At 40.5% G+C, this 144,179-nt stretch overlaps 1 protein-coding gene across 1 annotated transcript; it reads left to right on the forward strand.

Moving 5' to 3' along the window:
* The first annotated feature begins 19,077 nt into the window (after positions 1–19,077).
* Positions 19,078–111,994, forward strand: DAW1 (dynein assembly factor with WD repeats 1). The gene is made up of 13 exons (XM_062202279.1): positions 19,078–19,125; positions 44,921–44,993; positions 47,655–47,799; positions 52,817–52,875; positions 55,323–55,445; positions 69,177–69,276; positions 70,757–70,864; positions 72,877–72,983; positions 73,859–73,961; positions 79,190–79,304; positions 101,672–101,748; positions 103,218–103,380; positions 111,847–111,994. Exons 1-13 carry the CDS (start codon positions 19,086–19,088, stop codon positions 111,879–111,881), a joined length of 1,248 nt encoding a protein of 415 aa, XP_062058263.1. The 5' UTR covers positions 19,078–19,085; the 3' UTR covers positions 111,882–111,994.
* The last annotated feature ends 32,185 nt before the right edge of the window (positions 111,995–144,179 follow it).

Genomic DNA, 144,179 nt, shown 5'->3' on the forward strand with positions numbered 1-144,179 from the left:
CTCTTAACCAGAATGCTAGTGAGCAGGAAGAAGAGTTTGGAAAGGGTCTCTCTCTCTCTCTCTCTCTCTCTCTCTCTCTCTCTCTGTATGTGTGTGTGTGTGTGTGTGTCTAGGGGATGATTTTGAAAGAAGGTGGTTAAAGTAGAGGCTCATGCAAGGTGGTAGATATCAGTGAGTCCAGGAGAGCTTTGCTAATGCAGAAGTTGAAGAAGAGCTCTTGGCAACATCTCCAGTAGGGAAGGAGAGCAGGTGCATGAAGTCTTTGAGAAAAGGCAAACTTCTTTGTCCAATTTTAACACTTTCCCAGAGCTTTGTATTCAGAGGAGGGAGATTGAAACTGTTTTTCAGTGTGAGGTGTATATGCTATAAAGTGCTCATCAGTGATAAGTTCTTATTGCCATGTAGCTGTCCAGAGAAAAGTCTTGGAACTGAAGACTTGCAATTTCTAGAATGAGAGGTAATGACCATTTTTTCTTTGTGTTTCCAGGTTTAACCAAGAGAACAAGCATGCTTTGAAAAGGAGAAGAGACAAACATTTTAAATGGGCATGATCATAATGAAGAGGGTCCTGGAAACTGTGTGAACAACTGGGTGGGAGTTAAAGAGAACCCTGAAGGGGGCAAGCAGCTGGCTTCCTGGAGTGTGCTCTAGGAGAGGGGTTAGATATGAAAAGCTACCTCCAAGTATCCTGAGAAATGTATTTTTATTTAAAAATATCTACTAATTTATGAGAGAGAGAGAGAGAGAGAGAGAGATGAGAAGAGAGATACAGGGAGAGATCTTCCACTGGTTCACTCCCCAAATGCTCACGGTAGCTGAGGCTTGGCCAGGTCAAAGCCAGGAGTCAGTAACTCAACCTAGGTCTCTCACATCTCCCACATGGATGGCAGAGATCCAACTACATGAGCATTACCTGCTGCCTCCAAGAGTGCACATCAGCTGGAAGCTGAAATCCAAAGTGGAGCCAGGATCTGAATTCAGGTACTGATATGGTGATGGGTGTCCCAAGCAGTGTCTTAACTGCTACACCAAATATCCACACTGCCAAAGTGTATTCTTTTTTTTTTTTTTTTAATGATTTATTTGAAAGGCAGAGTTACAGAGCAAGATGGAGAGACAGAGATATATCTTCCATCTTCTGGTTCTCTCCCCTAAATGGCAGTAACAGCCAGGACTGGACCAGACCAAAGCCAGGAGCCAGTGCTTCCTCTAGGTCCCCCATTTGTGGCTGGGGCGGCCCAAGTACTTTGGTCATTTTCTGGTGATTACGTTAGTAGGGAATTGTATAGGAAGTGGAGTGGCCGGGACCCAATTGGCTACCATATGGGATGCTGGCATCACAGGTGATAACTTAAACTGCTACGCCACAACGCCAGCCCCATGAAGTATATTCTTTATTACTGGAAATAATCAAGATACACTAAATACTGACTATGGAGAGGACATACCTTTCAAGGTCTTTGTAACTTGTATTTGGGAATTCTGATGTGATTCTTTTTTTAAAATTATCTATTTATTTATTAAAGAGATAGAGGAATGTGGGAGAGAGACAGGGAGAGGCAGAGGCAGAGGCAGAGGGAGAGGGAGAGGGAGAGGAAGAGGGAGAGGGCGAGGGCGAGAGTGAAAGCGAGCACACGCTAGCTATCCACATGTTGGTTCACTCCCCAAATGTCTGTAATAGCCAGGGCTGTTAGTTAACATTGGGAAGTGGAAACACTATTCATGTATTATACTTGAATGGCAGGAATCTAGTCACTTGAACTGCCATTGCTGCTTTCCAAGGTCTGCATTGGCAGGAATGAGGAGTTCAAGCATTCCAATGTTGAACGTGGGCACATTAACTGGCTAATGCCCTCCCCATTATTCAACTATAGAACAAGAGTTTATAGACTTTGTGCTAAGCATGAGTGATATGGTAGTGAACATATAGTCTTGGCAAGGAGAGAAGACACAAATAGGTCTATTTCCTTTTTCAAAGCAACTCTCAAAAGAGGAACATTTTTCTACCTTAGGCATGGGAAGTACTGGGCAGGTTATACCAGAAAACACATCACTCAGAGTGCATTTTGTTACTGGATAATGAATAGCTTTCTTGTTCTGGGATTAACAGGTGCCAAACAATTCTAGAAAATCCTCAGCAGGAGGATCAATTCTGTCACTAACCTCATTGTTTAAACAGTGGTGGTTTCCATTGTGAAGAAATGGTTTGAATATTTATTCATGTCTGAAGTTTAAGATCCCGGGTGAATTTTGAGAACAAGCATATTAACTAGTTGTACTGTCACACAAAAGTGGAGAGCATGTAACAACATATTTCAGGAACTTTTACTTAGAAACTGCTAAATAAAGATCACTGTAGGCAATAGCTCTGTGTTATATGCACTTCCCGTTGTAAGAGGGAAGCAGGTCATGATGATAGAGGAAGTAGAGGCTGCAGATGAACACAGCTCTCTCACCTGAAAACTATGTGCGGCTTGTTAACTCACATATCTGTTTAAATGGCAATTTAGTCCAGAAGTTTTAATGTGATATTGGCTTTTGCCCTGGTAACTTTCTACCTGCAGAAAGAAATCAGAGCCCAGTTAGGGTAAGATTTCCCCTGGCATAATGCCCTGGTAGATAATATCATCAGTTCTTATTGTTCCTGTAAAGTTGTACTTTTTTTTTTCCTATTAACTCATTATGTCCCTGGAAAAGATATGACCAGTTGTCTGACAGCCAAACAGAGCTGTCATCTATGAAGGGGTGGGGAACTGGCATTTCATGATTTGTGCCAGGTACTATACTAGGTGGTTTACGCTTATTTCTCGTGATAGTTCTTCCAGGTATGAGTTAGCATTTTACACATGGCATACAGAGGTTCAGTTCTGAGAAGTTCAATAAATTGTGCACATTTTCCTAGGATTTGTAGCAGAGTAGGGACTTACACTTCCAGTTTTGTGATCTGAATGCCTTTGAATATTTCATTATAGCCCAAATTTGGGTTTTACCACCTTTCTTCCTTCCTTTCTCTTAGTTCAGAGAGGCTTCGGTGGCAAGGGCACATGGGAAATTGGAGTTAGAAGAATGTCTGGGATACTACCTGGGAAAGGTAGTCTTTGGTTTCTCAGTTTCCAGTTTGTAGTAGGTTAGAATAGAATTGATGGAACAGTATCTTTCAGTTACCCGAAACCTGTGCTTACCCTTGCCCCCACAGTTTAATTTTCAAATCACAATAATAGCAGAAAAGAATTCTCTCCTGTTTGCAATGAAACCATCACTCATGCAAATGAGAATACTTTACACTTTTAAAAGTAGACCCAACATGTCACCTGTTGCAGCATTCATCTCTGGGGGTTGGGTTTCCTCCTTCAGCATGTTCCCAGTGCTGCATTAATGCACTGTAACCCATGGACAAAATTATGAAGTTAACAACCACTGACAAGTCCTATGTAAAATAGCAGGGAAAAAGCAAGGGAAATAAAACATGGCACAGCACTGAGAGAATTAATATGTTAGCTATAGCAATGATTAATGCTCATATTTGCCACTGATCACAAAGTCTGCTTGGCACTTATTATTGGTGTCCTCACTCTAGCGCGAATGCTATGATCCCCTAACCTTTAGCCAGTTCCTGAAGGGTCTTTATTCAGGTAGTAATGCAACACTTCTTTTGGGAAGAGTGTGCATTGGTTTCCAGAACCTTCCATTGACTTTTACCTCTTGACATGGTACAGTAATGAGCCATCCCACAGAATTTCTGGGTGGAGGAATATTTTCCCATAAAAGGGAAAATTTATCAATAACTGTATTTCCTCATAATAGTCTAACATTCCAGTCAAGGTGGTAACTCCTCTTTTATGTCTGTTTATCCAGGACACAAGGAACCTGAAATGGCCAAAGGGAAGCACGTAGCTAATGGAACACAGCGGAGTCTAATGTGGAGTAGTTTTATCCGTGGGATCTCAGATTTCCAAACCAGAAGGATCAAAGTTGATCACATGATAATCATACTTTTGTGAGTGAATGATTAAGTGGAATGTTAAGGAACATCACCCTCATTTCCATCCTTGGGTCACAAAACAATGGGTTCTGCTTATGGGAGAATCAACACCCAATAAGCTTGATGGTTCATAGCAAATAGCTGCATTAGCAACCACACATTCTGAGACAACAGTTTTGCTTTTCATCTGGCCCAGGAATCAAGCTCTGTGGGCCAGCTGCTTCCAGGTGGTGAAGCACTTGAAAAAGCAGGAAGCACTTTGATTGCCTTAATTATTATTCTTAGACAGAAGTTCTTTGTTGAGAAGCAATATTGTTTGGATACCATGATGAAGGATATGGTTGATCAACCAGCACAGTGGCAACAGATTGGTCAACAACAGCGAGATGAAATCCTATCAGGGCCATGCCTTACCTTCACCTCTAACTCTAAAGCCTCTTCATTGATGAGCTCAAGTTGGTAGGGAGAAGGACGACAGCTCTGGTGTAGGTTTCTTTCTCACTGCATTACTGATTTGCCTTTGGTGGCCACTCACATAAGACATAAATATTCTATGGTCTTGCCCTATTTTGAGATGCCCCTCTGCCTTCCTCTTTTCCATACTTCCTTGTTATCAAATTCTGATTTCTTTCCTTGTAAGTCCCAAGTTCTCCAAACTACAGCCATGGTCCACACACCAGGCCATCTCTCCCATTCCAAACAAAGTGGACTTTGAGATGCTCCAAGTTAAGTCTCAGCCATGGTCTCCATTCTCCCACTGTCCTTCAGGGTCACCTCTCACTGCGGCTATAGCTTTGTAGTAGTCCACTTCTTTTTAATTTAAGTTATACACGTTTCAAATATTTCACAAATATAGATTTAGGAACATAGTGGTAATTCCCCTCCCTCCTGCCCACATTCCAGTCCTTAACCTGTCTCCCTCTTGAATTCCCTTTTTTTTTTTTTTTTTTTTTTTTTGACAGGCAGAGTGGACAGTGAGAGAGAGAGACAGAGAGAAAGGTCTTCCTTTTGCCATTGGTTCACCCTTCAATGGCCGCCACGGTAGGCGCGCTGCGGCCGGCGCACCGCGCCGATCCGATGTCAGGGGCCAGGTGCTTATCCTGGTCTCCCATGGGGTGCAGGGCCCAAGGACCTGGGCCATCCTCCACTGCACTCCCTAGCCACAGCAGAGAGCTGGCCTGGAAGAGGGGCAACCGGGACAGGATCGGTGCCCCGACCGGGACTAGAACCCGGTGTGCCGGCGCCGCAAAGCGGAGGATTAGCCTAGTGAGCCACGGAGCTGGCTGAATTCCCTTTCTTAATTTTTACTTGTAAAAACACTGTCAGGGACTGGTGTCATGGCTCACTTGGTTAATCCTCCACCTGCAGAGCTGGCATCCCATATGGGCGCCAGGTTCTAGTCCCAGTTGCTCCTCTTCCAGTCCAGCTCTCTGCTGTGGCCCAGAAAGGCAGTGGAAGATGGCCCAAGTGCTTGAGCCCTGCTCCCGTATGGGAGACCAGGAAGAAGCACCTGGCTCCTGGCTTCAGATCGGCGCAGCGTGCTGGCCGTAGTGGCCATTTGGGGATGAACCAATGGAAGGAAGACCTTTCTGTCTCTCTCTCTTTCACTAACTCTGCCTGTCAAAAAAAAAAAAAAAAAAAAGACACTATAGTGTCAACTATATTTTATTTTAATTTTTTTCCTGTTTCAATTGGCTGCATCAGGGTAGACACAGTGGGAGTATAAGCTTTGAATACATAGCTGACTTGTACTTTCAGAATCTGTTCCAACCAGATCCCTTGAAACTCCCTCTACTTAGTGTGTAGCTGCTTATACCCAACTTTAAAAATTAATGAGCTGATGTTGTCAACTCAAAGTATCCTGACAATATCAAGTCTTTTACCTCTTAATGAGATGGGGTATAGAATGTAGCTTCTTTTCTCTTTGGATGGTAAATCCCAACAAACTTGAGAACGCTTGTCTCTCCAAGACGTCCACAAGGTGGTAGAGCACTGCATTTAACAGAACTTAGAATTCACTCACTAGCACCCATGGGTCATTCTAGGGTATCCTGTTACTTCCTGTTCATGCTGTCTTATTAGCGCAATCTCAACAGTTTGCAAATGGTCATGACCTAACCTGGACTGGTGCAATGATCTCAGTCGGTATATCATACAGACTCTCCATATCTCATCCTGGTAAGGGTCATTGACCCAAACATGTCAGAGGGCCACTCCCAGATTCCCATCTTAGAGAGTGAATTATCACTTGTCACTTCTCTACCAACTAATAAGTGGGCAAAACTCAGTGGTGGTATGAAAGTGATTAAGACAGTGAACTGGATGTTTTCCAAATTACTGAGGGGTTAGGAGAATAAATTCTGATCAGAATTTCCAGATGGGTCTATCAAAACAACACTGTAGAGTCAGACAACTAAATTTATAGCCAGCTTGACTATAACCAGGGAGCAGGGAGCCTGGACAACAGCATACAATTGATGACTACAGTACCACAAGATTTCTGGCATTCTGATGCCTGCACCCTCTTCTCAGAATCTATGAAGCTGGAGACCAGATGCAGCAAGCTCTGTTAAAGCTGATGCAGAAAAAAACCACTCTGCTTCCACACAAGTGGCTGAACTTGCCAGACACGGCACTGAATCTGCCTCTTGATATTGCTTCTGTCCAGACAGTGTGGGAGACACCTGCTGGAGTCATCTGCTTGATGGGGGGGGGGGGGGGTGAAGCCACATATGGAAATTGGTCTGTGAGGATCTCAGAAATCTCCAGCAGTTGCTAGGCCGCCTATCAGAGATGCCATTTAGCTGAGTAAGCCAACTTGCTAGGTCTACCAAGGTGCCCATGTAAGTTTTAAAAATGAAAGGACTTTCCAGCTGCTTAAAAATGAGTGAAAAGGGGAAAGGGAAGATGCTGAAGAGGTACTGGTTTGGGAAAAGGAGCTATTATGGTATCACATAGGTAGAGGTGGAGAGAAAAAAAATGTAAGATGAGAGAGGGAGAACAAGAGGCAGGGAAGGAATTAGAGAGAGAGGGAGGGAGAGGGGAAGAGAGCAAAAGAGATAGAGAGAACCAAAGAAACACCAAGAAGGAAAGGGGGAGGCAACAGAGTTAAAGAGAGGAGGGAGAAAATATTCGTATGCTACAGTGACCAAGACATATTCAACCACATCTTTCATTATTCAAAAATATTATTTTAAGTCTAGTGGATTTAAGTCATGGAAAAAAAAAGTAAGTGCTTGCAGCAACAACAATCATAGGGCAAATAGATCATAATTTTTTTATGGGGGCTGACATTGTGGTGTAGTTGGTAAAGTGTCACCTGTGATGCTGGCATCCCATATGAGCACCAGTTCGAGTTCCAGCTGCTCTGCTTCTGATTAGCTCCCTGCTAATGGGCCTAGGAAAGTAGCAGATGATGGCCAAAGTACTTGGTTCCCTGCCACCCACATGGGATATTTAGGATGGAGTTCCAGAATCCTGGCTTTAGCGTAGCCCAGACCCAGCCATCGCAGCCATTTGGGGAGTGAAGCAGTGGATGGAAAATCTGTCTCTCCCCACCTCTCCCTTTCTCTGTCACTCTGCTGTCCAAATAAATAAATACTTTTCAAATAAATAAATAAATACTTTAAAGGTCTTCCTTTTCTGTTGGTTCACCCCCCAATGGCCACTGCGGCCAGCGCGCTGCGACTGGCGCACTGCGCTGATCCGAAGCCAGGAGCCAGGTGCTTCTCCTGGTCTCCCATGCAGGTGCAGGACCCAAGCAATTGGGCCATCCTCCACTGCACTCCTGGGCCACAGCAGAGAGCTGGACTGGAAGAGGAGCAACTGGTACAGAATCCGGTGCCCCGACTGGGACGAGAACCCGGGGTGCCGGTACCGCAGGTGGAAGATTAGCCTATTGAGCTGTGGCGCCTGCCAAAAATTCTTATTTTTCAAAAAATATTTGATATATATTCTTCTAGAAAACAAAACAAAATAAGGACAGGCTGATTTTTTCTTTTATGTTACAAATTTTTTTTCAGACTTATTTATTTATTTAAAAGGCAGAAATACATAGAGAGAAGGGGGGAGGGGGGAGAGAGAGAAAGAATGAGAATCTTCCATTCATCCACTGGTTCGGTCCCCAAATGGCTGTGATGGCCAGGTATGGGCCAGGCTGAAGCCAGAAGCCAGGAGCTTCTTTTGGATCTCCCACATGGTTGCAGGGGCCCAAGGGCTTGAACCATCTTCTGCTGCTCCCAGGCACATTAGTAGGGAACCAGATCAGAGGTAGAGCAGCTGGGACTCAAACCAGCACCCATATGGTATGCAGGCACTTTAGGCAGAGGCTTAACCTTCTATGTCACAGTGCCAGCCCCACAAAATGTTACATTTTAGCAATCACAGATTCAGCTAAATTGACATCCATAGAACCAAAATCTTGTCTAAGATATGCCTTAGCTTTTTTTTTTTTTTTTCTTTTTTGGACAGGCAGAGCGGATAGTGAGAGAGAGACAGAGAGAAAGGTCTTCCTTTTTGCCGTTGGTTCACCCTCTAATGGCCGCTGCGGCAGGTGCATCATGCTGATCCGAAGCCAGGAGCCAGGTGCTTCTCCTGGTCTCCCATGTGGGTGCAGGGCCCAAGGACTTGCGCCATCCTCCACTGCCTTCCCGGGCCACAGCAGAGAGCTGGCTTGGAAGAGGGGCAACCGGGATAGAATCCGGCGTCCCAACCGGGACTAGAACCCAGTGTGCCAGCGCCGCAAGGTGGAGGATTAGCCTGTTAAGCCACAGTGCCGGCTTGCTTTTACCATCTTGGCATTTGCTGGACATCACAGTGAGTTCTGCAAGGATCCTGTGGTGTTGAATTGGCACCAACACATCTCAATGAGAAAGGACCTCCGAAGATTTTCATTTATGGTGGAAGGGTAATATCTTTAGAAAGAAAGAGAATAGAACTTTAACTTTTTTCCCCAGTAAACATTAGATTAACAGGCAAGCAAAAACTTGGCCAAATAAAAACTTTGAAAAGAAAAAGAAAAATCCATCAGAAGAGGAAGGAGGAAACTTAAAAAAATTTTTTTATTGTCCAAGAGCCTCAGTTTCTCATCTGCGAAACAGGGACAATGATCCTTACCTCATAGAGATCTGTGAATATTATCTTAGGTAATAATTTGGATAATACACTTAATCAAGTTCCTGGCACTTAGTAAACACACAATAAATGTTAATTATTTTTAGCATTGATAGCATATTTGTGAGTAATTAGGGTTATTCAAACCATATGTTTCAATTTTTTTGTAGCTACATCAACCATAATTCTCACTGTTTAATTCTACATTCAAAAGCTGAATATATTTTTGGGTCCCTTTTCAACATATTAAACTATGGGTAAGAATACAGCATGACACATAAGGAAAGTCAAATGCAATAGAATCCAACAAATACATCTTAGCTCACCAGTGTTGAACACTCTTTCAAAGTACAGAGAGGGACACCTTCAAATTTTCAGAAACAACAAATAAATACAAAGGTACAAAAAGAAAAAAAAAAAGAGCCGGTGTCTTTTTTTAATTTTTTATATATCTTCAGGGAATTGCCTTCAAAGACAGGTTTCAGGAAGTCAAAAGGAAGGAGTTTCTGCTTACTGCTTAGACTGGTCTGATCTAGTGTCTGGTCTTCCAAAGCACAGTATCCCTTTTCATATGCAACACATGTGCACTGCTGCCCCCTACTGCCAATGAGCTATTTAGCAAGTACAAAAGTATTCCAAAAGTTCACAGAAAATTTAAGTAAAGATAGCTTATTTGGGTTCAAAGAATTTTTTTTTTTCTTTTTGACAGGCAGAGAGAGACAGAGAGAAAAGTCTTCCTTTTGCCATTGGTTCACCCTCCAATGGCTGCCGCAGTTGGCGCGCTGCGGCCGGCGCACCGCGCTGATCTGATGGCAGGAGCCAGGTGCTTATCCTGGTCTCCCATGGGGTGCAGGGCCCAAGCACTTGGGCCATCCTCCACTGCACTCCCTGGCCACAGCAGAGAGCTGGCCTGGAAGAGGGGCAACCAGGACAGAATCTGGTGCCCCGACCGAGACTAGAACCCGGTGTGCCGGCACTGCAAGGCGGAGGATTAGCCTAGTGAGCCGCGGCGCCGGCCCTAAGAATTTTTGAAATACTGCCTATGAGAGGGTCTTTCTTCCATGAACTTTAAAAAAAAAGATGTTTATATTTATTTTAAAGTCAGAGTTACACAGAGAGAGGGAGACACATACACATACAGAGAAGAGAGAGATATATCTTCCATCTGATGGTTCACTCCCCAGGTGACTGCAACAGCCAGGGTTTGGCCACACTGAAGTCAGAAACCAAAAACTTCATTGAGGTCTCCCACATGGGTGCAGGGGCCCAAGCACTAGGGCCATCTTCCACTCTTTTTCTAGGCCATTAGTAGGGGGCTGGTTTGGAAAAGGAGCAGCTGGGATTCAAACAGGTACTGCAGGTGATGGCTTTGCTGGCTACACTACAGCGCCAGCCCCTCCATGAAGTTTTTGAAACAACCTTCATACATATCCATTGCCAAATTGAAAAAAGTCCCTTAAACTGATATTTTATTTTGAATATAGGGTTAGATATTTAAGTATATTGGTATGTATTCGAGAGTTAAATAATTCCATTATAGAGGTAAGATTGTAGTATGATAATGGTTAAAGACAAATATTTAAGGCATTTAGAAATTGGGTACATAGCACACTGTACATACTTGCATATTTAATCTGTACAATAGTACCACGATACAGACAGTATTATTATCCCCATCTTATGATGAGAAAATGAAGTTCTAGCAGTGACTAGAATAATAAGTGGCATACAAACATCAGACTCCTCTGATTCACATGTTTTTTTTTTTAAAGATTTATTTATTATTTATTTGAAAGGCAGAATTACAGAGAGGCAGAGGCAAAGGGAGAGTGAGGTCTTCCATCTGCTGGTTCACTCCCAGATGGCCACCATGGCCAGAGCTGCACCAATCCGAAGCCAGGAGCCAAGAGCCTCTTCCGGGCGTCCCACAGGGGTTCAGGGTCCCAAGGACTTGGGCCATCCTTTAGGGCTTTTTCAAGCCATAGCAGAGAGCTGGATCAGAAGTGGAGTAGCTGGGACTCGAATTGGTGCCCATATGGGATGCCAGCACTGCAGGCAGCGGCTTTACCCACTATGCCACAGCGCTAGCTCCTTCTGATTCATATTCGTGTCCCTTCTAGGCCACAATGCCTCCCTCCAGAGGATGTACTTACCAACTATATCAAAAGTGTGACTCTTGGCAAACTAACAGGATCACATATTATATCATCTTTCTCCACTTCCTCATTGAAATACAACTTGCAAGCAAATAAATGACAAGGAGTATGAACCAGTAAGGAATTATAGAGGGTAAAGGCTTTTGTGTGAGCAGCGTTAGCCTAGGGAAAGCTTGTGTGGATCAACACTCCCCTGCATACTTGTAGAGGGCTACCGTGTATGGTTGGGAGTCCGGGCAGCTCACAAAGACCTTCTGGGGAGAATGAGTGGGGCTCGAGTCTCCCAGCTGTAGGGATATTCCATTAAGCCTGGCCCTGGAGGCCCTGGAGGTGTGAAGGGACACCCTCTATCCTAGAGTTGATACTTTTTCATAATTTACCCAAAGACTTGGCTTGCACTACTGGTGGCACTGTATAAGGTATCATTGCCAGTGCATATGTTGCTGTATGTAATATACAAGCCTGGCAAAACCTTTACTTTGCAAGGCAGAGAGCAACAGAATACTGATTCCAATGGATCCTCCACTATTAGTGTCATTACCACCAGCATATTCAGAAAATGACCCACTTGGCTGAGTAGAGGGAGAAAGGAGGGAGACAATTCATTACAACTACATAGAGAAGGATGGGGGAGAACTCTCTTGGAATTTTGGAGGGTTTTGGAGGCAGGGGTTGCTAATAAGCTAGGGAAGGAGCTGAAATTGTGGGTAGGAGTATAGGCCTAGGCATGAACAACATTGAGAATTTAAAGCTTGGTGCTCCACCAACACACAAATGGCAACTGTAAGATCTTATACAATTTAGAAATAAATTGTTTGGAATAAACCCTGCTGGGAATTTATCAGTTTCAATCTGGATAATTTTGGTGATGGCACAGACATCAGAAAGATTTCAGGGAATGCAGACATAGCAGTTGCTTCTGCCCACTGCACAGTGCACCCATTGAAGTCAGAATTGTGTTCAGTCCCAGACAATTTAGAGCACACTGGTAGCAGTTCCTGTAGTGCTGGTGGATTCATTGATTGTCCAAGGTCCTGGTTACTTCCCAAAGCAGAACACAGAGGATGTGTATGTGTGTGCGTTTGTCTTGGCAAATGCCATTGTGGCCTATACCAGCAACAGTTCCAGATAAAACACTGATCTGTGACATTAGTCAACTCTTTTAGAATTACTTCCAATCCTTTAGCTTCTTACTTTGAGATTTCTCTAGGATCTTAAGGAGAAAAGAAGGTTGCAACGTCCTTCTATGGTTGTGATTGTGCTCTTAAGTTTGTATCTGTAAAATGGTCATAGTCACAGAATCCTCAACTGCCTGGAAAAACTTAAATCAGAGGAATATAATAGTTAAAATGAGAAAAGAATGAGGGCAGTGTGACTAAAGATTTGCTAAGGGCAATTAGATTAGCTAGATAGTAGGAAAGGGAAGATAGCAGGAGTCATGGCTACCACAGAAAGAAAAAGGAAGGAAAAGAAAAAAAAGAATAAACTCCATAAGCAGAGAAAGAAGAAATGCATGTGCAAACAATTCTGGATGTAATGGGGTTTTCAACATGAAATGATGGAGAAATCACTAAGGTCACTACGTTTACCTAAAGGTGACCAGATGTGGTCACCTGTTTGGGGTCTTGAAGCAAGACTTGCACAGAAGTGACATTTAGTGGTGAGACATCCACACCACCACATCTTGATGTATGAAATCAAATTGAGCATGCATGTGGACAAGGTGATTCCAGTCTGATAGGGCTTCCGAACAATTGGAGTGGGAGGCTTATCAAGTGGCAGGAATGACAAGAATAAAAGCCCAGGGCCAGAACAAGCAAGCCATGGCATGCAAAAGCTGAATGGAATGTAAGAAAATCCTTTGCAGTTGAGTAACTTAGTGTTAGGTCATTGGTGAATGGCTTCGATCAGAGCTTCTGTTCCAACTAGTGACCCACTGTTTTTCACTTTCCACATTTGTTTTCTTGTGAAAACACATGGGTACACTGATGCACACCATCATGGAATCACAGATCTAAAAGGCACATTTAATTGACTCCTGTCTCCCAGCTGACTTAGTATTGTGTGTTACACTAATCCTGGCAACTGGTCAAACTGCCCTACTAAAGCTCTTCCAATGTTGGGAAATTCTCAGCATTTTTGGAGCCTTGGAGTCTGGACCATTATTGGTACAAAGTTCTTAATACTGAGCCAGTGTAAATTCAGCTTTCTGAGCTTTGCCATCTAGTCCTGCTTGTAACCAGCGATTTCCTCTTCCAACTTCTCAAACATCACTCATTAACCAAGGATCTACTGAGTTCTAGGCATGGAAGGTAGCATCATGCCCACTGCACGTATACTTGTTCATGCTTTGGAGACTCTTGGTCTTTCTACACCTGTATTGCTCTTCTCTGGATGATCTCGAACTTGCTAAGGTATAGATCCCTCTTCCTCCCTCCTAAAATCCCACAGGCCATTTCTTTAAAAAGGCAGATCTATTAGTATTCATAGAGAAAGTAGTTATATATTAAGGGATTAAACTAGTTTTAATATTTATACTGATTATACTCATTCTAATTAGCATAATTAGTAAAGAAAACTTTGTCAAAGATCACATATAGGAGTCCAAATTATAGGGGAGTGATTATTGGAGCAGTTGCTAACCTAGATTATCACTTTAAAGGGAAACAATATGCAAATAGCCCTTTCTCAGCTTTAGACAAATTTAGGATAACAATGTTGTTTATCATTGCTATCCCTAACAATTAGAGAATGTTTCCATATGGGGTAAGTTCATAGCAAAAACAACTGCTATATTCCTAAAGCTGTACCTATGAAATTTGTATTCATTAAATAGAAGCTTTCTTAAAAAAAAGTTACATACCTGGAACTAGTAGGCCCTCAATACATATTTATTGAGTGATTTATTTTGTGGCCCTTAGCCCTGTTTGGTTTTCAGGTCCAGGTAAAGTCAGATGCTTTTGATTCCTGTGGTGACAGTGGAGGTGGGCACGGGAGGAGCATCAGAAGTGACCTGTCACCACGTGCTCCTGCCTGATGTATTCTTTCCACCCTGGGCCTACTGCAATGAGGCCTTCTGTAAGTTCTGTGCATAGCTGACCTCTCCTGCCTGGCTCACAATTCTCCCATCTTCTGTTTCTGTCTCTCCAAAAGGGAGCTTTGCTTTCTTCTTATTTGCTTCTCTCCATGAGCACCCCGATCCCTCATGATACAGTTCTCTCATGGGTGCCTTCTTCAGAAGGTGCTGGAGAATCCAGAGCGCTGCTGCAGCTGCAAGCCCTGCTCCTTCCCCACCTGCCCGGCCTCAGTGCAGAATCTGAAGGAGCAGACTGCCTCCTCTCCCAACTTCCTGTCCTTCCATCTCTCCCACCTCCCTTTGAGCTTCTCCTATCCCAGGGGCTTTCTGATCCCTCTTTAGCCTGTGTCCATTATTCTCTCCATGCATGGAAGCAAATGAAATCCAAATGATGCGGAGAACTCCAGTTCTTCCCATGTTGTTGCTAGGCCTCATTCACATTTGGGAATGTGGCTGAACAACCAGGTCATGGTCCTTAACAATCAGGGAAGATTATCTAATACACAAAAGGCCCGACAGAGTTCAGTTTTACTCACTCAGCTCTGGCCAAGCCAGTGTAGCTTACTGTATTGCAGTGCTACTCAAACTCATCACTGGAATCACCAGGAAAGTGTGTTCAATTATTCTTGGGCCTCACTGTCAGTGTTTCTGGTTCAGTAGGGGAGGAAGCAAGAGTGTGCATTTTTTTTTTTAAGATTTATTTATTTATTTGAAAGTCAGAGTTACACAGAGACAGGAGAAGCAGAGAGAGAGAGAGAGAGAGAGAGAGAGAGAGAGAAGATCTTCAATTCGCTGGTTCACTCTTCAGTTGGCTGCAATGGCTGGAGCTAGGCTGATCTGAAGCCAGGAGTCAGGAGCTTTTTTTGGGTCTCCCACATGAGGGTAGGGGCCCAAGGACTGGAGCCATTTTCTACTGCTTTCCCAGTCCACAGCAGAGCTGAATTGGAAGTGGAACAGCTGGGACTTAAACTGGTGCCTATTTGGGTTGCTGGCATTGCAGGCTGTGGCTTTACCCACTATGCCACAGTGCCAGCCCCAAGGGTGTGCATTTCTAGCAAGTTTCCAGGTGATCTTGATATTGCTGGGATCACACTTTGAGAACCAAAGCCCAGAGTGACTTCAATGCACTAAGCTCAATTGGTCGGAGGGAGTGAAATGAATTCTAATTATAGTTTCTGGTTGTTCAATAAGACCTCAGTGTTCAAGCTACTATAACAAAGTGCCATGGATTAGGAGGCTCATAAACAACAGAAAAGTAATTTTTACAGCTATAGAGGCTGGAAGTTGCAGATCTGGTGCTTGCATGGTCAGTTCCAGTTAGGGCCCTTTTCTGGGACCAACTTCCACATGGCAGAAATGTGTCCAGAGTTCTCTGAGATCCCTTTTGTAACAACTTCACCCCCATGACCTAATTGCTCCTCTAAAACCCCACCTCCACATGATATCACTTTGAGGATTAATTAGGATTTCAGCCTCTGCGCTTTTGGGTGGGACACAGACATACAGTTCCATTGCAGGGGAGAAACCCAGAGTCAAATGTTAGTGTATGCACAAATCTATATGAATATCCATAGTTGCTCTAGTGGGTCAATGCTCACACCTACAGAAAATGCTATTACTAGATTAAAAGATTAAGATGCTCAGGAATTTCTCTAAAGTAATCCTGTGCAGCCACACAGGGAAGAGCACCTGTCCCCTTTGCATCATTGGAGTTTTGTTTCTGTAGATTTCTGTGTGTCATGCATAACTTCTGGCTCTGCACTGGGGTGATCTAGAGTGAAACAATACCTTCCTCAGGTTGAGAGAGAATCATGCAGCAGTTTCTGGAATGAGTAAATGATGAGTCAATTAAGCACGATTTTAACACCAACGTAAGCCAAGGTCAACAGAGAAATATTCTTGCACTCATGAACTTTTCTTGCTTCTCTTTGGAACATTACTTCCTTTGCATACAACCCTACTGTCTTCCTAGAAAGGGGAATGAGAGAGGGCTTAACTGTGGATTCTGACAAAGATTCTGGGCTTCTAAGTTCAAACACTAAGGAGACCTGCTGGGGTTTTGGAAACTGTAAACAAAGCTCAGAGTACTTGGACGTCCCAGTTAAACGGCTTTTAAGCAAAGATATAGAGGAGAGGGTTTCTGACTGCTTCCTGTTGTCCATGATACCTGGGAAAACTGGAACCCACCTCCAAAGGTCTGTTTTCTAGTGTTGGAAAAGAAGGCCCTGGATATGACGGGGAGGTGATCACCATTCATAATCCCTCCATCACTTGTGTGAAAGTGAGGTGCCAGTGAGCTGTGGCCTGACCAGTCACTCCTTTTTGTTCCTGGATGTCCTCCAGTCACTCTGTCTTGTCCCTGGGTGTCCTCTAACCAGCCACACAACTTCTATCTACTCAAAAACTAATCTTGTAAGAATGTTATCTGTGAGGTTTGTTTATATGAAGTGCTGGGAAATGTGTTTGATGCCTCTTGAGATAAGCATAACATGGCTTGTTCTAGCTTCTGTAACAAATGCTTGGCTTTGTAATTAACGTCCAACAAGATGTGGTTTTTGCCTTTGTAAGCTTACCCCTGAGCCAATCAGGGTTGCATGATTTGAAGAGCACATGCCCTCATGCAGCCGCTGGCTTTCAGAAAGACTCCAAAATTCGGCCCTGAGACTTTGCCGTCTTCTGTAACTTTCTGTTCCAAATATAACAAAAGAATTTGGCTTAAACTATTTGAGCCAAGGGAGAAGCTGTCAAAAGTAGAGCTCTGAACCATTTTAAGCATCAAAAGGACAACTCCTATCAAGTTTGGTTCAGGAAACCAGGGCAGAGCCTCTATCTGAAGCAAAAAGAAAAGAACTATCATGCAGGAATGCTGGAGAAAGAGGGTGAAGGGTAGGCAAAGGGTAGGGGCTCTTTGTTCCACAGAGAGGGAGAGGGAAGGATAGAGAAGGATTAAGGGTCAAGCAGGGAGGGAATGAGACTGAGGATCCCTTAACAAAAGAAGTGGAGCCAACCCTCCATCGTCATCTATATCCTGAACATTCTGAAGCCTGGCTTGGCCTGCAGGAAACCAAGGCTACTTCTTACTTTGTAATAATTTCAATCTGAACAGAGAAGTTGCAAGAACTGTACCTAGAACTCCTCAAAAGAAATTCTTTACCTGGATTTAACACTTTAGAGTTCTCTATTGATCTGCCCATCTACACACACACACACACACACATCAATACACATAAACAAATAAATTTCTCCAGAACCATTGGTGGTGGGCAGCACTGTGGAGTAGTACGTTAATCTCTACCTGGAGGGCCAGAATCCATATGGGCACTGGTTCAAGTTCCAGCTGCTCCACTTCTAATCCAGTTCCCTGCTAAAGGCCTGAGAAATCCGGGAAGGATAGTCCAAGTGCTTGGGCCCCTGCAACCACGGGAGACCCCAAAGAAGCTCCTGGATGCTAGTTTCCGATTGGCTCAGCTCTGATCATTGTGGCCATTTGGGGAGTGAACCAGCAGGTTGAAGATCTCTGTGTCTCTCCCTCTGTCTGTAACTCTACCTCTCAGATAAATAAATCTAAAAGGGAGGGAGGGAGGGAGGAGAGGAGAGAGGGAAGGAGAGAGGGAATAATTTGAGGGATGATCACAAATATCAAGCCCCTTTTATCTAGAGATAAACGTGTGCTTTCCCCAAGATAAAAGATATTCATTGTCTTATGTAACCACAATTCAATGCTCAAATCAAGAAACCTAGCATCATAACCTACCACTATCTAAGCCACAATCCCTGTTCAGATTTCATCCACTGTCCTTTATAATGAACAATTTTCCTGCCCCAAGATCCAAGATCCCACAGTGTGCTTAGCTGTTCTCCTTAGTGTCCATTTAGCCAGTCTACTTTTTCTGTCTTGATTTTGACGTGTGTGTGGGTGTTTCTGTACAATTTCCTCAATTCGGTTTGCTCTTACGTTTCCTCACGATGAGGGGTAGAGTAACACATTCGGGCAGGAATTCCAGGTAACTGCATGGCAGCTGCGGGGTACAGGGGTCCACCTGCCCCAATACCGGTGACACCACCTTCGACCCCGTGGTAAGGTGCGTGCGAGCCACAGCTTTCTCCACAGCTCAGGCCGTATTCTAGACCACACACACGGAAGCAAACACGTGGGTGAGGGAAACTTACCGGCGACTCCCTCACCCCTGTAAAGAACCTCGTCCGCGGCGCCAGTCCCGGGCTCAGGAGCTGGAGGTTTCCACGCGCGGGGACAGACGCCAGGGAGGGGGCCGGAGCGGGGCCCACCCCTCAGAGGAAACGCACGGCGCTCAGGGACGCGCGGTCCAGGGGGTGGCCAGCACCCACGCCTCGCGGATGTGAGGACACCAGACCGAGGACACCAAGGACTCTCACCCCGCCCACCCCAGGCACCGCGACAACGCGCCCCCACCGCCCACGGCCGCCCCCAGCCGCTCGCGCCGCCCTCTGCGGCCCGGGAGTCCGCGCTTCCCGCCCCGCTTCCCAGGAAAGCTCAGAGGCGCCTGCGCATTGGTCTCCGCGCGCAGCGGCCGTTTGCCCGTTTCCATGGCTACGAAGGCCCAGGAACGCTCAGAGGCGCCGGCGCACGGGTCTCGGCGCGCAGCCGCTGTTTGTCCGTTTCCATGGCTACGAAGGCCCAGAGAAGCTCAGAGGCGCCTGCGCACGGGTCTCGGCGCGCAGCCGCTGTTTGTCCGTTTCCATGGCTACGAAGGCACGCGGCGGGTCCCAGAGCGAGAGGATGAAGCTCAGGTGCCTCCTGCTGCGGTATTACCCGCCAGGTACGCGGGGCGCTGGCCGCACCCGGGCTCTGGACCGCACGAGGCCGGGGTCTGCGGTGGCGGAACATGCGGGGTCCCGGGGGCCAGCGGTTCCCGGACCAAGCGACCCCGGCGGGACGCGCAGCTCGGTCCGTGCCAAGTCAGCCCTGGCTCTCTCGCTCGGATGCTGGATTCCGTTCTTCCAGACTTCGATATACCCTCCCTTCTGTCTGTCCCTTTTTAAAAGATTATTTTTAAGGAAATGTAAAACTTACGCTATCGGGTTTGGATGCTGTGTCGTTTTAGAGGAGGGGTGGGGAGATGGTGAGGTCGTGGGATGTTCTGGAAGGGAATCAGGTCCACGTGGCATGAGCGGTTGGGGCGCTTGGAGTGAAGAAGGGACAGATGCGCCCCCACCGCAGCCATCGAGCGGCTGTCCGGCCCCGAGGGCTCCTGCGTGCGAGCTTTGTGCCCTGGGCACCCTGGATCCCAGGGAGTTAAAGGTTGTGACGTGGTCTGCCCAGCACCAGCGTTTCGGGGTAAGATATACATGCCTGGTCCTGGTGTCTGGTAGGTGAGGACATGATTGCAGTGTCAGGGCCGGATACGGAACTCACTGAACACCACTCACCTAGCAGTGGATGACTTGTCAGATGGGAGGTTTGGGCGAGACGCCTCATAAAGATTTCTGAGCAGTAGGATCATCATATAGGATCCGTGTGATTCCGATAGCCTCATCAAGGGTGGGACTTGAATGTAACACCGAAAATGCCTCATTTTCCCAGCAAGGCATCCACCTGCTCCCCCAACATCACCATCAGGCATTTAGTAGAAATCTCAAGATTCCTGCTGTCTTTGGTGATGATTTTATGTCTTTTGGGTGTATATCCAGGAGTGGAATTGCTGACTCCTATGGGAGTATATGAGTTCTGTTTTTTTATTTATTTTTTTCTTCAGAAATCGCCATACTGTTTTCCACAGTGGCTATACTAATCTATAATCCTGTTTGGTTTTGCTTTTGTTTGCCAGAGCTGTTATCCAAGAAAATCAGTTTACAGCAATGTGCCTATGTTTCCTTCCAGCAATTTCATAGTTTCAGGTCTTTTTTTTTTTTTTTTGACAGGCAGAGTGGATAGTGAGAGAGAGAGACAGAGAGAAAGGTCTTCCTTTGCTGTTGGTTCACCCTCCATTGGCTGCCGAGGCCTGCCCGCTGCGGCCGGCGCACCACGCTGATCCAAAGGCAGGAGCCAGGTACTTATCCTGGTCTCCCATGGGGTGCAGGGCCCAAGGACTTGGGCCATCGTCCACTGCACTCCCGGGCCATAGCAGAGAGCTGGCCTGGAAGAGGGGCAACCGGGACAGAATCCGGCACCCCAACCGGGACTAGAACCCGGTGTGCCGGCGCCGCAAGGCGGATGATTAGCCTGTTGAGCCATGGCGCCGGCCATAGTTTCAGGTCTTATATTTAGGTCTTTGATCCATCTTGAGTTGATTTGTGTATATGGTGAGATGTAGGGCTCTAATTTTGTTCTACATATGGAGATCCAGTTTTGCCAGCAGCATTTATTAAAAAAAAAAAAAAACTCTAAATGTATGTTCTTGGCTTCTTTGTCAAAAATTAGTTGGCTGAATGTGCATAGATTAATTTCTGGGCTCTCTATTCTGTTTTATTCATCTATGTGTTGGTTTTATGCTAGTACTATGCTGTTTTAATTATTACAGTTTTGTAGCCAAGAGATACGTGCTCCATTCATGTTTATTGCAGCACTGCACCACAGCCAAGGTATGGGGGCCAGCATTGAGGTGCAGCAGGTTAAAGGGCCACTTATGATGCTGGCATCCCATATGAATACTAGTTCTAGTCCTGGCTGCCCCACTTCCAATCCAGCTCCCTGCTAATGCACCAGGAAAGCAGTGGAGGATGGCCCAAATACTTGAGCCCCTGCCACTCACATGAAAGACCTGGATGGAGTTCTAGGCTCCTGGCTTCAGACTTGCCTAGCCTTGGCCTTTGCAGCCATTTGGGGAGTGAACCAGTGGATGAAAGACCTCTCTTTGTCTGCAACACGTTCAAAAAAATAAATTAATCTTTTAAAAAATTAAATAACCAAAATATGGAATCAACCAAGGTGTCCAACATCAAATGAATGGATAAAGAGAATATGATATAAATAGATATATAAATACATATGTACACACACACAATGGAATACTATTCATCCATAAAAAGATCAAATTCCCATCATTTGCAAGAAAATGGATGAAACTAGAGGACATCATGTTAAGTGAAATAAGTCAGCCATACACAGAAAGAATAAAGGACCCTATGTTCTCCCTCTTATGCAGGGGCTAAAAATGCCACTCCAATATGAACACAGAATGCTGGTTAGTAGAGGCTTTAGAAAAGTGGGAGGGATACGGGGAGTTTGGATTAAAATATGGTAAATTGGGTTTGGCTTATGGGTTGTGACAAATATACTGATATTAATGATAAGGGAATCAGGGTGTGGGGTATACTAGAAGAATTTTACAAGTGTGCAATTTTTGTTTGTAAATTTAAAACTATTCTGAAATAAAAAGTTAAAAAGATTCCTCCTGTACAGTCCCAACCTTGTCCTGCTGTTTTTTTTTTTTAATATTTTATTTATTTGAGAGGGAAAATTACAGACACATCCCAGATGGCCACAATGGCTGGAGCTGTGCAGATCTGAAGCCAGGAAGTCAGGAGCTTCTTCCAGGTCTCCCACGTGGGTGCAGGGTCCCAAGAATTTGGGTCATCTTCTCACTGCTTTCCCGGGCTATAGCAGAGTGCTGGATTGGAAGAGGACCAGCCAGGACTTGAACTGGTGCCCATATGGGATTCCAGCACCACAGGAGGAGGCTTAGCCCACTACACCACAGAACCGGCCCTCTTCTTGACCTTTTGGTAGCATTTGACCCATTTGACGTCTCTGCCTTCCTTGCTTCCAGGGCACATACTTCGTTTTGCCTCCTGCCTTATTATAGCTCCTTCTCACTTCTTCCAGAGCTCTCAGTGTTGCAGGCCCAGAGCTCTGTCTTTGGAGTTTGCTTTTTTTTTTTTTTTTTTTTTTTTTTTTTAAATCTACAGTCTCATTTGCTACATGATCTCATCTATTCTCAAGGCTTAAAAAAATCATCCTTGGAGCCCGTGCTGTGGCATAGTGGTGTTATTGGAAGGAAGGCCGTGGAAGCCGTGGGGTTTTTGTCTTCACACAAGAAAGAATTCAGGCGTGAGTCAGAGAGCGAAGTGATAAGGCTTTACTGGGGACAAGGCATCCATCAGAACAGAAGGGACAGAGGGAAAGTGCCCAGTCACTTGGACTGGGGGAGAGCGAGGTTACATGGTTGAGTGGAGAGAATACACCTGGGCAGGCCAGGCGGGCGGCTCAGCAGAGAGGCAGAGGACTGAGCCCGCCGTCTGTTTGGACTCCCTAGGTTTTTAAGGGAGTCTGTTTACCCACCTCCCCCTCTCCTCAAGACAAATGATGGAGAGTCCTGGCGGAAGGGTTTGTTGGGTGAAAATTAGCAAATTCTTCCCCAGATTTGCTGGTTCCCTGGACAGAGTAGGGGGGCTTCCCTTAGGGATACTAAGAAGGTTTTATTGCCCCATGTTATCAGGTAACCCATTTGGTCCTGAGGAGAGAGAATTCTCCTGGGAGCTTTCCTTAGGGGAAGGGCTTGGACCACCTGGGAGGTTACCAGGGTCTGGGCAGGACTTTGAAGGGCAAGATGCTGGGCTTCTGGAGCTTCCACAGTGGGTGCTGGTCTTTAAGCCTTTCTCATACACACTTAGGTGACATTTCTGACTTCCTACCTAACAGTGGGTAAATCCACTCCCTGCAGTGTCAGCATCTTGTATGGGCACTGGTTCTAGTCCCAGCTGCTCCACTTCTGATCCAGCTCTCTGCTATGGCCTGGGAAAACAGTAGAAGATGGCCCAAGTGCTTGGACCCCTGCACCCATGTGGCTTTGGCTTGTCCCAGTCCTGTTTGTTGTGGCCTTTTGGGGAGTGAATCAGAGGATGGAAGATCTCTTCCTCTCTCTTTCTCCTTCTCAATGCTTCTGCCTCTCTGTAACTCTGTCTTTAACATAAGTAAATACATCCTTAAAAAAAGGAATAAGAAAACCTGTCTTTAAAAACAAACAAAAAACACCCATTGTACCTTACGCCTTCATTGGTTGTCCACTGTGCATCTCATATGGGGTTCCTATGGTCTTTCCACCATTAACTACAGTCTCATTTCTCTACTTGCTCACACCAAAATTTTGAACTCAGTCTTTCTGCTCTTTTGCACTTGACATTGAGTCCAATGACAAATCCTGTCAGCTTTACTTGCAAAATATGTTAGCTCTTCTCACTTTTCTGTTACTGTTCTCCTATTGCTAAAGCCCCACTTAAGCCTGTTGTCAGCACAGCGGCAGGGTGACTGTTAGATAATCCGTCTGACCAGGCCATTTTTCTTCTCAGTCCTCCAGTGGCCTTTCATCTCACTGTAAGTGAAGGGGCCATGACCCCAAGGAATTACAGGGTCTACCCTGCTTTGGGCTCTCTGACCTTACTGTTTCCTACTTCTCCCTCCAGCAACACCCTTCTTGACATGGATAGACTAATGTGCCCCCACTCAAGGTCTCTGCAGTTTCTGTTCTTTATGTCTGGAACAATCTTTCCCTGGACATTTGCATAGCTAATTTTTTCTTAGCTCTTTCTTCAAAAGGTGAAGCCTTAGATGACCTCCATGTTCCCAAACATGTTCCCAAAATATTTCACGGCCCTTTTCCCTGATTTTTTTTTCCCCTTTCTTGGGTGATCTCAATCCAACCATAATTTTATTCATTTTTCTTGCTTAGCCTTCCCCACTTGAATAAAAGTTTATGAAGGCAGGGACTTCGCCTATTTTGTTTGTTATTGTGTCTCAAGCACATAGAACAGAACTTGGCACTTACATGTTTGTTGGATGAGTTTAATGAAATGATGCATGTTAAGCAGAGTGCCTGGAATTCCCCCTGAAAGGTGAATATGTCACATAAGTGCTCTTGCATGGCTGCTTTAATTCTGCAAGTTAAAGGTTCTCAAAACAATCGTAGATTCCAGTAATACTTTGGATTCATGTTTGCAATTATGGCAATTAATGAACTATGGCATTAATTAATAATTGATTATCTTATAGTGGGATCACATTACTTCATTTGCTTAGATATTTAATTTCTCAATTCCATTCTTTGGTGAGCCATCTTATATGCACGTATCCAAGATCCCACTGAACAGCAGGTGAATGTTTCAATAACATTATCAAAATCAAAATAAGTCACTCACCATGCTCTGATTTCTTCCATGACACCTTTATCTCTTTTGCTTATATAGAACAATTGTGTTTTGCCTCCTAATCTCCTAATTTTGGCCCTCCCACCTTCTTTTGAATGACATTTAGGTCAGGAGGACTCTCTCATTAGCATTCAATGAATTATTCTCTCTACATAAATTCCTGGCAAACTAGATGTACATAGCATCTTGGCCCATTCATTAATTCATAAATGCCTCACTTTGGAAAGAGTGGGTGTTGATTACATGCTTTTAAGCTGACTCAGTTATAACAATCTTTATTGTGTATGGTCTTTGGTCTTTGGTTAGAAGAAATCAAACGTTGGTTAGACTGATGAATACTCTGGGCATTTTAGAAGTTTTTGTTGTTCTGAGTCAAGAATGCTAATACCTTTTGAAACGTAGCCCCTTAGTACATTCAGAGCTCTGGGGATAGAGGCTTTGTACCTAAGTCTTTTGGGACTTAAACCTATTTCAAATAGTTCATGACCAAGAGAAGATGAAAAACATGAAGATGTTATGGGAAACTATCACTGAAGAAAGACATGCACTCTGACACCATCTTTGTTTATATATATATATATATATATCGCTTAGTCAGTAGAGCATGGGACTCTTAATCCCAGGGTCATGGGTTCGAGCCCCATGTTGGGCACCAGATGTTGCTGTGGATTCGTTCTGAGAGGAGGAGCGTGGTGGGGGCAAGAGGCACAGAGTCACCACACAGACCTTGGGAGTTGAGTGAAAGCAGGCCTGAGGCGAGCAGCCTGCAGACTCGTTTATTTCAGTTGCTATAGCAGCTTATATAGCCAAGGTAGCCAATTTGGTCAAGGGGTGGTCTATGCCCTAACCAATCACAGCCTGTTGCCAGGCAGTTTCGAAAGCCATCCAATCACAACCTGTTGCCAGTCAGGCTCTGTTGCCATGTGGTTTCTGAAGCCATCCAATCACAGCCTGTTGCCAGGCAGGCTCCGTTGCCATGTGGTTTCCAGAGCCATCCAATCACAGCCTGTTGTTAGTCAGGCTCCTTGTCATGTGGTTTTGAAGCCATCCAATCACAGCCTGTTGTCAGTCAGGCTCTGTTGTCATGTGGTTTCCAAAACCATCCATTCACAGCCTGTTGCCAGGCAGTTTCTGTTGCCAGCGGCCATCTTGGCATGGCCTTCTCATTCCACCATATACATATATATATATATATATATATATACATATATATATTTAAAGATATATATATATTTAAAGATTTATTTATTAAGAAGTGTGTGTGTAAGTGTGTGTGTGTGAAAGAGAGAGAGAGAGAGAGAGAGAGAGAGAGAGAGATTGACCATTTGCTTGTTTACTTCCCAAATAGCCACAACAGGAAGGGCTGGGCTAGGCTGCAACCAGAAATCAGAAATTCTATCCTTCGCACCTGTGCTGTGGCGTAGTGGGCTAAGCCTTCACCTGCAGTGCACATCCCATGTGGGCACCTGTTCGAGTCCTGGCTGCTCCACTTCTGATTCAGCTCTTTGCTATGGCCTGGGAAAACAGTAGAAAATGGCCCAAGTCGTTGCGCCCCTGCACCTGTGTGGGAGACCTAGAAGAAGCTCCTGGCTCTTGGCTTCGGATCGGTGCAGCTCCAACCATTGTGGTGAATTGGGGAGTGAACCAGCAGATGGAAGACCCATCTCTTTCTGCCTCTCTCTGCCTCTCCTTCTCTCTCTGTAACTCTGAAAAAAAAATTCTATCCTAGTCCCTGACACAGGTGGCAGAGAGCCAAGCACTTGGGCCATCATCTGCTGGCTTCTCAGGTATCAGCTGGATGCAGAGCAGCCAGGACTCAAACTGGCCCTTGGATATGGGCTGCTGGAGTCTCAAGCAGCAACTTAACCTGCTGTGTTCTAATTCTAGCCCTTGTTTATGTTCTTCATAGCACATGTCAGTGCCTCTTGCTCATACTGGAGCTCAGCAATCATGGGAAGTTGAACATCTTGCCTTGAAATTTTGTCATAGTGAATCAGTCAAATGTACATGTTTCAGATTTTGGATTTTTGGAACAACTCCACTCATGTTCAGTAGTAGGATAAAAGGCTTTGAATATTTTTCACTTTATTAAAAACCAGATACTTTTGTTTGCCAATTAAAGTTTTTTTAATGAGATGCAGAGAGCAGAGAAAGAGAGACAAAGAGATAGAGCTCCTTTCTTGAAATGCCCAAAATAGCTGGATCTGGGCTGGGCCATACCTGGGTGCTAGGAACTTAATCCTGGTCTCCACATGGATGGCAAAAAACCCAATTATTTTAGCCTTCGCTGCTACATCTGAGGGTCTGTATTAGCAAAAAGCTGAAGTCAGGAGTAGAAGCCAGGTATCAAATCCAGATACTCTGATATGGGACTTTGGCATCTTAACCACTATGTTAAATTCCTGTGTAGATTATGTTGTGTGTGCTGTCAAATTCTAATTCTTCCCAGTCTTTCTCTCAATTACAGATAATTGCAATTTCTTTGCTTATATTATTTAGTTATTCAAATATTTGAGTACTTTTCTCAATAATAAACAGTGCATTTATGTACCCTTATTTAATGCAAAAACCTTGCAACTTGCAAAATGAGACAGAAGCAATGTTTGAAGGTATTGATGCCTTGCATCTCTATAGACTTTGTACATTTCAAAGTTTATATCTTAGAGAGGTCTTCCATCTGATGGTTCACTCTCCAATTGGCTGCAATGGCCAGAGCTGTGCCGATGCAAAGCCAGGAGCCAGGAGCTGCTTGCAAGTCTCCCACATGGGTGCAGGGGCCCAAGGACTTGGGCCATCTTCCACTGTTTTCCCAGGCCATAGCAGAGAGCTGGATCAGAAGTGGATCAGCCAGGACTAGAACCAGCACCCATATCGGATGCCAGCACTTCAGGCCAGGGTGTTAACCCACTGTGCCACAGCACCAGCCCCTATCCCTGTCAATTTCTTCTCTTTTCTCTATTATTTCCTTACTTTCTGATTATGAAAAAGTAATATTTACTGATAGATCAATCTTAAGAAATACGTTAAGGAAGGCTAAGATCACTGTCTTCCCTAAAAGATGCACTAGCCCCTGGAAAAGAGTCATGAAACATGTCCCCAACAGGACATGTCCCCAACAGTGTGTTATTCTTACCATCTACTGGTGTTGAGAGTAATTAGTTTCTGTGATCCCTGCCAATCTGATGTGCAAAAATGTTATCTGTTATTTTATCTTGTACTTTTTAACTTTCATTTAATAAATATAAATTTCCAAAGTACAGCTTATGGATTACAATGGCATTTTCCCCCCCATAACTTCCCTCGTACCTGCAACCCTCCCAACTCCCGCTCCCTCTCCCATTCCATTTGCATCAAGATTCATTTTTCAATTATCTTTAAATACAGAAGATCAATTTAGTATATATTAAGTAAAGATTTCAACAGTTTGCACCCACACAGAAACATAAAGTGTAAAATACTGTTTGAGTACTAGTTATAGCATGAATTCACATTGAACAACACATTAAGGACAGAGATCCTACATGAGAAGTACACGGTGACTCCTGTTGTTGACTTAACAAATTGACACTCGTGTTTATGGTGTCAGTAATATCCCTAGGCTCTTGTCATGAGTTGCCAAGGCTATGGAAGCCTTTTGAGTTCGCTGACTCTGATCTTATTTAGACAAGATCATAGTCAAAGTGCAAGATCTCTCTTCCCTTCAGAGAAAGGTACCTCCTTCTTTGATGACCTGTTCTTTCCACTGGGATCTCACTGGCAGAGGTCTTTCATTTAGCTCTTTTTTTTTTTGCCACAGTGTCTTGGATTTCCATGCCTGAAATACTCTCATGGGCTTTTCAGCCAGATCTGAATACCTTACAGATTGATTCTGAGGCCAGAGTGCTGTTTAGGACATCTGCCATTCTATGAGTCTGCTGTGTATCCCGCTTCCCATGTTGGATCTTTCTCTCCCTTTTTGATTCTATCAGTTACTATTAGCAGACACTAGTCTTGTTTGTGTGATCCCTTTGACTCTTAGACCTATCAGAGTGATCAATTGTGAACTGAAATTGATCACTTGGACTAGTGAGATGGCATTGGTACATGCCACCTTGATGGGATTGTATTGGAATCCCATGGCACGTTACTAACTCTACCATTTGGGACAAGTCAGATTGAGCATGTCCCAAACTGTACATCTCCTCCCTCTCTTATTCCCACTCCTATATTTAACAGCGATCACTTTTCAGTTGTTTCAACACTTAAGAATAATTGTGTGTTACAGAGTTCAACCAATAGTATTAAGTAGAACAAAAAAAAAGACTACTAAAAGGGATAAAGTATTAAGTTGTTCATCAACAGTCAGGGCAAGGGCTGATCAAGTCATTGTTTCTCATAATGTCCATTTCACTTCAATAAGTTTCCTTTTTGGTGCTCGGTTAGTTGTCACTGATCTGGGAGAACATATGATATTTGTCCTTTTGGGACTGGCTTATTTCACTCAGCATGATGTTTTCCAGATTCCTCCATTTTGTTGCAAATGACTGGGTTTCATTGTTTTTGACTGCTGCATAGTATTCTATAGAGTACATGTCCCATAATTTCTTTATCCAGTCTACTGTTGATGGGCATTTGGGTTGGTTCCAGGTCTTAGCTATTGTGAATTGAGCTGCAATAAACCTTGAGATGCAGACAGCTCTTTTATTTGCCAAATTAATTTCCTTTGGATAAATTCCAAAGAGTGGTATGGCTGGGTTGTGTGGTAGGGTTATTTTCAGGTTTCTGAGGAATCTCCAGACTGACTTCCATAGTGGCTTTACCAGTTTGCATTCCCACCAATAGTGTGGTTAGTGTCCCTTTTTCCCCACATCCTCGCCAGCATCTGTTGTTGGTAGATTTCTGTAAGTGAGCCATTCTAACCGGGGTGAGGTGAAACCTCATTGTGGTTTTGATTTGCATTTCTCTGATGGCTAGTGATCTTGAACATTTTTTCATGTGTCTGTTGGCCATTTGGATTTCCTCTTTTGAAAAATGTCTATTGAGGTCCCTGGCCCATCTCTTAAGTGGGTTGTTTGTTTTGCTGTTGTGGAGTTTCTTGATCTCTTTGTAGATTCTGGTTATCAAAGGGATACAAATTGGGAAGGAAGAAGTCAGACTATCCCTCTTTGCAGACAATATAATTCTTTATTTAGGGGATCCAAGGAACTATACTAAGAGACTACTGGAACTCATAGAAGAGTTTGGCAAAGTAGCAGGATAAAATCAATGCACAAAAATCAACAGCTTTTGTATACACAGGCAATGCCACAGCTGAGAAAGAACTTCTAAGATCAATCCCATTCACAATAGCCACAAAAACAAACAAATACCTTGGAATAAAATGAACCAAGTCCAGCAAAGATCTCTACGATGTGAATTACAAAACCTTAATGAAAGGAATAGAAGAAGATACCGAAAAATGGAAAAATCTTTCATGCTCATGGATTGGAAGAATCAATATCATCAAAATGTCCATTCACCCAAAAGCAATTTATAGATTCAATGTGATACCATTCAAAATACCAAAGACATTGTTCTCTGTGGTGGAATGAGGTGAAAAGGTCATATCAAGATGGCTGCTGAGGTGAAAAGCTCATGCCAAGATGGCCACTGAGGTGAAAAGGTCATGCTAAGATGGCCACTGACAACAGAAACTGCCTGGCAACAGGCCGTGATTGGATGGCTTCGGAAACCACATGACAACAGAGGAAACCACATGACAACAGAGCCTGACTGACAGCAGGCCATGATTGGATGGTTTCAGAAACTGCCTGGCAACAAGAGCCTGAATGGCAACAGGCTGTGATTGGATGGCTTTGGAAACTGCCTGGCAACAGGCTCTGATTGGTTGGGGCATAGACAGCCCCTTGATCGGATTGGCTGGTCTTGGCTATATAAGCTGTTGTACCAACTGTAATAAACGAGTCTGCGGGCTGCTCGCCTCAAGCCTGCTTTCACCCGACTCTCCGGGGTCTGTGTGTTGACTCCGCGCCTCTTGTCCCCACCACGCTACTCCTCTCAGAAACGAACCCACTGCAACATTTTTGAGAAATCAACGGCAACAGTTCTCAGATCTGGAAAAAATGATGCTGAAATTCATATGGAGACACAGGAGACCTCTTATAGGTAAAGCAATCTTATACAACAAAAACAAAGCCAGAGGCATCCCAATACCAGATTTCAGGACATACTACAGGGCAGTTATAATCAAAACAGCATGGCACTGGTACAGAAACATTTGGACAGACCAATGGAACAGAATAGAAGCACCAGAAATCAATCCAAACACCTACAGCCAACTTATATTTGATCAAGGATCTAAAACCAATTCCTGGAGTAAGGACAGTCTGTTCAATAAATGATGCTGGGAAAACTTGATTTCCACGTGCAGAAGCATGAAGCAAGACCCTTACCTTTCACCTTACACAAAAATCCACTCAACGTGGATTAAAGCTTTAAATCTATGACCCGACACCATCAAATTATTAGAGAACATCAGAGAAACCCTGCAAGATATAGGCACAGGCAAAGACTTCTTGGAAAATACCCCAGAGGCACAGGCAGTCAAAGCCAAAACTAACAATTGGAATTACATCAAATTGAGAAGTTTCTGTACTTCAAAAGAAGCAGTCAGGAAAGTGAAGAGGCAGCTAACAGAATGGGAAAAAATATTTGCAAACTATGCAACAAATTAAGGGTTATCTTGTATTTTTTAAAATCAATGAAGTTAAGAATTCTTTATTTGGGTGTGTTTATTTTTCATTATGTTTCTGTGCAGTTGGTTCATGCTTTTTCTTAATTTTTCTTTTTAAAATCAGTTTCAGAGTTCTTCCTATTAAGTTCTCTGGCTTTATATTTAAAGTTGAAATATTTTTGGTGGATCATCATTTTTCTTTAACTTTGTGGGATTTTTTTTTTCACTGTGTAGAAGCGTAAAATTTATTTCAGAGAAATATGTCAGTTTTTTTTTTCTTTTTTGGCTGTTTAGTTTCACAACCTGCTTAAAAAGCTATTATAGAGGCAGATGTGGTACCACTGGTAAAGCTTCCTCCTGCATACCTATTCAAGTCCTGTCTGCTCTGCTTCTGATCCAGCTCCCTCCTAATGTACCTGAGAGGGTAGCAGAAGATGGCCCAAGTATTAGGGCCCCTGCCACCCACATGGGAGACTGGATGAAGTTCCAGTCTCCTAACTTCAGTCTGGTCCGGTCCTGGTCATTGTGGCCATATGGGGAGTGATCCAGTGGATGCTGCTGTCTCAGATGCTTTAGCAGGAAGCTGGATTGGAAGTGGAGCAGCCAGGACTAGAACTAGTGATCATATAGGATGCTGGCATTGCAGGCAGAAGCTTAACCCACTACACCACAATGCTGGCCCAGGTTCAGTGTTCTTTGAAAATTATGTACAATGATTTTTGTAGCATTTACTATTTTCACTTGATCTGAAATACTGCTGAGATGAATTTTTTTTTTTCAAATCATAGTCAAAGGCGGTGATTCTCAAAGTTTGGGGTACCCCTTGGGCTCTTGAACCTTTTCAATGGAGCCTTGACATGGAATTTATCCTAATACTAAAATGATGTTGTTTGGGTTGTTGTTATATTGATGTTTGTACAGATGGTGCAAAAGCAATGGAAAGTGAAAATGCTTAGGTATTACTACAAGTCCAGCAGTGACACAAAACTCCGACTGTGCTTTGTATTCTCCACAGCTATGTTCTTCCAAAAGGAAAAACACAACTTAAGATTGTTATTGAGGAGGCAGCAAAAACATAGTAATGAAGTGGAATGTTGATAAACGTGTGCAAATACATGCACTTTGAACATCTGTAGTGATGAAGTGAGGAGTATTCATTAACCGTTTGTGCAGTGAGTGGAGTTTGACAGTTGTCTTGAATAAAACACTTATGTGTTATGGAATAAACTACCTGTTTTATTCATGGAAGACTGCTTTTACTTGAAAGATACTATTTTCAGACTTGAACATTTGGCCAATATTTTCTTGAAAATGAACAAAGTGAGCCTGAAAGTTTCAAATATGATTGTAACTGTAAGCTCTCTTGCTGATAGAAAAAGCTCAAAATTTCAGGCAAAAATTAGAATGTCAGAAAATTTGTATTTACCATCATTTCATTTGTCAGCTTACAAAAGTAAAAGGTTTCTGAGAATAGTGATTGGAAGTTATATTAACCAGTGTGATATTTAGATATTACCGTGTAAAGCATGTCAGCATTTAGAAGATATGCATAACCCAATGAATCAATATTTTAAAGTATTGAACATTATAAATCATGCATAGATAAAAGAGCCATTAAAATCTGAGTTAGATCAATGGATTTTAATATAACTATTGCAGAGTTCACTTATATGGTTTCATAGTTTACCATGCAACCAGTCTTTTTTTTCCCCAAAGATTTATATATTTGAAAGGCATTGTGACATGGGGAGAAGGAAAGGGAAAAGAAGAAGGAGAGGGGGAGGGAGAGAGATACGGAGAGTGAGGAGAGGAAGATGGAGGAGAGGGAGAAAGAGATATCTTCTAGCTGCTGTTTCACTTCCCAAATGGCTGCAACAGCTGGGGCTGGGCCAGGCTTAACCTAGGAGCCCAGGACTCCATCTGAGTCTCCCACATGGATGACAGGGCCATCTTCTGCTGCTTTTCCAAGCTTATTAGAGGCTTATTAGCAGGGAGATAGATCAGAAGTAGAACAGCCTGGACTTGAACCGATACTCTGATATGGCATATCAGTATTGTAAGCAGTGGCTTAATCCATTGTACTACAATGCTAGACTCAATGCAGTTAATCTTTAAGAAACTAATGTTTGTTGAATTTTAATGTGGTATCAAATAAGTACTTCCATAGCTATTGGAAAAGATGATTAAAATATTCCTGTATTTTCCAATTGTGTTACTGTGCTTGACCATATTGTGCTTATACTTCATCCAGAACAAGATGTAGCAATAACTTCAATGTAGAAGCAGAGATGATTATCCATTTTTCCTCAGTTAAGTCAGATATTAAAGACATACAAAGAGGCCGGTGCTGTGGTGCAGCAGGTTCATGCCCTGGCCTGAAGCACTGGCATCCCATATGGGCACCGGTTCTAGTCCTGGATATTCCTCTTCTGATCCAGCTTTCTTCTATGGCCTGGGAAAGCAGTAGAAGATGGCCTAAGTTCTTGGGCCCCTGCACCCATGTGGGAGACCTGGAAGAAGCTCCTGTTTCCTGGCTTTGGATTGGTGCAGCTCCGGCTATTGCTGCCATCTGGAGAGTGAACAATGGATGGAAGACATTTCTCTTTGTCTCTACCTCTCTCTAATTCCATCTTTTAAATAAATAAAATAAATTTAAAAAACAGTGCTATTCATAATTTTTTTGAAGACAGTTGTTTTTATAGATGTATGCTATATATGGCCACATGTCATGAGTGTATTATAAAACTATTTAATAAATATTTTTAAAATTTTCAATTTTTTCATGGGCTCTTCAGCCAGATCCAAATGCCTTAAGGGCTGATTCTGAGGCCAGAGTGCTATTTAGGACATCTGCCATTCTATGAGTCTGCTGTGTATCCTGCTTCCCATGTTGGATCGTTTTTTCCCTTTTTGATTCTATCAGTTACTATTAGCAGACACTAGTCTTGTTTGTGTGATCCCTTTGACTCTTAGACCTATCAGAGTGATCAACTGTGAACTGAAATTGATCACTTGGACTAGTGAGATGGCATTGGTACATGCCACCTTGATGAGATTGTATTGGAATCCCCTGGCACGTTTCTAACTCCACCATTTGGGGCAAGTCCAATTGAGCATGTCCCAAATTGTACATCTCATCCCTCTATTTTTCCCACTCTTATATTTAACAGGGATCACGTTTCAGTTAAAATTTAAACACCTAAGAATAATTGTGTGTTAATTACAGAGTTCAACCAATAGTACTAGAACAACAACATCAACAAAAATACTAAAGAGGATGAAGTATTACATTGTACATCGACAGTCAGGTCATTGTTTCTTATAGTGTCCATTTCACTTCAACAGGTTTCCCCTTTGGTGTTCAGTTAGTTGTTGCTGATCAGGGAAAACAAATGATATTGGTCTCTTTGGGACTGGCTTAATTCACTCAGCATAATGTTTTCCAGATTCCTCCATCTTGTTGCAAATGACCGGGTTTCATTGTTTCTTACTGCTGTATAGTATTATATAGAGTACATGTCCCACAATTTCTTTATCCAGTCTACTGTTGATGAGCATTTGGGTTGGTTTCAGGTCTTAGCTATTGTGAATTGAGCTGCAATAAACATTAATGTGCAGATGGCTTTTTTGTTTGCCAAATTAATTTCCTTTGGGTAAATTCCAAGGAGTGGGATGGTGGGGTTGTATGGTAGGGTTATGTTCAGGTTTCTGAGGAATCTCCAGACTGACTTCCATAGTGGCTTTACCAGTTTGCATTCCCACCAACAGTGGGTTAGTGTCCCTTTTCCCCCACATCCTCTCCAGCATCTGTTGTTGGTAGATTTCTGAATGTGAGCCATTCTAACCAGGGTGAGGTGAAACCTCATTGTGGTTTTGATTTGCATTTCTCTGATTGCTAGTGATCTTGAACATTTTTTCATGTGTCTGTTGGCCATTTGGATTTCCTCTTTTGAAAAATGTCTATTGAGGTCCTTGGCCCATGAGAGTATTTTAGGCATGGAAAGCCAAGACACTCTGGCAAAAAAAAAATAAATAAATAAAAAACCAACCTAAATGAAAGATCTCTGCGAGTGAGATCCCGGTGGAAAGAACGGGGCCATCAAAGAAGGAGGTACCTTTCTCTGAAGGGAGGAGAGAACTTCCACTTTGACTATGACCCTATTGGAATAAGATCAAAGTCAGCGAACCCTAAAGGCTTCCATAGCCTTGGCAATTCATGACTAGAGCCTAGGGAGATTACTGACGCCATAAACAAGAGTTTCAAATTGTTAAATCAACGACAGGAGTCACTGTGTACTTATGTCTCATGTGGGATCTGTCCTTAATGTGTTGTCCAATGTGAAGTGATGCTATAACTAGTACTAAAACAGTATTTTTACACTTTGTGTTTCTGTGTGGGTGCAAACTGATGAAATCTTTACTTAGTATATGCTGAATCGATCTTCTGTATATAAAGAGAATTGAAAATGAAAAAAAAAACTGGTGTTAAATTGGAAATTGCATAGAAAATTAATCAATTTTTAATAAAATATCATGTAGTATATCTGTCTTTAATGTGCTGTACACTGTTATTTAATGTTATAACTAGTATTCCAACAGTATTTTTTTACTTGGTGTTGCTATGTGGGGGCAAACTGTTGAAATCTTTACTTAATATATACTAAACTGATCTTCTGTCTATAAAGAGAATTGAAAATGAATCTCGATGTGAATGGAAGGGGAGAGGGAGCGGGAAAGGGGAGGGTTGTGGGCGGGAGGGAAGGGAAGTTATGGGGGGGGGGAACCATTGTAATCCATAAGCTGTACTTTGGAAATTTATATTCATTAAATAAAAGTTAAAAAAATTTCAGTTTTTTTAAATATAAAAGAAACTGTAAAAATAAAACTCTTTGTCACCCTCAGTAATTGTCAGAGGTGTAAATTGGTCTTAAGGCCACAAGTGTTAAGTGTAGAAGTGGTACCACAGAACTGGGACTGTCTGCATAGCAGTAGGACAATCAGGCTGTGTGGCTCTGTTCAGATTTTTTTCTGTCTGTTGTCTTTCTGTTTTTGAGACTGAGTGTGTTTTACTGACTTGTCTACAGATTCACTAACTCTGTCCTCTGTCACTTCTGCTGTTTAGCCCATTTATCAACTTTTTAAAATTTAGGATATTGTATGTTTCAGTTCTTTAATTTCCATTTGGTTTAATTTTAAGTGTTTCTATTTATTTCCTGAGATTGTTTTTCATTTATTTCAGGTGAGTTAGTATGTGATTATAGAGGCATTTTTATGACGCTTCCTTTAAAATCCTTGTTAAATACTACCAACATCAGGTTCATCTCAGTGTTGGTGTTTGTTGATTGTCTTTTCCTTGTTTTGGTATGATGGGTGATTTTTTATTTGGTTATTATGTCAAGAGATTCTTGACTTGACCTAAGAATTCTATTTTAGGTATCACTTTGTTTAGATTTAGCATATAGGTTCTAGTCTACCTTTGTGGGCTTTAACCCTTTGCAGTGTTATTCTACTCTGCTTTGTTTTTCTCATGCTGGTACAGTGTCTGGGAGTAGAGTCTACTTCCTTTGCTAGTCTTCTGTTCCTGGGTGACATTCTGAGACTTCCCCTGATCTGGTTATACCATTGGTGGGAAGTTGGGGAAACAGTTGCTTTGGTGCCTGTTTGTAGAGTAGGGTCTGGGGCATCCCAAGTGTTTTTTATTTTTTATATTTTTAAGATTTATTTTATTCAATTGAAAAGCAGAGTTAAAGAAGGAAAGAGAGGGAGAGATGGATGAAGAAGTCTTCCATCCACTGATTCACTCCCCAAGCAGTTGTGATGGCTAGGGCTGGGCCAGGCTGAAGCCAGGAGCCAGAAGCTCCATCTGGGTTTCCCACATGGGTAAAGGAGCCCAAGCATTTGGGTCATTTTCTTCTGCTTTCCCAGGTACATAAGCAGGAAGCTGGATTGGAAGTGGAGCAGCTGGGATTTGAACTAGCATCCATCTGGGTTTCCCACATGGGTTCAGGATCCCAAGCGCTTGGATCCTCTTCTGCTGCTTTTCCAGGCACATTAGCAGGGAGCTGGATTAGAAGTGAGGCAGCTGGTATTTGAACCAGCACCTGTATAGAATGCTGGCATTGCAGGTGGAGGCTTAACCTTCTATACCATAGCACTGATCCCCATCCCAGTGTTCACCATTTCTCATGTGGCAAGCAGAGAAAAAAGTCCACCAGTGATCTGGTTATGGAGTGGGATGTGGAAGGTCTTAGGACTTTCCTGCTGATACAGTCAGATATAAGTGCCTGCTGGTGCCCAGTATATTTGATGGGTTCCAGGACAGCCCAGGGGTTCTATTGACAAATTGCACTGCCTGCAGTGACCCTAGTTGTGGAGCAGTGTTTAGGGGTCCCCATTGGTTCTTTGTTCATATTTTCTTTTTTCTAGCTTTTTGGTTGCAGTTGGAAAACCAGTGTTCCGGGCTACATGTCCTTTGGACACGGTTTGGGGATATAGAAGATGAAAAGAAAACCCAAGGTGGCTCCATATGGCGGAATAGGGAGGGAGCTCACTGATAGTCCAGAAAAGATAGTTTAATAAAAGTGGAGATACTGTAGTCTCAGGGAGGAGTAAGGGAAAAAACTGCATAGGAAACTATTCTGGAATTAGAGGGACACAGTGGACCTATGTAGAGGGCACGGGTGCCACGGCTCAGGACCCCAGCTGCCAAGTCTATGCACCAGTGCTGGAAAGGGAGGCGAAGCAAAACCGCAGTAGCTTGAGACATTGGCAGAAAAATGGCAGGAAGAGCCTAGAGGGAACGAGGCTTGATGCCCCATGGGGGAAACTACACCAGCCTAACTAGAAGAGACAAAAAAAAAATAAAAGGACCAGTATTGACATGATTCTCTCTCCACTCACCTTACAAAGGTGAGTGAGACAATAGAGCAGGTACGATTTTGGACATGCATAACAGCTGTGCCAGCTTGGGGCTGCACCCACTCTCAACCAAGCAGAAAAACCTGACTGTAGTGGGGGAGAAATAACAGGAGACTAAGACCTAGTGAATGTGTGGAGCTTATGAACTGGGACTGTGGGAGAACTCATGGTGTGGCTGAGACGTGAGTAGTCTTGGTGGGAGATGCCACAAATTTGGGCGGCTTTGGCTACCCAGTGAGACACATTGCAGGGGAATCTGAGCTTACACTGAGGACTGCACAGATCCTTTGTGTGGTCCTTGGAACAGAGCAGAGAAATATTATACCCACTGGGGCTAGTGCTCAGGCACTGATTGCCATCAATGAGAAGAGCTCAGCCAAGTGGAATTACTTCCCTTCTGAATAAAAAAAAAAAGAGAGAGAGAGAAAGAGAAGATTTACCATGCCAAACCTGGGTGTGTCACCTTTGGCACACCTTTAACCCTGAAGAACTGAACAGAGCTCTCTGGCCACATCCACCAAAAGCCTCTAGAGATTCACCAAAAGCAGACAGTCCACTTAATCTAGAGTCATAGTATAAAGAGAAAAGCCACCATAGCAGAAAAAAAAAAGAGAAGAAACCAAAGAATATCTCCACAATGCCAAACAACAAATGTAGAAACTGAGGAAACAAGAACAAGGAAGAAATCATGATGCTCCCAAATGAACATGACACTCCAATACAAGATTATGAAGATGATGAGATAGAAGAAATGCAAGATACAGATTTCAAAAAATTAATGATAAGAACATTTATAAGTTATCAAAAACAAATGCATGAACTACAGAAATCCATACAGGTCAGGACATAAAATCTCTCTCGTCAAAATGAAATCTTAAGGAGGAATCAAAATGAAATGAGGAATTTAGTAGAACATTAAATTGAGATATTGAAGAGAAATCAAAATGAAATGAATTCAATAGAACAAATGAAACACATTTGAGAAACTTAAAAACAGAATCAGTGAGGTAGAAGAAAGATTATTGGACTTAGAAGACAGAGCACAGCAAAGTATACAGTCAAACCAAAAAAAAAAAAAAAGAAGAAGAGGAAATTAGAAATCTAAAAAATATTGTTAGGAATCTACAGGATACTATTAAAAAACCCAACATTTGGGTTCTAGGATTTCCTGAAGGCATGGAGAGGGAGAAAGGATTAGAAGGCCTTTTTAGTGAGATACTAGCAGAAAACTTCCCAGGTTTCAAGAAGGAAGGAGACATCCAAGTACAGGAAGCACATAGACCCCCAATAAACATGACCAAAAGAGATCCTCATCACGACACATTGTAATCAAACTCACCACAGTGAAACATAAAGAAAAGATCCTAAAATGTGCAAGAGAGAAACGTCAGATTACTCTCAGAGGATCTCCAATTAGACTCACAGCAGACTTCTCATCAGAAACCCTACAAGCTAGGAGGGAATAGCGAGATATAGCCCAAGTACTAAGAGAGAAAACCTGCCAGCCCAGAATATTATATCCTACAAAGCTCTCATTTGTGAATGAAGGTGAAATAAAGACTTTTCATAGCAAACAGAAATTGAAAGAATTTGTCACAACTAGTCCAGCCCTGCAAAAGATCTTAAAGATGTTTTACACACAGAAACACAGAAACATAGTCATTGATATGAAAGAAGGTAAAGGAAGAAAATCTCCCAGGAAAAGATTACAGGAAGTTAAAAGCATATACTAGAAATATCTTTGGAAAAATGGCAGGGCAAACTTACTACTTCTCAATAGTCACATTGAACATTAATAGCCTCAACTCTCCAGTTGAAAGACACAGGTTGGCTGATTGGGTTAAGGAACAAAATCCATCTATTTGCTGCTTTACAAGAAACATATCTTTCCAACAAAGATGCATGAGACTGAAAGTGAAAGGTTGGAAAAACATATTTCATGGGAGTAGAAACCAAAAAGAGCTGGCCTAGCCATCTTAATATCAGACAAAATAAACTTTAACACAAAAACTGTTAAGAGAGACAAAGAGGGGCACTATCTAATGATTAACGGATCAATTCAACAGGAAGATGTAACTATTATAAATGTTTATGCACCTAATTACAGGGCACTGGTTTATTTAAAACATGTGTTAAGGAACTTAAAGAGAGACTTAGACTCAAATACAATAGTATTGGGGGACTATAATACTCTACTTTCAGTATAGACAGATCAACCAGACAGAAGATCAACAAGGAAACAGCAGATTTAATCGACACTATAGTCCAAATGGATCTAACAGATATCTACAGAACTTTTCATCCTACACTTAAAGAATTTACATTCTTGGCCTGCGCTGTGGCTCAGTTGGTTAATCCTCTGCCTGTGGCACCGACACCCTGGGTTCTAGTCCCAGTTGGGGTGCCGGATTCTGTCCTGGTTGTTCCTCTTCCAGTCCATCTCTCTGCTGTGGCCTTGGAAGGCAGTGGAGGATGGCCCAAGTGCTTGGGCCCTGCAGCCACATGGGAGACCAGGAGGAAGCACCTGGCTCCTGGCTTTGGATCGATGCAGTGTGCTGGCTGTAGCAGCCATTTGGGGGGGTGAAACAATGGAAGGAAGACCTTTTTCTCTGTCTCTCTGACTGTCTAACTCTGCCTGTCAAAAAAAAAGAATTTACATTCTTCTCAGCAGTACATGGAACCTGCTCTAGGATTGACCACATGCTAGGCCATAAAGCAAGTCTCAGCAAATTCAAAAGAATCAAAATCACATCATGCATCTTCTCAGACCACCATGGAATGAAGCTGGAAATTAGCAACTCAGGGATCCCTAGAACATATGCAAACACATGGAGACTGAACAACATGCTCCTGAATGAACAGTGGGTTATAGAGAAATCAAAAACTTTCTGGAAGTAAATGAGGATAATAAAACAGCATATTAAAACGTATGGGATACAGAGAAGCAGTGTTAAGAGGAAAGTTTATAACAATAGGTGCCTACATCAAGAAATTGGAAAGGCACCAAATAAGTGAGCTATCAATGCATCTCAAGGATCTAGAAAAAGTGCAGCAAACCGGACCCAAATCTAGTAGCAGAAGAGAAATAATTAAAATTAGAGAAGAAATCAACAGGATTGAATCCAAAGAAACATTACAAAAGATCAGCAAAATGAAGAGCTAGTTTTTTGAAAAAATAAAGAAAGTTTGACACCCCATTGGTCCAAGTAACCAAAAAAAGAAAATAACACAAATCAAGAAAATCAGAGATGAAAAAGGGAATGTAACAAAAGACACCACAGAAATAATGAATCATCAGAAATTACTACAAAGAGTTGCATGCCAGCAAACAGGGAAATCTATCAGAAATGGATAGATTCCTAGACATATGCAACCTACCTAAATTGAACCAGGAAGACATAGAAAACCTAAACAGACCCATAACGGACACAGAAATTGAAATAGTAGTAAAGGCCCTCCCAACAAAGAAAAGCCCAGGACCGGATGGATTCACTGCTGAATTATACCAGACATTTAAAGAAGAACTAACACCAATTCTCCTCAAACTATTCAGAACAATCGAAAAAGAGGGAATCCTCCCAAATTCTTTCTATGAAACCAGCATCACCTTAATTCCTAAGCCAGAAAAAGATGCAGCATTGAAAGAGAATTGCAGACCAATTTCCCTGATGAACATAGATGCAAAAATCCTCAATAAAATTCTGGCCAATAGAATGCAACAACACATCAGAAAGATCATCCACCCAGACCAAGTGGGATTTATCCCTGGTATGCAGGGATGGTTCAATGTTCACAAATCAATCAATGTGATACACCACATTAACAAACTGCAGAAGAAAAACCATATGATTCTCTCAATAGATGCAGAGAAAGCATTTTATAAAATACAACACCCTTTCATGATGAAAACTCTAAGCAAACTGGCTATGGAAGGAACATTCCTAAACACAATCAAGGCAATTTATGACAAACCAATGGCCAGCATCCTATTGAATGGGGAAGTGTTGGAAGCATTTCCACTGAGTTCTGGTACCAGACAGGGATGCCCACTCTCACCACTGCTATTCAATATAGTTCTGGAAGTTTTAGCCAGAGCCATCAGGCAAGAAAGAGAAATTAAAGGGATATAAATTGGGAAGGAAGAAGTCAAACTATCCCTTTTTGCAGATGATGTGATTCTTTATCTAGGGGTTCCAAAGAACTCTACTAAGCGAGTATTGGAACTCATAGAAGAGTTTGGCAAAGTAGCAGGATATAAAATCAATGCACAAAAATCAACAGCCTTTGTATACACAGGCAATGCCACGGCTGAGGAAGAACTTCTAAGATCAATCCCATTCTCAATAGCTACAAAAACAATCAAATACCTTGGAATAAACTGAACCAAGTCCAGCAAAGATCTCTACAATGCGAATTACAAAACATTAAAGAAAGAAATAGAAGAAGATACCAAAAAATGGAGAAATCTTCCATGCTCATAGATTAGAAGAATCAATATCATCAAAATGTCCATTCTCCCAAAAGCAATTTATAGATTCAATGCAATACCAATCAAAATACCAAAGACATTGTTCTCAGATCTGGAAAAAATGATGCTGAAATTCATGCAGAGGCTATGGAGACAAATAAAAGAGCTGTCTTCATCTCAGTGTTTATTGCAGCTCAATTCACAATAGCTAAGACCTGGAATCACCTAAATGCCCATCAACAATAGAGTGGATAAAGAAATTATGGGGTAAGTATTCTATAGAATACCATGCAGCAGTAAAAAACAATGAAATCCGGTCACTTGCAACAAAATGGAGGAATCTGGAAAACATCATGCCGAGTAAATAAGGCAATGCCAAAGGGATAAATATCATATGTTCTCCCTGATCGGCAAAAAATAACTGAGCACCTAAAAGGAAACCTGCTGAAATGAAATGGACACTATGAGAAATAGTGACTTGATCAGCCCTTGTCCTGATTGTTGAGGAACAACTTACTATTTTATTCCTTTTAGTATTTTTGTTCTACTACAACCATTGGTTTAACCCTTTAATTAACACACAATTATTCTTAGGTGTTTAAATTTAACTGAGAAGTGATCCCTGTTAAATATAAGAGTAGGAATAAGAGAGGGAGGAGATGTACAGTTCGGCACATGCTCAATCAGACTTTCCCCTAATTGTAGAGTTAGAAATGTGCCAGGGGATTCCAATTCAATCCCATCAAGGTGGCATGTACCAATGCCATCTCACTATTCAAAGTGATCAGTTTCAGTTCATAATTGATCATAATGATAGGATTAAAATTCAAAGGGATCACATAAACAAGATTAGTGTCTGCTAATACTAACTGATAGAATTATAAAGTGGAGAACAATCTAATATGGGAAGCAGGATACACAGCAGACTCATAGAGTGGCAGATGTCCTAAACAGCACTCTGGCCTCAGAATCAGCCCCTACGGCATTCGTATCTGGCTAAAAAGCCCATGACAGTATTTCAGTCATGGAAAGCCAAGACATTGTGGCAAAAAAAAATAACCTAAATGACAGTTCTCTATGAGTGAGATCGCAGTGGAAAGAATGGGGCCATCAAAGAAGGAGGTGGCTTTATCTGAAGGGAGGAGAGAACTTCCACTTTGACTATGGCCTTGTTTAAATAAGATCGGAGTTTGTGAACTCAGAATCCTTTGTAGCCTTGGAAGCTCATGACAAGAGCCTCAGGTGATTACTGATGTCAAAAATAAGAGTGTCAATTGTTAAATCAGTAAGAGGAGTCACTGTGCACTTACTCCCCATGTGGGATCTCTGTCCTTAATGTTTTGTACTATGTGAATCATCTATGTGAATTAACTAGTACTGAAACAGTACTTTACACTTTATGTTTCTGTGTAGGTGCAAACTGTTGAAATCTTTACTTAGTACATACTAAATTGACCTTCTGTATATAAAGATAATTGAAAATGAATCTTGATGTGAATGGGATGGGAGAGGGAGCGGTAGATTGGAAGGTTTTGGGTGGAAGGGTGGTTAGGGGGGTAAAAAGCTGCTATAATCCAAAAGTTGTACTTTGGAAATTTATATTTATTAAATAAAAGTTAAACAAAATTAAAAAAGAAAAGAAAACCCAAGAGCTCATTATCTGGTCATTATTCAAGTCCTGGGGACTTCTATTCATTCTGTCTTCTATCCAACTGTTTTGTTTTATTTGTTTTAATTTTTCACTGCAATTGCAAGCATATTGATTTCCTCAGCGGGGGCTCACTTCCTGCTGCAGATAGAAACCAATGCCATGGTACCAGCTTTTGAAAAAAAAAAAAAAAAGTCTTCATTGCAAAATCAACTGGCGAGGAGATGAGAGACATGAGACAAGGTTCAAATCTGTCTCCTGATCACAGGACAGTTGTGGAATTAAGGCTTGGTTTGGGCAAAGGTGGGGGTCGATTCAGGGAATAGAGAGTTTAGGGCTCAGCTTGTACTGATTCTTGACTGTGCCTGGAGATTTTTGGCTATAGAGTATTCTGAGATATTATCATATTCTGTTAAAGCAAAATGTTTCATTGTTCTGTATTTATGCTGCATCTGTAAAAAAAAAGTTTTTTACATTTTTGTCACCAGATGAAATATTTCATCCAGATATCTACAGAGTTGAACAAGTCTGAATGGGCCCTGTGGTTACGTTTCCAAGAAAGGACCAGGGAAAACTTAATCTACACAATCTTGTTTTGGAACCAGACACCACTGCCTATATTTTATGCCTAAAATGTAGACATTTAGAAAATGAGAGTAAAAATATTGTCAAAGCAGATTACTTTGGCATGAGCTGTCATGATAAATGGTCTTTTTTATGTCACAGGAATTATGTTGGAATATGAAAAAAATGGAGAATTAAAGATGAAATCCATAGATTTGCTTGATCTAGATTCAAGGTAAGTTAGCTACACAATACAAGATGGGTTTCATATCTAAATTTTATGGGAAAACCATGATACAGAGTGTAATAGATGGATGAGCTACACAAATTACAGACAATGCATGTTTTATATATTTTTTGAAGATTTATTTATTTGGAAGGTAGAGGGAGAACAATAGAAAAACATTTTCCATTCACTGGTTCAATCCGAAAATGGTCACAACAGCTGGGCTGGGCCATGCCAGAAGTATCACCCAGGAGCTACATCTGAGTCTCCTACATGGGTACTAGGAATGAAGTATTTGGGCCATTGTCTGCAGCCTCCCAGACACTCCCATTATTTTAAAAGTTATTCTGTGGTATATGATTTTCTGTTTTGTTGGGTTGTATTTGAGGATCTTGCTAAATGAGGAGGAGGAGGTAGAAAAAACAATCAATCTATCGTTTTTTCTTTATGGACATTCCCTCCCCCCCCCCCCTTTTAAGTAAACCTTTTAGTTTAGAATAGTTTTAGAAATGTTAGGGAGACAGAGTTCCCAAGTACACCACACCTGGTTTCCCATATTCTTGCTTTGGATTTGTCATGATGAATGCAGTAGGGCTGACATGTTATTATTAACCAAAATCCATACCTGGCTCAGTTTTTCTTAGCTTTCCTGTAATCCCCCTTCTATGCCTGACGATCCTACCCAGCATCGTATAGGACCCTTAATAAGGTTTCCTTGGGCCCCTCTTCTCTGTGACACATCCTCAGACTTGCCTGATTTTTAATGACTTCAACATATTTGAATAACACCAGTTATTGGATTTCAAAACCATCACTGAGCCTGTTATTTCCTTAGTAACTATTTCATATGACCGTGTACATTCCTTTTCATTCATTACCGTGAGACAGAGGTGGAAGATACAATCTATGTCTCTGAATGTGGTATGGGCCTAGAGAAATTCACCTGTGAGGTCATCGTGCCCAGAATGCATTCCCTTTAGTAAGTCTGCAAAAACTCCAAGAGACAGTGTCTGAGTAGGTATCACACCCATGGGAGCCCAAACTCAGATAAGGTGAATGGATTCTTGGTGGGTAAAAATAATAACAAGCCGACGCCGCGGCTTAGTAGGCTAATCCTCCACCTTGCGGTGCCGGCACACCAGGTTCTAGTCCCGGTCGGGGCTCCGGATTCTGTCCCGGTTGCCCCTCTTCCAGGCCAGCTCTCTGCTGTGGCCAGGGAGTGCAGTGGAGGATGGCCCAAGTGTTTGGGCCCTACACCCCATGGGAGACCAGGAGAAGCACCTGGCTCCTGCCATCGGATCAGTGCGGTGTGCCGGCCGCAGTGTGCCGGCAGCGGCAGCCATTGGAGGGTGAACCAACGGCAAAAGGAAGACCTTTCTCTCTGTCTCTCTCTGTCACTGTCCACTCTGCCTGTCAAAAAAAAATTAACTTTAAAAACGGATTTATTTATTGGAAAGACATGGCAAGTGTGGAAGGGAGAGAAAGACAAGGGAAGAGAGAGATATCAATCTTCCATCTGCTGGTTCACTGCAAATGGCTGCAAAAGCTAGAGCTGGGCCAGGCTGAAGCCAGGAGCCAGGAACTCCATCTGGGTCTCTCCTGTGGGAGGCAGGGACTCAAATACTTGAGCCACCATCCACTGCTTCTCAGACACATTAGCAGGGACCTGAAGGGGAATCTCAATAGCCAGGGCTCAAATCAGTAGGACTTCAATCAGCTATCGATATGGGATGCAGGTGTCCCAAGCTTAGCTCGCGGCACCACAATGCCCACCCCATCATAGTTCTTTAAATGTTTATTCATGGTTAGGCATTTTTTCTTTCCCTAGAAATATTTAGAACCTAACCTTTCTGAAGCTAGTTTCTTCGCTTCCACAACAGTCATGATAGAAGGATGATGTCATCCAGGTGTTACAGACTAAATAAGAGGACATATGTAAAATGGAAAGCTACTGCAAGGCACACCCAGTATCAGTTGATCATGTCCAGAACCAGTGAACTCTGGGCCTTGCTAGGAGCTGGTGATTTGTTTTGTGTGGCTAGAACAAAAATACCAGAGATGTGGTAATTTTAAAGAACAGAAATGTACTTCTCATGATCTGGAGACTAGAAAGTTCAAGATGGAGGTGTCAGCCACTCAGGGGTCTGGTGCAAGCTGCTCTCTGCCCCAAGGGATGCCACCTTTCTGGCTCCTCCAGGGATGGAAACCTTGCTTGCCCACTCACATGACCAAAGGCAGCAGCAGCAAAAGGGACAAACTCCCTCCACCCAGCCCTTTCACAGGAGCTCTACTCTGCTGACAGTCATTTCGTGAAGACCCCACCTCTTAATACTGCTTCTTTGATGACTAAATTTTCAGCAGGGATTTTGAGGAGCGCACAAATATTCAAACCACAGCCCTAGACGGGCACATCAGAACCCTGGCAATACCTTTCACCTGTGAAGCCCCTGTCATGGCCAGATGCAGTGCAGAAAACCCGAGTCTTGGTTCTGTGTCACCATGCATGCTCTCTATGCTGCTTCCTGATTTCGTGTGATTTTTGCCCCCTTGGGGAGAGCAATGGTGTTTTTGACATTTGTGAATGTCATAAAGCAGTGCATTGTTCATGTAATAAACATTTGTGCCATTTTTGCTATGAGAAAAGAGTAACAATTTTGGTGTGAATTTCAGCACTGATGTCAGTGCTCTTGTGAAAGACATCCAGAGCATAGAGCCCCTGATCACGGCCTCCAAGACAGAGCAGGTCACACTTGTAATACGGAGACTGCAGGAGAAGCTTGGACAGGACAGCAACCACAGCTTCCGTCTTTTCAAGGTAAAGATATCGTCAAGAAGGCATGCAGGGGAACCATTGCTGTTTGATTGCTTTATCATGGAAAACAGCATTTCTTCCCCTAAAAGTATTTTTCTATAAAAAGTATCATCAGTGGTTTAATTCTCTCCCCCCCTTATATTTTGTCAGTTTGAATGATTTTATGTTTTAAGTGAATGAGTAAACTTCACGACATTTGTTTCTTGAGATGTTAAATATACATTTGTAGTAAGTTTAGCTTCTCTCTATAAAGGTAAATTTAAGGTGGTACTACCTTTAATTAAAACTGTTCTATCTAGAATAGTGTTAAAATTGTGTTTGATGGCATTTTAGCATTTTATATTTTCTGATTCCTTGTGAAGTATACTATATTTTGGTAAATTACTTGTTTGTATTGCTAACATGGTTTTTTTCCCCAGAAGGCTTTTATTTAAGGTATAGAAACTTCACACACTTCATAAATACAACTTTAGTAACATAGCATACCCATCATACCCACCCTCCCACTCCCACTCCCGCCCTTCTTCCTCCTCTCTCTCCTATTCTGATTCTTATTTTTTACCAAGATCTATTTTCAATTAATTTTATACACAGATTAACTCTATACTAAGTAAAAGAGTTCAACAAATAGTGGGAAAAAAGAACTGTTCCTCAACTGCTTTTTGATTTCTCTTTTGATTTCTGCTGTGACCCGCTGTCCATTCAGGAGCATGCTGTCCAGTCTCCACGTGTTTGCATATGTTCTAGAGACTTTTGAGTTTTTGATTTCCAGCTCCATTCCATTGTGGTCAGAGAAGATGCATGGTATGATTTCAATTTTTTTTTGAATTTGCTGAAACTTGCTTTATGACCTGGCCTGTGGTCTATCTTAGAGAAAGTTCCATGCACTGGTGAGAAGAATGTATATTAGGTGATCGTAAGATGAAAAGTTCTGTAGATAACTGTTAGGTCCATTTGGACTATGGTGTTGATTACCTGTTGTTTCCTTGCTGATTTTCTGTCTGGTTGATCTGTCCACTGCTGAAAGTGCGATATTGAAGTCCCCCAATACTATGTGTGGGAATCTATGTCTCCCTTTAGATCCCTTCATATTTGTTTTAAATAACCAGGCACCCAATAATTAGGTACATATACCTTTATTATAGCCACATCTTCTGTTGAATTGATCCCTTAATCATTGCATAGTGCCCTTCTTTGTCTCTTTTAACAGTTTTTGTGTTAAAGTCTTTTGTCTGATATTAAGATGGCTATACCAGCTCTTTTTTGGTTTCTGTTAGTATGGAATATCTTTTTCCATCCTTTCACTTTCAGTCTTCATGTATCTTTGTTGGTGAGATGTGTTTCTTGTAGGCAGCAAATAGATGATTTTTTCCCCGTTCAGCCATTCTGTGTCTTTTAAGTGGAAAGTTGAGACCATATACATTCCAAGTGATTGCATAAGTAACCAGTTGACCCTGCCATTTTTCCATAAATATTCCTGTTGTTTACTTTGGATTCACTTTACTTTTACTTTTACTGGGAGATTTTCTGCTTTCACCGTCTTTCATAGGGCCATTTTTCTGTGTTTCTGTTTGTAGCAGATCCTTAAGCATCTTTTGTAAGGCTAGATGAATGGTGGCAAATTCTTTCTATTTCTGTTTCTTATGGAAGGTCTTTATTTCACTTTCATTCATAAATAAGAGCTCAGCAGGGTACAGTATTCTGGGTTGACAGGTTTTTTTTTTTTTTTTCTCTTAAGACTTGGAATGTATCTCACCATTCTCTCCAAAACCTGTAGGGTTTCTGATGAGAAGGCAACTGTGTCTACTTGGAGATCCTCTGAAAGTAATCTGGCATTTTTTAGAAACCTTTTTACGTTTTACTATGGAGAGTTTGACTACAATGTGTCATGGTGAAGATTTTTTCTCATCATGTCTATTAGGAGTTCTATGTGCTTCCTGTACTTAGATGTCCCTTTCTTTCCCCAAATTAAGGAAGTTTTCTGTTATTATTTCACTAAAAAGGCCTTTTAATCTTTTTTCTCTTTCCATGCCTTCAGAAACTCCTAAGTCCTATATGTTGGATCATTTGATAGTATCCCATGAATCCCACAGATCTCCAACACTGTTTTTTAGTTTTCTAATTTCTTCTTTTTCTTCTTCTTCTCCTTCTCCTCCTCCTCTTCCCCCACCTCCTCCCCCTCTCCTCCTCCCCTTCCCCTTCTCCTCCCCCTCCCCCTCTTCCTCCTCCTTTAGTGTGATTGTAAAATTTCCATAGATTTGTCTTCTAATTTGTATATTATTGCTTCTGCCTTAATGATTCTGTTGTTAAGGCTTTCCACTGGATTTTTAATTTGTTCTATTGAATTCTTCATTTCCAATATTTTATTTTGATTTTTATTTAAAATCTCAATTTCCTGACAAAAATTTTCTTTCCTATGACATATGGATTTCTTTTTTTTTTAAATTTTTTTTTTGGACAGGCAGAGTGGACAGTGAGAGAGAGAGAGACAGAGAGAAAGGTCTTCCTTTGCCGTTGGTTCACCCTCCAATGGCCGCCACGGCTGGCGCACTGCGGCCAGCGCACCGCGCTGATCCGATGGCAGGAGCCAGGTGCCTATCCTGGTCTCCCATGGGGTGCAGGGCCCAAGCACTCGGGCCATCCTCCACTGCACTCCCTGGCCACAGCAGAGAGTTGGCCTGGAAGAGGGGCAACCGGGACAGGATCGGTGCCCCGACCGGGACTAGAACCCGGTGTGCCGGCGCTGCGAGGCGGAGGATTAGCCTAGTGAGCCGCGGCGCCGGACATATGGATTTCTTTAGTATGTGGATTTGCTTCTGACTACTTCTAAGTAAACCTACAACCAATTTTTGAATTCTGTTGCTGGCATATTTCTTCAGTGTATTCATTTTCACATTCTTGTATTGAAGTGTTGTTGTGTTCCTTTCAAGGCATCAAGTTGTCTTCCTTATTCTTGTTTTTTGAATTACTGCATTTATTTTTAGGCATTTGTGGGGATACTTGTTGGTTTAGTTATTTATTTTTTCCCTATGATAGCTTTTGTCTTTGGACTATGCCTCTGCAGATTAGTTGAGAGTCTGCTCTTTCGTGAATACCGAGAAAAGTGCTGGATGTGGCCTGGGAGCTCTGTTTAGTGTTCCAGGGTGAAGGGAATATCCAAGATGACTCCCAAATTGAGCATGGTAAATCTCTTCTTCTTTTTTAATCAAAAGAGAGGTTTGTTCAGCTCTGTTGGTATAGTCTCATGTTCACTCCATTTCCTCCAAGGAGATGGATGGCTGGGTGCTAGCCCCAGTGTGTATAATATTCTTTGTTTTGCCACAAGAACCAAACAAAGGATCATTGAGTCTTCGGTGTGAGCACAGATCCTGCAGCAATGACCCTCACCTGGGATTCAGGGAGCCCTGAGCATGTGGAGCTGCCCACAATGACTGTCCAGCCACACCCTGTACACTAACATGCAGCCACAGTGTTTTCACAGTCCCAGCACACAAGGCTCTCACAGCCACGAGCACCCAGCCCCATCAGTTCTGCCAGCCAGAGTTAAGCGTCTCCTCTCAGCTGGTTGCTGGGTGCACAGACTCACGCTGGCACATCTGTTATGTATATCTAAAACATGCCCACCTGCTCTCTGCTAGTTACAGGACACTTGCACTGGGTGGTCAAGGAGAGAGAAACGTTCCCTGTTTTTTTTTTTTTTCCTCTAGGTTGGGAGGTAGACTGTTCCCCACAGGGTTCCAAGCCAGACTCATGCCAGGCTTTTCCTCAGCTTTATTTGCCAGCGGCTTGGGCTGCTGCAGTCTGGTCTCACCTCACTCTCCACAGCTGGTGCTGAGGCTCTTGCTGCTGGGGTCCTGAGTCGTGTGTTTCCAAACAATCCACGTAGATCCGCAGTGTCCCTCTAATTTGTGTGGCGTTTCCTCTGCCGTTTTCTCCCTAACTCCTCCGTAAGATTGTACTCTTTCCACGTTTTGTAAACTATCTTGCCCTAGACTAGAGCAATAAGCTTTCTCCCTATTCCTCCTTCTTGGTGCCTCTCCTGGCTACTGTGATTTTCATATAATGTAAAGATGTTATTTTTTCTCTAGTTTTTGATATTTGAATTAAAAATCTAACAAATAGAGTCACTTAGTACTTCAAGACTAGCTTTTATTTTTCTTTATTGATTAAAATATTTAATGGTTTAGTCTCTAGAGCTTATCAATTTGCAGACTTATTTTTGTAGTTGAAATATAATTGTGATAATTAAAATTATTATTTATTCACAATTTGTTCTATGGTATTTAAAATACCCAGGCCCTCATTTGTAGCATGTTGTTTCTGGGTGAGGATGAGGTTGTTTTTATCCAGCAGGTGGCACTGTTTAACATCAAATGTGACCTATCTAGGGTGGCCTTGTCACTTTATCCTCTAAGGGGAAATTTGAGAGTGGAAGGGAATGCTATTAACAGTTATAGTCTGTCAGCAGACATAGTGGGACTGTCCCAGCCCAGCCAATGACTCTATTAATAGATTATATAATTTATGTATATTGTAACTATTCATTAAGCTAGACAATGCCAGGATTGAAAGATAAGACATAATCTGCCTTTGAAAGGAGTTTTATGATTCAAAAAGAAATAATAATACATTATAAAATCTGTATTTGAAATATTTAGTGCATTCTCTATATGCACTGCTCGAAATGTATGCAAAACTGTATTCCATATGTTAAAAAAAATGTTACCAATTTGTTGCATTTGGTATCTTATTTAATAGCCATAATTCTCCTTAAAGGTAGTTGTTGAGAAACACAGAACCAATCTTTGCTTTGCAATCATTCCTAACCACTAGATTGATTGCTTTTCTTAATAATAAATATACAATATATTTTTTCTCATTTATTTGGATCTTGGATATTGCCCATTTGTTACACCTAGGCAAGACAATAAGGAATGTCTTCATTGGTCTGAAATGAAAGTTAACAAATTAAATTTAATCTGGTTTGGGTCTAAAAAAATGCTGTTTCCTTTTATTAAAGGTTCTCAGGGCACATATACTGCCACTGACGAATGTTGCACTTAACAAATCAGGCTCATGGTAAGGTTCTTTTTTTATTTCTAATATTTAGAAATCAAGGGATACAATTTTTGAGTGTTTATTTGTCAAGGATTCCATTTAGTTAAAGATACAGTGTTCATTTCTTTGAATTAGGACTGTGCTGACTGTGGAAGAGAAACAGAAGCCCTCTCATCCACTATTCTAATTTTTCTGTTCTAATCTCAGTTTTCTATAACATTTGTGCCATCGTGGTGGGAGGCTTGTTGGGACCCTAGAATATGTTACAGTTCTGAATAACTTGACTCAGAAACAGGTCAGATGGACAAATGTCCTGTTCGCCTCCATGGTTGGAGCAGACAGAGACAGCATTGGGTTGGTTGTGATCTGTGGATTCAGAGTAGACATTTTCCATCAATGTTTTGATGTGTGCTGAGCAGAACTTTCAAGCCAGTGTTTGGAACATGGTTTTGGTCATCTTGGAAGCTGAGTTGCTGTGTGGGAAAAATGAGGTAGAAGCCTGGTCTTCACCTAAAGACATAAACCTTACCATGTCTGCATTAGATTGTGAGGGCTGCTGTAATAAAGAACACACCGCACATGGCACGAACAAGAGAAATTTATTATCCCACAGCTCTTGCAGTTTGAAGTCCAAGGTTAAGATGTCAGTCCATTTGGTTCCTTCTGCAGGGTGTGAGGAAGAAGAGCCTTTTCCGGCCTCTTTCCTTGCTCTGGTGGTTTATTGGCAGTCCCTGGTGTATAGAAACATCGTCCTGATCTTTGTGTGTAGGTCTGTGTCCACATTTCCACTTACTGAATGAGGGGCCTCTCCCACTCTACTATGACCCCAACTTAACTAATTATATCAGCAATGACTTATATCCATATAAAATCACCTTTTGAGGCATATCTCCAATTGACTTCAACATATGAACTTTTTTGGGGGACACAATTCAACACATAACAGTTTCTGAATGTATACAGTCTCAGATATTAGTCTACATGTATCCAAAGGGAGAAGAAAAATGCCAAGAAGATAGTAAAATATGCATGGTTTCATCAATGTCTCTTTTTAGGTGTATTTAGGAATCATAATTTGTTTTCATATTTTATCAATACCACTTAACATTTAGACATCGATATTCAGGGAAATAACTTTGTTACACTTTTAAAGCAATATTTTCATTTCAGAGACTTTTCATAAGAAAGTCTTCAGAGGACACTGTATTAAGTGAGACAAGTCAGGTACAGAATGACAAATACTACATGGTCTCAGTCATATGTAGAATGTAAAAGATTTGATCTCGCAGGGATTGAGAGTAACATAGTGGCTACCAGAAGCTGGGCACAAATGTGGAGGAGCTGGTCAAATGGTACAAAGTTCTTCTATCTAAGGAGGCTTGAATTCTTGTGTTCTGTGCACAGTAAGGTGATAAAATTCACTGTAATCTCCTGTACATTGTGAGACAGCTTGAAGGATTATGAATGGCAAAGAAATGAAAAATGTTTTTGAGATGGCAGATATACTAATCATCCTGATTTAATCATCACACAATGTATCCATTTATTAAAACATCACACTCTATACCATAAATATACACAATTATATATATATACAATTATATGTGTAATATATAATGGCATAAAATATAAAATGCCTCATTTATAATTGAATCCTTAAAGAATGACTTAGATACTGCTTCTTTAATTTAAAATATTAGCTTCCGTATGATAACTTCCTATGATAAAAGTCATTTTTAGGGTCTGTTTATTTACTAAGCAGAATTACATTCATTCAACACTTATTGGTGCATCAGACATTGTTTTATCTGCTGGGAATGATTTGGTAATTTGGATGAGGAGAAGCATAGAATAAGAGAGACAATTTTACTCTTCAGAGATGCACAAGAGGCAGAATGTGGGTGATCAGAGTGTGCTTGGGGGTGAAGCTGAGGGCCCAGGGATATCCAGGGGCTACTTGCCTTGTAGACTCTGAATTTTGATCTAGATTTCTAGGAAGCTATCTGAGAAAGATTAAAGTGGATAACACTAATTTCTGTGAGGAAAATAGATTTTTAAGGACCTTGCATTAGCTAAGATCCACTAGAAGAAATGGACACAATGGACCAGTTGAGAAGTTAGGAATGTATTTTGAAACTGCACTGACAACATTTACTTACAGGTTGTGTAGGAGGTGTGGGGAGTTTCAGAAAAATTGTTTATTTATGCATGCATATATGCTATCAGAAGGTAAACCATTATTAGCAAGATTACCCTTTATTTGGTGACTCCTTTTTGATTTTGAGATACAATTGGTAAATCTCTATGTCAAATGATTTAGATGTTATTCTCAACTGTTTATCCTAAATGCATGAATCTCATCATGAAAAGTGAAATCAATGGAGTTACTACCTGCAGGTAAAAAGTGGAATCTCCATTCACACACTGCCATTTCTCACTCTGCACTGTGTTTGTATTCCTTGTGTTAGCTTTATCACGGGAAGCTACGACCGGACATGCAAGCTCTGGGACACTGCCTCTGGAGAGGAGCTACACACGCTGGAGGGCCACAAGAATGTGGTTTACGCCATCGCTTTCAACAATCCTTATGGGTTTGTGATTCCATTCACTTATTCCTTCATTTTTTTTTTATTCATCCTTCCATCTATTGGGGAAGAAAGGGAAGGAGATAGAAGACTAATGTTGATTGAGCATCTAGCATATGCTTTGGAGGACTTTCAGGTACCTTTGGGTTAGGTATTCCTGTTGTCACAGCAAGAATACGAAGTTTGATGCCCTTCCCAAGATCATTCAGTGGTGTGATCTCCTTCAAGGAAGACTACTCTCAGCCTTTGGGAGTTCTCCAACAGGGAGTTTCTGCTAACGTTCACAGCACTGGGCCAGTGCTCCTGGAAAATGTGTCATACCCAAACTGTAATGTGGTTTGATTCATTTAGAAGTTATTTTTCAATTTTGCCAAGTAGAAAAAAAAATGTCATCACATGCCAAAGAACAGTACTCAGTACAATGAAATGTTTTAAAACCAACTTCTACTTAATTGATTCAGAAGATTAACTAATGTTATTCTGTCCCTTCTGCATGGCATTCCTCTGGTGTTCTTGGCTCCCTGAATGCTTGTAGCACTTGAGCTATACACAGGTGTGCTTACCTGCTCCACTCATGAGGGTCTTAGCTTATCAAGAGTTGGCTCTGTTTGTCTACAACTTGCCTATGTTGGTTGTGTTTTCATTTTACATTATGTAAGTTAACATGCAGTGTAATCAGATATTACATACGCTAGTGAATTATGAATGTGAAAAGAAAGCTGTGAAAACATAGATACAATATTTAAAAAATTGTTAGCAAATGAAGTTGAGGATGAGATTCATGCTGTATTAGAAAGTGCATTGTAAAAATGTAGAAAAATTGTGCACTCACAATATTCTATAAGTATATTGGTATTCTTTAAGTTCTCATTTCATTTCTTAATTCTTTAATTTACATTTTCAGGATGAAAAAATTTCATGTATTTCATATAAACAGATTTAGGAACATAGTGATCCTTCCCACCCTAACATCCCTCCCATAACACTTGTACCCTCCTTCCTCCTTCCCTTCTTATTCAATTTATTTTATACTCATAAGATTAAATCTACACTTAGTAAAGAATTCAACAAATAGTAAGAAGTAAAAACATGGGAACTCAACAGTAGAGATAATGGCTGTAAGCAACCATCAGATTTCAAAATGTCAATGTCACTCATATACACCACTATTTTTTGTACTCTATTAGTTACCAAGGATCAGGGAAAATATATGGTGTTTGTATTTTTGGGCCTAGCTTATTTCACTAAGTATAGTGGTTTCCAGATGCAAACATTTTGTTACAAAAGACAGTGTTTTATTCTTTTTATGGCTAAGAAGTATTCCATACTATATATATTTTTAAATCTAGACATCAGTTGATGGACATCTGGGTTGATTCTCTATGTTAGCTATTGTGAATTGAGCTGCAATAAACTTGGGGGTACACATAACTCTTTCATATTTTGATTTCATTTTGCTTGGGTAAAACCCAGGGGTGGCATTACTGATATATCTATTTTTAACTTTCTATAGTATCTCCATACGGTCTTCTACAATGACTGTACTAACTTACACTCCCACCCACAATGGATTAGGGTACCTTTCCCCCCACATTCTCCTCATAATTTATTATTTTTTGATTTCTGTTTGAGAGCCATTCTAATATGAGATGAAACCATATTGTAGTTTGTTTTTCCATTTCCCTAATTGCTGTTGATCTGAGCTTTTTTTTTCGTGTGTTTGTTGGCCATTTGAATTTTCTCTTTTGAAAAATGCTTGTTTGAGTCCTTTGCCTATTTTTTAACTGGATTATTTGTTTTGTTGTTGTTGAGTTTCTTGAGCTCTTTACAGATTCTGGATATTAATCCTTTATCAGTTGCATTGTTTGCAAATATTTTTCTCTCATTCTGTCAGTTGCCTCTTTGTTGAATGTTTCCTTTGTAGTGCAGAAGCTTCTTTGCTTGCTGTAATCTCATTTGTCTATCTTTGCTTTTATTGCCTTTACTTCTGGGTTGTTTCTGAGAAGTCTTTGCCTATGCCAAAATCTGGTACAGTTTCCCCAGTGTTTGCCTCTAGTAATTTGATGGTATTAGGTCATAGATTTATGAGTTGATTTTTGTATAAGGTGTAAGATAGGGATCTTGTTTTTTATTTCTCACATGGAGATCCAAAGCACCATTTGCAGAACAGACTCTTTTCTCCAGGGATTTATTTTAGTTCCTTTGTCAAAGAATAGTTGGTTATAGATGAGTGAATTTATTTCTGGAGTTTCTATTCTGTTCTCTTGGTCTACATGTCTATTTTTGTGCTATTACCAGGCTGTTTTGATTATAACTGCCCATTGTATATCTTGAAATATGGTATCCTCTGGCTTTGTTTTTGTTGTTTAAGATTACTTTAGCTATTCACTAACACTGTGCTTCCTTATGAGCTTTAGCATAATTTTTTCTAGATCTGAGAAGAATGTCATTGGAATTTTTATTAGGATCACATTGAATCGGTAAATTGCTTTCAGCGGATGGATATTTTTATATGTTAATTCTTCGAATTCATGAACATGGAAGATTTTTCCATTTTCATATCTTCTTCTAATTCTTTCTTTAATATTTGTAATTTTCATCATAAAGACCTTTCATTTCCTTGGTTAAATTTATTCCAAAGTATTTAAATTACTTTGTAGCTATTGTGAATAGGACCAGTCTTATAAGTTCCTTCTCAGCCATGGCATTGTCTATTTATATAAAGGATGCTGATTTTTCTGTGTTAATTTTATATCCTGCCACTTCACCAAACTCTTTATGTGTTCCAATAGTCTCTTAGTGGAGTATTTTGGTTCCCCTGTATAAAGAATCATGCCATATTCAAACAGGGATGATTTGATTTGACTTCCTCCTTTCCAATTTGTATAACCCTGGTTTCTTTTTCTTGCGGAATGACTCTGGTAAAACTTTCAGGACTATACAGAATAGCAATGGTGAAAGTGGAGATCCTTGTCTGATTTTGGATCTTAGTAGAAATGCTTCCAGCATTATGATGCTGACTGTGGGTTTATGATAAATTGCTTTGATTGTGGTGAGGAATGTTCCTTCTATACCCAATTTGCTTAAAGGTTCTATCATGAAAGGATGCTGTGTTTTATCAAATGCTTTATCTGCATTTTCAATCATATGATTGAGATAATTATATGGTATTTATTCTTCAGTTTGTTAATGTGATGTATCATGTTCATTGATTTGCATGTATTGAACCATCCGTGTATACCAGGGATAAACCCTACTTGGTGCAGGTGAATGCTCTTTCTGATGTGCTGTTTGGTTCAATGGGCTAGTATTTTGTTGAGGATTTTTGCACCTATGTTCATAAGTGATATTAATCCACACCTCCTTTTTTGTTGTATGGTTTTCAATTAAGTTGATGATGACCTGATAGAAGGAAGTTAAGAGGATTTCCCCCTTTCAGTTGTTTTGAATAGGTACCTGCTTGTCTTTCTGGTTTAATTGGGCCAATGATGTATCAATTTTGTTTATTCTCTAACATTAATTATTTCTTTCCTCCTACTAATTTTGAGTTTGGCTTGTTGTTGTTTTTGTAAGTCCTTGAGATACGCTGATAGCTCTTTTATTTGGTGCCTTTCCAATTTCTTCGTGTAGGCACCAGTTTCTCTAAACTTCCCCCTTAACACTGCTTTTGCTGTATCCCATAAGTTTTTTTTTTTTTACAATATGCATTTAATGTCATATGCTTAGGATACAGCAGTTAACAAAGCTATTGTAAGATTCTACCTTATAAATCTTCCAAGTCAATTGAGAGTTCAGAATTGGGGTGAGAAGCCCTTGACTTGCTCAACATTCTCTTCAACAGCAAACACTGTGGCCAAAGGACAGAGGGAATTGCCATCTGATAGTACAGGACATAGACACCTGCGAGAGGAGGGTCTTTGGCTTTATGGCTGTGTATTCTCAGCACTGTCCAGAGAAAATCCAATCCTCAGGAGAGTGAGTGGCCACCTTCCATGATGTGGAATGAATCTTGACAGTCCACATTCTCAGTTTTTATTTCTGGCTCCCAGCTGGACCCTACCAGGGATCATCCTCCAATTCAGATTTGACCTCAGAATCCATGTCCACAGCCTCCTCTAGACAGGATGTCTAGGCTTCCAGTTACTGACTTCAGACAGCCAAGGGTCATCTCCTGCTCTTGCTCCAGCTCTTCATGCACACACTTCCTCTTCTTGCTTACCTTTTCAGTGTAGCCCTTGTCACTCGTCACTGTATTCACAGTGGCAGGGCTGTTAGGCAACAAATATTCATTCATGGGACATGACCTAGGTGGTATTAAATGTTCTTCCTCATGTCGTTTTTCAGCTACCTTTCTCCAAACTTGACTGGGCCAAGAATTGAGTATTCTTGGGGACAGGAGTTGGGAGGCTGGGGTGTGAATTAAAACAATCCTGGGTATGTTTTACTCATGCGCACTGGTCACTGGTGCCACAGTGTCAGCCATGGGGCCCCAGGGATCAGATCCGGGAACCTTAGCATTGGCATCTGACTACAAGGCTCAACCTCCAGATGCCAGGGTTCATCCTATACCTAGTGGTTTGTCCTCAGAAGCCCACTAAAGTGGAGAAAATGTGGAGTATCCTTTTTATTCCAGTTCTTGCCTTCTACTTAGAGAATCACTCTAAGGGCCTGCACACACATGGTGCAGAAAATGATCAAGTTTCTTTTTTTTTAAACTTTTATTTAATGAATATAAATTTCCAAAGTACAGCTTATGGATTACAATGGCTTCCCCCCTCCCATAACTTCCCTCCCACCCGCAACCCTCCCCTCTCCCACTCCCTCTCCCCTTCCATTCACATCAAGATTCATTTTCAATTCTCTTTATATACAGAAGATCAGTTCAGTATATATTAAGTAAAGATTTCAACAGGTTGCCCCCACATAGCAACACAAAGTGAAAAAATACTGTTGGAATACTAGTTATAGCATTAAATAACAGTGTACAGCACATTAAAGACAGAGATCCTACATGATATTTTTAAAAAATTAATTAATTTTCTATGCCATTTCCAATTTAACACCATTTTTTTTCATTTCCAATTATCTTTATATACAGAAGATCGATTCTGCATATACTTAGTAAAGATTTCATCAGTTTGCACCCACGCAGAAACACAAAGTGTAAAAATACTGTTTTAGTACTAGTTATAGCATCACTGCACATTAGACAACACATTAAGGACAGATCCCACATGGGATGTAAGTACACAGTGACTCCTGTTGCTGACTTAACAATTTAACACTTTTGTTTATAGTGTTAGTAATCTCCCTAGGCTCTAGTCATGAGACTATGGAAGGCTATGGAAGCCTTTAGAGTTCGCTGACTTTGGTGATCAATTTTTTTAAAATGGCAAAGATGCAAACATGTGGGCATAGGTGAGGAGCGGAGTGGGGGAGGGGAAATAAAGAGAGGACACCTTCAGCACCTTCTAGTTCTCTCCTGCACAGAGAAGGGGGCACTCTGTCAGAGGGTCAGAAGAGCACTGGATATATGGCACCTCCACTTCCAGATCCCTAGCGATGGAAAATCCATCCTGGTAAGTGGGATATATGATTGACAAGTAGGTGGGTCAAATGACATGGTAGCAGGGCTTGGGTCTGTGTCCTCCAGCTTGGGACCCTCATCGAGCTGTCTCCCTTTTCCCAACTAATAGTTAAAGTCATCATCATCATCATCAACCCCCATCCAGGTGACTTCCATCACCCAAGCCTCCAATCACTTCCACTCCCACTCATTGATCTCCAATTCCAAGTCATCTGCCCTCCACCTCCAGTCCTATCGACTTCCACACATGTCACATCACATTGGATTTTAAATCGGCTTTGTTTCCCTAGAGATCCACTCGAAGACCTCTGAAAATGTATCTTTCAGCATGGGAGACAGGAAAAAGAACCTCGTACCACTGAGCACCCAACTTCCTCCTGCCTGAACTCCTGCTCCTCCTTCTCTGCATGTGGATCCTGCTCCACCTCTTCCAGTTCCAAGCTGGCCAGGGGCTCAATTTTTTTCACCCTCCAGATGCTTTCACACTGAGTTTCCTGTCTACTCCATTTCTGTGCCAGTCCATCCAAATGAGTAACTTAAATGTGGGATTCAGTCCCTTAGCAGGAAAAATGGGTCTTCTTTCATAAAAGTCCTGTTCATGTACATCCTTTACTACACAATAGGTATCCTCTTCCTTCTCCTCCTGCTCTCCATATAGCCCACCTGCTCATATATTGGGTCAACTGATAGTATTACATAAATCTCCAATGCTGTTTTTTAGTTTTCTAATTTCTTCTTTTTTGTTTTTTTGTTCTGACAGAAATTTCCAAAGATTTGTATTCTAGCTTGGGTATTCTTTCTTCTGCCTCATCAAGTCTGTTGCTAAGATTTTCCACCAATTTTTTCATTTTTCATTTCTAATATTTCATTTTGCTTTTTCTTTAAAATCTCAATTTCATGGGAAAATTTTTTATTCATGTATAATTTTCTTTAGTTCATGGATTTGCTTCTGATTACTTTTGAGTAATCCTGTGATTAATCTTTTGAATTCCATTTCTGGCATTTCATTAATCTCTTCATCTTCACATTCTAAAATTGAAATGTTGTTGTGTTGCTTTGGAGGGTCATGATATTTTCCTTATACTTTTTTCTTGAATTTCTGCATTTATTTATAGGCATTAGTGGTGAAAATTGTTGGTATTTTTTCTCATGACTTTTATCATTAAACCATGCCTCTGTGGTTTTGTGGAGTGTCTGCAATTTCAGTGAATACCAAGTGGCGTGTGCTGGGTGTGGTCAGGGAACTCTGTTCATGCTCTAGCATGAGGCAAGGACACAGGGTAACACCTCAGTTGGGCATGGTAGATCTCTTGCTAACAGAAGGAAGGGAATGGTCACCCTGTTGATGTGATTGCACTCTCACCCATTCTCCACGGTGAACAATGGATTTTACTTTCCAGTGCGTGTGATTCTCATCCATGCTGCTGTATGAACTGCACAAGTAATCTGTGCAGTCCACACTCCAAGAGCGGATCCTGAAGCAATGACCTGTCCCAGGCAAGCAGGGAGCTCTGAGCATGTGGCGCCACCCACAGTGATTGCCCAGAGATCCAACTACACCCTGAATCCTCTTGTGCAGCCACCAAGTCCCCACAGTTTCAGCACACAAGGCTTCCATAGTTGCTGGGTACAGAGGTTCCACTCTGTCCCACCAGCCTTTCTGGTCCACAGAGAGGCAGATGTTCCCTGAGCCAACAGTCCGTAGGTGCCCCGCCTAGGTGGCTTGAGCCCTGGAGCCTGTGTATGTTATGAGGCTGGGGGCACTTCACAGTCCTACATGGGCACCCAGCCCTGTCTTTTCTCCTAGCCAGGCTCAAAGTCAGTGGGGACGGCAGATTTTTCCCTCCACTAGAATTTGGATCACACACATACACAAAAAGCCACTTGCCGAATGTTGCCCTCTCCCTGCCACTGCCACCAGTACTGCTGAGAAGATGTGCCCTATCTCAGCCAGTTGCTGTTTTCACACACAAGGGCTTCTGCAGCTGCCACCCAAGCCTAAAATGGCACCTTCCCTTTTTCAGCTGGGTGCCAAGAGCTGTTGTGAGGAGGATGGGGTGAGAGAAAACGTAACTCCTTTACTTCCACAGGGTCCGTGGGTACCCTCTTGCCTCTAGGGCACCAGACTGGATTCATGACATGCTCTCCCTCTGGCTATATCACCATAGGCCTATGCGGTTTGGTCTCACCTCCATCTCTAAGCTGCCTCCCACTGTGGCTCTCTGCTGCTTACTGTGTCGTGTGTGTGTTTGTGTCACACGTCTGCACCCTCACACAGTTCCACAGCATTCCTCTTCCTGCTGTAGAAATACCACTGTGGTTTTCTCTAATTCACCCCTGAGAGTGCACTTCCTACACTTCTTTTTAAACTATTTATCCATAACCTAGCTTAGTACATCATTCCCTATCCAGCTATCTTGGAATCCCAGATTTTCTGGCTTCACATTTTTTTGCAATGATGACTATCTTTCTGTGTTCCTGTTTATAGCACATCCTTAAGCACCATTTATAAGGCTAGACGAGTGGTGACAATTTCTTTCAATTTCTGTTTGTTATGGAAGGTCATTATTTCACTTTCATTCATAAGAATGAAGTAAAGTATTCTGAGTTGACAGCTTTTTTATTTTAAGACTTGGACTATGTCTCTCCATTCTCTCTTAGCCTATAGAGTTTCTGATGAGAATTCAGCTGTGAGTCTAATTGGAGATCCTCTGAAAGTAATCTGGTGTTTCTCTCATGCACATTTTAGAATCTTTATGTTTTACTGTTGAAAACTTGACTATAATATGTCATGATGAAGATCTTTTCAGGGCCGGTGCTTTGGCATAGTGGGTGAGACCACCACCTGCAGTGCTGGCATTCCCTGGGGGCACTAGTTTGAGACCTGGCCTCTCCACTTCTGATCAGCTCTTTGCTATGGCCTGGGGAAGCAATAGAAGATGACCCAGGTCCTTGGGTCCCTGCACCCACGTGGGAAACTTGGAGAAAGCTCCTGGCTCCTGGCTTCAAATCAATGCAACTCTAGCCATTGCAGCCAATTGGGGAGTGCACCAGTGGATGGAAAACCTCTCTCTCTCTCTCTCTCTCTCTCTCTCTGCCTCTCCTTCTCCCTCTGTGTAACTCTGACTTTCAAATAAACAAGTCTTTTTCAAAAAAAGATCTTTTTGGGTCATTTCTATTAGAAGTTCTTTGTGACTCATGTACTTGGATATCCCTTTCTTTCTCCAGATTAAGGAAGTTTTTGTTATTATCTCATTGAATAGACCTTCTAATCCATTCTCTCTTTCCATACCTTCAGGAACTCCCAAGACCCATATGTTGTGTCATATGATAGTATCCCATGAATCTTGAACATTGTCTTTAATTTTTCTAATTTTCTTTTTTTGGTCTGACTGAGATATTTCCAAAGATTTGATTTCTAGTTTGGATATTCTTTTACCCCATCAAGTCTGTTGTTAAGGTTTTCCACTGTATTTTTTATTTGACATATTGAATTCTTCATTTCTAATCTTTCAGTTTGATTTCTCTTCAAAATCTTAATTTCATGGGAAAATATTTCATCTATGTTATGTGTAGATTTCTTTAACTCACAAATTTGCTTCTCATTGCTTCAGAGTAATCCTATGATCATACCTTTGAATTCCCTTTCAAGCATTTCATTAATCTCTTCATCTTCACATTCTAATATTAAAGTACTGTTTTGTTCCATTGGAGGAGTCATGTTGTCTTCCTTATTCTTGTTTCTTGAATATCTGCATTTATTTTTAGGCATTTGTGGAGATACTTGTTGATTTCTCCTCTGATAGATTTTATCTTTGAACTATGCTTCTGTGGCTTAGTGGAGTGCCTGCTGAGGCATGTTCTGGGTGTGACCAGGGTGTTCTGGGGTGAGCTCCACTGTGGGGTGAGTATCCAGGGTGACACCCAAGTTGGCCTCCTTAGATCTCTGTTGTCCTCATGGGAGATGGTATGATCTTATCTGTTGGTATAATCATACCCCTTCCTCCTCTTCTCCAAGGTGACCAATGACCAGAGTTAGCCCACAGTGGGTACAGCCCCAATCCATGATGGCACATGAACTGCACAAAGGATCTGTGTGGTCCTCAGTATGAGCAAGGAACCCTCTACAGTGACCCATAGTAGGCTGTCAGAGAGTTCTGAGCTTCTAACGCCAGACACAGTGATTGCCCATAGACCCAGCTGTACCTTGTGCCCTATCATGCAGTCACAGAATTCCCATGTCACAGTGCACGAGGCTCCAGCAGTCATGGGGTACAGAGAATCTTCTCAGTGCTGGGAGCCTTTCTTGTCTGTGGATAGTGCAGAGATATTACTAGAACCAGTTGCATCTAGGCCCTCCACTTTGGCAGTTTGAGCTCTGGAGCTTAGCCTGTGATAAGTTGACAGGGTGGAGGGGGACACCTCACAATCCTGTCTGTGCCCAGTACCCAGTCAACCCTCCCAGCCAGACTCAAAGTCAGCAGGGAATGTGGCTTTTTCCCTTTGGTAAAATCCCCTGGTCACATGTGTGCACAAGAGCCATCACAGCCTCTCTTTGTGTCAAAATGTCACCATCTACCCACTAGTTGCAGGGCACCTTTGTAAGAGAATGAGAAGAAAGAAATGTGCATTTCTTTCACTGGTTTGAGTGAGTACCCTACCCCCTTTTCAGTAGGGTTTGAGGCCATACTTAAAGACAGTGTGGTCTTCATGGCTCTGCCTCAGGTAATATGCTGAGTGGCATGGGCACCTGCTGTCTGCTCCCACCTTGCTAAAGCTGGCATTGCCTTCATGTGTTTTGTTCCTGCTCATCGTCCCACATCCACACCTTCCATGATGCTCCACAGGGTCCCTCTTCCTTCTGTAGAATTTCCACTACAAACTTCCCCCCGACTCTCCCATGGGAATGTACTTCCTCTGCTTTTCTTCTGCTATTCCTCCTGGTCATAAGCAGCATATCTTTCCCCTCTTCAGCCATCTTGGAATCTCCTCTCATCCATTTTAAAGAAAATAAAACCAGGAAGGGCGAGGTCGGATAGAATTTATGTAAGACACACGACACACTCCGATTAAGTGACTCATAGTCAAAGAAAGGGCCTTGGCCTCTTGTCAAAAGATTGAAAGTGAATGTGTATTTGTATATAATTGAGTAAAAAATTTAAGAGTATGAATCTTTTTTCATGATTGCCCACTTTAAATGACTTTTTCCATTAATGAAGCTTGTTCAATAAAAATGGCTAATTTACTATAGAATTATGATGACTAGAACAAAACAACAAATGGTTTACACATTAAAAGGAGGAAGAGATCACTGTGGTTTATGCTGGTTAGAATCTTATTTTTTTATTTTTAAAGATGTATTTACTTATTTGAAGGGCAGAGTTGCAGAAAGAGAGTTGCAGAAAGAGTGAGTGAGGGAGATATTATTTCATCCCTTCTTTCACTCCCTAAATGGATGCAATGGCAGAAGCTGGGACAATCTGAAGCCAGGAATCTGGAGCTTCTTCCATGTCTCCCACATGGGTGCAGGGGCCCAAGGACTTGGGTTGCTCTGTTCTTCAGGTGCACTAGCAGGGAGCTCGATTGGAAGTGGAGTAGCTGAGACTCAAACTGGTACCCAAATGGGATGCTAGCACCACAAGCTACAGCTTTACCTACTGTGCTACAGCTTCTCCTCTGGTTACAGTCTTTAAAAGTGGTGTGGGGGCCGGTGCCACGGCTCACTTGGCTAATCCTCCGCCTGTGGCACTGGCACACCGGGTTCTAATCCTGGTTGGGGTGCCAGATTCTGTCCCGGTTGCTCCTCTTCCAGTACAGCTCTCTGCTGTGGCCAGGGAGTGCAGTGGAGGATGGCCCAAGTGCTTGGGCCCTGCACCTGCATGGGAGACCAGGAGAAGTACCTGGCTCCTGGCTTCGGATTGGTGCAGTGCGCCAGCCATTGCGGCCATTTGTGGGGTGAACCAACGGAAAAAGGAAGACCTTTCTCTGTGTGTCTCTCTCTCTCACTGTCTAACTCTGCCTGTCCAAAATAAATAAATAAACTTTAAAAGTGGTGTGGGTTAAAGCTTAAGCCTGAAGGAGGGGAAGAGTGGAGAGGACACTCAAGTGCAGGAACTCCAGCAACCTATCCTTTTAAGGGGTGGGGACTCAACTGGGTATGCTCAGCAACCAGTTTACTCTAGTGGCCACCGTGGAGAAGCAGAAGTGGGTGAGGTCAGAGCCTTGTGTGGAACTTAAAACTCTCATTGAACTGAGCTGCTATCAAAGGTTTCTGAACAGAAGAGTGGAACAATGGAAGTTCTGTTTAGAAGGATTGTTCTGACAGAGAGAAAGGGTCAGAGGGTTTGCAGGTGGGAAGAAACAGGTGCCCAGGAGGTCAGGAGGCAGATAAAGTGACATGCTCAGGGGATAATGAAAGCTCTGGCATGGTGGCAGAGGGAATAGAGGAATTTTTTTAAAAACGGATGCACTCAGAGTAGAAATTTTATACTGCAATTTAAAAATGATATTTATGTTTCTAGTGTCATATCTTTCAAAAATGCATAACATTTCAAATACATTTCAAAATACTTCCCAAAACACAGTCATTGTAATGGCATAATGAAACTTAATTTGTACATTAAAATGATTAATTTTTCCAATTAACTTGCACAAAATTTATCTTTGATCTATGTATTGTTACATTACTGAGAATGACAATTTTTATGATACTTTATTATACCAACTTGTGGAAAGACTTTACTGAAATTACAAATGACATTTTACTTCCAGTATAATTCCTGCTTTCATTGCATTACAGTGCTACTTATGGATAATATCTAAAATATAATACTATATCCTTAATAGCCTACTTAATAGAGATAGTATTTTTGAGTGTTTTTTCTGGAGGTGGAGAGGTAAGTAGTACTATTTGGCCATTTGATGGATTCCATTTGGAACTTCCGGTGAAAAACCCTCCTGTTCTGTTAGTTCCTCCAGTCTGAGGATTCACGTATGCACAAAAGCAGTATTTTCATTGCTCTGTGTTCAGGGCACTCAGCTTCAGTGACATGAGTTCAAGACGGCCATGAAAGAATGACAGGAAATGTTCTTGTGCACAGCAGGGAAAGAAAAGGGAGACAGGAAGGGAGAGAAAGAGAGAAAGGGAGAGAGAGAGAGAGAAAGGGAGAGATAAAGGGGGAGAGAGAGAAAAGGTGGGGAGAAAGAGAAAGAGAAAGGGAGGGGGAGAGAGAAAAAGAGGAACTTTAATCGGTTTAGTGTATCTCTTTTATACATTGGGTTAAGGTAAGATTTGATTCAATAAAATAATTCTAAAAATATTGACATTAGTAATATCTTTTATAACTTGGTATATTATACTTGTAGAGAAGCTTGTGTTGGAACAGAAATTGGCCAAGAAACAATTGCAGTTTGAAGCTGATTATATTTGAGAGGCAGGAAAGATGGAAAAATAGAGTGAGAGATAAAGAACTCACAGGCCTTTAAGCTTATCTTGAGCAGAAGCTGGCAAAGAGCAGTAGCTGATGGAGAATGCCCTAGACTGGTTGCCAAAGGAGAGAAAACAGTTCAGAGACAGTGTGTAACAAACCTACCTTTGAGTTGGGTAGGTGTAGCCAAGACAAGCTGTCCCTGGAGTATTGAAAGAAAGGATACTGCTTTTCTTTAGTAATAAAGTCTAGAAAAACACATTGTGAGTAGCCTGGGGACAGGGGAGAGAAATCAGATATCAGGGTTAGTGTGGATACATGTAAATTCTGTAAGTCTGTTGGGCACTTATAAATTGCTTTAGGATATATAGTTTGGGTCTTAAGAGCCCTTATACTTTTGAACAGTGGACCTGCACTGTACATGAAAACCCAATTGGATGAACATTTGATGACTTGCAATAAAGGACAGTATGGGTTGGAGTGAAAGAAAAGATTGTAGTTCCAAGATCAAAGACTAGGCAGGATCATCTACTTTTACCCCTTTCATGTTGACACTAGTTCTGCCTCACAGAACTTGTTGTTGTGATCCACTGAATTAAATGAATGATTGTTTATCATTTTAAAAGTGAAGTGAATTTCTAAGTAGAGATCCCTGTGGTAATACCTCAGTGCATCATATCATGTTTTTAAAATCTATATTCCTATATTCCTTTTAAATCGTAGTGACAAAATTGCTACTGGATCCTTTGATAAGACTTGTAAACTGTGGAGTGTGGAAACAGGGAAATGTTACCATACCTTTAGAGGTCATACGGCAGAAATTGTGAGTATATTCACCATTTTATTATATTTTTTGTTCTTATTTTTTATAAAAATTATAAAAGTCATTCTACCTTTATCATTTATTTTCAAATTCATCCTCAGTATTTTTAGGCTGCATGTATTTTTACATGGTGATGTTGATATATTCTAAAGCCACGTAATTTTTCATAGCTTGCAGCTACCATGCTTTGACTTAGGAAACGTTGATGTGATAAATATATGAGTATAATATTCAACCTGACTTTTTTCATTTTTTTAATGCACTGACTCAGTAAGTGAAAATAAAGTTATTAAAATAGCATTTTTTATATTGTGAAATATTTAGGCTATTATTTCTGGATATTATGCAAACTCAAGTTATCAAAAACAGTATGATACCCTAGAGAGCTTTCACTATTGGGAAGCCCTCGCCCTGGCAAGTGTTCAGAGGAGAGGCGCAGCTGCAGCACCCGCTTGAGAACTGAGGTGTCCTTGCACAATTAGAGCAGAACTTCCTTACCTTCTGCTGTGGTGGCACAGAATTTGCCAATGTGGATGTGCAGAGTCGTGGGTGAGCTGTCTGGTAGGCAAGGGCAGGCAAGGATCCCTGGTGCTGACCAGCTGCTTGGGGTAAAGGACTCAAAGCCTTGGCACACCTATAACTCACTGAGTTCCAGATGATAAGGTGTGAGTGATTGAAGCAGGAGAGTTAGGCAGGGCCATATTTCGATGTTTAGAGGGTGCTATGCCATGTTAAAGAATTTTTACTTCATGTAGGCAATGCCACACTGTTGAGATTTTCAGCAGCGAGTGGTATTGCTAACTTTGCTGTTGGGGCAGAGTTTTTATTTTGGGGGTGTGAAGGAGAAATGGGAAGTAGGTAAGATCAGAGATACAGGCCAGTATGAAATCTTGATGTTTTTCAAATGATAGACGGTGAAGGCCTGTGGTAAGGCAGATTAGGAGAATGCTAGCGATGTTATGGGAGTGAACAGATTAGGACTTGTTACCGAGTATGAGGCACAAGGAAAAGGAGATTGTTCCCCATTTTGGGACTGGGTGATTGACAGTGATACCACTTCAGGCCATTTAGGACATGGAATTGACATAGTCAATTGCTCAGTCCTTAATGAGCGAGGGAGTATGGCTGGAAGAACTGTAAAGGCAGCAGCAGCAAAGATGAGAGCCAGGTATCTTGAATCTCAAAGGAGATGGATTTTGCTATTTTTTTATTCTTGTTTTTCTGTGGTCTGGGAGTGGCAAGGAAACCCATATTCCCCTGAGGCTGAGCTAGGTGATGTGAGAGAACAGGCAGAAGAGACTGCTTCAGGATTCAACCTGAGGACAGTGAGTTATTCATATTTGGTGTTTGGTTGAGTATTTATTTGTATAACGAATCCACCATAATTTGCTAAGGTAATTGCATCTTTAAGCTTCTCCACATATAATCAACAATTTGAAGGTCTGTCTTCCTAACACATCTTTCATCTCTTGTAATTTAGGTGTGTTTGACATTTAACCCACAAAGCACATTGGTGGCCACGGGAAGTATGGACACAACAGTCAAATTGTGGGATGTTCAGAATGGAGAGGAGGTGTTCACTTTAACAGTATGTCAACAAACCTTTCATTTGTGTGTGTGTGTGTGTTTTTTTTTTTTTTGCAATTTTCATTAAATGAGCTCTAAAGTAGACATTTTTGAACAACTGGCTTCCAAACTATAGTTGAAGTGTACTCCAGGTGGTTTGCTGGCTATTTCAGAAAACTGGGGTAGGAGTGCTGGAGAAGTCAGATAAGCATGTTGTTTTGATGAACTTTGATCTGCGAAGCACACACAAACACAGCTGAGAACCCCTCATTCTCTGTCTGGCTGAAAGTAAAGTAGGTGGAGGCTGACACTTTTTGGAAGAGGCAGAAACTACAGAACCGTGCCAGAGGATAGCTTGGAGAGATGATGGCACTCTGCTCCACCTACCAGACTTGGAACTCCCCTGTACTGAAAAGCCTGAAGTGACAAGGGCAGATGACCAGAGGTGAACAAGTCCAGGGGCACTGCCCACAGAGTGCTGGGAGTGTAGATGCTGGTCAGTCACCACTGCATGCCCAGTTGCTTCCTGGGAACTGCTGCCCCTCCCTCGCCTCCCCAGGTCATCCCACCCCAGCCCGAGTCACCACACCAAAAGTAGGATGATTCTGTGTTGTGGTCAGTGGAAACCACTGGATGGGAAATTGGATTCCTTGCATTTTCACAGTTACAAATGAATTGAAAATAAACAATCCTTTTCCTATGAAAGTTAAAAATGGACTAAATAAAAGAGTTTAAAAACCCTACCATTGAAAGAATATCACCATGGCGTTTCTTTTTCGTGTGTACCTAGCATTATTAATATAAGCATACTGTTTCCCATCTCAGTTCTCATCATTTCGTGGGACACTTCTTACTGCCACGTTGCTTTCAGGCAAAAACGGAGGTAAAAGCCCCTATTGGTGCCCACAGTCTCCCTTTAAACCACTGCTCTCACTGCCTGTGCCTGCGAAGGCTGCGCGCAGTGAGCCCTGCTCTGAGCACGGCCGGTGGCAGCAAGACAACCTTGGGTCGTGTGTTCAGATGCTGATGTCCGTGTCCTGTCACATTTTTCACCTGTAATCAACCCAAGAATCAATTTATAAATGGACTTTTGTAAGTCTTTGTTTATTTAGAAATACAATGATGTTAATGTACTAAAATAATTAGGAAAGTGAGAGTGGTTATCCAAGAAAGGCCCTCTTATCAGAATCACAGACTCTGCTACGGGGAAGGGTTTCCTGGCATTCTCTCCTACGGTTTGATTCCTTAGCACAAGACCATAACCACACGAGTCAGGCAAACTCCAGGTGTTTATTAATCTGTGCCATGACAAATTACCTTAAAATTTTCCGTTTTCAAAGCTGTTAACTCTATTTCATACACATTTGTTGCCTACTGTCTCTTCTTATCCCACAAACTACATGGCACCTTTTGGTGTATTCAAGACAGTGTGAAAGAGGCCCTCTAATTTTCTAAAACATAGCCTCTCCCTTTCTTCTTTCTTTTTTTTTTTCAGAAAAGAGTTTTATTGAGTTAAAATAAAGATGCTTTAATTAATGCAATTATTTTTAGTAAACTTAGAGAACTGAACAACCATCACCAAATATAGTTCCAAAACATTTTCCTTTGAAAAAATTTGATTCAGTTGTTTAATGTATTTGAAAGGCAGAGAGAGAGAGAGAGAGGGAGATTTGCATCCCACATCAGAGTGCCCGGATTTGAGTCTTGGCTCCTGATTCCAGGTTCCTTCTATTGTATACCCCGGGACACAGCAGGATGGCTCAAGTAGTTGAGTCCCTACCCCCATGTGGGAGACCCAATTGGAGATCCTGGAGCTGTTGCAAGCATTCTCTCTCTCTCTCTCTCTCTCTCTCTCTCTCTCTCTCTCTGTCTCTCTCTCTCTCTCTCTCTCTCTCTCCCTTTTGCCCATTTGTAGTCCTCTCCACTCTTCCCCTACAGGTTGGCCTCTCTCACTTCCTTTTAGCTATGGTATTATGTACTTGTAGAAAATGTTGCCTCTACAGGTCTGTGTGACAATGTCTGCCTTTTTTGTAGGGACACTCTGCTGAAATCATCTCCTTATCCTTTAACACTTCAGGAAGCAGAATCGTCACGGGGTCTCTTGACCACACGGTGGCAGTGTGGGATACCGACACCGGAAAGTAATGCACCACCCTTAAGAGCTTTAAAATCCTGGAACCGGAGGGTTAAGGAGGCACTCTGTCCCATTAACTGTGTGTCAGACTCCATAGCAATAGGACAAATTGAAAAAAAGTAAATTAATTCGGTCTTTAATGATATTTTTGACTCACAAAAATGTGCTTTCTTGTAATTCTGAGCAAATAATGCCAGAGAGCAATAAAAAGGGAGAAAGTTTGCAACAGCATGGCTATCTAGCTGTGATTGATTCCATGTATTGTATAATCAAATTTTAATAGTTTGTCATCATGGTGGGCAATGCATAACATGAATAAATAAAACTCATAGTTAATTTCCCAAATTCAATTTAGTCCAAGAAATTCAATTTCCTTCCTAATATTTTTTTGGTCCTAGTTACTAAGATGCTAACTAAATTAGAATATTTGTGTTGGAAAACTATTCTTGGATTTGTCTGCATTTTGATAGAGGGGCTAATTATGAAGGGTACCGTCCAAGATATATGAACAAGAAATGAGAGAGAAGGAATAACTTTCAGTTATTTGATGAGTAATTTCTAAATAGCCAAGGGTCCATTTATCTGGTGTAGAATACTTCTAGAAATTCAGACTGCCTTTACTGTTTGTTACCCATTTGTTTTTGAAGTATTGTATTAAGTAATGTTATCTTTGATTATTAAAAATTTAGATATGTTTCTGTTGAAATGAAATTAGTAACCTCCTGCTGGGCTGTTGTGGAGCTACTCTTGTTTTAACCACAAAGCTGTTGTTTTGTAAGCAAAACAAATTTTAGATTGGCTCACACAGATGGATTTTCCTTTGTTAATGGAGTCTATTTATGAAAAAATATTTTTTCACTTTTAATAATTTCAATTTTTCAGAAAAGTGTATACCTTAATTGGTCACTGTGCTGAGATTAGCAGTGCCTTATTCAATTGGGATAGCTCTCTGATATTAACTGGCTCTATGGACAAAACCTGCATGGTGAGTTCAAGAAATATCTTGGCTGTATGTTGTGTCTGTACTTTATGCTATGTCAGATACTCACTGTAACATCAACAAATTTCAAAGGAGGTATAAAATGAAGATAGTAATTTGTAAGTGATTATTTGCAGTTTTTTATTTTTTTTATTTTTATTTTTTTAACTTTTATTTAATGAATATAAATTTCCAGTGTACAGCTTATGGATTACAATGGCTTCCCCCTCCCATAACTTCCCTCCCACCCGCAACCCTCCCCTCTCCCACTCCCTCTCCCCTTCCATTTGCATCAAGATTCATTTTCAATTCTCTTTATATACAGAAGATCAATTTAGTATAAAGGTTTCAACAGTTTGCACCCACATAGAAACACAAAGTGAAACATACTGTTGGAGTACTAGTTATAGCATTAAATCAAAATGTGCAGCACATTAAGGACAGAGATCCCACATGAGGAGCAAGTGCACAGTGGCTCCTGTTGTTGACCCAACAAATTGACACTCTAGTTTATGGCGCCAGTAACCATCCTAGGCTGTCGTCATGAGTTGCCAAGGCTATGGAAGCCTTCCAAGTTTGCCGACTCTGCTCATATTTAGACAAGGTCATAAAAGACAGAGTGAGGATAGTAACCAATGATCCTAAGAGTGGCATTTACCAGGTTTGAACAATTATACAGCATTAAGTGGGGAAGAGGACCATCAGTACACACAGGTTGGGAGTAGAGCCATTGGTGGTAGAGTAGAGGTTATGATTACAAAGGAATGAGGCCCAAGTACACTAGACAGGGCCTAGAACAAAGGACAGAGTCATTATTAGAGGAGCTAAGAAAGGTGCTGTCTAAGCTACAAGTAATTTTTCTGATTGAGAGGCAAATAGAACCTATTAGAAGGGGCTTGATAATAATCTGGTGGGCTTTAGGCCTTGTAAATTCAGAGGCCCAGACCTATCTATCTCTTCACATGGGGTATATCCTAAGGGAGGTGTGAACCTCTTAGGGGAAGGCACTCTGTTGACTTTCATTACTTGGCTGGCCTGGGAGGAGAGCTGGCCAGGTAAAGGCAGGGGGCTTCTCTAACAAGAAATTTACAGTTCTGCCTGCAATGTTGCTGACCCTACTTGACCATCCCCTCAGCTGCAGTGGTCACTTTGGAAGTTGGGCTGAGTGAAGGGCTTTTCAGCTTAGAGCCAATAAGATCTGTGGCTCTGACCTGGGCATCTTTCGACTCCAGGGCAGGTCCATTTCCAGTGATCCAACTCTTGGCAGAGCTGCGAGGGCTCTTCACAAGCTGATTTCTGCTGAAGCCCAGGCTTACCACATTGAAAGCCACTGCAGTGGACTGGCCTGTTGGGTCTCCTAGAGGGCAGATCACTGTACAGATCAGCCATTAATAGGCCTGCCACCCATTGCTTCTGATGCCGAGCTTTCTTTTCCTCCTGGTTTGTGTTAAAGCAGACCAGAGGATGCAAGTCAAGGGAGTGCCCGAGTCCCATCTCTAATCTTCGGTGGCCTGAACTACAAGTCTATAGTCACAGGCATGTTCTGTAGTAGTTTTTCTAAGGTAGACAATGCCCATGAGGAAAATTATATTCTCACTTTAAAACTTTCTTTCCCTTTCGTCTGAAAGGGAGGTTTTTTCTACTTACTGTATACTTCGCTGATGGCGAAGTGAATCTAGCTATGAGATTATTATTTAAGTTCTTATTGTGGCTATGCTATTACAGAAACATGTTAGCCATCTCTTTTATAAGGTCTAAAGAGTAAATTGTGCGTCCTACAGATTCCTTCATAATAGAATTAGTTTCCTACCTTGAAGAGAATAGAGAAATGAAAGAACAAGTTGGGCTTAGAATAGAGAAATGAGGGAGCAAGTCCTAGATCGCTTGCTGACAATAGCAATATCACATGAATACTTAGCAAACCGTTTCAACCATTAGATAACAACTTAAGAAAACATTTACCAGAAGGTCCAATGCCTTCTATAAATTTTAAGAATCATGAATTTGGAAACACCTCTTAAATATCTAACATGGTGTAGTTTGTTTAACCAGTAAACTTAAGCACAACCATCTAAAATGTTTTTAGTTTCTTTCTACCAACACGTTTAAAACATATGATACACAGATTCAGGTCACACGAATTAAAATGTATCTTTGATTGATTTTAGCAGCTTAAATTTATGGACAATCTTATCTATTAGCCATTTAAAATAAAACTCTTAATAAAATTTCCCCATGTGGACATACAATATGTACACACATATAACATAGCATAATAGACCAATATAGCAATTTTAATAATAGCTTTTAAAATCTTTAAATCTTTTTGTAGATTGCCAATTGATTTGAATTCTTTTTTGTTTTTAGTAACCTCAGTTAACCATACTTTCTCTCAGTTAGTACTGTTCATACATTATTGTCTTCATCTGTTTACAGAGCCATCCCAAAGTACTGAATACAATAAAAGTGGCTGGAAAAAGTCCATAGGAACCTATAGGAGGACAGCTAAACACAGAACCAACAACGCTTTAGTTTTATGAGCAGCACATCATATATAACTATGGATGACAAAAGACTTTAAGTCGCCATGTTTAAAATTATAAACACATCAACCAACAAGAGGCACTTGCCTACTTCACAGTATTTTTGAAAGCACCTGTAGGATTTTACAAGTATTTAACCCTTTAGGCCTCTGGAGCTTTCTCATTAAGATAACTATCATGTCTAGTAACACAAGATCATTAGACTTTTTAATTCTCAAACATTTGTATTAATAGCATTTTCCATTATAGAAACTTAAAGTCTGGTACCACATCACATCTTGACAGTTTTTTTATTTTTTAAAACTTTATTTATTTATTTGAGAAGCAGAATTACAGAGAGAAGGAGAGACAGAGAGAGTTCTTCCATCTGCTGATTCACTCCTCAAATGGCTGCAATGGCTAGAGCTGGGCTGGTCTGAAGCCAGGAGCCAGGAACCTCCTCCTCATCTCCCACGTGGGAGCAGGGACCCAAGCATTGGAGCCATCTTCAACTGCCCTCCCTTGCCCTAAGCAGAGAGCTGGATTGGAATAAGAGCAGCCAGGATACAAACTGGTGCCCATGTGGGATGCCAGTGCTGCAGGCAGAGGTTTAACCTGCTATGTCACAGTGCTGGCCCCTGTAATTTTTTAAATTTCAGATTTTGTATTTTCTATTTGAGATAGTTATGAAGTAGTAAAATAATTTCAGTTGCAATACATACTTCAGAGACTTTATTGGAAAAGGCACATTATTTTTATTCAGTGTCCTACTGTTCACTTACTGAACTTCTACTAGGGTGGCCCTCAATGAGCTTCAAATACAAAGTTTCCCCAACTCTAAGTTTCTGCACTTTAAAAAAACAGTTCCTTTGCTTCTTAAAACTTGAACATATGAAAACGTACATGAGATATTTGTCTTTTTGTGTCTGACTTATTTCGTATACCATAGTAATATTGAGTTCCATCCATTTTGTTAAATGTCAGGATTTCATTTTTCAAAAGTGATTTATTTATTTGGAAGGCAGAGAGACATGTGTGAGCTTGAGAAAAAGATAGAAAGAGAGAAAGAGAGAGAGAGAGAGAGAGAGAGAGAGAGAGAGAGAGGGAGAGAGAGAGAGAGAGAGAGAGAGAGAGAGAGAGAGAGAAAGAATGAATGTGAATTTCTTCTGCCAGTTCACTCCCCAAATGGCCACATCAGCCAGGGCTGGGCCAGGCCAAAACCAAGAGTGAGGACTCCATCTGGATCTCCCACATGAGTGGCAGGGGTCCAAGCACTTTGGTCATCTTCCACTGGTTTCCCAAGCACATTAGTAGTAAGCTGGACTGAAAGTAGAGCACCTGGTACTTGAACCGTCACTCTGAAATAGGATGGCAGCCTTGCAAGTTATGACCTAACCCACTGTGCCATAGTACCAGCCCCTAATTCTTTTTTATGGCTGAATAATATCCCATTGTGTATGTGTATACATGCATATGTGTGTATATATCTATATATGTATATATATCACATTTCTTTATCTGTTCATCCAGTGATCTGCACTTAGGTTGATTCTGTATCTTGGCTAAAGTGAATAATGCTGCAATAAACACAGGATTGCAAGTATCTCTTTTATGAAAAACATATGTCAATATGAACTTAGAACAGTGATTACTAGAGGTTGTGAATGGAAGAAGTAGAGTGAATAGAAGGAAGGTGAGTAATGGGCACCAAGACACAGTTAGATTGAAGTAATAGATTCTGCTGTTGGATAACACAGTAGGGAGACCATAGATCACTATAATGTGTTATGTGCTATATAAAGAATTGGAAGGGAGGAGCCACTAACCTTCAAGTATTAAAGAAAGATGGGGGCCAGCACCATGGCTCACTTGGTTAATCCTCTGCCTGTGGCGCTGGCATCCCACATGGGTGCCAGTTCTAGTCCCAGCTGCTCCTCTTCCAGTCCAGCTCTCTGCTGTGGCCCGGGAAGGCAGTGGAGGATGGCCCAAGTACTTGAGCCCTGCACCCGCATGGGAGACCAGGAGGAAGCACCTGGCTCCTGGCTTTGGATCGGTGTAGCGCCAGCCTTAGCAGCCATTTGGGGGTGAACAAATAGAAGGAAGACCTTTTGTCTCTGTCTCTCTCTTTCTATCTAACTCTATCTGTCAAATAAAATAAAATAAAATAAAAGTTATTTAAAAAGATGGTGAAATGTAGATACTGATTACCTGATTACACAGTATGCTTGTGTTTAAATATTGCATTGTGCTTCATAAAGCTGTACAAGTACTACATGTTAACAAATAATTTAAAAATAAGATAAAAAGAGTCACTAAGAGTTTATACTCTGGTATTATAATTTTATTATATGTTAAATGCATTATAATCTTATAATGTACTTTTCATTTTCTGGCATTGTAGTTTTAGATCAAGCCTGTTATCATTTTATGTACTTCCTATAAAGTGGACACTTCCACTCCAATCAGTAAAACACATACCTGGAGACTTTTCTTTTCCTAAGGTAAAACTTTGTGTCCAAAGTTTAACTTGCTGGATGATTGGCTGTGGTTTCTGGCTGTGAATTAATGTAAAAGTACCTGAACATGAGAGAATTATACATGTGATTTTTGACATGGCTATTTAGCCATGGGAAGTCATGAAGACTACTGACCATCTTCATACTTTAGATAAAAAATAATGGTATTTTTTTTGCTTGGTTTTTAAAATCACAGCTGTGGGATGCTACAAGTGGAAAGTGTGTAGCAACCTTAATGGGACATGATGAAAAAATCCTGGACAGCTGCTTTGATTCTACAGGAAAGCTTTTTGCAACATCTTCGGTTGATGGTAGGCAGTCTGTTTATTTATGCATTTAATTCACAAGTGGTTTATGCTTTGCTTGATAAACAAGTATGGTTCTTGACTACAGGTCATCTCCCTGATGACCAGCGTTGATGGAAACTGTATTCATATATACCTCTTCTCCATGGTGACCACAAATGTCACTATCATATGCCTATGTAATATTCTGATAACCACAGGTGAATGTTATACAGTGCCAGAGTCACCTTTTGGGTAATCACCTATAAATATATGTGTGATCATTACCATATCTCTGGTAAATATCTCTGGTGCCATCATCTGGTCGTGGAGATCATGTTTGAGCTTGACTATCTGGCCCTCATCAACTGAAGATCACTGATGTGCTGTACAAATCTGCCTCATCCCCTTTGTTACCACATTGCTGCTCCACATGTCTGCTGAATCCCTGTGATAAACATCTATGATGGCTGTGACAAATGCTATCTTTTCTGCTTACTACTTTAGATTCTACACTATATCCATGTCACCTTATTGATAACCATATATTGTGTTAAACTAGTTTTGACTCAATTCCATGAAGGTCACATGTTATACTACACTTTATCTGTCATATCCCTGTTGATCCTCTGTGACATTGCATTGTGTCGGCCTCATCTGAAGGCAATATATTATTCTACATTGTATTTATACTATCTCTTTGAACATCGTGTATTGTGCTACACTATATTTTTACCTATCCCTTTTAAACCATGTCTGATTTAGGGCTTATCATATCCTTGATAACTATGTATGACAATCCAACATCTATGTTACCTCTTTGGCGAATATCATAAGGTAATATGTCTATATCACCTCCTGATTAGCAACTAAGATACTATATTAATATTCATCATTTTTTGATGACCAAGTATATGTGATTGTCTGATATGTGTGATCATAGACTATACTTGCATCATCTTTTTAAAGACTCTCTGTGATGTTACACTGTGCCTGCATTATATCTTCAACTGTCATACATATGATGTATACTGTGCTTGCTTTATATTCTTGATAACCAAGCATTACCCAAAACCATGAATCATCTTGCTAACAAACTTGCCTCACTGTATGTATCATTTCATTGAAAGGCACATGCAATGTTACACAATATCTGTGTCTTCTCATTTACATTGCCGTGTACCAGTATACTACTATGCATACAACATGCCGTAGATAATATTTTATGATACTAAACAATGGACCATCACCATGAAAATAATTTATGATGCTATACTATGTGTCCTCTTTTTGGCAACCACATGTGATTATTTGATGTGTTTCTGCTATTTCCAGGCAAGTCAGTACCAGGCTGTTTTGATGTATGCTGATCTGTGGTATGACTTGAAATCTGATATTGCGATGACTCCAGCTTTGTTTTTGTTGTATAAGGCTGCTTCAGCTATTCAGGGTCTCTTGTGCTTCTTATTAATTTTAGCATAATTTTTTTTCTAGGTCTGTGAAGGATGTCATTGATATTTTGATTGGGATCACATTGATCTGTAAATTGCTTTCTGTTGTATGGACATTTTGATGAAATTAATTCTTCCAATCTATGAGCATGGAAGATTTTTCCATTTTCAAATATATTCTCTATTTCTTTTTTTAATGTTTTGTAATTTTCATCATAGACATCTTTGACATCCTTGGTTAAATTTATTCCAAGGGATTTAATTCTTTTTGGAGCTATTGTGAATGGGACTGATCTTAAAAGTTCTGTCCCAGCATGGCATTATCCATGTACACAAAGTCCTGTATGGTGCTCAGTCACCTCCCAGCCAGGCTGAAAGTCAGTGGGGACTGCGAGTTTTTCCATCCACTAGAATCTCTGGATCACACACATGTACACAAGAGCCACTGGCCAAATGTTCTCTCCCTTCCACTGCTGCCAGTACTGCTGAGAAGAGGGCATCTGGTCTCAGCCAGTTGCTGTGTGGGCATGCTAAGGCTTTCACAGCTGCTGTCCACACCCAAAATGGTGCCTGCCCTTCCTCAGCCGGGCAGTGAGTGCTGTTGAGAGGAAGTTAGGGTGAGACAAACGTGTTCCCTCTACTTCCAATTGTGTCTGTGGGCAGCTGCTCCAGTCCATACTCACGCCATGCTCTCCTTCTGGAGATAACACCATGGGTTGCTGCAGTCCAGTCTCCCTTCCATCTCCAAGCTGCCACCTGCTCCAGCTCTCAGCTGCTGCAGTCATGTGTTGTGTCCATGGCGTTCCTCTTCCTCTTATAGCACTTTCAGTGTGATTTTCTCTCCAATTATCCTGACAGTGCACTTCCTACTTTTTTTTTTTTTTTTTTTTTTTTTTTTTTTTTACTATTTATACCTAGCCTAGTGCAGTATGTTGTTCCCTAATCCGCCACCTTCTACATATTGGATCAGGACATTTTATGACCAAGGGCTGAAAAAGACAATGTCCTGGTTCAAGTAGAAAAAATGAAGTTGATTTTCACTCACTTTTGTGTTCTATCTGATCCCTCAAGGTGTTGGATTGTGCCTACCCACAATGGTGTTATTGCATCTTTACTGCGTCTAATATCCTCATAGACACACCCAGAAATAATATTTTTCCAACTAGTTAGGTATCCCTTATTCCACTCAAGTTAACACAGAGATTGATCATCACAGTGCTACACTGTTTCTGTGTCATATACTGATACTTCCATTTCTGTGTTATCACTGTCACAACCAAAATGATGCAGCACCATTTTGGGCCATCTTTTTGACAACTGTGTAGGAAATAGACCTACATCTCATCTAGTACTTGACAGTGGATGAAGCTATATTGTGTTTGTGTATTTTTTAGTAATAATATGTGATGGACTATTATAGGTAATCTCTGTGATAACTGTGTATTACGATTTTTCTTGCCATCTCCTTAACATCTATGTATGATGTTACACGATATCTGTGAACTATTGCCTAGCACTTGTAGGTCTATTCTATGACTGCATTATCTCTTTGATGACTGTATTAAATTGCTAGGGCTACCATAGCACAATACCACAGACTGAGTGACTTAAACAACAGAAATTTATTTTCTCAAAATTTTGGAGGTCAGAGGGTGAGAATGAGAAGTCAGCAGGACTGATTTATTCTGAGGTCTGTAGACAGCTGTTGTTTTCCTGTGTTTTCATTTTTTTATCCTACTGCACATGTATGTGTCCTAATCTCTTCTTATAAGGATACCTGTTATATTGGATTAGAGCATACCTTGATGACCTCATTTGATTTAATTACATTTTTTGACATACCCAAATACAGCCACATTCTTATGTACTAGGAATTAGAATTTCAACGTATGAATTTTGGGAGGATACAGTTCAGCCCCAATTAGTGTATATGACAAACTTCATGATTTCACCTTTTGCCTGAAGATTGTGTATTATTTTATATCTTCATCTTTTGAATCCAGTTATATTGCACCATGTCTTTAAAAAGGACTGGATTAGCGGGCTCCATGGCTCACTTGGCTAATCCTCCGCCTGCGGTGCCGGCACACCGGGTTCTAGTCCCAACTGGGGCACTGGATTCTGTCCCGGTTGCTCCTCTTCCAGTCCAGCTCTCTGCTGTGGCCCGGGAAGGCAGTGGAGGATGCCCCAAGTGCTTGGGCCCTGCACCCGCATGGGAGACCAGGAGGAAGCACCTGGCTCCTGGCTTCGGATCGGTGTAGCACACCAGCCGTAGCGGCCATTGGGGGGGTGAATCAACGGAAGGAAGACCTTTCCCTCTCTCTCTCTCTCTCTCTCTCTCTCTCACTGTCTAACGCTGCCTGTCAAAATAAATAAATAAATAAATAAGGACTCACTCACTTACATTAAAAAAAAAAGGACTGGACTAAAATCTTTTGACAACAGAGTCTAGATGTTTAAGGTTGCTGCAGTGAGTCTACTTCATTTCCCTGATGACCATTTATTTTTTCAGAGTGTTTTCATAACCTACTTGATGACAACTTATGATTCTCTACAATGTCTGTGACATCACCTTGATCACTATGTATACTCTTTCTGTACACTTTTTCTATTGTATATGATGCTTTACAATATGTGTGTTATATTCCCGATAAACATGAATGATGTTGATGTATCTCATCATCACATTGAAGGTCTTTTATGCAATTTTACTGTTTTTACTCATTCTTTGATTTCACAAGTGCAGCTGTTTTATATCTCTGAGTTTTATTTCTGATGACAATGTTTACGACCGCACTGATTCATGTTTCTTAGGACTATGTATGCTGCCTCACTCATGAAATCTAAGACCCTTATGTTGGGTCATTTGGTAGTATCCCATAGATCTCCAAAACTGTTTTTTATTTTTCTAATTTCCTCTTCATTTTTTTGGTCTGATTGCAAAATTTCCTAAGATTTGTCTTCTAACTTGGATATTCTTTCTTCTGCCTCACTAATTGTTGTTAAGGCATTCCACTGCATTTTTAAATTTGTTTTATTGAATTATTCATTTCCAATATTTCATTTTTATTTCTCTTTAAAATATCAATTTCATGAGAAATATTTTCATTCGTGTAATGTACAGATTTCTTAATTTTTGGATTTGCTTCTGATTACTTTTTTAAATTTATTTATTTGACAGAGTTATAGAAGGTAAGAGAGAGAGACAGAGAGAAAGGTCTTCTTTCCGTTGATTCACCCCCCAAATCACCGCCACAGCCAGCACGCTGCGCCAATCCAAAGCCAGGAGCCAGCTTCTTCCTGGTCTCCCATGCGGGTACAGGGGCCCAAGCACTTGGGCCATTCTCCACTGCCCTCCCAGGCCACAGCAGAGAGCTGGACTGGAAGAGGAGCAACCGGGACAAAACTGGTGCCCCAACTGGGACTAGAACCTGGGGTGCTGGTGCTGCAGGCGGAGGATTAGCCTAGTGAGCCACGGCGCTGGTCTTGAATTCCATTTCTGGCATTTATTCAGTTTCTTCATTTTCATAATCTAGTACTGAAGTGTTGTTGTGTTCCTTTGAGGGTGTCATGCTGTCTTCCTTATTCTTATTTCTTTAATTGCTGTATTTATTTTTAGGCATTTATGGAGAAACTTGTTGTTTTGTATTTTTTTTTCCTGTGATGGCTTTTATCTTTGGAATATGAATCTGTGGATTATTGTATTGGAGTGACTACTCCTTCAATGAATACCCTTAGGTGTGTGCTGGATGTGGCCACAGAGCTCTGTTCAGCACTCCAGGGTGAGGGGAATGTCCAAGGTGATTCCCAAATTGGGCATGGTAAATTTCTCTCTCTCTCTCTCTCTTTTTCTCTCTCTTTTAACCATAGGGGAGGTTTGTTCAGCTCTGTTGTCATAGTCTCATTAGTCTCATGCTCACCTTCTTTCCTCCAAGGAGACCGATGCCAGGATACTAGCCCTAGTGGTTACAATATTCATCCACACTGCCACAAGAAGCACACAAAGGAACTGTTTAGCCCTTTGGTGTGAGCATGGATCCCACAGCAATTATGCTCACTAAGGAATCAGGGGACCCCAAAATGTGGAGCTGCCCGCAGTAACTGCCCAAAGACCCAACCACACCCTTGCCCTCACATGCAGCCACAGTGTTTTCACAGTCCCAGCACACAAGGCACCCAGTCACAAGCACCCAGTCCCCTGTCAATTCTCCCAACCAGAGTCAGGTGTCTCTACTCGGCTAGTTGCTGGGTGTGCAGAAATGAGCTGTAGCAGCTGTCATGTATATCCAAAACACACTCGCCTGCTCTGGGCTAGTTACAGGACACCAGTGCCAGGTTTCAGGGAGAGAGAAACATGCTCCCCTCTTTTTTCCTCTAGGTTGGCAAGTAGACTGTCCCATACAGGGCTCCAAGCCAGGCTCACGCCAGGCTCATCCTGCAGCTTTATCACAGTGGCTTCGGCTGTTTCAATTTGGTCTCACCTCACTCTCCACAGCTGGTGCTTAGGCTCTTGGCTGATGGAGTCCTGAATTGTGCACATCCATTCTTTTCATGTAGATCTACAATGTCTTTCTAATTTGTGAGGAGTTTCCTCTGCTTGTTTCTAACTCTTCCCTGAGGTTTTACTCTCTCCAAATTTTTTGGCTATCTTCCCCTAGACTAGAACAGTAAGCTCCCTCTATATTCTGCCATATTGGTGCCTCTTTGTAAATCCTACACTATTTTTTGGTCATTTTCTTTACAGTTACAATCATATATGAGCATATATAGTACCTGTATAACCTCCTAGATAACAAGGTTTCATGCAATCTTAAGGTTCATCTTCTAGAACCATGCATAATAGCATACTGAGGATCATGTCTGCCAGTGATGATATACAGTGTTACTTGCTGTCTGGATCATTTTGATATCGCCATATATTACACCATTATATCTGTATGATAGACTTCATAGCCATGTGTGATGCTCTGCTATGTGCATTTTATTTCTTTGCTAACCATGAATTATGCTGCACTATGTGTGGTCGCCTTTAATAACAATATATTGTGCTTCAGTATTTATGAGTCACCACCTTAACAACCACTTGTGATGTTATACTCTGTGTGTGTCAATTATGTTGACCACAAACATGCTTTTCTTTGTGTGATCCTGTCATTGATAATTACATATAAGATCTTATTATTTATGGATCATCTCTTATAGCAATGTATGATGCTATAATATAGGCTTTATCTGTGAATAAAACCTACAGTGCTACATTTGCCTATGTCATCTCTGATATCCATGCATGATGCTATGCTGTGTATCATTTTTACTTACCCATGTGTGATGCTTCCCTGCATGTGTTATTCCACTGATAACCATGTGATTCTATGTGTGAGTGATTTCCATTATAACTATGCATGATTCTGAAATAAGTCTCCATGAAGTCCCTGTATACCACATACCATCACTACCCTATGCATATAGCATCATGATGATCAGCTATCGTACTATACATTGTGTCATCTCCCTGATGATCGTATGAGTATAAGGCATGTCTTCTGCCTGAAGGTTGCCTATTACATTTTTCTTATCTTGTTAAAACTAATGATGCTGCACTCAGTCTTCATGAAGACCTTGATCAAGGACTATTCTATATCCATGTCTATGACATGACCTAGGGATGTATGTACTATGTTGCAATTGCATGCTTCGTCTTTCTGGTGTTCACTTCTTTTATAAAAGGAAATTATTATCATCTCTGATGATTTTTTAAAATTCTCTACTATGTATGTACTTTCTCATTCATAACTAAGCATAATGAAGTACCATGAATAATTTACTTAATGTCTATTTATGATGCTTTACTCAGTCTGCATCAACATTACCTCCATATAAAATGTTACACATGAATTGTCATCTCTTTGAATTCCCTTTATGATGTTATACACATTTCCATCATCTCCATATCACCCAAATGAAACTATATTGTGCATGTCTAACCCTGTTGAACTTATATTCCACTACCCTAGGTTTGATTCTTTCTGATGACCATTATGCTGATATAGTATGTCTATATAATCTCAAAAAGACAATATGTCATTATTCATGGTAACTGTGGGATTTCTTTGAAAATTATGCATCTCTATAGATGCATGTCTCTTGGAATCACATGTGATGTTATCCTGTGCTTCTCATCTCTGTGTGATACTATACTACTTATATATCAACTCCCTGTTAATAATACTTGATGCTATAATATAGATTAAATACTTTATGGCTTTGAGAGGGAGTCAGAGAGATAGAGATAGAAAGAGAGAGAGAGTGCACGTGCGAGAGAGAGAGAGAAGAATTCACTGAATTATGTCTGCATGATATATGACAATCATGATGTTGCTATGTAAAGTGTGCATTTTTCCAATTTCAGGTGAAATTAAAATTATTTTTTCTATAAATTATTGCAAGTCTTTTCAATGTTACAATATTTCTGTGGCATCTGTTTGATGACTCCATGGGACCTTTTATCACATCTGTGTTTCCTTCATTTTTTAAATAACCATAAGTAATGCTGTACTATGTGTGCATCACCTTTTTTGATCAAAAAGATGATGCTATGCTAAGTTCTCATCATCTTCATAATCATGCATAACCCTGGAATCTTTATCCTCATTCTGATTCTATACTAAGGTTCATGCTGGGTCATTTCCCTAAGCAGCATTTATGATGCCACAGTATGTCTGTATCATAAACTTGAAAACTATGATAGTTTTGTTTTATTAGATGTATCATCTCCTCGGTCACTACAAATGATGCTATACAATGTCTACAAAATGTCAATTGCCTCTTATAACCAAGGATGATGCTGTGCTGTTTGTCTCTGCCACTTAGGATTCTACACTAAGTCACCATATTATATTCCTGTATGTTGTCATTCTGTGTAATCTCTTTGAAAACCATGCATGATGTTACTCTGTGCATTTTGTTTCTAAGGTTGCATAAGATACCGTGCCTAACTATGTCATCTCCCTTATGTTCACATGTGACACAACTGTGTCTCATCTTACTGAGGGCCATTTATGAGGATACACAAAGTCTACTTCTTCTCTATGAACATGCAGTGTGGTACATTATATCACAGTCATCAGCTTGAAAACCACCCACAACAATACAATGGGGTTTTGTTGAGTTCTTGAAATTCATGTTGGGTTCTATACCATATCTTTCTTATCTATGGGATGACCACTTATGATACCATACTATATTTTAATTATCTCTTTTATTATAATGTATTACTCTGTTTGCATCACCTCACCATCACACATTACCACTAAGAACTGTACTATATATATATATATATATATATAGTATATATATATAGTATATATATAGTATAGTATATATATATAGTATATATATATAGTACATATATATATGTACATATATATATGTATATATATATATATGATATCTCAGTCAGTTGTCTTCGTTGCTCTACTATGTATACATCATCTTGATGACCACATATGATTATATATCATTATTGTGGTAATCTTCTTCCATTGCACAACTTCATGTATAGCATTTCACTGATATGTGTTGTCTCTGCCAGTCACATGGATGATGTGTCTGCTTCATATCCTTGATTGTCATATATGATTCAGTGTTATAGGTAATCTTCATGTTCAATAGTTTCATGCTACACTTTGTATTGAATGTATTATCTTTTTTTAAAAGATTTATTTTATTTATTTGAAAGATAGAGTTACAGAGAGAGGTAGAGACAGAGAGAGGTCTTCCATCTGCTGGTTCACTCCCCTAATGGCTGCAATGGCCAGAGATGCACCGATCTGAAGCCAGGAGCCAGGAACTTCTTCCGGGTCTCCCACATGGGTTCAGGGGCCCAAGGACTTGGGCCATCTTCTACTGCTTTCCTAGGCCATAGCAGAGAGCTGGATTGGAAGAGGAACAACTGCAACTAGAACCGGCACTCATATGGGATACCGGTGCTTCAGGCCAGGGCTTTTACCCACTATGCCACAGCTCGGCCCCAAATGTATTATCTTTTAACATACTGTATATGATGCTACATTATAAGTTTCTCAGCTCTTTGATAGCCATGATTTTTTAAATAAAGATTTTATTTATTTGAAAGGAAGAGGGAGAGGGGAAAAGTATATATATATATGTGTGTGTGTGTGTGTGTGTGTGTATATATATATATATATATAGAGAGAGAGAGAGAGAGAGAGAGAGAGAGAGAGAGAGAGAAATCTTTAATCTGCTGCTGCTGCTTCACTTTCTAAATGGCTGCAACAACCAGGACTAGTCCAGGCCAAATCAGAAACCCAGAGTTCCATCTGGGTCTCCCACATTGGTGGCAAGAGCCCAAGCACTTGGGCCATCTTCATCTGCTTCCCAAGGTACATTAGCAGGGACCAGGATCAGAAGTGGTACGGCTGGTGCCGCAGCTCACTAGGCTCATCCTCCGCCTTGCGGCGCCGGCACACTGGGTTCTAGTCCCGGTCGGGGTGCTGGATTCTGTCCCGGTTGCCCCTCTTCCAGGCCAGCTCTCTGCTGTGGCCAGGGAGTGCAGTGGAGGATGGCCCAAGTGCTTGGGCCCTGCACCCCATGGGAGACCAGGAGAGGCGCCTGGCTCCTGGCTTTGGATCAGCGCCGGCCGCGGTGGCCATTGGAGGGTGAACCAACGGCAAAGGAAGACCTTTCTCTCTGTCTCTCTCTCTCACTGTCCACTCTGCCTGTCAAAAAGAAGAAGAAGAAGAAGAAGAAGAAGAAGAAGAAGAAGAAGAAGAAGAAGAAGAAGAAGAAGAAGAAGAAGAGGTACAACAGGACCCAAACCAGTTCTCCAATATGGGATACCAACCTAGCAAGCAGTGGCTGAACCCACTATATGATAAGCCTGGTCCATATTTGATGCTATTGTACCATGAGTAAATTCCCTGATGAAAATGAGTGAAGGCTATATAATGTATGCATCACACTTTTGACAAGAGCATACCTTGTTGTGGCATCATATTTAAATAAGTAAGTTTTGATCATTGAGGTTTCCAAGATGGCAGAATAGAGCAGAGCTTACTGCTCTAGTCTATGGGAAGATAGTTAAAAAAACATGGGAGAGTGCAATCTTAGGGAAGAATTAGGGAGAAAACTGAATAGGAAATTGCACGCAAATTAGAGGGATGCTGTGGACTTATGTGAAGCATGTGGATGTGCACAACTCAGGACTCTGGAGCCAAGAGCCTTAGCACCAGCTTCGAAGAGTTAGGTGAGACCAAACTGAAACAGTCCAGGCCACTAGTGATAAAGCTGCAGGAAGAGCCTGGCAGGAGTCTGGCTTGGAGCCCTCTGGGGGACAGTGTACCTGTCAACCTAGATAACTAAAGTGATCTTATACAAGAACAAAGCTGGAAGCATCACAATACCTGATTTCAAGACATACTATAGGGCAGTTATAATCAAAACAGCCTGGTACTGGTTTAAAAACAGGTGAATAGACCAACAGAATAGAATAGAAACTCCAGAAATCAACCCACACATCTACAACCAACTTATCTTTGACAAGGAGCTAATATCAATCCCTGGAGCAAGGACAAATCCCTTCAACAAATGTTGATGAGAAAGCTGGTTCTCTACATGCAGAAGTATGAAACTAGATTCCTACCTCACACCTAACACAAAAATCCACTCAAAATGGATGATCCAATACCATCAAATTATTAAAGAATATGGGGAAAACCTGCAAGACATTGAGGTAGGCAAAGCATTTTTGGAAAAGATCCCAGAGGCACAGGCAATAAAAGCCAACATTGACAAATGGATTATATCAAATTGAGAAACTTCTGCTCTGCAAAAGAAGCACTCAGCAAAATGAAGAAGCAACCAACAGAATGGGTGAAATTATTTGCCAACTATGCAACTAATAAAGTATTAATGGCTAGAATATATAAAAACACAAGAAACTCAATAACACAAATAACCCAAGTGGGAGACCCAGGAGAGGAGGGCAAAGAATTTAAATAGGCTTTTTTAAAAACTTTTATTTAATGCATATAAATTTCCAAAGTACAGTTTGTGGATTACAATGGCTCCCCCCCCCATAACTTCCCTCCCACCCGCAACCCTCCCCTTTCCTGCTCCCTCTCCCCTTCCATTCACATCAAGATTCATTTTCAATTCTCTTTATATACAGAAGATCAGTTTAGTATATATTAAGTAAAGATTTCAACAGTTTGCACCCACATAGAAACACAAAGTGAAACATACTGTTGGAGTACTAGTTATAGCATTAAATCACATTGAACAACATATTCTGGACAGAGATCCTACATGAGGAGTGAGTACACAGTGACTCCTGTTGTTGACTTAACAAATTGACACTCTTGTTTATGGCATCAGTAATCACCCTAGGCTCTTGTCATGAGTTGCCAAGGCTATGGAAGCCTTTTGTGTTCACCGACTCTGATCATATTTAGACAAGGTCATAGTCAAAGTGGAAGTTCTCTCCTCCTTTCAGAGAAAGGTACCTCCTTCTTTGATGGCCCGTTCTTTCTACTGGGATCTCACTCGCAGAAATCTTTCGTTTAGGTCCTCTTTTTTTTTTCTGCCAGAGTGTCTTGGCTTTCCATGCCTGAAATACTCTCATGGGCTTTTCAGCTGGATCCGAATGCCTTAAGGGCTGATTCTGAGGCCAGAGTGCTGTTTAGGACATCCACCATTCTATGAGTCTGCTGTGTATCTTGCTTCCCATGTTGGATCATTCTTTCTAAATAGGCTTTTTTCTTTCTTTTTTTTTATTAAACTTTTATTTAATGAATATAAATTTCTAAAGTACAGCTTATGGGTTACAATGGTTCCCCCCCCCCCATAACTTCCCTCCCACCCACAACCCTCCCCTTTCCTGCTCCCTCTCCCCTTCCAATCACATCATGATTCATTTTCAATTCTCTTTATATGCAGAAGATTAGTTTAGTATGTATGAGGTAATGATTTCAACAGTTTGCCCCCATATAGCAACACAACGTGAAAAAAATACTGTTGGAGTACTAGTTATAGCATTAAATAAGAGTGTACAGCACATTAAAGACAGAGATCCTACATAATATTTTTTTAAATTAATTAATTTTCTATGCCATTTCCAATTTAACACCAGGTTTTTTTTTCATTTCCAATTATCTTCATATACAGAAGATCGATTCAGTATATAATTAGTAAAGATCTCATCAGTTTGTACCCACGCAGAAACACAAAGTGTAAAAATACTGTTTCAGTACTAGTTATAGCATCACTTCACATTAGACAACACATTAAGGACAGATCCCACATGGGATGTAAGTACACAGTGACTCCTGTTGCTGACTTAACAATTTGACACTCCTATTCATGGCGTCAGTAATCTCCCTAGGCTCTAGTCATGAGTTGCCAGGGCTATGGAAGCCTTTAGAGTTTGCTGACTTTGATCTTACTCCGATAGGGTCATAGTCAAAGTGGCAGTTCTCTCCTCCCTTCAGAGAAAGGTACCTCCTTCTTTGATGGCCCCGTTCTTTCCACTGGGATCTCACTCACAGAGATCTTTCATTTAGGTCTTCTTTTTTTTTTTTCTTTTCCATGGTATCTTGGCTTTCCATGCCTACAATACTCTCATGGGCTCTTCAGCCAGATCCGAATGCCTTAAGGGCTGATTCTGAGGCTAGAGTGTTGTTTAGGACGTCTGCCATTCTGTGAGTCTGCTGTGTATCCCACTTCCCATGTTGGATCTTTCTCTCCCTTTTTGATTCTATCAGTTAGGCTTTTTTCAAAAGAGGAAATCCAAATAGCCAACAGACAAATGAAAAAAAAAAATGCTCAGGATCACTAGCCATCAGGGAAATGCAAATCAAAAACTACAATGAAATTTAACCTCACCCCTGTTAGAATGGCTTTCATACAGAAATCAACAAACAACAAAAGCTGGTGAGGATGTGGGGAAAAAGGTACCCTACCCCACTGTTGTTGGGAATGTAAACTGATGTAGCCACTTGGAAGACAGTATGGAGATACCTCAGAAACCTATATATAGACCTCCCCTTGACCCAGGCAATCCCACTCCTGGGAATTTACCCAGACCAAAATAAATCAGCATATGAAAGAGTTATCTGTACTCCCATGTTTACTGCAGCTCAATTCACAATAGCAAAGATATAGAATTAATCCAAATGTCCATCAACTGAAGACTGAATAAAGAAATTACGGGATATGTACACCATGAAATACTACACAGTGGTTAAAAAAAAAAGAAATCCTGCCATTTGCAGCAAAATGGATGAAACTGGACATTATACTTAGTAAAATAAGCCAGTCCCAAAATGACAAATACCATATATTCTCCCTGACCTGTGGTAACTAACAGAGCACCTATTAGTTATCTGTGATAACTAATACAATACTTTGAGATGAGATGCAATGATTTTGAACAGCTCTTGTCTCAACTATGTGGGACACTTTTTTTTCATACTATTTGTTGAACTCTCTACTTACTATAGAGTTAATCATATGTGTATAAAGTTAATTGAAAATAGATCCTAGTAAAAAATAAGAATGGGAATAGGAGAAGAAGGGAGAAGAAGGGTTGGAGCATAGGTAGGAGAGTGGGTAAGGCAGGAACAAGCATAGGTGGGAGAGTGGGTAAGGTAGGAACAATCACTATGTTCCTAAAGTTGTATTTATGAAATGCTTTAAGTTTGTATTCCTTAAGTAAAAGTTTTCTGGGAAAAAATAAGTATGTTTCATAGTATGCTATTGCACTATCTTGGTAAATGTTATGTTGCTCTGCCATTTTCATGTCTTTTGTAATTGCATAGGGATATAAATATCTGTATCCTTTTCCTTTATAATAATACATGATCCTATAATATTATTTTATTATTACCTTAGTATTTTCAAGTGACACTATATTATGGTTATTTTTTTGATCATTATGAATGATGCTATCCTATATATGTGCCATCATCTTAATATGACATATGATGCTATTATTTCTTTATATCCTGTTCTTGACAAACATGAAGTGTTCCATTTCATGGATCAGTTTGTGATAACCATATTTTACACTGCAGGATGTCTGCATCATCCTTTGAAGAACATGTGGGATGCAATGTTACAATCATGTTTTTTCCTTGATAACTAAACTGTGTATATGCTGTATCCTTGACAATGACCTCTAAACATTTATACCTGAATGACTCCATTTATAACTAGGGATGTTCTTTTTAAAGATTTATTTTTATTTTATTTGAAAGACAGGGTTACAGAAAGAGGTAGACAGAGAGCAAGAGAGGTCTTCCATCTGCTGGTTCACTCCCCAAATGACACAATGGCTATAGCTAAGCTGATCCTAAACAGCTTTTTCTTGGTCTCCCACATGAGTGCAGGGGCCCAAGCACTTGGGCCATCCTACCCTGCCTTCGCAGGAACACTAGCAGGGAGCTGGATCAGAAGTAAAGCATCCAGAACCCAAATTGGTGCCCACATGGGATGCTGGAACTGCATACCATGAGTTTAACCCATTTCTTCATAGCGCCAGCCCCTGGGCATGTTGTGGAGTTATAATTTTGATGAGAATGTAAAACCAAACCCATTGTCTTGCATCATCTTCCTGATGCTGTGCCTGATGCCCAAGTACGGCTGTACCATTTCCTTGGTAGCTATGTATGACACTAAACCATGTGCACTTCATTTTTTAAATAATCACTTGTGATGTTATTATAAGTCTGAAAATTTTGTTAAACACCTGTTACGATGCAATTATATGTCTACTTCATGTCCCTTGATGACTACATAGGATTCTAAATTATTTGTATGTTATCTCCATAATAACTTTGTCATTATATGTTGTGGATTCTTTCAAAAAGGGACATATCTGATGCTGTGTTGTATTTATCACTGTAATCTTCTGTGTGTGATGCTATGGCCTGCATCATCTGTTTATGAGATGCCACACTATGTGGTAGCCATTCTTCGTACTATTTTATGTCCTGTCCTTTATCACCATGTACAGTGTTGCTTTATATTATCTTCCTGGTGACCACATGTGGCGCTGCATTATGTATGCCTCATTTCCATGTTGACTACACAAGATGATACATTATCTCTGCCAGATCATCCTGATTATTATGCATCATCTACCTTATATTAGATTCATTATTTAAAAATGACAATTTATTTCATCATCATCTTGAAAAAATTTATTTGATGCTATACCATATCTGTTTCTTCTGATTGATGACTACTTATTAATGCTAGAGTATGTTTAAGTTACACCTTTGATTACAGTATGCTTTATCCGCACCATTATCTCCTGGCCTTTGAGTGGCATAACACAGCATGTGTATGTCATCTCTCTGGCTGGCTAATGGTGCTTCACTGTGCAAGCATCATCCTGTTGGTTATGTATGTTAGAAACTTTTGTTACAGTGAGTTTAACTTTTTATCCAACTGTGAACTCTGTAATGAAGTAGTTCTTCATGTTTTTTTAAAGATGTTTCTTAACATTGTGCATAAAACCTTAATATTAGGAGATTTTATATATATATATATATATATATATATATATATATATATATATTCTGAAAAGGTGAATCTTGAATGTTACTTGAAAGATGCATTGTAACTCTTTGATTGTATGATTGTAGTGAATTTAACTGTTTGTCAAGCTGAACTCCATAGTGATTCTTCACGATTATGATAATATGCTATAGTCCACCTTATTGTGGACAATTTATGATGTTATACTATGTCTGTAAAAATTATTTATGATGATGTTATTTGCATAGTACCTCCATGACAACTATATTTGATGTACTACAATGTCGGTCACATATTTTTGATGAACAAGTGAGGTGTTTAATTGTTGCTGTCATTTCCCTGACAACCATATATCATTCAAGATCATGTCTTCATTTTCTCATTGAGACCACCATATAGGACAATATATCTGTGCTGTCTCCCAGAAAACAGACTATGAAGCTATTTCATACCTAGTCATCTCCTCTACAATCATGTGTCTCTGTATATAATATCTACCTCATTTTTTTTAGCAGCTAGGAATCCATCACTTTTTATTTATTTATTTATTTGAAGATAGAGTTACAGAGAGACAGAGGCAGAAGCAAAGAGAGAGGTCTTCTGTCTGCTGGTTCTCTCTCCAAATAGCTGCAACAGCCAGAGCTGGGCCAATTTGAAGCCAGGAGCCAGGAGATTCCTCTGGGTCTCCACATGGGTGCAGGGGCCCAAGAACTTGAGCCATCTTCTACTGCTTTCCCAGGCCATAGTAGAGAGCTGCATTGGAACAGCCCAGTCTTGAACTGGCACCCATATGGGATTCCTGCATTTCAGGTGGTGGCTTTACATGCTACACCACAGTGCTGGCCCCTATATCATTTTCTTAACAGCAACATGAAGTTGTACTGTCTTTGTACAAATTTGAAAATATTTATACATGATGTCATATTGAGTGATGACAATATGTGATGCTAAAGATGTCTATCACATCAACTTGATGATAATGTAAAGTTGGCTTGCAAAAAAAATATGATGTTCTATTATCACTGTAGTATCTCTTTGATAAATATGTATAATATTTAAAATAAGGTTATTTTCTTTGATCAACATATGTTATGAATGTTTATATGCAAATCATCTTTTTTTGGTGACTTTAAAAGTATTTTTTATTTTATAAGGTGAACACATTTCATGTATTTCTTTTTTTATTATTTTTAACTTTTATTTAATGAATATAAATTTCCAGTGTACAGCTTATGGATTACAATGGCTTCCCCCTCCCATAACTTCCCTCCCACCCACAACCCTCCCCTCTCCCGCTCCCTCTCCCCTTCCATTCACATCAAGATTCATTTTCAATTCTCTTTATATACAGAAGATCAATTTAGTATAAAGATTTCAACAGTTTGCACCCACATAGAAACACAAAGTGAAACATACTGTTGGAGTACTAGTCATAGCATTAAATCAAAATGTACAGCACATTAAGGACAGAGATCCCACATGAGGAGCAAGTGCACAGTGGCTCCTGTTGTTGATCCAACAAATTGACACTCTAGTTTATGGCGCCAGTAACCATCCTAGGCTGTTGTCATGAGTTGCCAAGGCTATGGAAGCCTTCTAAGTTTGCCGACTCTGATCATATTTAGACAAGGTCATAAAAGACAGAGTGAAGATAGTAACCAATGATCCTAAGAGTGGCATTTACCAGGTTTGAACAATTATACAGCATGAAGTGGGGAAGAGGACCATCAGTACACACAGGTTGGGAGTAGAGCCATTGGTGGTAGAGTAGAGGTTATGATTACAAAGGAATGAGGCCCAAGTGCACTAGACAGGGCCTAGGACAAAGGACAGAGTCATTATTAGAGGAGCTAAGAAAGGTGCTGTCTAAGCTACAAGTAATTTTTCTGATTGAGAGGCAAATAGAACCTATTAGAAGGGGCTTGATAATAATCTGGTGGGCTTTAGGCCTTGTAAATTCAGAGGCCCAGACCTATCTATCTCTTCACATGGGGTATATCCTAAGGGAGGTGTGAACCTCCTAGGGGAAGGCACTCTGTTGACTTTCATTACTTGGCTGGCCTGGGAGGAGAGCTGGCCAGGTAAAGGCAGGGGGCATCTCTAACAAGAAATGTACAGTTCTACCTGCAATGTTGCTGACCCTACTTGACCTTACCCTCAGCTGCAGTGGTCACGTTGGAAGTTGGGCTGAGTGAAGGGCTTTTCAGCTTAGAGCCAATAAGATCTGTGGCTCTGACCTGGGCATCTTTCGACTCCAGGGCAGGTCCATTTCCAGTGATCCAACTCTTGGCAGAGCTGCCAGGGCTCTTCACAAGCTGACTTCTGCTGAAGCCCAGGTTTACCACATTGAAAGCCACTGCAGTGGACTGGCCTGTTGGATCTCCTTGAGGGCAGATCACTGTACAGATCAGCCATTAATAGGCCTGCCACCCCTTGCTTCTGATGCCTAGCTTTCTTTTCCTCCTGGTTTGTGTTCAAGCAGACCAGAGGATGCAAGTCAAGGGAGTGCCCAAGTCCCATCTCTAATCTTCGGTGGCCTGAACTACAAGTCTATAGTCACAGGCATGTTCTGTAGTAGTTTTTCTAAGGTAGACAATGCCCATGAGGAAAATTATATTCTCACTTTAAAATTTTCTTTCCCTTTGGTCTGAAAGGGAGGTTTTTTCTATTTACTGTATACTTCGCTGATGGCGAAGTGAATCTAGCTATGAGATTATTATTTAAGTTCTTCTTTTGGCTATGCTATTACAGAAAAATGTTAGCCATCTCTTTTATAAGGTCTAAAGATTAAATTGTGCGCCCTACAGATTCCTTTATAATAGAATTAGTTTCCTACCTTGAAGAGAATAGAGAAATGAAAGAACAAGTCATTTCATGTATTTCTTATAGACAGATTTAGAAGCAAGGTGCTTCTTACCACCCTACACTCCCAAATTATCTTCTTGAAAGCCAAGTGTGATCATTTCTATATAAATAGTGACATCTCCCTTTCTCTCCTCTCCTCTCTCTCTCTCTCTCTCTCTCTCTCTCTATATATATATATATATATATGTATATATACACATATAGATACATACATACATACATTAGTGATATAGATTATTTATTTTATATTATTATAATAATTATTTATAATTATTATAACTATACATATTATTATATCTATATCATTACTTGACAACGTTGTGGAGTAGGATACTGTTTTGCAACAAATCTGGACAACCTGAGGTGACAATACAGTATCATATCCATGATGGCTATGTATGATGCTGCATTATGTCTGTGTCCTTTCCTAATGACACGTGTGTTGCTCCACTATTTATGTGTCATCTCTCTGTAGTACATATATGACTCATCACTATCTTCTATATCTTCTTGGTGACTATGTATGCTATGTTATGTTATTTCCATCTTTTTGACAACCACACATCATGGTGCCCTATGTCTTCATTATAGGATAAGATCAAACAATATATACTATATCTATATATAAATATTTTAACCCTATGTATAATCATATAGTATGGCATCATCTCATTAATGGTCATGTATGATGCTATACTGTCTATTTCAACTTCATTCTGAACTACATCTGTGTCTCTCTTGTCAACAATATGTGGCACTGTCTTATGTCTAGATCATCTCTCCAGTGATCACATATAACAGACACTACATTTGAGTGTATCTGTATTGTCTCCTTGAGAACCACATTTGCCTCTGCACTGTGTGTCTTGTCTCTGTTGATCACGTATGACACTAAGCTATACCTTTGACATCTCCCTCATGATCATATGTAACATTGTCTTGTCAATGTAGCCTTTGTGGATGTGTATCAAGCAGAGCAAACACTCTGACCATGGAATTGGCTGGACAATCATAAATGAGCCTACAGTATGTTTAAGTCATTTCTCTAACAAGCATGTATGATATTGTATGTCTTCCTGCTTCTCCTGATGACCATATGTGACTCTGTGTTATGTATTCATAAACTCCTTGACAGTCATTTAAGAACTTTTGGTGAAATGGAATGATTTTTACCAGGCATAACTTTTTCTTAATTTTCTCAGATTTACTTCTTGTGACTAACACATGTTTTAGTAGTGACACATGTTGGTGTTAAGACAAGTCGTAGAATTCTGACAGTGATTTAATTACATTGTCTTGCATCATTATCTCCCTTTTCAAAATTATACTTGTTCTTTTGATCACGAGGACTTTTCAATGGTGATCTTTTCATTGATCATCCATAGAAATCCTTTTCATGTCCTAGATGCAAACACCCTGAGTTGCAGATTTTTTTAAAGTAACAGCTCACTTTTCCATTTTGTTCAAAATAGTAGCTTTTAAATATTATCCCTTAACTGTAATTAATTCTACCTTTTCATTTTAAATATTATTAACGCTGATAAAGAGAATTCATTCAACAATATATACTGAAATAATTACTATGTTCCAGAAATTGTTTTAGGACCATGGGGTATATCAGTGAACAAAGTAAATAGAAGCCCCTGGCTTTGAACAGTTATATTGCAGAAGGATAGGCAGAAAATAAGCCACGCCACACACGTGTGTTGGGTTACTGCAGCATTAGGTTGTGCAGAAGGTTGGAAGTCGGTGAGTAGTGTACGGAAGAGACAGGTTACTAAGAGAAGGGTAAGAATAAATGATAAGCTCAGTTATCCTGGCTTTGCTTTCTGTATCATCTGCTATTTCTACCCTTATTTGATAAAACATTACTTTAAAATCTTTTGTTTTTCATTTTGGTGTGTTCTGTAAACTTTTGCCGATTTTGTGCTTCCTAAGCAGTTTTGTTTATTCTATTTTTTTTCTTTTATCTCTAGTCTTTGCTCTGAATTCCTTTGTTAGAAGTTGGATCTTGTTCGACAGAGTTAATTATCTGTGCAGCTTCAACTGTTTCTTTGTATGTATCTCCATTTCCTTTCTCATTGAAATTATTACCAATAATTTTGTTTTTGGTGTCCTTATTTCTATTTTTTTAAATCTATAGGGTTTCAAACTTTGTATTTTATGTGTTTTAAAAGCATACTTTTGTAAACCTTAGAATATTGGTCTACTTTCTTTCATGTTATTAACAAACTCCTAAAACAAGTCAGCCTTTTCCTTTTAAGGTTTCTGAAGCATCCAAATAAGTAGCAAACTTTACTTTTTTCATTAATTTAAAGTAGCAATTGTTATCATTTTGCCTATTTCCTTCTGAGGTTAACATTGTCAGAAATGTAACTAAAAGTTTATTCAGATATTTCACTTTTCTGTGAGTGCAAATTTGAAAGCTAAAGTTTGCTATCCTTGCTGCATTTTGCCATTATACATCTCTATAATTTGTGTTTAAAAAGCAGCCTTCATCTGGCAGGGTAAATTGAAACTTTGATTCTGAAAAAAATTTCACTACTCATGTTTTTCTCTTTCTATGCTTATTTAACACCTCTATTTCTTACGTATTTGCTTAGAAGTAAATGCACATAGCACCTCTCCCATCCATCCATCTGTCCATCTGTCCATCCATGCATCCATCCTACATCAATGTGAGTGTCTGCTGTGCTCCTGACATTTCTTGGCACTGGGTGTACAGCAGCAAACAAAGCATTCAATTAATTATCTCTGTGGAAGTGAAGTTCTTTAAGCCTGTTCTCTGCCTATGTTACTTCCTAGGAAGGCCTGTGCACCTTGCATAAACATAAATTCACATTTGGTGTGTCATATCTTGCTGTTTTTTTTTTTTTCCTTATTTGGTCACCTGCCTCTTAAAGCCTGCTTTGATCCCATTATTTCCCTTACAAATCTTTTCCCCCCTCCATTCTTGTCCCTTATCCCCTCTTTTATCTTGGAATCTATTTTTTAAAATTATTTATTATTATTAGAGAGAGATAGAGAGAGAGAGAGAACCTTTCATCCACTGGTTCACTCCCCAGGTGGCTACAAGTTAGTGTGTTGCCAGGCTGAAGCCAGGAGCCAGGAGCTTCTTCCAGGTGTTACCTACATGGGCAGCAGAGGCCCAAGGACATGGGCTGTCTTCAGCTGCTTTTCCCAGACCATTTGCTTGGAGCTGCTTTTGAAGTGGAGTAGCACAAACCAGGATTGCCGGCGGCAACTTTACTGGTGATGCCACTGTGCAGAACCCCTCTCCCCCCAATACACGCACACAAACTCCTTCCAGTTGTCCCTTTCAGTAAGCTCAGAGGCAGAGAGGAGCTCGTTTATCCTCCTCTGCAGTGGGACCAACTTGCCCTTGGAGGAGTGTATGGGCTGGCCATCACCACAGGCAAGAAGATGTGTGTCAGGGGATAAATACTTGGATAATTCAAGATCTTTGGTTCAAAGTTCTGTATTTAAGATGAATTAATATATACCCCTGCTCTTAAAAAGGAACAGCAAGAGTTTACCATACGGCCACAAGAAAACTCATTACCAAACTGGAAGGCCATGAAGGTGAAATTTCAAAGGTGAGTTGCTTTCTCATTTAGAGCATCTTATTTACTTTCAAAAAATAAAAAAGAAGCATGCTTAGTATAAATGTGTCTTGGATCTGAGGTCGTAAAGCTGGCTCAATTATCTCATTCTTTCTAGAGATAAATTACTCAAAGACCTTATTTTTAAGAATGTCTTCAAAATCAGCACAATCAATAATTTTAAATCTTTCTAAAAGTATAAAGTAGCATTCTCCTCAACAGTTGGCAGAAAGAGTTTAGCTACAAATACTTAATACAGCAATATAAGGGACTTATGAAGTGCTATTCTTGATTCAAATAAATACACAGGTTTATATAATTCAGAAAATTATGTGTAGCAAGTATCAAGTGTCCTATAAGCTAGATGCAAGTGAAAAAGTGTTTCCTGGAAATATTTAACACTTGAAACCTCATTTACATATTAGTATTGTATATAAGCTATTTCTAGAACGCTTATTCATAGAGCAGGGTCCCTCCGTTTGTGATCTGAGGTGTAGATGTGGCATCAAAAAACTGCAGAGTAGATCCGGGTTCTGGGGACTCTCCCTTCCTAGATCAGCCCGATTCCTTGGATTCTTAGCTGCGATCAGAGTTGTTCCTTTCTGTAAAATATCAGTGTGAGGATGTCAGCTCACTGAAGGTGTTCTCACCCCTCCTGGTTCTGCACCTGCTGCTGGCTCCTGCCCTTGGGCCAGTCAGTACCTGTCTCTGTGGGAGTGCAGCCCACAACCTCTTCCTAGCCTGGGAGAGGAGGCGAGGGAGTGGGATGTGGGAAGCAGATGGGGGCAGGCATTGGGCCAGGTTTCTGAGAGTCTCTGCCTGGGTATCTATTGATCATCACATCAGGCATGTCCCCTCAACACATACTTGTCTGTTTTTGTAAACGTGTGTCTCCTCCAACTCTGCGTTACTAAGCTTTTTGCCTGTTAAGTGACTATTACCTATGACATTGCCATCTGGTAGTGACATTTCTGGGGAGTGCGAAGCTAAAATATCATTAATACCCTTTTTGAGACATTCCACTCCAGCCTTATAGAAAGTGGCCTGAATCATGGCTGTGATTACTAACAGAGAGTCACGTTCAGAGACGATGCTGGAGTGTCGGTATGAAGAAGCCTGATTTATGTTTTCATTCAGACCAGGACCCTTACTGTGTATATGGGGAAGGGTATCACACATTTGTGGCGAAAACCAGATGGGGAAGACCCAACTGATAAGGCTGCTTTGTCTTTATCCTTGGAATTATGAAGGGCAGGGATTAGAGATCTTCCACCTAGATTTGGATTTTCAGGTTTTAGTCCTTGCAGTATCTTTCTTGTCATGTAGAAATTGTTCTGTGCAGCAACAAATACTAGGCTGGGGAGATGACAGGCTCTTCATTATGTCTCCCTGTGTGATGATGAAAAGTCCATTGGGAACCCTTACATAAACATGCACTCATTTTTCTTCTTTTTCTTTTGCAGATTTCATTCAATCCGCAGGGAAACCGTCTTCTAACTGGAAGCTCTGACAAAACAGCTAGAATCTGGGATGCTCAGACTGGCCAGTGCCTCCAGGTTCTTAAGGGACACACTGATGAGATTTTTTCTTGTGCTTTCAACTATCAAGGGAACATAGTCATTACAGGTACGGGAGAAGTAAACACCATAGGCACCACTGTTCTTTCACACTACCTATTCGGATTCCCAGATTGCATACTAAAAGTGTACCCTCTTCCCCTATGCCATGTTTGGGCCTGTGGCTCCTCTTAGCCTGCTTTGTAAACTTTGAATTTTCATTACTCTCCATAAGGGACCACTTTGGTAGCTTGCCTCACTTGTGGTGACATTTCTTCAGACATCACCACAGAACAAATGGTGAATATTTGGCTGGTTAGGAACCAAAACAAGGCAGGAGAGTTCTGCACCACTGGCTTCATGGTCCATTGGAGATTTATTCTTTGAGTTAAGTTTTTTTTCTCTGCAGATGCCCCCTATTAAAGTGCTCCTATTTGGGGGAAAATAAAATACATTGAATATTTTCCCAGTCATTAAAAATTCAATGTGGGTTATCATATTAGTAACATTTTATAAGAAATGAGTTTGGAACAGGTTACTTTAGATTGTGCAAAGTGGAGAAAGATGAGATTATGGCATGATGTCTGTGGGATACCTTTAGGGAAGGCCTTGAACACAGATCAGGGTGCTGCTTTAGTGTGGGGTAGGGATACCCTAAGTGGACATTGAAGGCTAGTTCTAGTTCTCAGTGCTTTTATTGCTTTGAATAAATTAAAAATTTATAACCTGGCTTAATAGGTTAAGTGTCACAGGTTCAATTGATATAATTAATATGCTATAAATTATAATTTATATAGACATTGGTTGGGTAGCTTCCTAAATATAATTTCAAGGTGATGAGAACAAGCCCTCCTTTCTCCCTAAAATCATCTCCCTTCTGCTTAATTATGGATACCTTCTAAATTACAGATTACTTTCTTTGGGCTTATGCTTATCAAGTGTCAATTAAAATGCAGACACTTCTAAAACACTATCTGAATAAACCATACATTTTACTGTCAACAAGTATCAGATCCTTTCGTAGTCAAAGGACATCATTGGGGGGCTTTGACAGAAGGAATTGGATACTCCTGTAGTGGGGTGCGACCTAGGGAAGAGGAAAGATTCTGGGCTGGCTAGGCAGAAGACTTCCAGGTAGTCCATAGTGTATTTATACCATAATTTCTTTATCCAGTCAATCATTGATGGCTTAATTCCATATCTTTGCTATTGTGAATTGTGATGCAATTAACATGGGGGTACAGATAACTCTTTCTTTCATATGCTGATTTCTTTTGGTTTGGATAAATTCCCAGGAGTGGGATGGCTGCATCGTGTGGTAGGTCTATATTCAGATTTCTGAGGTATCTCCATACTGTAGTCCCCAGTGGCTGAACCAGTTTTATATTCCCACCAACAGTGGATTAGGGTACCTTCATCCCAACTTCCTTACCAGCATTTGTTGTTTGTTGAATTCTGTATGAGAGCCATTCTAACTGGAGTGAGGTGAAACATTGTGGCTTTGATTTAATTTTCCTGATGGATAGTGAGCCTGAGCATTTTCTCAAGTGTCTGTTGGTCATTTGAATTTCCTCTCTTGAAAAATACCTGTTCTAGTCCTTTGCCTGTTTCTTAACTAGATTGTTTGTTCTGTTGTTGTTGAATTTCTTGAGCTCTTTATAGATCCTTTATCAGTTGCTTAGTTTGCAAATATTTTCTCCCTTTCCGTGAGTTGTCACTTTGCTGAGTGTTTCTTTTGCATAGAAGAAGCTTCTTAGCTTGATGTAATCACAATTGTTAATTTTGTCTTTGATTGCCTGTGCTTCTGGAGTCTTTTCCAAGAAGTCTTTGCCTATGCCAATGTCTTGCAGAGTTTTCCAAATGTTCTGTATTAATTTGAAGGTATCAGGTCATTGATTTAGGTCTTTGATCCATTTTGAGTGGATTTTTGTGTAAAATGTAAGGTGTGGGTTAAGTTTCACACTTTTGCATGTGAAGATTCAGTTTCATCAGCATAATTTGTTGAAGAGACTGTACTTTCTCCAGGGATTGATTTTAAATCCTTTGTCAAAGATAAGTTGGTTGTAGATATCTGCATTGATTTCTACAGTTTCTGTTCTGTTCCATTGATCTACAAGTCTGTTTTTGTGTAAGTACTAGACTCTTTAGATGATATCTATCCTGTAGAATGTCCTGAAACCAAGTATTGTGATGCCTCTGGCTTTGTTTTTGTTGTATAAGATTGTTTTATCTATTTGGGGTCTCTTGTGTTTCCATATGAATTTTTGCATCATTTTATATAGATCTTCAAAGGATATAGTTAGTATTTTGATTGGGATCACAATGAATCTGTAAATTGCTTTTGGTAGTATGGACATTTTGATGATGTTGACTCTTCCAATCCATGAACATGGAAGATATTTTACAATTTAAATGTCATCTTTTATTTCTTTCTTTAGTGTTTTGCAATTTTCATCATAGATATCTTTGACATGCTTGGTTAAATTTATGCCAAGATATTTATCCTTTTTGGAGCATTTGTGAATGGGATTGTTCTTAAAGTTCTTTCTCAGCCATGGCATTGTCTGTAAATACAAAGACTATTGATTTTTTGGTGTTGATTTTATATCCTTCCACTTTACTGAACTCTTTTATGCATTCCAATAGTCTTTCCATGGAATTTTTCAGATCCCCTATAAATAAGATCATTTCATCCACAAACAGGGATAATTCGACTTCCTCCTTTCCAATTCATATCCCTGTATGCCTTTAATTTCTTGTCTAATGACTGCAGCTAAAACTTCTAGGACTATATGAATAGCAATGGTGATAGTGGGCATCTTGTCTGGTTTCTGGGTTTTAGTGGAAATGCTTCCAACTTCTCCCCATTCAATAGGATGCTGGATGTGGGTTTCTCATAAATTGCCTTGATTGTGCTGAGGAATGTTCTTTCTATAACCAATTTGCTTAAAGTTTTTATCATGAAAGGATGTTATATTTTAACAAATGTTTCCCCCGTATCTATTGAGATAACCATATGGTTTTTGTACTTCAGTTTGTTAATGTGATGTATCACATTTTTTGATTCATGAATGTTGAACCAGCCCTGCATACCAGGCATAAATTCCACTTGGTCTGGGTGAATGATCATTTTGATATGTTGTTGGATTCAGTTAGCTAATTTTTTTTTGAGGATTGTTGCATCTGTATTCACCATGTATATTGGTCCATACTTCCCTTTCTCTGTTGTATCTTTTTCTGTATTAGGAATTAAGGTGATGCAGGCTTCATAGAAGGAGTTTGGGAGGATTCCCTCTCTTCCACTTGTTTTGAATAGCTTCAGAAGAATTGCAATTAGTTCTTCTTTAAATATCTGGTAGAATTCAATGAAGCTGTCCAGTCCCGGGCTTTTCTTTGTTGGGAGGGTCTTTATCACTGATTCACTTTCTGTCCTCGTTATTGGCATGTTTCAGTTTTCTGTGTCTTTATGACTCAATTTTGATGGATTGTATGTTTCTAAGAATCTATTTATTTATTCTGGTAATTCTTTTGTAGTAATTCCTGATGATCCTTTGTAGTATTTCCTGATGATTCTTGTTATTTCTATGGTATCTATTCTTTTTTTTAAAGATTTATTTATTTGTTTGAAAGTCAGGGTTACACAGATTGAGAAGGAGAGGCAGAGAGAGAGAGAGAGAGAGAGAGAGAGAGAGAGAGAGAGAGAGAGAGGTCTTCCATCCAATGGTTCACTCCCCAATTGGCTGCAACAGCTGGAGCTGCACTGATTCGAAGGCAGGAGCCAGGAGCTTCTTATGGGTTTCTCACGTGGGTGCAGGGGCCCAAGGACTTGGGCCATCTTCTACTGTTTTCCCAGGCCATAACAGAGAGCTGGATCTGAAGTGGAGCAGCTGGGTCTCAAACCAGCACCCATATAGAATGTCAGTTTTTCAGGACAGGGCAATAACCTGCTGCACCAGAGTGCTGGCCCCTATAGTATCTATTTTTACATTTTATTTTTCACCTCTTATTTTATTGATTTGGGTCTTTTCCCTCTTTTTTTCATTAGTTTGGCCAATGTTATATCAATTTTGTTTATTTTTTAAAACCCAGCTCTTCAATTCATTGATCCTTCATATTTTTTTCAATTTTGTTTATTTATTATCTAATTTTATTTATTTATTTATTTATTTTTAATGATTTCTTTTCACCTACTAATTTGGGGCTTGGTTTGTTGTTGTATTTCTAGATCCTTGAGATGCCTTGATAGCTCATTTATTTGATGCCTATTCAATTTGTTTATGTAGGCACTGATTGCTATAAACTTCCCTGTTAACACTGCATTTTTTGTATCCCATAAGTTTGATATGATATATTGTCATCTTCATTTGTTTCCAGAAATTTTTTGTTTTTTTCTTTTGATTTCTTCTATGACCCATTGTTTATCCAGGAACATGTTGTTCAGTCTTCATGTGTTTGCATGTGATCTAGAGATTCTTGCATTGATGATTTCCAGTTGTCATCAGAGAAGGTGCATGGTATGATTTAGAATTTTTTGAATTTGATAAGGCTTACTTTATGGCCTGGCTTGTGGTCTAACCTAGAGAAACTTCCATGCACTGATGAGAAGAATTTGTTTTCTGCAACTGTGGGGTGAAATTTTCTGTTATATCAGTTAAGTCCTTTTGGTCCATAATGTCAATTAGCTCTGTTTCTTTGTTGATTTTCTGTCTAGTTGATCTGTCCATTGATGAAAGTGTGGTGAAATCATTTCTTTGAAATAACCAGGTGCCTTGTAGTTGGGTGCGTATATATTTATTATAGTCACATCTTCCTATTGAATTAATTCCTTAATCATATATAGTCCCATTCTTAATCTCTTTTAACAGTTTTTATGTTAAACTCTATTTTGTCTGATATCAGCCTGGCGACACCTGCCCTTTTTTTGCTTGACATGAGCGTGGAATATCTTTCTCTATTCTTTTACTTTCAGTCTTTGTATATCTTTTTTGGGGAGATGTGTTTCTTGTAGGCAGCGAATAGATGGATCTTTTTTTTTTTTTAATCCATTTGGCCAGTCTGTATCTTTTTAACTGTAGAGTTGAGGATATTTACATTCAAGGTGACGATTGATAATTAATGACTTGGTCCTGGCATTTTTCCATAAGTTATTCCTATTGTTTACTTTGGATTTCTATTGCACTTTTACTAGGCAATTTTCTACTTGACATTATTGCATAATGATGGTTGTCTTTCTGTGTTTCTGTATGTAGCAGATCCTTAAGCATTTTTTGTAAGGCTGGGAGAATGGTGACAGTCTTTCTATTTCTGTTTGTTGTGTAAGGTCTTTATTTCACCTTCATTCATAAATGAGAGCTTTGCAGGATACAGTAATCTGGTTTAGTTTTTTTTCTATCAAGACTGGGACTGTACCTTACCATTCCCTTCTGGCATGTTGGGTTTATGATGAGAAGTAAGCTGTGAGTCTAATTGGAGAGCCTATGAAAAAAATCTGTTGCTTTTCTAGAGCATGTTGTTTTAGAATCTTTATGTTTTTCTGTGAAAAGTTTGACTACAATGTGTTTTATCTTTTCTGGTCATTCTGTCAGGAGTTCTATGTGCTTCTTCTATTTGGACATTTCTTTCTTTCTCCAAATTGGGGAAGTTTTTTATAATTATTTCACTCAGTAGGCCTTCTAATCTATTTTCTACTTCCACACCTTCAGGAACTCCTAACACCCATATGTTGGGTCATTTGATAATATCCCATAGATCTCCAACACTATCTTCTGTTTTCTATTTTCTCCTCCTCTCCTCCTCCTTCTCCTTCTGCTTCTGTTTGATTGTAGGATTTCTAAAGATTTTTCTTCTGGCTCAGTTTTTCTTTCTTCTGCTCCATCAAGTCTGCTGTTAGGGCTTTCCACCACATTTTTTATTTGACCTATTGAATTATTCATTTTTTTTTTTTGACAGGCAGAGTGGACAGTGAGAGAGAGAGAGAGACAGAGAGAAAGGTCTTCCTTTGCCGTTGGTTCACCCTCTAATGGCTGCCGCGGTAGCGCACTGCGGCCGGCGCACCGCGCTGTTCCGATGGCAGGAGCCAGGTGCTTCTCCTGGTCTCCCATGGGGTGCAGGACCCAAGCACTTGGGCCATCCTCCACTGCACTCCCTGGCCACAGCAGAGAGCTGGCCTGGAAGAGGGGCAACCGGGACAGGATCGGTGCCCCGACCGGGACTAGAACCCGGTGTGCCGGCGCCGCAAGGCGGAGGATTAGCCTGTTGAGCCACGGCGCCGGCCGAATTATTCATTTTTAATATTTCATTTTGCTTGCTATTTAAAATCTCAATTTCCTGGGAAAAAATTTCATTCATATCATGTATTGTTTCCTTTCATTCCCAGATTTGCTTCTAATTGCTTTTCAGTAGACCTATGATTAATTTTTTGATTTCAATTTTTGGCATTTCCTCAATCTTTTCATCTTCACACTCTAATATTGAGATGTTGTGTTCCTTTCAGTGAGGGGTCATGATGTCTTCCTTATTTTTGTTTCTTGAGTTTCTGTGTTTGTTTTTTTGGCATTTGTGGGGTTGATTTTGTTTTGTTTTGTTTTCTCTGATAGCTTTTATCTTTGTGCTATGCCTCTGTGGCTTAGTGGGATAGCTGCACCTTCAGTGAATATCAAGCGGTGTGTAGTGGTGTGACCAGGGAGCTCTGGTCAGTGCTCCAGGGTGGAGCGAGTATCCAGGTTAATACCCAAGATGGGTGTGGTAGATCTCAATGCCTCAGTGTCTGCCCCCTGTGTGTTCCAAGCCACCATATGAACCACACAAATGATCTGTGCAGTCCTCTCTGTGAGCACACTGAGCATGTAGAGCCACTTCTGGTGATTGCCCAGAGACCTAGCCACTCCATGCACCTTTTCATGTAGCTACTGAGTCCACATGATCTTAGAACACAAGTCTCCCACAGTCTCTGGGTGCAGAAGTTTCTGTTTGCTCTGCCAGCCTGCCCAGTCAACAGAGAAGCTGATGTTCCCTGAGACAGCTCCGCCTAAGCATTTGGATCCTGGGAGGCTGTGGGTGCCTCACTGTCCTTTTTGGTTGCCCAGTCACCTCCCTATTAGGGAGTCAAAGTCAGTCGAGACCACATGTTGTTCTCTCCTATAGAATCATTGGATCACATGGGTACATAAGAACCACTGGCCAAGTGTAGATTCGTTACTGCCACCAGTACTGCTATGAGGGTGCTGTCCTGTCTCGGCTAGGTGCTGTGAACACAAACAAGGGCACGTGCAGCTGCCAGCCAAACTCAAAATGGTGCCCGCCCTTTCTCAGCTGAGCAGCAGGAGTTGTTATGGTGAAGTTGACGCGAGACAAATGTGCCCCCTCTACTTCCACGGGTCCGAGGTCAGCTGCTAGCAGCCACTAGCCCCAAGTGCTCCAGTCTGGACTCACACCACGCTCTTCCCCCTGCTTCCATCTCCATGGGTTGCTGCAGTCTGGTGTCACCTTGGTCTCCAGCTGCTGCCCTCTTGTTCTTGGCTTTTACAGTCGTGCGCAGCTCCCATGTTTGTGCTACGTTTCTTCACCCTCCACACAGGTCCATGGGGTTCCTCCTCCTCTTGTGGGGTTTCCAGTGTAGTTTTCAATTCTCTCCTGAAAGTGCATTGCCTGCATCCCTTTCTTTCACTGTTTATCCCTAGTCTAGTGCATCCTGTCGTTCCCTAATCCAGCAGCTAAGATATTATTGATTTTTATTGAATTAACTGAAAGCACCAGCATGCTAATTATAAGCCCACTGGCTGACAGAGCTTGTTAGAATGGGGTGACCCTTCTGTCCTAACATCAACAGAAGAATCACTGTATTTGGATTTATCTGTCCTGTTCACTAAGTGGACTCCAGTAAGATTTAATTGCACATATTTTCTAGTGGGTTGACTGACGTTGGGTTTAGAATCACAAGCTGGCAAAAAAAAAGGTGGCCAATATGATTTTCCCATTTTTCAAAACATGATGTGTCTTTCTCCCAGTTCCAACAGCTCTCACACTTAAAACATTTTTTTTTGTATCTTAAAATTGTAAACTTACAAATATTGATGTTAAATACCTTGTCCTTGAAGGTAAGAGCGTCAGCATTACCCACGGACAGTGAGAAAAACCTGTTGACTTTCTGAGATGTTCTAAAATGAAATATCCTTCCTCCTCATAAGGTTATATCCTAAACCCAGAGAAATTCAGGTTCACTGTATTTATACTTGGTGGCAACATTTGAGGGGAGGATAAGGAGATGGCTGAGTGGTGTACTCTCAGGTCCTCTCCAGTTCTAAGATGCCTGTGTGAGCAGGGTGTGAACCTGTGCTACTTACAACTGGCTGATATGAAAGGAAAATCATGAGTGCTTCAAAAATGTCCCAGAGACCCTGGGGCTCTGCAGCTGGGTGCCGAGGATCAGGTGTGCTTAGTACATACTGTTTATCAATAACTCAGAAACTGTCAACTTGGGAGAAGAGTGAAGTGAAATGGATAAAAAAAGATGACTCTATGAAATTTGTTTTACTAGGCAGCAGGGATAATACCTGTAGAATATGGCGTTGACTGGAAGAAACCTTCAGCAAGCAAACCACGGTGATTGAGAACTTGAGTTTCACAGAGAGAAAGCGAGATATTTTGATGTTTGATATGCTTTTTCTTTTTTACTGCAAAACAAGTATTTAACCTTACAGACATGACCATTAAAAGTGGCTAAATTATATAATTTTTAATGTTATTTGGTGGGAATTACAGGAAACAATTAGTGTTTAATTTAATAAATGCCTCTGGTTACTTCAATTGTATTTTATTTTTAATGTCATCATGATGCTGGCAAATGAAGCCAGAATGAGTTAACAATGTGTCTCCTAGATTCTACTTTGGAGGTGATTGTTGCAATTTTTGTTGAATAAAAGCTTTTGGAGAAATTTTCTTGTGAATTGTGCATCTATATTTAGGCAGTATGTTTTTAAGGTGATATGAGAACAAAATGGGACTTATTTAATAGCAGATAAGTGATGAATTGTTAGGTTTTAAGAAGTTAAGAATGTTTATATGGAAATATTAAACAGAATAAACCTTCAAAGTATTTAATTAAAAAATCTGGGTGGAAAAAAAATGACTTATGAGAGGAAACAATCAAATGCTAACCTGAGTACTGCTGGAATATTTTTCTTTTTGACAGGCAGAGTTAGACAGAGAGAGAGAGAGAGAGAGACAGAGAGAAAGGTCTTCCTTTTTCCATTGGTTCACCCCCTCAAATGGCCGCTACAGCCGGAGCTACGCCAATCCGAAGCCAGGAGCCAGGTGCTTCCTCCTGGTCTCCCATGGGGTGCAGGGGCCAAGGACCTGGGCCATCCTCCACTGCATTCCTGGGCCACAGCACAGAGCTGGACTGGAAGAGGAGCAACCGGGACAGAATCCAGTGCCCCCACCGGGACTAGAACCCAGGGTGCCGGCGCCGCAAGGCGGAGGTTTAGCCAAGTGAGCCACGGCGCCGGCCTGGAATATTTTAAAATGTCTTTAAGAGAGCTGCTAACCCACTGTGGTCCAGCTGGTTAAGGTGCTGCATGGGTGCATGGGACGGCAGCATTCTACATCAGAGTGCTTTGTTGGAGTCCTCACTACGCTGCTTATGATCCAGCCTCCTGCTAATGCATCCTGGGAGGCCCCTGCCACCCATGTAGAAGACTCAGATGGAGTTCTAGGATCCTGGCTTTGACCTGGCCCAGCCCTGGCTATTGTGGGCCTTTGGATAGTGAAGCAGTGCATGACAGATCCTCTTTTTCCATATCTCTGTTTCTCTGTTGGTCTGTCTTTTAAATAGTGGAAAGTAAATACATAAGCTATTGGAAGTGTTGTTGTGAACAAAGTTGGATGCATTGCTTTGAAAAAAGTTGCCCGACTGACTGCTTTCTTGGGATTTTTGAGCTCTTAATCAACTAATTGTCACAGTGGGTCAGATGGCCATGCATTTCACTGAACACTGAACAACATACTTTTTACTGCTCTCACAAATGACAACTAAAAAATGTGACCATGTTTGATAAATGTACAAGCTTGCACACTTTTATTTGTTCTCTTAGCTCAGCAGGTGGCAGTGTTTATCTTCTTGCTTCTTTTCTTACAGCCACACACGAAGAGTATACAGAGTGAACTTTGAATTCTATATCCTTACAAATCAGAGTTGTGTGCGAATATAGAACCACACTCAGATTGTGGTATAGCTTAAAGTTTAGAATCATCTTTGCAACTCTAGGGGAAATGACATATTTTTTTTTTTGATCCTGATGCATTAAAGAGACATTTTCCCAACTACATGTGACGACCCAGACTAATAAGGTGGATGAGATGGTTTTACTTTTCTTACTTCGTTTCTCTGTTAGAAATGTTATATTATGCACTTGCTCCTCATGTGGGATCTCTGTCCTTAATGTGCTGTACATTTTGATTTAATGCTATAACTAGTACTCAAACAGTATGTTTCACTTTGTGTTTCTATGTGGGTGCAAACTGTTGAAATCTTTACTTAATGTATACTAAACTGATCTTCTGTATACAAAGAGAATTGAAAATGAATCTTGATGTGAATGTAAGGGGAGAGGGAGCAGGAGAGGGGAGGGTTGCGGGTGGGAGGGAAGTTATGGGAGGGGGAAGCCATTGTAGTCCATAAGCTGTACATTGGAAATTTATATTCATTAAATAAAAGTTTAAAAAAAAGAAATGTTATATTATGATAACTTATTATATAGTGACACAGTCTATCAAAGAACCTAACATAATTATAGCTTTAATATTAATATATTTTAAAATTTATTTTTATTCTACTGGAAAGGCTGAGACAGAAGAGGGATTTTTCACCCATTGTTTTATTCCCTAAATGCAACAGCCACAGCTTGGCCAGGGCAAAGGCAGGAGCTCAGTCTGGGTCTCTGGAATGGGTGGCAGAGGACCCAACACTTGAGCCCTCACCCACTACCTCACAGGGTATGCATGAGCAGGGGGCTGGGTTGGAAGCAGAGTCTCTGCGGCTTGAAAGAGAAACTTCCATAGAGAGTGCAAGCATCTGAAACGCTGACTGAATCCCTGTGCCAAATGCTTGCCCCTCAATATTAATATCTCATAAGAGTGTAACATGTATTATTTCATTTTAATGAAGTTTATTGTAATTTCAATGGACTCAGAGCATAAGACTTGTGAGTATGTTCAACTTCATTATTTTTACATAACTGCAAACCTAAAGGGTCGAACTGATTTGTGTCTGATTGTCAAAGACAAAAGTAAATCTGAGGCTGTTTACTCATCGATTATGACGAGGGAGCTGTCTGCTGCCACTTTCATTTCAGCCATAGTTGAGAAATCCAAAGAGATTGGACAGTGAAAGGAAGAAATCAATGGCCAGTGTCCTGTTCTGATAGGAGCTTTGGAAGCAGGGAGACTTTTTTGATTAGTTTTTAGGTGTATCTGGCCGTCCTTTGTTGGTTGCAGAAGGTCAGCAAACAGTTTGGGAACGTTCAACAGAGGAAAGATTGCTCTGTTACTGGTGGAGGATTTTCTGTGAGATCAGTGGGCGCTTTGTTGCTATCAAACTGTCATAATGCTCCTTGTTTGGGTGGGTGGGTGGCTGCCTTGACATCCAGTGTCTCAGGATTGACAGTATTCAGACTGATTCTGGAATCAAAATGCCCACTTTAAATCCTGCCCCACCTTTTCTTGGCACCGAGACTTTGAGAATTCAAATACTCATGATTCTTTTTTTACCTATAAATTGGGACTGACAATTGCATGGGGGTAATTTTTGAGGACTAAATAAGTTAATATAAGCACAAAGCTTGTGCTACATAGTAGCATTCAATCAATGTTCGCTAGTATCATTTGTGGATGCTACTTCAATGACTTGGGTTGAATAGTTATTAAAGAATGGTACATTCAATGAAAATTTTATCATTAGTGTTATAGCTTGAAGCATCCCTATAATAGGCAGAAACCTTCCAATTCACCTTTTCATGAGAGATCAAAGAGGAGTTAAAGAAATATGATGAAGATTTGGAGTGTTCATCTCTCAGGAATTCTTTTGTATTCTGAGATGTGCATAAAATTTTTGTTCAGCTTAATAAAGCACATGGTGGTCATGGTGCTGGATTAACCCAGATTCTCAGTACCTTTTTTCTTTACACAGCTCTGAATTTGGGAGTAAGTTCAGAAGCCTCTTCCAGCCTACCTAGCAATAGAAATTGTTATTGGTGAGGAGGAAATATCATTCATTAAGTGGGGTCTCAAAATTCTTCTTCTCAAAATTCTCTTCTCACTACTTAAGATTATATTACGATTGCAAAAAATTAGAGGGAATTTTATGAAATACTTAAAAAAAATCTTAAAAGTAGAAATATTCTCCTAGGTGTACTGACAGTGCTTATCAAATTTTAGTGACGCACAGATACTGGTAAATTGATAAAGTCTCCTAAATTTGAATTGTGATAGCTCACAGTGCCAGTCCGAGAAGCCAGTGACCCTGCAGAATAAATGGGCACCTCCCAGTGTGCAGTCCCCTGTGGTGGAATGAGAAGGCTGTGCCAAGAGGGCCGCTGGCAAGCGAGCGTCAGTTACTCAGGAATGGCTTTGGAACCCACCTGGCAAAGGAGCCTGCCTTGCAACAGGCAGTGATTGGTTAGGGCATAAACCACCCCTTGACCGGATTGGCTGGCTTGGCTATATAAGTGCTGTACCAACTGCAATAAATGAGTCTGCAGGCTGCTTGCCTCCTGCCCCCACTGCGCTCCTCCTCTCAGAACAAATCCACAGCAACATCTGGCACCCGACGTGGCTGAGAGAGAGACAGCGTGTTGGACTCCGCGAGGCCACCCCTTGATTTCGGCAAGTAGGCCCCTCGGTGTTTTGTGTGCTGTTCAGTTCTGTGAGGGTGAGCACAGAATCCCCTCGTACGCCCCTTTCCTTGTCCTTGTCCTCGGTCTAAGTGACCCCAGGTTAGCACACACTGCCCAGAAACGTAACGCTGCTTCTCGGCTCCTCCTTTTACTTTCGGTTCACCCAGCAAATTCACATAAGGGACTGAGCATCCCAAAATTCGGAACCAAGTCATCTTCCCTCACTTGAGAGAGGTGACGCTCCAGAGACACCGTGTGGGCATATGGCCTTGACCTAACGAATCAAGGAAGTTCCCCACTAAGCACAGGACATACATACGATCTGATACACCCCTGTCTGTTCATCTAACGTAGGGAACCCCTGCAGAATGCTATCAGCCGCTGAGGTGCTAGAAATTTGCTTTGTTATGGCAACAGTGCTGTGCGTGTCTTTCCTTTGGCTAGAGCTGGTGTGGCATACTGCTCTTAAGTGCTCAAACATGGGAAAGATACCTCCCTCTCAGAATCCCACGCAAATTACCAAACATAATGAATCTATGAGTGACAAAAGCCTGTCACTCCAGGCCACTGCCTCACAGGCAACAGTTGACAACTTGGGGAGAGAGAGCTCTGACAGTGAAAATGACATGACAGCAGACAACACAGCAATGCCTTGTCAGCCACCCCCCAAATACCCATGGGATGAACTTAGATGACCTTGAGGCAATAACCCATGCAAGGTCATCCCATCTGCACCCAGTGAGGATCCTCATGTTTGTGGCAGTCCCCGGACACTCCAGGCTCTCAGGGCAGCTGCTAGACCCCATCCCACTTGCATGTTTGCTGTTAATGTAGAAGTGGGTGCAAAATTCAGGCCCTGGATTCCAAGGGCCAAGGATATGCTTGTGTCTTTCCAGAGAATGTGGGACAGCCCATTTGGGTACCAGCCAGAAACATCAAGCCTGCAACTGACAGTCAACCAGAACCAGCTGAACAAGACTGAGAGTCCGCCTTGTTAGTGGATGCACCTGCTACCGATTGTCAAGCTGCTGCCCTATCATCCTACCCTGAGGAAATGCCCACAGCCACATCCACTACGGTTTTATACCCCACTAGCTCTGGTCAGCCACTCAAATGGCCCGCAGCCTTTGTGCGGTCACGCCATTCCTGATTACCATTGTTCCTCATTCCTACCCCCATCTGAGCAGGCACTCCTGTGGTCTCCCTTTTTGAGGGTTGGTTAGCCAATGACGGGTAAGATCCCCTGGGGGACAACCTAAGACAGGCACAGCAGCTACGGAGACCACATGGAAACGGGGTCAACAATGGTATGACCAAAGATCATGCCTCCCGTTGAAAAGGGGGAAACGTGGTGGAATGAGAAGACCATGCCAAGATGGCCACTGGCAAGTGAACATCAGTTACTCAGGAATGGCTTCAGAAACCATTTGGCAAAAGAGCCTGCCTGGCAACAGGCAGGGCATAAACCACCCCTTGACAGGATTGGCTGCCTCGGCTATATAAGCTGCTGTACCAACTGCAATAAACAAGTCTGTGAGCTGCTCGCCTCTAGCCCGCTTTCACGTGACTCCCAGTGTCTGTGTGGTGACTCTGCGCCTCTTGTCCCCACCGCACTCCTCCTCTCAGAACAAATCCACCTCAACAGTACCCCAGGGTTTTGGATGATGGCTTTGGCCAAACACAGGAAGATCCCCTTGGAATCTTTTGTAGGTATTTTGGTTCTCAGTTTAGTATCCTATTCTTCATCTACACACTTATTTATTGCAGTTATTCCTAGGACACACCACTCTTGTCTTTAATTATGGAAATAGGAATTCCTGGGGGAATGCCTGAATTTCTGCTCGGTTTAGATATGATTTTCCCTTGTTTTCCCAGAGGAGTGCACATTGCTGGAATAGAGCATGATGCTGGGCCTATTTCCCTAGGCAAGAAGAAACTTGTTTTCTAGGTGTGCCTGAGGCAAAAGGATATATACAATATTTCTTAGGTCAGAGAATCTCCAACAGGAAGTGGTTCTCTAGCAGTTATAGTGCTTTGGGATTATTACCATGAATAAATAATTAGGTTAAATTTCTGATATATATAAAATTATCTGATATTTAAAATATTCTCTGATATGTAAAAATTATATATGTAATTTTAATTTCTGATATATAAAATATTTGCATTCAGCTCAACCCTAAATATTGCTCTTTCTGTGCAAGGTGAAAGATTTTCTGCCCAGGGTTGTCCTAAGCGGTAGTGGCTCTCACCCATTGCTGCAGTCTGGTGTCCATCTGCAGAAGGCAGAATAAAACCAAGGCTGATGCTATCTTAACGTACATTATCCTGGGAAAGAAAACCCACTTCACATGGTGTGTGGAGAAGAATGTGGGCTTTGGAAGAAGGCAGCGTTCACTTCTCTGAGCTATTGTTTATGAGAAATTCACTTGACCTTTCTGAGTTTACTTCCTCTTCTAAAAAATGAAGACCTAATAATAGAATGAAATGAGTTAACACACTTGACAAAACACTAGTTCAACGCCTGTGGTTGAGTTGACAGTAAGTGTCCTTGACCTTCTCTTTCTCCATTGAGAACATGCATTCCAGGGATGGATCAGTGCTCACTTGTGTGATAAGAAAGGTGAACTGAACTTCTGGAAGAGGGTAAGGGAAGCTCCTTGCCCTGTGTGTTTTCTTTAAAGATTTATTTTATTTGAAATGCAGTTACAAACACACACACACACACGCACACAGAATCCTTGCTTTTCTAAGGCCCTGTGCCAACAGGGCAGTGCAGAGTCTTCCCTCCTCCTGTGTGCTTCTCTGAGTCACTCACTCAGGTTTTTCTGACTCCCTTGAGAAAAGCAGGTGGTCTATCTTTGGAATAGCAGCAGCTGCTTTCTAAAGCATTTGAGCTAAAGCTTAAAAGAATTAAAACCTCTTTTAACCTTGGCTTTATCTAAAAATTTTGTTTCAGACAATATATTAAATAGCTGTAGAATCTTCCTTTTAGATCTGACTTGAAGCAAAAGGACAGAAACAGAACACTGTGAATATGTTTATCTGAAAGTAAGTCTCTTTAGGAGATGTCTTGGTTGCTGCAAAATATACAATATAACATACATAGATAATGTACTGTAAATTATGTTAGATTTAATCTTCAATTTTAATTAGTCCAATGAGGTAAGATATGTTAAATATTCATAGAATCCACCATCTAAAGATTCAAATATTCAATTCTATGTCCCAAGTCTACTGTGAGCTGCTGCTAATCTATGTTTCTGGCCTGCTCTTCCCTGCTCCACCATATCCCAGATGCTATGATTGAATTTTCTTTCCTAGGATCCACAAGTTGAAGTCCAAACAATCAGTACTTTGAAATATCATCAAAAAAGTATCCAAGGGCATTAACGAGGTAAAGTTAAAATGATGGGCTATTTTCCAGTATGAGTGGGGTTCTTAGAAGAGATACCAAAGGGCCAGCACTGTGGCATAGCAGACTAAGCCTCCACCTGCAGCGCTGGCCTCCTATGTGGGTGCTGGTTCCATGTCCTGACTGCTTCTCTTCCGATCCAGCTCTCTGCTTATGGCCTGGGAAAGCAGTGACAGATGGCCCAAGTGCTTGGGTCCCTGTACCCACGTGGGAAACCTGCCAAGAAGCATCTGGCTCCTGTCTTTGGGTTGGCTCAGCTTCAGCAAATGTGGCTATTTGTGGAGTGAACCAGCAGATGGAAGACCTCTCTCTCTCTCTCCCTCTCTCTATCTGTAACTCTGCCTCTCAAATAAGTAAATAAAATCTTTTTAACAAAGATGGCAGAAGAGACACCAGGCATGTATATATACATACAGAGAAAAAGACCATGTGAGTACACAGTGAGAAGTCTATATGCAAGCCAAGGAGAGAGGCCTTAGAAGAAGTGAAACCTGTGGGCATCTTGATCAGAACTTCCAGCCTCAAAACCATGAGAAAATGTTTCTGTTGTTGAAGCCACCAAGTCTATAATATTTTGTTATTGCAATCCTAACAAACTAATACAGCATAAAGTAGACTATTCCATGGGTCTCAAAAATGTGCCATGATTTCCTCTGCTTATAATTTTACCTTTATGTATCTATGCTGAAATTCCTTTACAATTCTCCCCATCCTCCACCCAGATCTTTTCAATTTGTTTTCTTGAAGATTTTTTCAAGTCTCTCACACCCCTCCAAACTGAAAAAAGGTAGCCTTCCAAAGTTCTGTTCATGCATTCTTGTCAATCATGCTCTTCTTGCCAATGTAAATTATGGTTTCTAGAACTTGGACTGGAAATGCAAAAAGTGAAGGGAATAGGGATCATTGGAGATAATTGTGGTTTATTTTTAGAATGAAAGAAGTTTATCCCTGATTTTATGCTGATATGGTCCTAGTGGACAAAAAATGTTGAGAAATTAGGAGAAAATGATATCTACCAGAACCATGCTCTCAAGGACACAGAGGAGGTGACTAAAGAACAGAGGGGAAGGTTGCCATTAAAAGAAGAAGCAACTCATGTTCTGAGACTATAGGGAAAAATATTAGGAAGAGAATGTTCTTCCTAAATTTATAGTTGGCCATCTCTAAACTCATTAAGAGCATGAGCTCCAGAGCCAGACTCCTGAATCTCTCCACCCATTTTGTGGATCTATGACTTGGATGGATTTTATCTCATTCAGTCTCAGTGTTTCCAAATCTTTAATCAGTACAAATTGGCTCTTTCATCAAAGTATTACATGGATGACAAACATCAAAGCCTTAGTACGGAACTTAACAAAGTGATAATAGCAATAGTTCTTACCAGTTTTGTCTTGGACCAAGATGACTAGGAATCTGTCTGTAGCTCAATAAACTGGGCTGATTGCTTCTTGGGCAGCAAATGCACCCCCATGAGGAACTAGAGGGCATCTCAAAGAGAGAAGGTTGGAAAGGTTTTGGTTTACATTGGATTGTTTTGGAGAGTGTTTGGGGACTTCACTCCTTGCTCTGGATTGGATGTTGTCAGGAAGTGAGGATAACTTTATTATTAAACATCTTCATAAATTTTATCTGTAAAGAAAGCAGATTAGAACAAGGATAAAGTACTTGGTAAAATATCTCAGCTGACAGGAGAGAGTGTGCTTAGTGATTTTTGTGGCTTAGACAATGCTTGTCTGTGTTCAGATGTGACTATACAGAGATTTTATTTTTAGTCTTTATCCCTCATGATCACAGAATAATCTTGTTTGTGGTTATGTTCTGAGAAGTCATGTTCAACAGAGAACACTAGGGCCTGAGTCTGAGTTTCAGTCTAGTTGTAACACCAAGACCCAGCTGATTAATGCTTGATGAACTTCAAGCTGTCATCTGCCAACAGTGAGGTGCTTAAGGATGGAGATGGACACTGGAAAGGGTTTTAGATAGTCACCAAAGAGATGGGCAATATCAAAGGGACAGCTAAGGCTAGGGACTATGGATTTATTTCATCCATCAGCATTATAGTTGTGTGATATTCTGCCATGGCATTTGGATGTTCAACACATGTGTGGAGAAGGCACGTTCTAACACTGGCCTTGACCTGGCTGTTTATAGAGACACCAAGATAAAAGAGCAGTGATTCATAGTTGATGGCAACAGTGGGAATGGTTTTGTTGGTTCACTGTAAGGAATCGGCAATTCATTGAATAAGGAGAGAATATGCAGGGACCAACGGTAAAGAGCAGATTGAAAGTCTTCTAGCTTACTGAAGAGAAACTCTTTTGGCTGTTGAAGAGATCTTTGGATAGAAAGATTCTAGGACATTGGGAATAAGATTGGGGAGTGGGGGGAAATGTAGGGTCTGTCTCACACAGTGGACCAAGCAAGTAGACTTTGGATTTTACTTGGTCTGTTTTGGAGTTGTCAGACATTCTGCTTCTTACATTCTATATGCAGGCAAGGTGACTAGTGCTCCTGCCTCTAGTCACCATGACCCCCACCTTTTCTTCTGATAGATGACTTCCTGTCAGTTTCCATTTTTAGAATCCATTTTACCTCAAGTGCCTTGTGGCACTGCTTCTGTTTGCAGTTTGCTGCATGAGCTATAAAGCAGCTTTACTGTTGCCCTATTGTTTCACGGAGATTTTTATGATGGAGCACTTTTATTTTTGCTTTCTCTCCCCAGGGCTCTGGCACAAGTTCATGCAGGAGAGATGAGGTTACAGAAAAATCTGGCTGGTCTGCAGACACAGTTTATTTTTATTTTTGTTTTATTTTTTACAAAAGTCTACCACCTCTATCAGGGACTCACTGTCTTTGAGATAAGTTTTAAAGCTCTTAGAAGGTGCCTCAAGACCTTGATTGTGTTCAGAAAAACCTGCAAGTTTGGGAGAGTAATCATCACCTCTCAGGAGACATGTCTTTTCACTCCCAGCATCAAGAGAACTATAAGTAGTTAATAACTGATTGATTAATTAACTAAATGAGTGATTTAATGAATACTGATATGCCTAATTATCTAAACATAGATTTTCAAGCTATGTTTTTGCAACATCAGCTGTTCTTTAAAGCCGAGTGAGTGAGAGGATGGGCACATGGAACCCTGTCTTCCATACCTTACTTTAATCAGAGGAAACATTTTTTAAAAAATGAATGTTTAGCCTCCAAGTAAAATGCATGTGAAGAAAAAGAGAAAGGAAGAATGGTTGGGGTGGTGGAAGTGGGGTGGGGGAGGGAGGGGATGGAGAAAAAAAATCAGTGAAAAAGTTCTGTATTTTATTATGCAAAATCCTGTGATGGCCTATTCCTCCAACTTGTTTTCCTCTACTGATTGATGTGAGTACTTTGTCTAGTCTGGAAAATAATTTGTCTAGTTATGACATTTCTAATGTCTACATTTTCCTCCTGAAACTCTATCCTTCAACTCTAGTTTATAACAAAAATATTTCCCTATCTTCACAGCTGGGTGTGTTTATCTTTCAAGCTAAATTCCAATAGCATTTATTGTGTTTCATGGCTGTACTTTATGCTACCTGGTTTACCTTTCTTTTTTTTTTTTTTAAATGAATTGTTTTTATTTGAAAGACAGATTTATGGAGAGAGAGAGAGAGAGAGAGAGAGAGAGATCTATCTGCTGGTTTCTAGTTCATTTCCCAAATGGCCACAATGGCCAGGGAAGATCTAGGGAGAAGCAAGGAGTCAGTAGCTTCAACTGTATCTCCTACATGGTTCAGAGGCCAAAGCACCTGGGCCTCTCCCATTGCTTTCCTAGGTACATTAGCAGGAAGTTGGATTGGAAGTGGAGCAGCCTGGATTCCAACTGGCACCCATAAGAGATGCTGGTGTCTCAGGCAGAGGGTTAACCCACCCTGCCACAATGCTACTCCCTTGCTTTACCTTTCAAACCAGATCATTCATTCATTCATTCTATATGTGTTCATTGGGTGCCTATTATAGGGGAACGTATTTCTGGGTACTACATTTTAATGAATACTGACAATTCAGCCTCATGACTTAAAATTTAATAAGGGTGGGAAAGTATAACTGTCAAGGTCCAACAAGCAAAGCAGAATAAAGGGAAGATATAGAAAGATTATTGTAAAGAATTAGTTTATGCATTTGCAGGAGCTGACTAGACCAATCTGAAATCCTTAGGGCAGGCCATCAGGAGAACAGGCATGAGCTGAAGCCACTGTCCAGAGGTGAAGTTTCTCATTCCTCTGAGGAATCTGAGCTCTGCTCTTAAGGTTCTGTAACTGATCGAATAAAGCCCAGATTACAGAAGATAATCTGTTAAAGTCAGTTGGCTATCGGCTTTAATCACATCTACAAAATGCCTTTACAAATACACTTTGATTAGTGTGTAATGCAATAACTGAAATGAAACCTAGCCAGGTATATACCCAACTGATCATCACAAGGAGTAACTGAAGAAGTCATGTCAAAATATTATGATAAGTTTTTTTATCTTTTATTTAATGACTATAAATTTCCAAAGTACAGCTTATGGATTACAATGGCTTCCCCCCACCATAACTTCCCTCCCACCCTCAGCCTTCCCCTTTCCCACTCGCTCTCCCCTTCCATTCACATCAAGATTCATTTTCAATTATCTTTATATACAGAAAATCAGTTTAGTATATATAAAGATTTCAACAGTTTGCCCTCCCATTGCAACACAAAGTGAAAAAAAATACTGTTGGAGTACTAGTTATAACATTAAATAACAGTGTACAGCACATTAATGAGAGATCCTGCATGATATTTTTTAAAAAAATTGATTAATTTTCTATGTAATTTCCAATTTAATACCAAGTTTTTTTTTTTTTCATTTTCAATTATCTTTATATACAGGAGATCAATTCAGTATATACTAAGTAAAGATTTAAAATATTATGACAAGTTTTAGGAAGGAGAAAATTGTTTCTATTTTTCTTTGGTTAGCTGTCAGCTTAGAATGAATGTTATGTTTAATTTCAAGACTTAACTTTTCCCAGTAGCTTAATGCAACTCTCAAATCCATTGAGGCTGAAACTAGGGATCTTTGAAAAATACCAATGTCTAGGTCCTACTCTAGACCAAACAAGTCAGTATCTGGTGGAGTGTAAGGCTCTGGCACTGACATCTTGAAAATGTTCCTCAGGGCTGAGGTTGTGGTTTAGCTGGTTAAGCCGCCACTTGCAATGCCGGCATTCCATATGGGGGCTGGTTCTTGTCCCAGATGCTCTACTTCTGATCCAGCTTCCTGCTAATGGCATGGGAAAAGCAGTGGTAATTGGCCTAAGTGCATGGCCCTGTACCTATGTGGAAGACCAGGATGGAATTCCTGGCTTCCAGCTCCTGGCTTTGACCTGATTGCTGTTGTGGCCATATTGGGAATGAACCAGTGGATGGAAGATTCTCTCTCCCTCTCTCTCTCTCTCTCTCTGTCTCATCCTTTCTCCATCTCTCTGTAACTCTTTTAAATAAATAAATCTTTAAAAAAATTCCTCAAGTTATTCAAATATGTGGCACAGTTAAAAACAATTACTCTAAATCAATTTGAAGTTGTTAACTGTCCAATTTTATACATATCCAATTTTATAATTTTATACATCATCCCTGGAAGTGAGTGATTGCCTATATAAATTGAAAATAACTAATTATTTTAGTCAAAACATGGGTATTATGAAAGTCACTGACAGACTTTAAGTTATCTTTCTGGTAGGCACAGGCAAACCAAGTATCATTTGTAACTTAATAATCAATTGGAATATGTAAAATTATGGTTTAAAAACAAATAATCTCTCAAGACTCAAAATGTTAGCAAAACAAATTTATTTCTCACTTATGCAAACCCTGCTATAGGTCTAGGCAGCCCTTCAAGACAACTGTCCTGTGTGGATGGCTCTCGTGCCACTTCACATCAATGATTGCTCCTATGGTCACTGTGTTCCAGATCTGCCTGGTTCTGATCATTTGTGCTTAACTGGGGAAGGGAAAACAGGTTGTCTGAGGTCAAGGCCTCGCAAGAATCTAACCAATGATCTTCCAGGCTTCTGCCTTTTCCAGCCACAGCTGTGTGGTGTCACTACCTCATAAAGACAGTTCATCTGGCAGAGATTTCCATAGAATGAACTCTCTGTGAATCCTCTCTCCAGAAGCAAATGTTAATGAGAACATTTTTATAGTGCAGTGGCAATGAGGGCAGCCTCATCTATAAATATGAGGGCATTTCAAAATGTTCAGGAAAAAATCAAATTGCAAATTTCGACATCCACCTACAGTTTTTTTGTAATACTTATTTTTCATGAACATTTTGCATACCCCTCATATATATGGATGTCAAAGGTTTTTTTGCACCAAGACAAACTTAGTTCAATTTTCCCTAAACTTTTTGAAATACCCTAGTACTTGATTTGTATTAGGATTTCAATAAGTTTCCAGTTACAAAATTAGATTCAGATTTTTTTCTTTTTTTTATTTCATAAATATAAATTTCCAAAGTACAGTTTATGGATTACAATGGCTTCCCCCACCCCCCATAATTTGCCTCCCACTCACATCCCTCATCTCCCGCTCCCTCTCCCATTCCATTCACATCAAGATTCATTTTCAATTATCTTTATATACAGAAGATCGATTTAGTATATATTAAGTAAAGATTACATCAGTTTGCACCCACACAGAAACACAAAGTGTAAAATACTGTTTCAGTACTAGTTATAGCATTACTTCACATTGGGCAACACATTAAGGACAGATCCCACATGAGACGTAAGTACACAGTGACTCCTGTTGTTGATTTAACAATTTGACACTCTTGTTTATGGCGTCAGTAATCTCCCTAGGCTCTAGTCATGAGTTGCCAAGGCTATGGAAGCCTTTAAAGTTCGCCGACTTTGATCTTATTCAGACAGGGTCGTAGTCAAAGTGGAAGTGCTCTCCTCCCTTCAGAGAAAGGTACCTCCTGTTTTGATGGCTCTCTTCTTTCCACTGGGATCTCACTCATAGAGATCGTTCATTTAGGGTTTTTTTTTTTTTTTTTTTTTTTTGCCAGAGTGTCTTGGCTTTCCATGCCTAAAATACTCTCATGGGCTTATCAGTTGGATCCAAATACCTTAAGGGCTGATTATGAGGCCAGAGTGCTATTTAGGATCACTAGCAATCATGGAAATGCAAATCAAAACCACAATGAGGTTTCACCTCACCCCGGTTAGAATGGCTCACATTCAGAAATCTACCAACAATAGATGCTGGAGAGGATGTGGGAAAAAGGGACACTAACCCACTGTTGGTGGGAATGCAAACTGGTTAAGCCACTATGGAAGTCACTCTGGAGATTCCTCAGAAACCTGAATATAACCCTACCATACAACCCAGCCATCCCACCACTCCTTGCAATTTACCCAAAGGAAATTAAATTGGCAAACAAATAAGCTGTCTGCACATTAATGTTTATTGCAGCTCAATTCACAATAGCTAAGACCTGGAACCAACCCAAATGCCCATCAACAGGAGACTGGATAAAGAAATTATGGGACATGTACTCCATAGAATACTATGCAGCAGTCAAACACAATGAAATCCAGTCATTTGCAACAAGATGGAGGAATCTGGAAAACATTATGCTGAGTGAATTAAGCCAGTCCCAAAGGGACAAATATCATATGTTCTCCCTGATCGGCAACAACTAACTGAGCACCAAAGGGGAAACCTGTTGAAGTGAAATAGACACTATGAGAAATAGTGACTTGATCAGCTCTTGTCCTGACTGTTGATGAACAACTTAATACTTTATCCCTTTTAGTATTTTTTTTTTTGTTCTAGTACTATTGGTTGAACTCTGTAATTAACACACAATTATTCTTAGGTATTTAAATTTTAACTGAAAAGTGATCCCTGTTAAATATAAGAGTGGGAAAAAGAGAGGGAGGAGATGTACAATTTGGGACATGCTCTATCGGACTTGCCCCAAATGGTGGAGTTAGAAACATGCCAGGGGATTCCAAAACAATCCCATCAAGGTGGCATGTACCAATGCCATCTCACTAGTCCAAGTGATCAGTTTCAGTTCACAATTGATCACACGATAGGTCTAAGAGTCAAAGCGATCACACAAACAAGACTAGTGTCTGCGAATACTAACTGATAGAATCAAAAAGGGAGAGAAGGATCCATCATGGGAAGCGGGATACACAGCAGACTCAAGAATGGCAGATCTCCTAAAAAGATTCAGATATTAAATGGTTCCAACCACATTTGAAAGCTGTTCAATAGCTAAAGTGAGTTATATATAATAACTAAATAATCATTTTCCTTTAATAGTTGTGCTTACATAGACAGGCCTGCCATATCTTTTTTAGAAGAATTGATTTGGCTTTGAAGCCAAAACATCTGTTTCAAAGCTATATTTGTTCAAGTTATGTATAGTTATTAATTCTTGTTTCAACCATGTTATATTAATATCAGCTTGATAAATATAATTAAAACTTTATTTCTCAATCAAGTTGCATTATAAATACTCAAAGCTCTAGGTAGATGGTCACCATATTGGACAGCATAGATAGAGTAGATGTCATTCTGCATAATGCAGTCAGATGCACTGGTAGCAGTAACTCTGTAGCCAAATTATGGCAGTAGTCAAGATGAGGGAAATTAATAGCATTTTCTAAAAATGCCCAAGATCAAGCTGGTCCCATTGATTCAATCATCCGGTGAGGCTAGAGGTGAGCAAAGGGAGTGCTTGGGGAATCAGATCACATGGGGAATCAGGAAGTGGAGAGCAGTTGGCTCCAACTTAGTCTTTTACGTCCAGCCATCTCATGATAGCTGTCTTCTTACAGCAAGCCTCCAATGTCCTGAGACTTCTCGCCAGTTCCCACCTCTAACCATTGTTACTGGATTGTTCCTGTGCTTTTAGTATCACTAACTTATGACTTTGTTCACATGAGTTTTGATCAACGAGCTTTGATACAGCCCTGTTTAGAAAGCTGTTCTTTATGCTTATGGCTCCTGATGACAGCTTTTAATTTGAAGCAATGGATTCATGCACTATTATTTGTGTTTCTGCCACAATTCTACATGCACCTTTTTTTTGGTATAGAAAGTTAGAACTTCTTCATAGGAAACGTTAAACATCAAGCTTTCACACACATACACATGCACATACACACATACAAATGTGCACTTGTAAAATTGAAAGTGTTATCAGACAAAGAAAGTTAGAAAAAACTATATTACCTAACATATGAGCCATTTGTCATGAATGGTATTACAGTTATTTGCTTGAAATAATGATTTCTTAGGGAGCAGGAACCTTGTCTATAGTTTTGTCATTCCCAGAATGTGTGGGTAGAGCAATGCTTCTTAAGTGTTTAACAGTTAAAGTTGCATTCAAGCTAAATCTCAATCAGACAACCAAATTCATATTTCAGGCATTAAGCTCTTCTCACAGCATCTTTAAAGGACATTATGCTTGAGGTTGTCAAAGTTAGCGCTTCTGTTATTCTTTTGGCTGGAACTGTCTTTAGGTTTTTTTCTCTCTTCATATTGAGATCTGAAGAAGAGGCACAAACAAACCAATCAAAATTTATCTCTTGTGTTGCTAGAAAAAGAATCATCAAATGACAGGCTTCAGCTCTATCATATTTCTCTCCTTGACAGAAATAATTTACGAGAGATTAAACAGCGACTAAAGAGTAGCAAGACTAGATACTACATAGGTATTATAGAGGCACACTGTGTTCCATGAAAGAAAACCCATTTGTCAACCAGTAGTGCTAAGGGACCTGGACCAGGAGGAGACTAAAGCTGCTTCAAATAAACATGAAAGATTCATGAAGTCAGTTATTTTATATCCAGATAATCTATGTCTCTACTAAGCTGTTCTTACTCTATGGAAATTCTGGAGTTGACATTGTGAGCACACACAACTGAGTATAAAATATACCGTTATAAAATATATCTCCCCCAACACCCACATTAGCAATTTCTATATCTAGAAAGATCATTCTTCATTGAGTTCAGAGTATAGCTAATTGAGAACATTTTTAGAGGCTAATTAGAAAGCACACTTTTCAGTATTTAAAACAGATTCTGATTTTAAACTTACAACACGGAGGCTGAGTACCAGCGTGTGGTCCTGCTGGGATGAACAAATGTGCTATTGCTCTGGGAAGATCTGCTTGTGGAGTGTATTTTCATAAGTAATTGTTAATAAATATGTCTGAATTTGTCAGAGTAGGAATATGGGGGAAATTAAATTTATATTTTGGCTTTTGTGTCTTCTCTAAACAATAAAACTTCTTTATTGATTATGCTTACCACATTGTATTAAAAAGAATCAGCAAATGACCTACTTTGAGGATATGGAAGAATTCCTTAGGTTATTAAATAAGAATAAAATTTATTAGTTAATTATACTAAATCTGACTCGACTTTGGAATGGTCTGATAAGATAATTCATTGTTCCTGGCCTGGAGCATCAGTTTTCTAAAAGTGAAATGAGAAGTAAGCAGACTTACATTTCAATTGCTTTTAATTTTTATTCAATGGTGAGGTTGATGTTCAAAGCATCTCTTTTCCATAAAATCCAGATATTTTGTCATCACAATTATAACTGGATAAAACTTTAAGTTATAGTTTAAACATATTTTTAAGTTGTTGATGCTGAAGAAAGAAAGAAATTAAGATTTACATTTATCATTAAATGTCTAATACGTGGCAAGAAATTTTAAATGCCATCACTTTTAAACTTCAAAATTCTGGAGTTTAAGACTTACGAAGTGACACAGCTAATAATAATTGAGAACAGATTTTTTTTTAAGTATTTATTTGAGAGAGAAACAGAGAGAGAGAGAGAGAGGGAGAGAGAGAGAGAGGAAGAGAGAGATTTTCTATGCACTGTTCATTCCTCCAAATGATTGAACAGCTTGGGTTGGAAAACCCAGAAACCAGGAGCCAGGGACTCAATTTGCATATCCCAAATAGCTGGCAGAAACTTGGACCATCAATTGCTTCTTCCCAGGTGCATTAGTAGGGAGTTAGATGGAAGTGGAGTTGCTGTGACTCAACACAACAATCCAATATGTGACATAGGTATTCCAAGTGGAGACTTAATGCATTGTCTCACAATGGCTGCTGTGACAGAGAATAGTTTAAAACTTAAATGTATGCTTAAAAATCTTGCATGCTTTCCAATATTCCAAACTACCTCCATTAATTAAGAATTCATTTTAGAATTTAATGTATATGATTTTTGATGTCAAAAAGGGGAACATATATCTTTCTCCATATATCTGTATCTATGTTTTTTTGTATTTATAGCTATGTCTGTGTCTGTATCTGTACCTATACATTTTTCGTTTTAATGCCTTTTCTCATTAATTGTAAGTCTTCAGATGTCAAAAAGTGAGCTATCTACATCTATCCATGTATCTATGTTTGTTCTATAGCTATATCTGTATATCAGAATCTGTAAATTTTGTTTAACTATTTTCTTATTCATATGACAATTTCTTGAGGGTAAGAGCAGTGTTTTGTGCTATCTGCTATATACATGGTTACTATAATCATGAGCAGTGCCTTGATATCTGATATACTAATTACCTAAAATTTATTACTAATTCTCAGGCTTTTTCATCTTCTAAGTCAAGATGAGGTAAATCATTGCTCAAATCCCACTGAACTCATTTCTTCATTTGCATCGTGAAGGATCCCTGTTTACAATGTCTCCAATTTATTTCCAGGAGTCTCTGGAAGTGTTTCATGTCTGCATGAGTTTACTTATAGCATTTTGTTCTGGACTGCCTTAAACATGTCCTGAGACTGAACCTGTGGAAAACATCCTACTGTGTAAGTTACTCATTCAGCTGAATGCCCACTTGGTGCCCATTGGAGATAGTAGTTACTGGGAAAGCATTAAGTGTTGGTATCTCTGAGATTCCAATGCAGCAAGGTCTGATGATAACGAATATCCCAATTCTCCTCCATCTCATGAAACACGAACCTCATTGCTTTAAGTATGTCTTCAGATTCACCCTCCAAATAGCCTAGACGCCAGTTTGTGAGGTTTAGAATAAGTGGTAAGTACAATGTTATTCTCTCCTTTGTCTCTCTCAGTCCATTTATGAACTCCTCACCCTTGCAAACCATCTGTATTAAAACTTCACCATTGCACCAGGTACTCTTAGACATGCTTCACTGTCTAGCTGCCTAGTTATCTAGAGAAATTATAGGTGCCTAATGTATTGCACCTGGTAAGTACAATGTAGATACTAAAATACCTAATCTATTATAAAGACAAAGTTCAATCAAGTTTGACTTGGGGTAGCATATAGTTTAAAAAATTAACTTGGATTCACTTGGCATGTATTCTTTTTTTTTAAAGATTTGTTTATTTGAAAGGAGAGTTACAGAGAGGCAGAGGCAGAGAGTGAGAGAGAGAGAAGTCTTCCCTTCCCTGGTGAACTCCCCAAATGGCCGCAATGGCCAGAGCTGGGCCTATCCAAAGCTAGGAGCCAGGAGCTCTCTCTGGGTCTCCCACATGGATGCAGAGACCCAAGCACTTGGGCCACCTTCTACTGCTTTCCCAGGAGCAGAGAGCTGGATCAGAAGAGGAGCAACAGGGGCATGAACTGGCACCCATATGGGGTGCCAGTACTGCAGGCGGTAGCTTTACTAACTATGCCACAGTGCTGACTCAACTTGGCATGTATTCTATCATGAATTTTAATTGTCCCAAGTCCTACTCAATAGTCCTATCCAGCTTTACAACTCAGATTAAAAGTTTAGCATTGCCTTCATCTAGAAGCTTTCTAAAAATGTGGAAATTTGGTTCTTATTCCCTGTCTTTGAGCTAGAATATGAGTTTCTGTCACCAATACCACCATTTCACATAAAAGTGAATTTTATGTATCTTAAAGTTGCGGGAATGCTGGTCTCTGTTAGTCTGCCTGACCTTGAATTTATCTTTTAGATAATAATGTTCTAGGTAATTTGCACCAAATTTCAAATGAAATGTTTTCAAAAACTAAATAAAATACCAGATATACTTACTAAAATTTCAGATTAAAAGATTTTTCAGTTATCTATCTTGGAGAAGCAAACAAAAGCTTTACCTAGGTAAAAGTTTCATGAACAATGGCCAAACATTGTTTATGCAAATAGTTTCTCCAAAAAAAATTCAACATGTTATCAAAAATACTAGATGTGCATGGAACAACTATGGTTTGAAGGAGACCCAGCAGAATAACATGCCACAATCATGGAACTGCTATAATTTCAGATGAAAAAATTAGTAGACATAAACCATAAAACAAGTGTGCTTATTATGTTTGAAAAAATATTTAAGATATCTAAACTTGGAAATATCTATGGTGAATAGAAAGCTATAAAAAGTGACTTTTAAAAAATTTTTTAGGTAAATTCCAAGGAGTGGGATGGTATTTACCCAAAGGAAATTAAATTGGCAAACAAAAAAGCTGTCTGCACCTCAATGTTTATTGCAGCTCAATTCATAATAGCTAAGACATGGAATCAACCTAAATTCCCATCAACAGTAGACTGGATAAGGAAATTATGGGACATGTACTCTATAGAATACTATACAGCAGTAAAAATAATGAAATCCAGTTATTTGCAACAAAATGGAGGAATCTGGAAAACATCATGCTGAGAAATAAGCCAGCCCCAAAGGGACAAATATCATATGTTCTCCCTGATCGGCGACAACTAACCGAGCACCAAAAATGAAACCTGTTGAAGTGAAATAGACACTATGAGAAACAGTGACTTGATCAGCCCTTGTCCTGACTGTTGATGAACAACTTAATACTTTATCCCTTTCAGTATTTTTTTGTTCTACTTAATACTATTGGTTGAACTCTTTAATTAACACACAATTATTCTTAGGTGTTTATATTTAACTGAAAAGTGATCCCTGTTAAATATAAGAGCTGGAATAAGAGAGGGAGGACATTCACAATTTGGGACATGCTCAATCAGACTTGCCCCAAATGGTGGAGTTAGAAACGTGCCAGGGGATTCCAATACAATCCCATCAAGGTGGCCTGTACCAATGTCATCTTTTATTAAATAAAAGTTAAAAAAAAAGATTTTTAAAGGAATCAAACAAAACTCTTGCAATCAAAAAATAGCAATTGAAATTTAAACACAATTGATTGATTTAACAGAATACTAAGTTGAAGAAAAAACATGTAAATTGGATGATGGTCTGAAGAAATTACATAGTATGAAGAAACATAGTAAGAATGGATAAGTCACATTGAAAATATTTAACATGTTTAATTGTAGACCTATAGAGATAAGGGGGGAGGTGCTGAAATGAAAGTCGCTGAGTTTTCTAGAATTGTTCAAGACATAAATTAAAGATTCAAGAAGTTTTTAAAATACTAAACATAATAAAATGAAACATATTCCTAGACACCCAATAGTTGAAGACTATGAAAGAAAAATCTTTCATTGAGGAAAAACCCAATTCATTCTGTTACTTTGCTGCATAACAAACCTTTGAAATTTAGCTTAACAAAATAACAATTTTCTTATGCTAACAATTTCTGCGGGTTAAATAAGACACAGCGGAAATGGTTTGTTTGCTCAATCTGTGTGGTACCTGGGCTGGATGAGTTGAAGGTCAGGCTCACTAGGATTGGAAACAGAAATGCCTATACTTGATGACTCCATAATGGTAGTCTCAGGTTAGTCTGATCATTTGAATGTTTATTTATTTATGTATATTTATTTTAAAAGTATTCCTAGACACATACATACACACATACACACAAATACACACATACACACAAATACACACACAAAAAAAGTTCTTTCAGCTTTTGGAGTTGAGCCAGGACAAAGCCAGGAACCTGAAGCTCTGTCCAGGTTTTCTAAATGGTGGGCAGGGACTCAAGTACCAGAATTATCATCTGCAATGTTCCAGAGTGTGCATTAACAGGAAACTGGACCAGAAGTGGATTAATTGGGACTTGAACCAAGAACTTAATATAGGATGCAGGCACCACAAGCAGTGGCTTAACCTACTGTGCCAAAATGCCTGCTATTTGATTTTTTTTTTTTTTTTTTGGTAAGGCAGCTGTATTCTCTCAAATATCCAACATCATTGACAGAAGCTTTATGGCATTTGATGACCTAGCCATGGGTATCCTGTAGCATCACCTCCACCAACACTTTGTGTGAGCAAGTCAGGTCCCCATCCAGATTCAAAAACAAGGTACATAGATTCCAATCAATTAGAGGACTGGCAAGAAACTTCACCTCACCCTGGTTAGAATGGCTCACATTCAGAAATCCACCAAAAATAGATGCTGAAGAGGAGTGGGGGAAAAGGGACACTAACCCACTGTTGTTGGGAATGCAAACTGGTTAAGCCACTATGGAAGTCACTCTGGAGATTCCTCAGAAACCTGAATATAACCCTACCATACAACCCAGCCATCCCACCACTCCTTGCAATTTACCCAAAGGAAATTAAATTGGCAAACAAATAAGCTGTCTGCACATTAATGTTTATTGCAGCTCAATTCACAATAGCTAAGACCTGGAACCAACCCAAATGCCCATCAACAGGAGACTGGATAAAGAAATTATGGGACATGTACTCCATAGAATACTATGCAGCAGTCAAAAACAATGAAACCCAGTCATTTGCAACAAGATGGAGGAATCTGGAAAACATTATGCTGAGTGAATTAAGCCAGTCCCAAAGGGACAAATATCATATGGTCTCCCTGATTGGCGACAACTAACTGAGCACCAAAGGGGAAACCTGTTGAAGTGAAATGGACACTATGAGAAATGGACCAAGGACTTGAACAGGCACTTTTTGTTCTTTTTTTATTATTATTTGTATATACCTCATCAATCCAACATTAGGACCACAGTAATTCTTCCTACAATACTGGGAACAGGCATTCTTCAAGACAGGAAATCCAACTGGCCAACAGATACTTTAAAAAATGCTTAGGATCAGTAACCATCATGGAAATGCAAATCAAAAGCAGAATGAGTTTTTACCTCACTCCAGTTTAGAATGGCCCTCATATAGAAATCAACAAACAACAAATGCTGGTGAGGATGTGGGTGAAAAGGTACCCTCATTACTGTTGATGGGAATGGAAACTGGTGCAGTCACTGTGTAAGACAGTATGGAGGGTGCTGGCGCTCTGGCTCACTTGGTTAATACTCCACCTGCGGCTCAAGCATCCCATATGGGCGCCGGATTCTGTCCCGGTTGCTCCTCTTCCAATCCAGCTCTCTGCTGTGGCCTGGGAAGGCAGTGGAGGATGGCTCAAGTGCTTGGGCCCCTGCACCCGCCTGGGAGACCAGGAGGAAGCACTGGCTCCTGGCTTCGGATCGGCGCAGTGTGCCAGCCATAGCAGCCATTTGGGGAGTGAACCAACGGAAGGAAGACCTTTCCTTTCTCTCTCTCTCTCTCTCTCTCTCTCTCTCTCTCTTCCTTTCACTGTCTGTAACGCTACCTGTCAAATAAATTAAAAAAATATATTTAAAAAAAAGACAGTATGGAGATAGCTCAAAAATCAGAATATAGACCTACCACAACACCCAGCCATCCCACTCCTGTAATTTTTTTTAAATTTAATTTATTTTATTTTATTTTTTTGATAGGCAGAGTTAGACAGTGAGAGAGAGAGAGACAGAGAGAAAAGTCTTCCTTCTGTTGATTCACCCCCCCCCCCAAAATGGCCACTATGGCAGGTGTGCTGTGCCAATCCGAAGCCAGGAGCCAGGTGCTTCCTCCTGGTCTCCCATGCGGGTGCAGGGGCCAAGCACTTGGGCCATCCTCCACTGTACTCCCGGGCCACAGCAGAGAGCTGGCCTAGAAGAGGGGCAACTGGGACAGAATCCGGCGCCCCAACCAGGACTACTAGAACCCAGGGTGCTGGCGCCACAGGTGGAAGATTAGCCAAGTGAGCCGTAGCACTGGCCTCACTCCTGTAATTTAACAAACAAAAAGTAATCAGCATATGAAAGAGTTATCCAGTTATCCGTACTCTCATGTTTATTGCAACTCTATTCTCAGTAGCTAAGATATGGCATCAACCTAGATGTCCATCAACTGATGATTAGATAAAGAAATTATGTTGTGTGTATGTATATATATGCACATGTATATATAGTATAGATACTACTATATATATATATATATATATATATATATACACTCTATATATATAGTAGGGATACTACTAGGCTATAAAAAATGAAGCCATGTTTTTTGCAAGAAAATGGATGAAACTGGAAACCATTATACTTAGTGAAATAAGCCAGTATCCAAAAGACAAATATCATATGTTTTCTCTGATCTGTGGTAACTAATAAAATACCAAGAATGTCATGTATAGGAGTAAAATTGACATTTTGAGATTCAGTGATTGTTCACAGTCCTTGTCTCTATTATGGTTTTTTCTTCCTACTACTTGTTGAACTGTTTACTTATTGTAGGGTTAATATTATGTGTTTAAAAACAAAACAGGACTGGTGCTGTGGTGTAGTGGGTAAAGCCGCCACCTATAGTGCTGGCATCCCATATGGGGACTGGTTCAAGTCCTGGCTGCTCCACTCCCTATCTGGCTCTCTGCTATGGCCTGGAAAAGCAGAAGATGGTTAAACTCCTTGGGCCCCTGTACCCATGTAGGAGACCTGGAAGAAGATCCTGGCTCCTGGCTTCAGATCGGCTCAGCTCTAGTCATTGTGGCCATCTGTGGAGTGTACCAGTGGATGGAAGACCTCTCTCTTTCTGTCTCTCTCTCACTGCCTCTTCCTCTCTGTAACTCTGCCTTTCAGATAAATAAATAAATCTTTTTATAAAAAAGATCCAAATTAGATCATTGTAAAAAATTAAGAGAAGGAAATAGCGAGGAAGGAGGAAGATGTGTGAGAGCTTGGGCATGAGGATGGGTAAGGTGGGAAGTATCACTACATTCCTAAATCTGTATATATGGACACATGAAATTTGTTTACCTTAAATGAACTAAAATAAGAAGGAGAAAAAGGGGATAATAGAAAACGTACATGACCTATTTTCATTGGAATTTTCAAGTCAACATTTTATTATCAAAGACCCTCCCAATGAAGAAAATCCCAGGACCGATGGATTCATTGCTGAATTCTACCAGACATTTAAAGAACTAACTCCAATTCTTCTCAAACTATTCAGAACAATCAAAAAAAGAGGGAATCCTCCCAAATTCTTTTTATGAAGCCAGCATAACCTTAATTCCTAAACCTGAAAAAATGCAGCAGAGATAGAGAATTACAGACCAATTTCCCTTGTGAACAAAGATGCAAAAATCCTCAATAAAATTCTGGCCAATAGAATGCAACAACACATCAGAAAGATCTTCCACCCAGACCAAATGGGATTTATCCCTGAAATACAGGGATCGTTCAATATTTGCAAATTAATCAACGTGATACACCACATTAACAAATTGCAGAAGAAAAACCATACGATTATCTCAATAGATGCAGAGAAAGCATTTGGTAAAATACAACACCCTTTCATGATGAAAACTCTAAGCAAATTGGGTATAAAAGGAACATTCCTAAACACAATCAAGGCAATTTATGACAAACCCACAGCCAACATCCTATTGAATGGGGAAAAGTTGGAAGCATTCCCACTGAGAACTGGTACCAGACTGGGATGACCACTCCCAGCATTGCTATTCAATATAGTACTGGAAGTTTTGGCTAGAAAAAGAAACTAAAGGGATACAAATTGGGAAGGAAGAACTCAAACTATCCATCTTTGCAGATGAAATTATTCTTTAGGGGTTCCAAACAACTCCACTAAGAGACTATTGGAACTCATAGAAGAGTTTGGCAAAGTAGCAGGATATAAAATCAATGCACAAAAATTAACAGCCTTTGTATACACAGGCAATGCCATGGCTGAGAAAGAACTTCTAAGCTCAATCCTATTCACAATAGACACAAAAACAATCAAATATCTTGGAATAAACTTAACCAAGGATATCAAAGATTTCTACAATGAGAACACAAAACTTTAAAAAAAGAAATAAAAGATACCAAAAAATGGAAAAATCTTCCATGCTCATGGACTGGAAGAATCAATATCATCAAAATGTCCTTTCTTTCAAAAGCAATTTATAGATTCAATGCAATACCAATCAAGATACCAAAGACATTCTTCTCAGATCTGGAAAAAAATGATGCTAAAATTCATACGGAGGCACAGAAAACCTCGAATAGCTAAAGCAATCTTGTACAACAAAAACAAAGCTGGAGGCATCACAATACCAGATTTCAGGACATACTACAGGGCAGTTGTTATCAAAACAGCATGGTATTGGTACAGAAACAGATGGATAGACCAATGGGAGAAAATAGAAACACTAGAAATCAACCCAAACATCTACAGCCAACTTAAATTTGATCAAGGATCTAAAACCAATTCCTGGAGTAAGGACAGTCTATTCAACAAATGGTACTGGGAAAACTGGATTTCCACATGCAGAAGCATGACGCAAGACTCTTACCTTACACAAAATTCCACTCAACATGGATTAAAGATCTAAATCTATGGCCCGACACTATCAAATTATTAGAGAACATTGGAGAAACTCTGCAAATTATAGGTACCGGCAAAGACTTCTTGGAAAAGACCTCAGAAGCACAGGCAGTCAAAGCCAAAATTAACAACTGGGATAACATCAAATTGAGAAGTTTCTTTACTGCAAAAGAAATTGTCAGGAAAGTGAAGAGGCAACTGACAGAAAGGGAGAAATTATTTGCAAACTATGAAACCAATAAAGGATTAATAACCAGAATCTACAAAGAGATCAAGAAACTCCACAACAACAAAACAAACAACCCACTTAGGAGATGGGCCAAGGACCTAAACAGACATTTTTCAAAAGAGGAAATCCAAATGGCCAACAGACACATGAAAAAATGTTCAGGATCACTAGCCATCAGGGAAATGCAAATCAAAACCACAATGAGTTTTCACCTCACCCCAGTTAGAATGGCTTACATATAGAAATCAACTAACAACAGATGCTGGTGAGGATGTGGGGAAAAAGCACACTAATCCACTGTTGGTAGGAATGCAAACTGGTAAAGCCACGATGGAAGACAGTTTAGAGATACCTCAGAAATCTGAATATAGCCTTAACACACGACCCAGCCATCCCACTCCTCAGAATTTACTCAAGGGGCTGGTGCCGCGGCTCAATAGGCTAATCCTCCGCCTGTGGCGCTGGCACACCGTGTTCTAATTCCGGTTGGGGCGCCTGATTCTGTCCTGGTTGCTCCTCTTCCTGTCCAGCTCTCTGCTATGGCCTGGAAATGCAGTGGATGGCCCAAGTCCTTGGGCCCTGCACCCGCATGGGAGACCAGGAGTAGCACCTGGCTCTGGCTTTGGATCAGCGCTGTGTGCTGACCTCAGCGCGCTGGCAGCAGCAGCCATTGGGGGGTGAACCAACGGAAAAGGAAGACCTTTATCTCTGTCTCTCTCTCACTGTCCACTCTGTCTGTTAAAAAAAAAAGAATTTACTCAAGGAAAATTAAATTGGCAAATAAAAGAGCTTTCTGCACCTCAATGTTTATTGCAGTTCAATTCACAATAACTAAGACCTGGAATCAACCTAAATGCCCATCAACAGGAGACTGGATAAAGAAATTATGGGATATAGAATACTGCACAGCAGTTAAAAAAAATGAAATCCAGTCATTTGCAAAAAAAAAAAAATGGAGGAATCTGGAAAATATCATGCTGAGTGAAATAAGCCAGTCACAAAGGGACACATATCATATGTTCTCCTAATCTGTGACAACTAACTGAGCACCTAAAAGGAAACCTGTTGAAGTGAAACTGACACTATGAGAAACAATGTCTTGATCAGCTGTTGTCCTGACTGTAGAGGAACAACTTACTATTTTATTCCTTTTAGTATTTTCTTTTTCTACTTAATACCATTGGTTGAACTCTTTAATTAACACACAATTATTCTTAGGTGTTTATATTTAATTGAAAATTGATCCTTGTTAACAATAAGAGTGGGAATAAGAGAGGAAGGAGATATACAGTTCATCACACACTAACTGATCATAAAGATAAGATTAAGTGTCAAAGGGATCACATAAACAAGACTAGTGTCTGCTAATGATAATTCATAGAATTAAAAAGGAGAGAACGGTCCAATATGGGAAGTGGGATACAAAGCAGACTCATAATGACAAATGCCCTAAAAAGCATTCTGGCCTCTGAATGAGCCCTTCAGGCATTTGGATCTGGCTAAAAAGCCCATGAGAGTATTTCTGGCATGGAAAGCCAAGGCATTGTGGCAAAAATGGCCTAAATGAAAGATCTCTGTGAGTGAGATCCCGGTGGAAAGAAGGGACCACCAAAGAAGGAGGTATGTTTCTCTGAAGGGAGAATTTCCACTTTGACTATGGCCTTGTCTAAATAAGATTGGAGTTGGCAAACTCAAGAGGCTTCCATAGCTTTGGTAGCTCATGAGAAACGCCTTGGGTGATTACTGACGTCATAAATAAGAGTGTCAATTATTAATTCAACAACAGGAGTCACTGTGCACTTGCTCCCCATGTAGGACCTCTCTCCTTAATGTGTTATACTACAAGAATTAAAGCTAATCTTCAAATAGTACTTTATACTTTGTGTGTCTGTGTGGGTGCAAACTGTTGAAATCTTTACTTAGTATAGAGTTGATCTTCTGTATATAAAGATAATTGAAAATGAATCTTAATGAAGAATGGGGTGTGAGAGGGAATAAGAGATGGGTTGGCTTGCAGGTGGGAGGGTGGTTATGAGGGGAAGAACTGGTATAATCCAAAAGTTGTACTTTCGAAACTTATATTTATTAAGTAAAAGTTTTCTTTTAAAAAATTTATTATCAATAATGACAATTATATTATCAATAAAGACAAAACACACAGAAGCAAAAACAAATGAGCACTTGGTCTAATATTTAAGATGATCCCTGAGAGCCAAGAGAGCCAAACGTTTACTTCCTAGTTCAAGGGTGATGACCCGCAAATCATAGGTGTGAGTGAGGCACTGGGTAACTTCTGGAGGTCCAAAGCCTGTGTACTGGGAGCTCTGATGTCTGGGAAAAGAAACAGGTGTCTCATCTCAAGAAGAGAGAGCGCGCGAGAGAATGTAGTTTTCCTCTACCTTTTTGGTTTACTCTAGCTTTCAATGGATTGGGTGATGCCCACCCACATTAATTAGGGCAGGGATTTCTTTATTCAGTTTATTGACTCAAATGCTAATCCTCAGCTTGTATCTACTCCAGGAACTGGAAAGGAGTCATTTTCTGTAGGATCTTATAGGTTATGTTGAGGGCATGGATTCTCGCAGACACTTGAGTAAACAGGAGAGGGAGAAAGCACTGCTAAGGAGGGTACTGAATCTCTTCACTACACAGGGCTGAACATATGTGACAGTCATCTGTTTCTCTCTTGGCAATGACACATGTGGCCCTGAGCAGTGTTGACCAGCTTCCTTTGGGGTACTGCATGCCAAAGAGCTCTGTAACTCACAGGCAGCATCCATGACCAGATTTGGATAAGACAATGCCATTCCTGGGATGTGATTGGTGTGGTGTGGTCACTTCATCATCTCTGTTCACTCTCTATGAGCCTACCCTGAGGGAGGGTTCCTCATTCAGACCTATAATTAGCCAACCTTGGCATTTGTTGCTTTCAGAACAACTTCCTGTTAATTTTCTTTTTCTTTTTTTTTTTATGTGCTGCCTCCTGGAGTCAAATTCTAAAAACAGAAATTAACATCATCTCCCAGTGTGTTCATGATTTGTTCAATCTTCCCATTTTGAAAATTTGGCAGGGGCACACTTCCTTTGCAGTCCGTTGAACAATTCCTTTAGTTTATGATTAATCTCTCATTTTGAACAGGTGAATGGCACATGATTATTGTTTCAGATTATTTAGTGCAACATTTTACACCTTATTAACAATAATTATACATATGGTTGTGCTGCAGTGCAAAATTTGAATACACCTATGTATTGAATGTATGCTGATCAAATCAGGGTAATATAATATTTTAGAAGTTACATATGATATAACATTTAAAAATGCTTCTAAATGCTTTGTGAAAGCAGTCAACTGTAATTTAAAGTACATTTTGTGATGATTCGAAGGGAATCTTTATTATAAATTTAGAGTTTTGGAAAATATTCTTTGGTGTTCTTCCAGATTGATGACTTTTTTAAAAACAGATTTATTTATTTGAAAGGCAGAATTATAAACGAAGAAGGATGTGCTCACACACACACACAGAGAGAGAGAGAGAGAGAGAGAGGAGAGAGAGAGTTTCCATTAGCTTGTTCACTCCTCAAATGATCATAAGGCCAGGGCTGGGCCATAAGGAAGCCAGGAGTCTGGAACTCCAATCTGGACTCCCAAGTGCGTGGCAAGGGGCCATCCTCTAATGCTTTCCCAGGCACATTAGGAAGGAGCTGAATCAGAAGTTACTACTACTACTTAGCTACTAGTTAGCTACTACTACTACTACTTACTACTAGTTAGCTACTGCCCATATGGAATGCTGGTGTTTTAGGCAATGGCTTAACCCACAGATCCACAACTCCAGAGGAAATTTTTAGATGTTACATGTCAGATGTGGCATTTGCCTGGAAGTAGCTTATGGGAATGATCTAGAAGTATTGTCTCTTTCCAGGGGAGTACTCTCTCAAACTGTTAATGCAGCCTTACAAATAGTCATCAACTCCATTTTCCCAGCCTTACTTGCTCTCAATGTCAAATAAGTAACACAGAGTTTTGTTCATCATTCTTTCTGCTTACTTTGGGAGAGCCACATTAGCTGAGAGAATACATGATTGGGTTGATGATATAGGATGATTTATAATTTGCAACTCTGCTTCTTTGACATTTAGTGTTTTCTGCTGTTTTATCTCTCTGGCTTCTTCTTGCCTCCGACTTATGACAACATAAAATATTGCAAAATGAATTAAAAGTGCAGGCTCCGGAGTTACTCTGCCCAAGGTAAACTCCACTCTGGTTGTTTCTGGCTCTGTGACCACAGGTAAGTTCCAAGTCCTTCAATAACGAAGTGATGGGGCCAGTGTGTGGCACAGCAGATTAGGATGCTGCCTGCCATGCTGGAATCCTATATGAGGACTGGTTCGAGTATTGGCTATTCCACTTCTGATCCAGCTCTCAAACAATAATTCTGGGAAGGCATAGGGAGATGGCCCAAGTGTTTGGATCCCCGCAACCCATATAGGTGACCCAGATGAAGCTCCTGGCTCTTGGTTTTAGCTTGGCCAGGCCCTGGCTATTATGGGCATTTGGGGAGTGAACCAGAAGATGAAAGATCTCTCACTCTCTCTCCGTAACTCTGTCTTTCAAATAAATAAATAGATATTTTAAAAATAACGAAGTGAGAAAGTAGTACTTGCTTCACAGTCCTCCTATGTAGGTTGAATAAATCACTACATGAAAAACACTTAAAGTAGT

The sequence above is a fragment of the Lepus europaeus genome, chromosome 1, assembly GCF_033115175.1.
Source record: "Lepus europaeus isolate LE1 chromosome 1, mLepTim1.pri, whole genome shotgun sequence".
Classification (NCBI taxonomy): Eukaryota; Metazoa; Chordata; class Mammalia; order Lagomorpha; family Leporidae; genus Lepus; species Lepus europaeus.

Coding starts and splice junctions, on each gene's coding strand:
- DAW1 (XM_062202279.1), top strand. CDS start 19,086: ATGAAGCTCAGGTGCCTCCTGCTGCGGTATTACCCGCCAG. Junction 55,446..69,176: donor GCTTTCAACAATCCTTATGG/GTTTGTGATTCC, acceptor TTTAAATCGTAG/TGACAAAATTGCTACTGGAT. Junction 69,277..70,756: donor GAGGTCATACGGCAGAAATT/GTGAGTATATTC, acceptor CTTGTAATTTAG/GTGTGTTTGACATTTAACCC.